Source organism: Ambystoma mexicanum, chromosome 7q (assembly GCF_040938575.1).
Source record: "Ambystoma mexicanum isolate Mex_15411 chromosome 7q, UKY_AmexF1_1, whole genome shotgun sequence".
Taxonomy (NCBI): Eukaryota; Metazoa; Chordata; class Amphibia; order Caudata; family Ambystomatidae; genus Ambystoma; species Ambystoma mexicanum.
Window position 1 is genome coordinate 418,466,064 of NC_090941.1, and position 144,179 is coordinate 418,610,242.

Here is a 144,179-nt window from a genome sequence, read left to right on the forward strand (position 1 = left end):
AAATTATATGCTCCTATAACCTAAAGCACCTGTGCACCAAACGGACAACTTATGCACCAGGCCCAAGTAGGCCTCAAACAAGAGCTCCCGTGGACATTAACAAAGCAAGAGTCAGTTGCTGATCCTGCAGAATGAGCTCGGCGAAGCAACCAGCCAAGGTCGCAATGTTGCAAACCCACATTCCAAGAGCAAATCATCAAAGGCACGATGTTGCAACCTCGTACTCCGCGCACCAACGTTAAAGTCACACCGACAAATTAAACCAGACGCGCAGTAGAAAAACAATATTAATTGTGCAGAATTCTGCCTCTTTCACGGTCCCTCCCCACGTGACCAAGCCGAACCTGACGAGATGCCAAACCCAGGAGAACAGAGGCGTCTGGATCCCTCGCTACGAGACACTGGCAGATACACTTGAAAGGCTCAATGGACATCTGCAACAGTGGGAGCGGTCCCCCGTCCAGCTATGAATAAGTCCTCACATTGTCTGCATGTACCCATAGTGAAACATTGTTGCAACTTACAGGTACACCGAGAGCTGGGAACAACGATGGTCCCAGGCTGGGAAGCTCACGGGCGCACCAATCAGAACATGGGGCTCTTATCACTGACGCCAGCAATATTAGCCAATCCTCAGGAGTCTTCATGTAACAATTCTCATGTATCTAATTGTAGGGACAACCCAGATATACCACCTGACTACACCTTGTCCACTAATATCATTCTCTATATGTGTGCTATACTAACCCTACCACTCGAACACCCAATTAAGAGTGGCGATAGGTTTTTGTTAACTTTCTGAAGTGACGTAAGTAGCGCGTCATAATACAGTAAAAAGGGCCTGCGAGCCCCACGATTGTGTGTGTGTCAGGACGAACGCGTACGCTCCTTGACCCATCCCTGCCGTTTTGTCTAATAAACAGCAGAGTCACCTTGCTCCTTGTGTGCGTCTCATACTCTATCTCATCTCATCTGGGATATACACGGGAGGAGTTGGGGCCTCCCTGCCTGGAGGTCCGCGGACGGCCCGGCCGACCCCGGCAGAATTTCCCCCCGACAAGTTGGAGGCACTGCTGAGATCTGTTTGATCGACTTTTTATTTTTACTTTTTCCAGGCACTCCCGTTGCGAGGAGGCCCGGCGGCGCGGCCCCCTCTGCCGTTGCCCCCTTCTGAGGACTACAGGACCATCGCGGAGCTGCGAGAAGACCGGACAGCGCAATCCGGATATTGGCCCTCGGGAGCCGGTTGAGAAGTATCCCGCCCGCGGTTGGCGAGTGTCCAGACGTGGTTCAGATGAGGGGAGGTGGCGAGCCGCTTGGAGGGGTGCACGCAGTCGAGCGGCCCTGCATCGAGAGAACTTGGTGAGCATGACACGCACAACGAGCAATGCGAAATTGTGAGGGAGGGGGAGGAAGTAAATAAGGGAGGAGGGAGGTATTGTACAGATGCGCGGCGAAGGTTTAACAACTGAGTGTTGCTAATGGAATGAATGGTGACGAGACGAGTGCGAGAGCAGTCGGCTACGTCACGCAAAAGAAGGGGGGCGGAGCACGAAAACATCACGTGTGGCCGCTCGTAGACACTGATTGGCCTAAATAGCGACTAACGTGTAGGGGTGGGTGTGTGTGGTTTCCTACGATTTGACATTTATTGATCAATGAGTAGATGAGGTTCCCTATTGTTCGAGCAAGAAACTCGATAGGTAGATGACGAGGTTCCCTATTGTTCGAGCAAGAAACTCGATAGGTAGATGACGTTTCCCTGTAGGCGGTAGCTAGTTGCATAGTTGCCCAATACGGAAGATAATTGGCTGGTTAAGCCCTCCTGTTGAGGGGCGTATCACACGCGAGGCGACGCAGCGTGCGCAGTCCGATTATATTATTGATGTGATTACCTTGTTCCAGGAGAGACAGGAAGACAGCTGTAGGGTTAGCGGGGGTAGATTGCAAGTGTATTTTGAAACTCATAATGAGAATGTACCAGTAGCGTGAAGACATCGGTGACGTCACCAGTAGGGATTTAATAGGATATCGCGAGCACAAGGAACTTTGGGTTTGAGAGTGGTGGGGAAGAGAAACATGATAAGGGAGCGGATATGGAGATAAACGATAAACGAGTGGATCGGAAGAGGAGAAGGGGAGAGGGGCGTGGCTGCGCACGGAGAACGCCGGCCACGGCAAGTGTAAAAGGGGGAGGAGAACGAGGAATCAGGACGACTGTATAAGATCGTCGTAAGGGGTACGCAGCCACAGGGGGCTGCGTGCGCCTCGGCCGCAGGGGGCCGTAGGGGAAGGAATACACAATATAAAATCATACATATATATATATATTTGTGTTTTATTATTATTATTTTTTTTTTTTATTATTATTGCATAATTTGTCAAAGGATTGTCGTAAGTCCCCACACTTACGGGGCCAGGTAAACAATATAAGGTTGTATATTGTAAACTGATAGTGAAGGGAAGAGTAACAAGTGGGGCACCACTATGTCATACGGGACAGGGTCGGGAGGGTGGTGGAACACCCTCACTACCCCACTACAACACATATGCACCACACTGCCACCCCATAGGGAGAAATTAATTAAGTACAGCATAGAGTGGACCCAGGGGACGGATAACAAAATGTTAACACCATGGCCGCCTAATGGTAGTTTCGATCCATATGCCCAACATTCACTGCTAAACCATCTGCACAATACATACAAGGGGAAGAAGTTGGCGAGCCATGTGGAGGTGTTTAACTTATGGAGGATGTTCCAGGGGTCCCGACCAGGACCAAATGGAATGTTCACTATGGGGGAAACACCGGAAGTAAAGGAGATTAAGAAAGAAGGAACGGATGGGGAAAAGGGGTGTGAAAGGACAAAGAATACGGGGAATGAAGGAGAGGGAGGAGAAAAGATTGATAAATTAGACAACATAAAAAAGGAACCGAGCAACGAGATACCCATAACACCGGGAGTGAAAACAGAGGGAGAAGGGTTGTACCCTTTAAGAGAATTAGGAGAAATAGAAGGACAGTTAAGGGCGGCTGAAGGATACTCGAACCCGGCATACAGCCCTCCACCATATGTGGCTCATAGGAAGATGCCAATGGGGGAGGGGAGGATTGGAGAAGAGCAGATTGTAGAGATAGGACATGATGAGTGGGTAGCTGCACAGATATTATTAAAATTACGGGGTTCACTAACGGGAGAAGAGAGGGAGGTAGTAAAGAGAACAGACGAGGATAGTACAAGGGAGAGTGAGATGAAGGGGGAGGAGCTATTACGACAAAGAGAAGAGATTTTTGAGGAAAAATTGGCAAAGCTAAGGGATGAGCAGAATGAATTAATAAAACAGCTTGAGAAGGAGGAAAAAGAGAGAGTGAGGAAAAGGAAAGAGGGTAAAGACGAATTGGACAAATTAAGGGAACGAAATGAGGAGCAAAGGATAGAAGCTGAAAGGGTAAAAGCAGCAGCAGACAGGGTGTCAAGAGTAGTGCTGAGAGAAAAAAAGAAGGAAGAAGAAGATAAAGAAAGGGAAATGGAAATATGGAGGAGGAGGGTACTATCAGAGGCAGCTAAGAAATATGAAGAGGGGAAAGCAATAGAAAGAGAAAGGGTGACATGGGAAAGGAAGAAAGAGGATGAAAGAATATTGGAACAGATGAGCAACGAAGTAATGGAGGAACTAAAAAGGAAAAGAGAGGAAAATAGTAGGGAGATGGAGGAGAGGAGTGAAGGGGAAAGAGAAGGGAGTAATAGGGAGAGTGAAAAATGGGGGGATGTATATAGAAGTAGAGAAGTAGCAACAACATCGACACCAGGGGGAGCAGTTGGTAACAAAGGAAGAGGAGAAATGGAGCTAATAGACTTAGAAACAGTAACAGTAAAAGGGAAAAAGGCAGAGTGGGGGATACCATTTATGACTGATTTTTGCAGTGAGGAGGAAGAAGGAGTAGAGAGGGGAGGAAGAAAGAGTGAAAGGGAAAGCTTAGATAAGCTGTACCTCACTAGAACAAACATAGACTCGCCATGGATCAGTAAGAGAAGGGAGGAGCTAGAACGAGGTGAGGAGAGGGTGCAACAACTAGTGGAAAAACAAACCCATGAAGCCACACCATCGCCATCTCCATCACGCCCTCCCCCATCGCACCCTACATGCTCAACCGCCACACGCTCGCTGCGCACAATAAAGCTTGCGCCCTTCATGGACGAATTGACTCCCTATGCATGTCGGCTTAGAGACCTCCCTAGCCGCAGGCAAGACAGACAAATAAACATACCCATATTAAACACAGGAAATTACGAAAAAAGGGGAAAGGACGGAGAGGGAGGTAGGAGCAGGGGTAGTAAGGACGAATTTGAAGTGGTAAAGGAAACGGGGGAAGAGGAGGGGTGTGAGGACTCAATATTACGGAACGTAAAGGGTGACACAAGACACAACTTAATGCCACTGTTGGAGAGAGGAGGGGTTAGACCGCAGTATGTACCTTGGAAACATACGGATAAAGAAAATATAAAATGTAGGCTCCCATGGAGGTGCGGGTAAGTGGATATATGAAATGGAAAAACACACCGCAGGACAGAAACTAGCAGTAGGAGATGTGAAGGGCCTGTTAATATCAATATTAGGGGATAGAGCGGACGACATTTGGAAGAGAGCGGGATTCCATGGGGTAACAATAACGAACACATCGCATGATGGGGCGCCATTTGCAAACTGCAGACATGCGCTATGGCAGGCACTGAGAGTACAGTACCCAGACACATCAGACATAGGAGCAATTACTTCCCGTAAGATGCGTGAGAATGAGGATCCTGTTGATTATATCCAGGATATTCAAGAGAAGTGGCGCATGGAAACTAGAGAACAATGGGATAAAACACCAGCCATATTTTATCATATACTAGTACAAGGGCTCCCAGAAGGAGTTCAGAAACAACTAAAGAAAGTAGTGGGAATGGAAGCAAAACCATGGCCAGAAATACAGCTGACTATAGTAGGATCACTGCAGGATATGGCAAGGAAAAATGAAACAAAAGGAAGAGGACAGGAAAATAGAAGAGGCCAAACTAGTACAGAAAAAACGTACTAAATACACGATGGAAGGGGCACTAATAACTACGCCCACACCAATGGCCCAAAGCCCCACACAAGTAGTGGCTGCACAAGATCCAGCTCAAATAGCACCTCCACAAAGTATAATACAGCAAGTGCCGCCACTGCAATTACACGCACCCAACATGGGAGGAGGGTACCCAATGCAAGGAGCTGGGTATTATAGTTATAACAGGGGGAGAGGAGGATTTATGAGAGGGAGAGGATACGGATATAATACCCAACAGCAGGTGGGGGGACTTGGAAATTCCTACCCCACAGGGCAACCGGTATACCAGGACAACACAGGGAGCTTCCCATGGCAGAGCAGGGAACCACCCGTGTGTTGGAGTTGTGGATTATTAGGACACATGTCACGTACGTGTAGGGTCAGGCCAGGAACACCAGCATGGAATGAACAGGCACAACCTAGGCCATCACAAGAACAGCAGGGCATACAACAACAACAAATAACGCAACAACAGCCACAAACATATTCACTGCCACAACAACAAATAACACAACAACAGCCACTGCCACAACAACAAGTAGCGCTAACACAACAACCCCAAACTGAACAAACGCAATTGGGTAGGGTGACGGTCTTGGGACACAACCCTTACACAGGGAATGGCCAATCATTGTACCCCCAATAGGACAGCCCACAGACGGCCTTGGTGTGTCCCATCCTGTCAGTAACACCTAATAGTGCGGAGGAGCCACGCATAGAGGTAACGATAGGTGACAAAAAGTTATCATTCCTTGTTGACACCGGGGCAACCCGGTCTTGCATAAGGGAAGGTAAATTTAAGATGTCAGGCGAAGCCATGAACACCCAAGGATTTTCTGGGGCTAAAGGGTTGGTTCCTTTTACTGATAACGTTCCCTTATCTATCGGAGATTATGATCTGTCAGTTCCACTTTTGTATTATAGTGCCTCACCAGTAAATATACTGGGGAGGGACATAATGAATAGGGTAAATATGACAATCTCCTTTACAGAGGATGGTATAATTTGCTCTACTCCAGGGATTAACATGCTAGCAGCACGACAGATTATGCAAGCATACTGCGGACAGACAGCGATTAGGGCGGAACCAGTAGATGGCGAGCTATTCCAGTATGGAACAGACATGGCATTTGCATGGATGCCAGGGATAGAAGGGAAAATATGGAGGAGGCCAGCAGCTTATCTGTTCCGACCAGAAACACCTGTTAATGAACAAGAAGGAAAGGTGTTTGTAATGGACATTGAGAGCATTATTGCAACAGCTGAGTATATTGCTGTGCACGCCCAAGACAAAGAAGGAAGAGCATGGAGGGCAGTGATAGCACTAGCAGAAGGATGTAGGTTGACCCAGGTGTCAGATGAGGAGCTGTTCTCAGAAGAAAAGGAGGAGGGGGAAATGGTGTTCATGATGAGTGTAGAAATATGGCTAAGAGTGGCTCACAAACAAATAGCACAGAAAATTGCGATGGCACTTGAGGCACCTGCATGCACCCCAGTCCCTTTCTTTAAGGAGGATATGTCAAAGGTGCCCAAATCATTATGGACCATTAGCCCTTATGACGTAGGATGCATAAAAAGCATAGGGGGTGTACGGATAAAATTGAAAAAAGGTGCCTTACTACCAAGAGTAAAGCAGTACCCACTGTCAAAAGAGGCAGATGAGGGCATATATGAAACTATAACGGCCCTTATAAACAATGGCATATTGGTCCCCTCAGAATCACCATGTAACACGGCTGTGTACCCAGTGCGCAAGGCTAAAGGGGGTTCTTGGCGCTTCATACAGGACCTCAGGCCCTTGAACAACATAGTAGAAGCAGAATATCCAGTAACAGCAAACCCGGCCACAATATTGTGTGGCATTCCAGCAGAAGCATCACGATTTACAGTAATAGACCTTAAAAATGCATTTTTCTCAATACCATTACACCCCGACTCACAAGATTTGACAAGTTTCACTTACCGAAATACAAAATGGAAACATACCAGGTTACCACAGGGGTATTGTGAATCACCCTCAATTTTCAATAGAGTAATACAGATGGATTTGGGTAACGTTGAGGTGGAAAGCACAGTGTTACAGTATGTGGATGACATAATAATTTGCAGTATAAACGAAAGTAAATGTAGAGAGGACTCCTTAAAAATGTTGACTATATTGGCTGAAAAGGGGTACAAGGTAGACATGGAAAAAATACAATACTGTCAGGAACAGGTACTTTACATTGGCCAACTGATATCCCAACATGGAAGAAAGATTGCACCACAAAGAGCACAGGCCATCTCAAGCACTCCCATGCCACAGACTGTGAGAGAACTGCAGCAATTTCTGGGGCTGTGCAACTACTGTAGAGCATGGGTATTTGATTACAGTTCATACATAGGACCCCTGCTTGAGGGTTTGAAGGAAGCAAATAAAGGGGAGAAAAAGTTGGGGTGGACTATGGAAATGAGGGAGGCATTTGACGAATTGAAGGACGCGATATCAACATCTCCAGTACTGGCATCCCCAGACTATGAGCGACGCTTTTTTATATTTTCACATTGCGACTCAGCAGTAATGAAAGCAGTATTGGCCCAAAAAACAAGCATGGGCTATAAACCAGTAGCATTTTAAAGCGGTCACTTAGACCCCGTGATGTTAGGCCACTTCCCTTGCGAACAAGGTCTTGCTGCAGCTGCTTTTGCAGTAGAAAAAGCATCAGCAATAACCATGGGGTGTCCAACTACACTGTTTGTGGAACATGCACTATTTGCAATATTGAATAAACCCAAGTCCACACTAACGACACAAAGGGCATCAGGTTATGAGATAATTTTGTCTAGGGCTGAACTAGCGATTGTTAGATGTAGCACTGTTAACCCTGCAAGGTTCCTAGCAGAAATAATTGAGGAGGGAGATTACGCCCACGACTGCACCAAACTAAATGAAATATATTCATGCACTAGAAAAGTTGAAGAAAATGCACTAGAGGGAGGTGAGCTTTTGTTTATTGATGGGTCATCAACTATTGATCAAGGAGATGGGATACGGAGGACTGGGGCAGCAGTGGTAAAAATGATGGAGGCGCCGGTGTGTGTGGCCATGAAGTGTGTACAGTTACCACAGCATTACTCTGCTCAAGCCGCAGAACTAGCTGCACTAATAGCATTAAAGGAAAGTTTTAACAAACGTGTAACAATATATTCCGACAGTGCATATGTTACATCCACTGTCCACTCAGGGCTATCAAAATGGAGAAGAAGAGGGTTTAGGAGAGCTGATGGCACTCCAGTGCAACATGCCCTCTTGTTGGCTGAATTAATTGAAGTAATAAACGACCCCCAAGAGCTAGCCCTAGTAAAATGCACCGCACACACCAATGGTGAAGACCACGTCTCAAAAGGGAATGCAGCAGCAGACGCACATGCGAAATATGCTGCATACTTTGGTGAGGTATGGAACCCCACAGACTCACAGAGAGGGAGAGGGAGGGGAATGGCTAGGGAGATGTTAATAAGAGAAGGGTACACCCATCTCCCAGCCACACAGATTATGGAATTACAAGCGGCTGCACCAATGGCCGAAAAGGAAATATGGGTAAAAAGAGGATGTACAATGTCACCAACCGACGCACTATGGCGCCAGGGTGGTACTGGGAAAGTTGTAATACCGTTGGCACTTTTAAATACCGCCCTGAGCCAATTACATCACCCAGCCCATACAGGCAAGGAAATAATTGCAGCACGAATTAGAGAAGATTGGTTCTGTCCCGAGTTAAATTCTCATGTGTCAAATTTTATCAGCAATTGTCTCACATGTCAACAGTTTACGGCCGGTCATACCCTAAAAGTGATAAGAGGTACCATACCCCGGCCAGAAGGACCTTTTCGGCACCTTCACATTGACTATGTTGATATGATCAACATATGTCAAGGTAATAGGTATATGATTGTAGTAGTATGCCCATTTTCTAGGTGGATTGAAGCAGGGCCCTGTTCACACCCAGATGCATTTAGAGCAGCCAAATTCCTAGTAAGGGAGGTCTTCCCCAGGTGGGGAGTGTGCGAGGTGTTAAGATCAGACAATGGCCCGCATTTCGCAAACGAAATGTTCCAACATATCACAGCCCTGCTGAGCACAAATTTGCATGTGCATATCACCCACAGGCTAACGGTGTATGTGAACGCCTGAATGGCTTATTGAAGGAGGCAGTTGCAAAGATACAACAAACAACAAAGAAAAGTTGGTTGTATTGCCTTCCGTTAGCCCTATTCGAATTAAGGAACAGGCCAGGGTCCGACCACCACCTCACCCCACACGAGGTGGTTACTGGACGTCAAATGCGCCTTCCCCTAACGCCAACGTCAAGGACATTCACTGACCACGAAAGTTCAGCGAGTGTACTAGGTGATGAAATGTATCAATATGTGTCGTCTTTGATTACTAGTGTTGTGTTTGTGTCTCAACAGCTCGAGCGCACGCGGGGCGGGTCCACCAGAAATAAAGAAGAAGGCGCCAGTACAGAATTAGAAAAAGAGAACTTGTGCAAACTTGCCAAAGGTGACCACGTGCTACTTCGCAATTTCAATAGGAAGTGGAACGACAAAAGGTTCACCGGCCCACATCTGGTAGAAGACGTATCACCAAGAGCAGTAAAACTAAAGGACAAGCGTGCCTGGAACCACCTACATGATGTAAAGATATATAAACTACAGACCCGCCCCAGCGCCAACGACAGGTCCATTGGAAGAACAGCAACAACATCCCCGACGGCGGAAGGAAGTTCTACCACAGACAACGACCCAATTGTTCCCTTACCGTGTCACTACCCAGCTACCCCAGAGACAACAACTGACGAAGAAAGGGGTGATCCCTACACTGCCCACCCCATGGTCACACGTTCAAAGAGTAAAAATACTTCCGCCATCTGAGCGCAAAAAACCCCCCCCCGCCCATTGACTCCCAAGGACAGTTGTAACTTAAACTGAAAGCCACTGGCCGCACAAATACACATGTAAACACGTGAATATTTTCTTTTTCTCTCGCACATACAGGAACTGCGTATTATTGTATAATTGCAATTTAAACTGAATATTCTCTCGCACAAATACACATGTAAACACGTGGATGTTCTCTTTTTTCTCTCGCACATACAGGAACTGCGTATTATTGTATTGTTAAGTAGAGAGGTAATTAACAAGTCCACTGTCCAGGCGTAGATGGTACTCCCAGACGATAATTACCCAGAAGAATTGTCACACCAATTTGTATACGAAATAAAAAGGCCAACATACCTAAAAAGAAGAAGGGTACGTGTCTACTACACAGCCTTCCTCCTGGCCATAGAATATTACATGCCCCACCTCCGCCCATACTTGCCGGTCCTAAGAGACCGATCACTTAGAGTAGCGTGGGAGCAGCTCTTCGTCTGGGCACTGAATGACTATTTGATAGGGAGAGCTTAAATAAAACAAAACTAACATCTAAAAACGAGCATTTCTGAGAATTTTTAGGCGGGCAACTTTAACGTCGCAAGAATACGCTGCCAGGACTGCAGCAAGGTAAGAGCAAAATGCCGGTGAGATTAGCAGTTGTAATAAAAATAATAGGGATTTTGATGATCACCGGATTTTTGGCTGCCTCTGTCTGGCAGTACAGCTGTGCTATCAATTTTATTGCTGCACCCAAACCTAATATACCCCCGTTCCTTGCTGCAACAGGTGTTACGTCAGGTGGTAGTAGTAACATTGCACCCAAGCAAAATAGAGTTAAACGCAGCACATACTCAGACAATAAAGGTATTGATAATTATGTACAAGATTCAGCACACGTCACAAACAACATATGGTACCAACACATGACCCGCATTGGTAAGCAGACAACTGAGGATAGCTGCTACGTCTGCTCATTAATACCATACGCCATGAGTGCTTCACGAACATTTGTTGCCACAGAAATAAATGAGAAGATAGCGCAGTGCATAATATACTTGGCACTGTTCCAGACGAAAGGAAGATTCCAAGGAACTGTAGTGCACATGACATGGAAAACACGAGACTCATACCCATATGAAAACAACTTCCTCAAGACCTACTTGATTTATCACAAGACCAGTTTACATGCTGAGGCATTCAAATATATAACAAGTGGCCCTGCAAAAGGAGAAACACAGAAAGTAACACTGCAGTATCTACCATGTGATTGGTACGCCACTGAAGTTCCGGGTAAACAAGGATGCTGGGAGAGGCCGCTACTGACGATAACAGGAAAGGTGTATCTGGACAACAGCTGGGAGATAGGAGTGATTGGCAGCAACATGGTAACAAAAGAAACTATCTCAACCATCGAGACACACAATCACCGATGTTGGACGACGTGGATCAAGTATGTACCAATGCTCACGTGGGTGGAAGAAGATGAAGACCCAATAACGATACTACCGTTGACTGCACCCAAGGTATGCTACCAGCATAAAGGAGAGGTGGACGTAGGATATAACACCAATTGTGCAAGTGTGACGGAGTTACCTGAGGGGGGAGCGGGAACAGCAGTAATAATGGACCATTATTGGGCCTGTGGAGAAAAGGCATACCATACACTGCCTCCCCTGTGGAATGGTGTGTGCACAATGGTACACGTCAATGTACCATCACTAGTGGTACCTAAGAAGCACGTCAATGTGGCGAAATTTCCTAGAATGGATGAAGGGGATAAGAGAAGAAAGAGATCTGCACCACTCCAGGAGGAGCAAGGGAACAGGACCAACAGCAATGACACTGTCCTAAATATCATAAATAGAAGAAAAAGACAAGGAGAGCCACTGACAGGAAATTACCTGTGGGGAAGGTCGGAAACGGCACTAACATCAATACCGCCAGAACACAGACTATTTAGAAGAGCAGCAATGTTCTTCTCCTCAATAATACACCCGGGACTACAGGCTTACGCAAACGCAAAATGGCTCCAAATAACTAGATGGGAACTAATGATGACCATCAATTCTACAGTAAATGGGTTCAACGCAATAAAAGAGGAGCTGCGAGCTGTAAGGATGGTAGCACTCCAGAACAGATATGTATTGGACCTTCTCACAGCAATGGAAGGAGGAGTTTGTGCAAAGATAGGACAATCATGCTGCACGTTCATACCTGCCAATGATGCTGACAATGGTACACTGACAGAAGCAGTTTCGCAATTGGCCCAGATGCACTCCAAAATGATGGATGAAAGCAACGGTGTGAACAAGGATAAGAGCTGGTTTTCACTATTATGGTCATGGATGCCATCCTGGCTGTCAGATGGACTGAAAATAATAGTGGGCTGTACTATATTGGCTGGAGCTACCCTGATCATAATTAGATTTTGGAAGGCACGGAAGGCACGCACTACTGACGAGTTGCTGGAAATGGTGGGAATGCACCCCTTGATGCCAGCAGATGACGGCCAGCATACAGGTGTAATAATACAGGAGAGGGAGAAGCTGCGCACCCAAATAATCACCAACCATCTAGACCCACCATCAGTGAAGATCGAGAACCCAAGAAACCCCAGGAGCTACATAGGAAGATGGGTATACTGTACTCCTGGAGGTACCTGTGAATATATGTATTGGTCCTTTGAAGATCATGTAAACCACTATGGACATCTCAGAGGAATAACTAAGATATGGCGAGTAAGAGGAGATAACGAGAAGGATATGTTTGTGGTCGACAAGTCGACCAGAGGGGGGACTGAAGTGGGAGAATGGAAGACCAGGCTCCCGTCCTTCGCCTCTCGCGCTTGGCCTAGTGGGTCACGACCCAGACACCCGCCACGAGAAGAGTTTGTCCATTTACCAGACGACCAGATACCCTGGTACAGGAACATACGGATGTGTCCATCTGCCTGCCCAGCAGCCCGCACTGGCCATGCCGACACCTGCGGCACGGATCAACTAGACTAAAATCTACACGTTGTTAGAGATGCCATGACGACCTAGACAACGGGAAGCACATCTGTACAAATGTACACACTGGACATTCCCACACCAACCTACACGAAGAATATACTCAGTGCTATGACGTAGGCGACAGGCATATTCACGGACGTGCATCTTTATTATTTTTACATAGGCTTTCAGAATGCAGAAACGCAAGACGCGTCATGAACTCTTCTACTAGCTTGCTCACGCTTCTCTTGAAACCAGTTACCGCCATGAGAAGTATAATGAAGACACAATACTGGTCATGAAATTATATGCTCCTATAACCTAAAGCACCTGTGCACCAAACGGACAACTTATGCACCAGGCCCAAGTAGGCCTCAAACAAGAGCTCCCGTGGACATTAACAAAGCAAGAGTCAGTTGCTGATCCTGCAGAATGAGCTCGGCGAAGCAACCAGCCAAGGTCGCAATGTTGCAAACCCACATTCCAAGAGCAAATCATCAAAGGCACGATGTTGCAACCTCGTACTCCGCGCACCAACGTTAAAGTCACACCGACAAATTAAACCAGACGCGCAGTAGAAAAACAATATTAATTGTGCAGAATTCTGCCTCTTTCACGGTCCCTCCCCACGTGACCAAGCCGAACCTGACGAGATGCCAAACCCAGGTGAACAGAGGCGTCTGGATCCCTCGCTACGAGACACTGGCAGATACACTTGAAAGGCTCAATGGACATCTGCAACAGTGGGAGCGGTCCCCCGTCCAGCTATGAATAAGTCCTCACATTGTCTGCATGTACCCATAGTGAAACATTGTTGCAACTTACAGGTACACCGAGAGCTGGGAACAACGATGGTCCCAGGCTGGGAAGCTCACGGGCGCACCAATCAGAACATGGGGCTCTTATCACTGACGCCAGCAATATTAGCCAATCCTCAGGAGTCTTCATGTAACAATTCTCATGTATCTAATTGTAGGGACAACCCAGATATACCACCTGACTACACCTTGTCCACTAATATCATTCTCTATATGTGTGCTATACTAACCCTACCACTCGAACACCCAATTAAGAGTGGCGATAGGTTTTTGTTAACTTTCTGAAGTGATGCAAGTAGCGCGTCATAATACAGTAAAAAGGGCCTGCGAGCCCCACGATTGTGTGTGTGTCAGGACGAACGCGTACGCTCCTTGACCCATCCCTGCCGTTTTGTCTAATAAACAGCAGAGTCACCTTGCTCCTTGTGTGCGTCTCATACTCTATCTCATCTCATCTGGGATATACACGGGAGGAGTTGGGGCCTCCCTGCCTGGAGGTCCGCGGACGGCCCGGCCGACCCCGGCAGAATTTCCCCCCGACACAGGTTACAAAGAAACATACAAGTGCTTTATTTCAAGCTACAACAGTTACCAAGTCAATTGACAAACGGATAGCTATTCGGCTCTCAGTATAACATAACAAACTTCAACGAGGGTTCGATGTGTTAGTGAGAGGCCGCATATTGGAATACCCGGGCCTTTTATACAATGTGTCCAGCCCTTGGCCAACCCTCTTGCGGGTTAACCATTCTGCGAAATATTTAATTCTGGTCTTAGGGTTCCTTGCCAGGTCAATCCTTTAATATATGCATTTCGATTAGTTTCGCTGATATAAGTAGTACATTTACATATAGGTCAACGGTAGGACAAGGTCTCTGTTCGGGACCCTGACAAGTGGCCTGCAGGCATATTAATTTATTCAGTTGTACGGAGGTCACAACGGCCAGAATCTTACTTAAAATGTCATTCGGCCTCCATTTTGATGTTCAGGGTGACTTCTACATAACAAGAGAACCTAAAATGGCGGCTCAATCCAAGATGGCGGCTTACATTGGTTTCTCTAAGGTCAAGACCTTGCCGCGGAGTTTGTTCGCACATGATGTTTAGACAACTTGGCGTAGGCCAATACACATACAATTGTTACAATAGGAGGCATAATATTGTTTCTATTCTGACAGCATGGTGTATTGATATGTGCCTCTGTATCCATTGCATCCTCCTAATTTGCAGGTCCATTTCTCATGTCTTCACAAGGCGATCTACTTTGGGACTGGAGTCCATGTTGTAAGCAGTGCACCTACACTCTTGCGTGGCGCTAACACTGTATACTTGGAAGTGTTCGAAGTGCTGCCATTATCAGGTAGTGAGGCTACCAATTTTTTAAGTCTGTACTGTCATGTTTATGGTAGGTTGGAGGTTGTGTAGGTGATTGGTATTCTTGGTAAGTATTTGGTAATGTGTGTTGTTGGTTCTGCATTACTGTGAGCATTTCATGTGTGGCCAGTTTCCATTAGGGACACTGTAGTTGGTGACACTTGGGGCATGTTGTGGAGATTAATTTGTTTGCTCTCACATTGCATGACATGCCATGGTGTGTTGTGTGGCCGTGCCGGGGAGGGGTTGGGTGACATGGCACTGTTCTCATGTTGTATTTTGCAAGTGGGTTTTCATTTTTGCTGCATGGAAGTGTGTCTTTTGATGACACTGCATTGGTGGTGTTTGTGTGGGTAGGGATGCACACATTGTGACACTTCCAGATGAACAATCTCAGGCTGCTATGGTTCTGACAGTTGACTGTCCCTTTGTTCATCATAATTGTCAGATTGAGTCATCATTGATTGTCAGATGGTATGTGCCAGGGCTGTGTGCACTCCACAGGGGTGTGATTTCTATGTGAAGTAATTAGCCACCGGCTGCATACGGGCTGCCTCACCCCGTGCCCTTTCCCCTCCCATGCGCAGCGGGCGTGCATGTGGTTGGGGATGTGGGGGCACCACCATGTCCACAGCCAGGCCCTGGCGTGTTGCAACATTGTGCAGGACACATGCTGCCACTATGATCCTGCACACTACTGGGGGAGCGTATAACAGCTGCCCGCAAGAATGGTCAAGGGAGTGAAACCGTGACTTGAGCACTCCGAATGTGCGCTCCACTATGCCCTGTGTTGCAATATGGGCTGTGTTGTATTTTACCTCGGGAGGCGTGATGGGGTTCCGAATTGGCGTCATCATGTGTGTGCTCAGAGGGTAGTCACTGTCCCCTGGGGAGGTGGTGATGGGGATCATTAGTGGGGTATTGGCATTACTCTGTATCTGTCATGCATGCGTGTGCTGTGGCATTTCTACTCACCAAGCAGGTTTAGGGTTGACATCCTGTAAATGAAGCTGTCGTGGGTGGACCCTGGATAGTTGGCATATAATGAGGTGATGATTCCCTTGGCATCACATACTACTGGACGTTGATGGAATGCCAGTGCTTGCGGTTTCTATAGATGTGCTCAGATGCCCTGGGGGGACGTAGAGCCACATGGGTGCAGTCAATGGCACCAAGCACTTTGGGGAATTGTGCCACCCTGTAGAAATCCTGGCTGACAGCCTGCCTTTCTGCAGGTGTTCTGGGCAGGTATATGTGCCTGTGGACTGATGGGCGTGCAGTGATGATGTCCAACACCTGGTGTAGGCACCGTGACTGCGTGGCCTGTGACACCCCCCCACTATGGCACTTGTCCGCTGTAATGATCCGGTAGCCAAGAAGTGCAGTACATTGAGGACCTTCTCCAGGGGGCTGAGTGCTTGGGAGCACAGGGTGGGTGATGTGAGGTCATCCTCCCACTCACTGACCATGTCGAGTATTATGTGTGGTGGAAACCTGTACCTCCCATACACCTGGTCATCTGGCATACCAAATAGGCTGGTTCTGGGTGTGAAGATTCTGGCCCTGACTATCCTTCATCTCCTGCTGCGGTATCCCACGGCCACTGCTGCTAGGAACGGTATATTCATCCTGGCGTCTGAGCTTGTTTGTTGTTTGCGCACTCTTTTATGCTGCACGGGACGTGCGCCTGCTTCATGCTGGCGTACGTGTTTCAGGATTGGTCCTTTTATTTTTTGGCACGTTGTAGGTGAGCGTGTAAATCTTCCCGCCCACCCCAGGAATACACGTAACACACTCTCCCAGGCCCAGTCGCGAGTAAATAATCCCGCCCACCCCTGGAATACACGTACCCCACTCTCACAGGCACAGTCGCGTGTGTAACTTCAAGCACACACACCAAAATACATGTACCCTGCTGAAATCGTGTGTGCAACTTCCCGCGAACCCCGTAATACACGTACCCTGCTGATATCGCGTGTGGAACTTCCCGCAAACCCCGTAATACACGTACCCTGCTGATAGCGCGTGTGGAACTTCCCGCGAACCCCGTAATACATGTACCCTGCTGATATCGCGTGTCAGACTACACACGCAACCCTGATATACACGTACACAGGCGAATCGCACTGCTGGGGGTTGGGGGGGTGGTAGGAAGGAGTGGGGGCCTGGTGGAGGGTGCCCTGACTGGTGGGGTGTGGGGGTGCTGGGAGACATGAGTGGGGGCCTGGTGGAGGGTGCCCCTGACTGGGGGGGGGTGGCGGTGCAGGGGGACATGAGTTGGACATGAGTGGGGGCCTGGTGGAGGGTGCCCCTGGATGCAGGGTGGTGGGGGTGCTGGGAGACATGAGTGGGGGCCTGATGGAGGGTGCCCCACAGTGCTGGGGGGTGGGGGTGCAGGGGGACATGAGTGGGGGCCTGGTGGAGGGTGCCCCTGGATGCAGGGGGGTGGGGGTGCTGGGAGACATGAGTGGGGGCCTGGTGGAGGGTGCACCACAGTGCTGGGGGATGGGAGTGCTGGGAGACATGAGTGGGGGCCTGGTGGAGGGTGCCCCTGACTGGGGGGGGTGGCGGTGCAGGGGGACATGAGTTGGACATGAGTGGGGGCCTGGTGGAGGGTGCCCCTGGATGCAGGGGGGTGGGGGTGCTGGGAGACATGAGTGGGGGCCTGATGGAGGGTGCCCCATAGTGCTGGGGGGTGGGGGTGCTGGGAGACATGAGTGGAGGCCTGGTGGAGGGTGCCCCTGGATGCAGGGGGGTGGGGGTGCTGGGAGACATGAGTGGGGGCCTGGTGGAGGGTGCCCCTGACTGGTGGGGGGTGGGGGTGCAGGGAGACATGAGTTGGCCATGAGTGGGGGCCTGGTGGAGGGTGCCCCTGACTGGTGGGGGGTGGGGGTGCAGGGAGACATGAGTGGGGCCTGGTGGAGGGTGCCCCACAGTGCTGGGGGGAGGGGGTGCAGGGGGACATGAGTGGGGGCCTGGTGGAGGGTGCCCCTGGATGCAGGGGGGTGGGGGTGCTGGGAGACATGAGTGGTGGCCTGGTGGAGGGTGCCCCTGACTGGTGGGGGGTGGGGGTGCAGGGAGACATGAGTGGGGGCTTGGTGGAGGGTGCCCCTGAATGCAGGGTGGTGGGGGTGCTGGGAGACATGAGTGGGGGCCTGGTGGAGGGTGCCCCTGACTGGTGGGGGGTGGGGGTGCAGGGAGACATGAGTGGGGCCTGGTGGAGGGTGCTCCTGGATGCTGGGGGGTGGGGGTGCAAGGAGACATGAGTTGGGCATGAGTGGGGGCCTGGTGGAGGGTGCCCCTGACTGGTGGGGGGTGGGGGTGCAGGGAGACATGGGTGGGGGCATGGTGGAGGGTGCCCCTGGATGCAGGGGGGTGGGGGTGCTGGGAGACATGAGTGGGGGCCTGATGGAGGGTGCCCCATAGTGCTGGGGGGTGGGGGTGCTGGGAGACATGAGTGGAGGCCTGGTGGAGGGTGCCCCTGGATGCAGGGGGGTGGGGGTGCTGGGAGACATGAGTGGGGGCCTGGTGGAGGGTGCCCCTGACTGGTGGGGGGTGGGGGTGCAGGGAGACATGAGTTGGCCATGAGTGGGGGCCTGGTGGAGGGTGCCCCTGACTGGTGGGGGGTGGGGGTGCAGGGAGACATGAGTGGGGCCTGGTGGAGGGTGCCCCACAGTGCTGGGGGGAGGGGGTGCAGGGGGACATGAGTGGGGGCCTGGTGGAGGGTGCCCCTGGATGCAGGGGGGTGGGGGTGCTGGGAGACATGAGTGGTGGCCTGGTGGAGGGTGCCCCTGACTGGTGGGGGGTGGGGGTGCAGGGAGACATGAGTGGGGGCTTGGTGGAGGGTGCCCCTGAATGCAGGGTGGTGGGGGTGCTGGGAGACATGAGTGGGGGCCTGGTGGAGGGTGCCCCTGACTGGTGGGGGGTGGGGGTGCAGGGAGACATGAGTGGGGCCTGGTGGAGGGTGCTCCTGGATGCTGGGGGGTGGGGGTGCAAGGAGACATGAGTTGGGCATGAGTGGGGGCCTGGTGGAGGGTGCCCCTGACTGGTGGGGGGTGGGGGTGCAGGGAGACATGAGTGGGGGCATGGTGGAGGGTGCCCCTGGATGCAGGGGGGTGGGGGTGCTGGGAGACATGAGTGGGGGCCTGGTGGAGGGTGCCCCACAGTGCTGGGGGGTGGGGGCGCAGGGGGACATGAGTGGGGGCCTGGTGGAGGGTGCCACTGGATGCAGGGGGTGGGGGTGCTGGGAGACATGAGTGGGGGCCTGGTGGAGGGTGCCCCTGATTGGTGGGGGGTGGGGGTGCAGGGAGACATGAGTGGGGGCCTGGTGGAGGGTGCCCCACAGTGCTGGGGGGTGGGGGTGCAGGGGGACATGAGTGGGGGCCTGGTGGAGGGTACCCCTGGATGCAGGGGCATGGGGGTGCTGAGAGACATGAGTGGGGGCCTGGTGGAGGGTGCCCCTGACTGGTGGGGGATGGGGGTGCTGGGAGACATGAGTGGGGGCCTGGTGGAGGGTGCTCCACAGTGCTGGGGGTGGGGGTGCAGGGGACATGAGTGGGGGCCTGGTGGAGGGTGCCCCTGGATGCAGGGGGGTGGGGGTGCTGGGAGACATGAATGGGGGCCTGGTGGAGGGTGTCCCTGACTGGTGGGGGGTGGGAGTGCAGGGGTACATGAGTGGGGGCCTGGTGGAGGGTGCCCCTGGATGCAGGGGGGTGGGGGTGCTGGGAGACATGAGTGGGGGCTTGGTGGAGGGTGCCCCACAGTGCTGGGGGGTGGGGGTGCAGGGAGACATGAGTGTGGGCCTGGTGGAGGGTGCCCCTGGATGCAGGGTGGTGGGGGTGCTGGGAGACATGAGTGGGGGCCTGGTGGAGGGTGCACCTGACTGGTGGGGGGTGGGGGTGCAGGGAGACATGAGTTGGACATGAGTGGGGGCCTGGTGGAGGGTGCCCCTGACTGGTGGGGGGTGGGGGTGCTGGGAGACATGAGTTGGGGCCTGGTGGAGGGTGCCCCACAGTGCTGGGGGGTGGGAGTACAGGGGGACATGAGTGGGGGCCTGGTGGAGTGTGCCCCTGGATGCAGGGGGGCGGGGGTGCTGGGAGACATGAGTGGGGGCCTGGTGGAGGGTGCCCCACAGTGCTGGGGGGTGGGGGTGCAGGGGGACATGAGTGGGGGCCTGGTGGAGGGTGCCCCTGGATGCAGGGGGGTGGGGGTGCTGGGAGACATGAGTGGGGGCCTGGTGGAGGGTGCCCCTGACTGGTGGGGGGTGGGGGTGCAGGGAGACATGAGTTTGACATGAGTGGGGGCCTGGTGGAGGGTGCCCCTGACTGGTGGGGGGTGGGGGAGCAGGGAGACATGAGTGGGGGCCTGGTGGAGGGTGCCCCTGGATGCAGGGGGGTGGGGGTGCAGGGAGACATGAGTGGGGGCCTGGTGGAGGGTGCCCCTGGATGCAGGGGGGTGGGGGTGCTGGGAGACAAGAGTGGGGGCCTGGTGGAGGGTGCCCCACAGTGCTGGGGGTTGGGGGTGCAGGGGGACATGAGTGGGGTGTTAGGCGGAAACCTGTGCAGTTCCCTCTGGGACCACTGCAAAAGATTTAGGACTACAGGTGTTTGGCAGTAAACCCACTTGGTAGCAGTCTGCACCACACAGATTCACTGTTGGTAGTTGTGGCTAAGCAGTCAGACTTCTCTCAAGAAGAGTTAAGCAGTTTGTGGAGTATACAGGATAGGGCAATTCTTCACAGTAAGACAAGCAGACACGCAACGAGACTCAGTGTAAAGATATTAAGGTATTTATTTATAATGAAACATCTATCAAAAACACTATGGCACTATCACGGCAAACAAATCAATCACAATTACTCTATGAAGAAGAAACGATCAATCCCCCTAGCAATATGTCGACAAGTCTAGGTTTTTCCGGCACCACTTATTTACAGACAGAGGTGTATGCCTCAACCTAGATGGCACTCTAATATTAGTTAGGACGGGAGAGAAAAATAGGCAGGTTACGAAATCAACACAGTTCAATACTTTGCGGGAAAAATGCAAGGCAAGAATGCAAGAACCACAATAGATCATAAAGTTCAGAGTCCAGGCCCACTCGGAGAGAGGCAAGGCGATATGTCCCAAAAGTCTCTTAGTGGAAATGTGTTCGAGTCTTTGTAGCAAATTGTTATCGGCAGATTGAACTAGTTCAGAAAAATACGTGAGAAAGCTTGGAGGCGACCCAACGGAAAGGAGAGGATTAAGATACCTCACTGGAACCGATCGAAAGGGAAGCCAGGCGGACACGGTACCTTGTTGTGGAGGGCAGCTCCGGTGGGGGCAGTTGCTCCTGGTGGTGGATGCACGTCGGGTCTTTGCCAAGAGTAGAGATGATCTCGTCGTCGAAGAAAAGTGAAGTCTGGTGCACCACCAGGGAAGAGACCAGCCGCGGAGTGCTCCGTCACAAGGCACCACCTTTTGGTCGCGGTACAGGGGTAGTGGCTATCCGGTTGCCGAGGTGCTCTGCACGGGCAATTCGACCACTGCGTCCTGAGGCGAATAAGAAGCAAAGGGGACTGGTTGTTCCCACCAACCAGGGGAAGAGACTCTCCGGCAGGGAGATCTCCTCTGTCGTCGGGAAGTGGTGAGTCGGTTCCGCAGGGCTCCACCGGAGGTGTCATCGCGCAGGTCGGCTCAGCGTTACCCTCGTCGGATTCTTAGGTCCTGTGGCGACTTCTGAAGATCCAGTCCCAAAAGCCCTGCTTTTATGCAGAAAACCCCCATTCATTCAGCCTAGCTGTCAATCAACACATGCTAAGTGGTGAGCGGGGAGGCTCACCACTTGGGCCAATCACTCCAGAGTGCGACCGGAGTTCGCAAGGCAACTCGGTCCAGGGTGCCTAAACCCCCTTCCACACCCCTGTGGTAACCCAGACAGAATGGCACCACTTTGGAGGGTCTCTGTACAGAGCCCGCCAAAAGTGGAACAAAGGGCTCGACCTTTGGTTTAGGAGTCACAGAGACGAACACAGACGCCATTTTACAAACCGAGTTCTGGCAGAAAATACCATCCGATGAACTTATTTAAGATAAGTAGATCGGTGGTACGTTAGAGATTAACGAGAAAAAGTATCAATCTCCAACAATGGGACGAATCCCATAGGGTTATGTTCGGGGTCGATAATAACAAGTAGTTTCCACTGCCACCAGCCAAAACTCGACGAGGGGGGACGGGACAGTGCCCCCTCGAATAACAGATCCAGGAGTAATCGAATTACCCCTACTAGTACGTCCACAATAAGATGGTTTGTACTAGTTCTGTTAGTAAATTTAGGTCTAGTAAAGCCAATGGTGACTTTACATGCCCGGGGAGACAGTAGTCAGTCCCCGGGTATGGAGTCTATGGTGGAGGCCCGCTAGGACGCCCCAGTGTTACGGCACGTAGGGTGCGGTGTAACACACATAGAAAAACATATGAGACCCTATGGAGTAAAAGACCCCATAGCCCATAGAACACATTGACATTCAAAGGAATTACCCACATACATGTCCAAGAGTGGGAGAAAAAGAGTCTCACTCTTGGCAGGATGGAAAAAAACAAACTCCAGAAATCCAGCAAAGCTGCTGGGGGACTCACTAGGTTAGGAAATTCCGCCTAAACAGAGAATTCTCCCTAACACTCGCCCCCCCCAGACTAAGGGACAGGAGGATTTAATCCACTCCTGGATGAATCTCATACCTCTAGTCGATGACATACATCCTAGAGAGACCATCAGCATTTTGGTGGTGACACCCTGACCTGTGCTCAATGGTGAAATCAAACCCTTGCAGGCAGATCGACCATCTCAATAGTTTTGGGTTTTCCCCTTTCATTTGCATTAACCATCTCAAGGGTTGGTGGTCAGTCTGAATGACAAAAGTAGAAACATACAAGTACGGCCTAAACTTCTTCAGAGCCCACACGATAGCAAAGCACTCTCTTTCGATTGTTGCCCACGTTGTTTCAGGATCCTTCAGCTTGCGGCTGATGAAGCAAACGGGGTGCTCCCTACCTTTCCCTTCCAGTTGACTGAGTACGGCACCTATTCCTACATTTGAAGCATCTGTCTGCACAATGAAGTGTTGGCGGTAATCAGGAGCTCTGAGTACTGGGGCTTGGCAAAGAGCCTTTTTCAGGTTTTCAAAAGCCTGATGGCACTCCTCGTTCCATCTAACCTTTTTAGGAAATTTGGGCGAGGCGATGACATTCAGTGGAGAAAGCTATGGTCCCATTATTCTCTATGAAATTCCTGTAATACCCAGTGAGGCCTAGGAAGGCTCTCACTTGGGTTTGAGTAGTCGGTGTTGTCCAATTTTGCACAGCTTCAATCTTACTGAGCAAAGGCCTTATTTCTCCACCTTCTACCTCATGTCCAAGATAGACTACCTTACTCTGTCCAATTGTAACGCTCACCTGATTCTCGCAGAGGCGCCGGTCTTGACTGGGCGACTACCGTATCTTCAAAGGTGATGTGTAGCACCCGGTTGGCTCTTTGGGCTGGACCTCTGTGCACTGTATGCCTGACGTGTAGAGTAAGATGTCTGCAGATAGAAAATATGGGGTTAATGAACTGGGGTTATTGGGGTGTCCCTATCTCTTTCCTCTTCTCCTCTCCTGTAGACCCCCAAAGGTTAACGCTCTCACCTTAGGTAAGTGAATGCCGAGCTCTCCATCTGCCTCGGGGCAGGGTGCTGTAACCAGTTTCTTCACTGGATAGGTAGCGCAGGCCTCTTGACTTCAGAGGACTGCTGTCCGTCGTTTACTGCACGAACGGTAAGTTTCGAGTCATTCAAATGTCTTTAAAGTCTTTAGTAATGATGTCTCTTGTTTTGCAGGGTTCCGGCGATGGCGGATGACGGGCTGAAGTGAGTTGAAGATGGAGCCCGTGTGATGAATAGAAGCGCCTGGAAGCACGTAAGTAAGCGCTTGTTGCCTGCTTCACTATGCGCTCTAACTGTCTTTTTATTTTGCAGGTACGAGTTCGGAGCGGCTGCAGGGTGCCGGAATACCCACTGGATTAGATGTGGAAAGGAGTAATGGCACGTGAGTATTAAAGTTCCCCAATGTCTTTAAACGCACCTTGTTTTGTCTTTCAGATGCGGGATGCAGCGCCGAAGGCCTCCGGAGCGTGCGAAGAGTTGGTAAACTTTTGTCTTTCAGATGCCGGAATGCAGTGTGAAGACCTCCGGAGTGCACGAAGAGTAGGTAAGCCTTTGCCTTTCAGATGCCGGAATGCTAACCTGTTCTTTCTTGTCTTTATAGGTGTTGCTGAAGACTGGATTCAGGATGGTAAGCCTTTGCCTTTCAGATGCCGGAATGCTAACCTGTTCTTTCTTGTCTTTATAGGTGTTGCTGAAGACTGGATTCAGGATGGTAAGCCTTTTTCCTTAGGCCCAGGACCGGATGCAGAAGACACGATGAGCGTTCTGCTGCAGAGGTTGCAGAATAACGCAAAGCAAGATTCATCCACCGGGTGTGGTTTAAATAGCCTCCTGTAGTGCTTAGGTGTCTCCTTCCACAGCCACGCCTAAGTAAGAAAAGAGTTCCTGGTAAGAAAAGAGTTCCTGCCTTCCAGAAGAGTTCCAGTGTTCTGAATCTAGGGAGTGGCTCCAGCCCCACCCAACAGGAAAAGTAGTTCCAAACAGAAGAGGATCAGAGGCTCAACTGGCAGGCAAGTAAGCAGCATGGTCTGCTGAAGGTAAGTCCACCCAAGCATTATGAGCCCGGCGCTTCCAGCGCTGGGACTGGGCATATTTATGAGCCTGGTGCCACTGGCGCCAGGACTGGGTCCAAAAGGTCCCAATTGGGACTGGTTGGCACTCGGAACCTGGGTTATGGATCTGCTTCCAAGGGAGTTGGGAAAACCCTGACCTTTTGGAAGCAGAGATCATGACAGTACGCCCCCTCAAGGCCCCTCCCAAACCGGGCTTCTCCGGGGGTTTTGGCTTGTCAGGAAATGTTCGGTGAAATCTTTTGATTAGGCGAGGAGCGTGGACATATTCAGCAGGTTCCCAGGATCTCTCTTGGGGGCCGTAGCCTTTCCAGTCAATTAGGTAGAATAGTTTAGATTTGGAGATCTTGGAGTCCAGAATGCTTTTGACTTCAAACTCGAGTTCTCCATCCACTAGGATAGGTTTTGGAGATTTGGTTAGTCGGGTTTGAGGTTGCATGGGTTTTAATAGAGAGACGTGGAAGACCGGATGTATCTTCATGTGCGGGGGCAAGTCCAACTTGACCGCTACTGGGTTTACTATGGTAGTGATGGAATAGGGACCAAGGTATCTTGGGTTGAATGTGCGTGGCCCTTTTAGAGATAGATATTTGGTGGATAACCAGACTTGATCCCCTACTTGATAGTGAGGGGCTTCCTTCCGATGTTGATCTGCTCCTTTCTTGTATTGTTCTTTAGCCCTTTGAAGGTGAGAAACAGCTTCCTTAAAGGCTTGGGTGATTGTAGAATGCAGGTAGTCTACTGCTGGTGTTTCAAGATCTTGGAGGGGATCCAACTCCGAGGTTCGAGGGTGACTGCCGTACAAAAGAAAAAACGGGGTTTTCCCAGTTCCCGAATGGACAGAGTTATTGTAGGCATACTCGGCTATCCAAAGGATATCTTTCCAAGTTTTTTCAGTTTGTTGCAGCATGCAGCGTAAATACTGTTCCAGAGTTTGATTGGTCCTCTCGGTTTGTCCGTCGGTCTGAGGGTGGTGACTGGTCGATAGTCTCACATCAATTTGAGCCGACCGACAGCAACTTCGCCAAAAATGAGAAATAAATTGACTACCTCGATCCGAAATTAGAACCGAAGGAAAACCGTGCAGTCGGACGATGTTTTCGAGAAATTCTCGGGCCAGAGTTGCTGCTGTTGGCAAGCCTTTGAGCGGAATGAAATGCGCCATCTTGGAGAATAAGTCCACGATTACTAGAATCGTATTGTATCCGGAGCATGGAGGTAGATCGGTGATGAAGTCCATAGAAAGCGTATGCCAAGGGCGAGGTGGGATGTCAATAGGGCGTAAGAGGCCTGCTGGTCTTTCCTTTTGACTCTTGTTTTGGGCGCATACTCCACAGGACATTATAAAGTCTCTGATATCTTTTTTCCAAGACGGCCACCAGAAGTAGCGCTTGATCTTTTCTGAGGTCTTGGCTATACCGGGATGACCTTCCATTAAAGAGTCGTGATAACAAGAGATTACTTTTTTCTGTAAATCTGTGCTGGGTAGGTATAATCGTTCTTGGAAATACAATAAGTTGTCCTTTACTGCAAAGTCCTTTCCCTGCAGATGCCAATTCTGTATGTCTGCTGGAGTTACAAGTTGCCTGGCTTTATCCTTAACTTCCTCTATGGATTCTGTGGCGATTACACCCAGAATTCTTTGTTCGGGAATGATTGGTACAGGTTTAGGGTTGACCAAGTGTTCTTCCACTCCCATCCGAGAAAGGGCATCGGCTTTACCGTTCTTTGTACCAGGTCGATAGGTAATTATGAAGTCAAACTCGGCAAAGAATAATGCCCAACGGAGTTGTCTAGAGGATTGGGTTTTTGCGGTCTTCAAATATTGCAGGTTTCGGTGATCCGTAATCACAGTAACGGTGTGTCGGGCCCCCAGCAGATAATGCCGCCAAGCCTTAAAGGCAGACTTGATAGCCAGAAGTTCCTTGTCAGTAATCGTGTAATTGATTTCAGGAGGCGAGAATTTGCGGGACCAAAATGCCACGGGATGCAACTGATTGGTTACCGGGTCCTTTTGTGATAGAACTGCCCCCATGGCAAGGCTTGAAGCATCAGTTTCCACGATGTAGGGGAGTTCGGGGCGAGGGTGTTTTAAGATTGGTGCAGAGATAAATTTAGTCTTCAAATCCTGGAAAGCTTGTTCCGCCTCGGTAGACCATTCAAAACGTTTGTTTTTCTTTAACAAGGCAGTGATGGGCTGGACTATTCGAGAGAATTCGGGGATAAACCTGCGGTAAAAGTTAGCGAAGCCTAACATGCTTTGCACACCTTTTACGGAGGATGGTGATGGCCATTTGAGAACTGCATCGACCTTCTTTGAATCCATACGCACTCCGCCAGGTGATAATATGAATCCCAAGAATTCAACTTCAGTCACGTTGAAAACACATTTTTCCAACTTAGCGAAAAGTTTGTGTTGACGCAATCTTTCGAGGACCATTTTCACGTGTTTCCGATGTTCAGATTCCGATGAAGAATAAACGAGGATGTCGTCAATGTAAACAACAACACATACATCTATGAGCTCTCTGAGGACATCGTTCATAAAATATTGAAAGGCGGCCGGGGCATTGCAAAGTCCGAAGGGCATGACCTGATATTCAAATAGCCCATACTTGGTGCGGAAGGCCGTCTTCCATTCATCGCCCTCTTTTACTCGTACCAAGTGGTAAGCTCCTCTAAGATCCAGCTTTGTATATATGCATGCTTTTCTGACTTGGTCCAGGAGTTCAGGGATCAAAGGTAACGGATATCTATTCTTAACGGTGATCTGGTTCAGGGAGCGATAATCGATACAAGTTCTAAGGTCTCCTTCCTTTTTTGGAACGAAGAACAAAGCTGAAGAAGCAGGGGACTTGGAAGGACGAATAAACCCATTTGCCAGGTATTGATCCAGGTATTGTCGAAGGTGAAGGTTCTCAGGCTCGGTGAGGGCATAAATTCTACTACAAGGAGGAGTAGATCCAGGTATCAGGTCTATCTGGCAGTCATAAGACCTATGAGGAGGTAGAGAGTTAGCCTGATCCTTCCGGAAAACATCTTGGTATTCTAGGTATTCGGGAGGTAACTGGGGAGTCTCTGAAGAAATTGCGGCCAGTGCAACACCAGGTGGAGGGTGACAAGTAGAGACACATTCTGGAAACTGGACCGTTCTTGCTCGCCAATCGATCAGAGGATTGTGTTTCTCTAACCAAGGTATTCCTAGAATAATCTGAAACTGAGGGGCCTTGATCACATCGAACACGATCTTCTCATGGTGTCCATCTTGACTTACTAGCGTCACCTCTTGAGTGGTATGCGTTACTGGCCCGGAGGCTATCTCCGTACCATCCACCGTAGTAATGACGTCCTTTACAGCCTTGGGACAAAGAGTTAGATTCATCCTCAAAACCATTTCATGATCCACATAATTGCCGATGGCACCGCTGTCGACGTAAGCTTCAATTGCATGTAATCGATCCGGATTATCAGGGCTAATGAGGACCATAGGTATCACAAAATGCGAGGTCACGGAACTGGTTTTCACGCTCGGCAAGAGGACCTTTATTCTTGTCAGGCGAGGTCGTTTCCCTGCTCAGAGTTTGTAACTTTGGTAACTGCAGCTCCTACTGCCTTCTTGGCAGGTTTCACCGGACAGTCTCGAAGAAAGTGCCCTGAGTTTCCGCAATATAGGCATAATTGCAACTGTTTCCTCCTTTCCCGCTCCCTTTGTGTTAGAGGACCTTTCAGACCCCCTATTTGCATGGGTTCCCCGGAGTCTACTCCTTTGGAAGGAGTTGGCGGTTTGGAAAATACTCGAGCATCAAACTTGGAACGATCGGCCTTCCTGTTCTGCAGCCTGTGATCTATTTGAACGACCAAGTCTATATAATCCGAACAGTCTTGTGGGGGATTCACTACTTGGGCTAAAACGTCTTTGAGCTCTCCACGTAGACCTCTATAAAACAGCGTAATCCTTTTGTCCTCAGGCCATTGAGTTTCCACTATTAGTCTATTGAAAGATGCAATATAAGCCAAAAGGTCTTGATTACCCTGTCGCAACGAAAGAAGCTCATTGTCCAAGGCCTGCCCCTGTGAATGTCTTGCGAACAGTTTTTCCATACTAAGCTGAAAGGCTTGAAAATCATGGAGAACCGGATCATCTTGATTAACTAGAGGGATCGACCAGTCTGCCGCATTGCCACTAAGGTACGAAAGTACAAAAGCTACTTTTGCTTGATCAGTTGGAAAGGCTGCTGGCCGGCATAAGAAGTGCAACCGGCACTGATTGATAAATACTGCAAACCTCTTTGGGTCACCAGAAAATCATTCGGGTGGAGCCAGAGGTACATTCCCAGGTAGGTTGATCTGCACTGGATTCATAGAGGTTGTTGAAGGAAGATTTGCCCCTGATGCGGGTAACGGGGTCTGTCCGGCTTGTGACTGTAGCACTTGTCTAGCAAGATTGTCTGTTCTCTCCTTGGAAATAATTAGTTCCCTTCTTAGAGCATTCGTTTCCTGACGAGCTGCATGCACTTCTGCCCTTAGTTCCCCAAGTAACCGGGCTAGGGGGTCAGTATCCGAGGTTTCCATAGCGCCTGGGCGAGAGTTTTGCGGTAGGCTTTGCGTTCTGTAACGCTCACCTGATTCTCGCAGAGGCGCCGGTCTTGACTGGGCGACTACCGTATCTTCAAAGGTGATGTGTAGCACCCGGTTGGCTCTTTGGGCTGGACCTCTGTGCACTGTATGCCTGACGTGTAGAGTAAGATGTCTGCAGATAGAAAATATGGGGTTAATGAACTGGGGTTATTGGGGTGTCCCTATCTCTTTCCTCTTCTCCTCTCCTGTAGACCCCCAAAGGTTAACGCTCTCACCTTAGGTAAGTGAATGCCGAGCTCTCCATCTGCCTCGGGGCAGGGTGCTGTAACCAGTTTCTTCACTGGATAGGTAGCGCAGGCCTCTTGACTTCAGAGGACTGCTGTCCGTCGTTTACTGCACGAACGGTAAGTTTCGAGTCATTCAAATGTCTTTAAAGTCTTTAGTAATGATGTCTCTTGTTTTGCAGGGTTCCGGCGATGGCGGATGACGGGCTGAAGTGAGTTGAAGATGGAGCCCGTGTGATGAATAGAAGCGCCTGGAAGCACGTAAGTAAGCGCTTGTTGCCTGCTTCACTATGTGCTCTAACTGTCTTTTTATTTTGCAGGTACGAGTTCGGAGCGGCTGCAGGGTGCCGGAATACCCACTGGATTAGATGTGGAAAGGAGTAATGGCACGTGAGTATTAAAGTTCCCCAATGTCTTTAAACGCACCTTGTTTTGTCTTTCAGATGCGGGATGCAGCGCCGAAGGCCTCCGGAGCGTGCGAAGAGTTGGTAAACTTTTGTCTTTCAGATGCCGGAATGCAGTGTGAAGACCTCCGGAGTGCACGAAGAGTAGGTAAGCCTTTGCCTTTCAGATGCCGGAATGCTAACCTGTTCTTTCTTGTCTTTATAGGTGTTGCTGAAGACTGGATTCAGGATGGTAAGCCTTTGCCTTTCAGATGCCGGAATGCTAACCTGTTCTTTCTTGTCTTTATAGGTGTTGCTGAAGACTGGATTCAGGATGGTAAGCCTTTTTCCTTAGGCCCAGGACCGGATGCAGAAGACACGATGAGCGTTCAGCTGCAGAGGTTGCAGAATAACGCAAAGCAAGATTCATCCACCGGGTGTGGTTTAAATAGCCTCCTGTAGTGCTTAGGTGTCTCCTTCCACAGCCACGCCTAAGTAAGAAAAGAGTTCCTGGTAAGAAAAGAGTTCCTGCCTTCCAGAAGAGTTCCAGTGTTCTGAATCTAGGGAGTGGCTCCAGCCCCACCCAACAGGAAAAGTAGTTCCAAACAGAAGAGGATCAGAGGCTCAACTGGCAGGCAAGTAAGCAGCATGGTCTGCTGAAGGTAAGTCCACCCAAGCATTATGAGCCCGGCGCTTCCAGCGCTGGGACTGGGCATATTTATGAGCCTGGTGCCACTGGCGCCAGGACTGGGTCCAAAAGGTCCCAATTGGGACTGGTTGGCACTCGGAACCTGGGTTATGGATCTGCTTCCAAGGGAGTTGGGAAAACCCTGACCTTTTGGAAGCAGAGATCATGACACCAATTTGGCATTTACTCGCCTTTATGGTCAGATTGGCTCGTCCAAGAGCCTGCAAAACATCTCTCAGCTGGGTTACATGTTCTTCCCAGGAATTGCTGAACACTGCGATGTCATCCAAGTATGCCATGCAGAAGTCCTCCATCCCATTCAGAACCTGGTTTACCATCCGTTGAAACGTAGCAGGTGCATTCTTCAATCCGAAAGGCATTACCTTAAACTGGTATAAGCCAACGGGGGTAGAAAATGCAGTTTTCTCCTTAGCATGGTCTGTCAGGGCTATTTGCCAATAGCCTGACGTTAAGTCAAATGTCCTGAGGAACTTGGCGGCGCCAAGTTTATCCACCAACTCATCTGTTCTTGGCAAAGGGTGGGCATCAGTCTTGGTGACTGCATTAAGAGCTCTATAATCCACGCAGAATCTAAGTTCTTTAGATCCGGCCTTTGGTACTAACACAACTGGGCTAGACCATGGACTAGTAGAGGGCTCTATTACCCCAAGATCAAGCATCTTGCTGACCTCACCTTTGATGTGGGTTTGTACGTTTTCTGACATGCGGTATCCTCTGCTTTTGACTGGCAGACAGTCACCAGTGAGTATGTCGTGCTGGCCCCAAGTGGTCAAGCCTGGTGAAAGCGAGAACAGAGAGGCAAACTGATTCCCCATAGATTTGCACTCTTCTTGTTGCTGGGGTGTCAGATTGGAGGAGAGATTTACTCCTTCAATTTTTTCATCTAAAGGTAAGCCTCTGAGGAGATCCGGAAGAGCTTCACTCTCTTCTTCTTCCTCGGATGATGCTAGAAGCAACGCTCCTACATCAGGTCGTGAGACATACGCTTTAAGTTGGTTGGTGTGGAAGACTGTCGGAGCCTCCTTGGGATTGCCCAAGTCCACCAGATAGTTGACCTCTCCGAGTTTACCCACAACTCTGAAGGGTCCCATCCACTTATCTTGCAAGGCCCTCTGCCTTGTTGGGATCATAACGAGAACGAGCTGGTCTTGAGCGAACTCAACCATGTTAGCCTTTTGATCGTGCCAGTGCTTGACCAATGCTTGTCCAGCTTTCAAGTTATCGCTTGCTTCCGTCATCATGTGCGACATTCTCCTCCGGAGACCTATCACGTAGTCAGTCACTCTGACTGGCTTGGGGGAAGGAGCACTCTCCAACCCCTCCTTAATCAGGGCCAATGGACCTCTGACGGGATGACCATAGAGAAGCTCGAAGGGAGAGTAACCTACTCCCTCCTGAGGGACTTCTCTATAAGCGAAGAGAAGGCATGGCAGTAGAAGGTCCCACTTACGCTTAAGGGGTTCTTCTAAAGCACCTATCATGCTCTTCATGGTTCGGTTGAACCGTTCTACCAACCCATTGGTTTGTGGGTGGTACGCTGTTGAGAACTTGTAAGTAACTCCGCAGGTTTTCCACATGGCTTTCATGTAGTGGGACATAAAGTTTGACCCCCTGTCAGAGATTACTTCCTTAGGAAACCCGACCGTAGTAAAAATACCAAGGAGGGCCTTAGCCGCAGCCGGAGCTGTAACAGTCCTCATAGGAATTGCCTCAGGATACCTAGTAGCATGGTCTACTACAACAAGTATAAACCTGTTGCCTGAGGAGGTTGGAGGATCAAGGGGACCAACAACGTCGATCCCTACACTCTCAAATGGGACTCCCACGACTGGGAGAGGCACTAAAGGTGCCACATTCTTGGAGCCAACCTTACCAGAGGTCTGGCAGGTGTGGCAGCTCCTGCAGTGTTTTTCCAGCTCGGCCCCCATCTTTGGCCAATAGAAGTAGAGAGAGAGCCTTTCCTTAGTCTTCTTGAAACTCAAGTGACCAGCCAAAGGAATCTCGTGGGCTAACTGCAAGAACTGTGGTCTGTTCTCTTGGGGTACTACAAGTCGCTTGTAGTCTCCAGGTGCAGACTTGGTCGGTTCACTGTAGAAGAGGCCATCTTCCCAGTGCAACCTGTATTTCCCAGGCTCTTGCCCTTCAGCCTGAGCCAGAATTGGACATTCCCTCTGTCCCTTACTGAAGTCTGCCCTGCTGGGTCCACCTTCTGCCAGTAATGGTCAGCTCAGGATGGTCAACAGGATCCAGGTCTCCAATGAGTTCCTGGTCTTCCCTTAGCTCTTCCTCAGAGTCTAATTCTACCACACAGGGTTGTACCTCCCTCTCAGCCTCGGCTGGAGGTGGAGTTACGGGTGTAACTTTGGACAACCGCGGGGAAGTCCGTGTTAGCTGCACTGGAATGCTGGCTGCTGGTTTCGGGATAGAGGTCTTAGGTTTCCCTTTTGCTTCTGATTTCTTGGAGACAGCGGCCGACAATTCCAGTGGAGCAGGAGTGATTTCCTTCTTCATCATCTCCTGGAGAGTACCGCGCATGGTCCTCTCTCTTGCGGGTCTAGTTAGCTCCTGTAACCGTTTACTAGGAGGTCTGGGAGTATGCGATACAACTCCGAGAGTTTTCAAATCGTTACCCAACAGTACGCGTCCTGGTACCTCACTCTGTATGCTGACAGGTATCTTCACAGTCATGTCGTTACACTGGATGAGAACTGGTAATTGGGGAAGCATCTGCACAGGCCCTCCAGCTAACTTGGTGAGGTGTTTGGGTGCATTAGCAACATCCTCAGCCTGAAAAAACGATTTATCCACCACAGTTATGCTGGCCCCAGTGTCCCTAATATCAGGAGTCTCCTGACCATTCACCTGGACACTGTCCTTATAATACTCTTTAGTATTATCGGGGATAGAATTATAGACATCTAAATTCTGTTGTTCCCACAACCCCAGAGATACTAAAGAAACGCTGGCTGAGACTCCAGTGGGTTCGTCAGCCAGCAGTAGAAAGTTTCCACTTGCCATTTGGACTTCCTCCTCTGGAGCGAAGGCTAAGGAGACAAGCTGGACCGCTGAAGGTTTACCCTTACATCTGGGATCTCCTTTCATGTGGTCAGTCGAGCCACAAACAAAGCATTTACCGAATGCTTTCTGGAATGGTGGCTTGTTCTGACCTCCTTCCGGTTTGGCACCAGAAGACACACTATTCTGCTGTGGTTTTCCTTGTGGCTTACCCTTCTGGTTTTGTTTGGGGCCCTCTTTGGAATTTGAGTTATTATAATTCTCTTTTGAGTCTTTTTTAGGCTGTTTTCCCTCATCCTTTTTCTGAGTTGCCCCAGAATCCTTATGAGTAGCCCTGTGGGCAACCCATAAGTCAGCAGCCTTAGCTAGCTTCCGGGAATCCAATTCCTTCGAATCAGCCAAGTGCTGTCTGAGCTCAGGAGAACAGGCATCATAAATAGACTCCAACATAAAAAGATTCCTCATACCCTCATAAGTGTTCACTTTGTAACCCTTAATCCATCCCTCTAAGTTTTTCAACCCTTCACTCACCCAGGTATCCCAAGGGGTACCATCATGCTTTTTGAGGGTTCTAAACCTCTTAAGATACTGGGAAGGGGTCTTCCCGAATCTAGCTATCAAAGCTTGCTTCACACTTTCGTAATCCGTCTTATCCGCCTCCCCCAATTCCATTACCACATCAGTCGCAACAGGAGGGAGCCTAGAGAACAACCAGGGAAGCAAAGCATTCCCGGTGATGTCCTGGAGCCCATGATTGTACTCAAACAGTTTCAACCAATCCAACACATCCAATCTCGGTTCATACATACCCACTAATTCCTTCGGCATCCGGGGTCTTTTGGGACTGGAGCTCCTAGAGGAACCAGAGGAGAGAGAAGCATTTTCCATAGACAACTTTTTCATCTCTAACTCGTGATTAAGTTCTATTTCCCTGAGTCTTAACTCAGCTTGCTTCTGCTCAGCCTGGGCATTCATCCCTCTGAACTCGAGCTCTTGGTTTCGTTCAGATTGAGCCAAGAACCGTTTGTATTCTAATTCGAGCTTCATTTTTTCAAGTTCAAAATAAGCAGGGTTACTTGTGGGACCTGGTATGGGCCCCGTAGGCACAGCTGGTAAGGCAGGTAGAGGAGCAGGGGAGACAGTTTTGTTAGCCTCTCCGTCCTCGTCAGCCTCTTCATCGCTATCATCAGAATTACGATTTAGATCAACACCATCACTGTTATCTACATTTGCTGGAGAGATTGGTTCCTCTGAACCAGTACCCAGACTTTGGTTCGCCAGCAATCTCTCTATTAGTTCTAACTTCTTGCCTCTTACAGGAAGATTCTCTTGCCTACAGAGAGCTCGCAAACTCTCAGTATTTTCACCTGACAAGGACTCTTGACTGTAAGTTCCCATCGTAGACATGTTTCTGAAAGTTGCTTTTAAGTGCTAAGTTTTGTGGTTAGTTATCCTAAAGTGTCGAAAAGCACTCTAAACTGTATACTCGATACAAATCCCACCGCTGTACACCAGTGTTAGGCGGAAACCTGTGCAGTTCCCTCTAGGACCACTGCAAAAGATTTAGGACTACAGGTGTTTGGCAGTAATCCCACTTGGTAGCAGTCTGCACCACACAGATTCACTGTTGGTAGCTGTGGCTGAGCAGTCAGACTTCTCTCAAGAAGAGTTAAGCAGTATGTGGAGTATACAGGATAGGGCAATTCTTCACAGTAAGACAAGCAAACACGCAACGAGACTCAGTGTAAAGATATTAAGGTATTTATTTATAACGAAACATTTATCAAAAACACTATGGCACTATCACGGCAAACAAATCAATCACAATTACTCTATGAAGAAGAAACGATCAATCCCTCTAGCAATATGTCGACAAGTCTAGGTTTTTCCAGCACCACTTATTTACAGACAGAGGTGTATGCCTCAACCTAGATGGCACTCTAATATTAGTTAGGACGGGAGAGAAAAATAGGCAGGTTACGAAATCAACACAGTTCAATACTTTGCGGGAAAAATGCAAGGCAAGAAGGCAAGAACCACAATAGATCATAAAGTTCAGAGGCCAGGCCGACTCGGAGAGAGGCAAGGCGACATGTCCCAAAAGTCTCTTAGTGGAAATGCGTTCGAGTCTTTGTAGCAAATTGTTATCGGCAGATTGAACTAGTTCAGAAAAATACGTGAGAAAGCTTGGAGGCGACCCAACGGAAAGGAGAGGATTAAGATACCTCACTCGAACCGATCGAAAGGGAAGCCAGGCGGACACGGTACCTTGTTGTGGAGGGCAGCTCCGGCGGGGGCAGTTGTTCCTGGTGGTGGATTCACGTCGGGTCTTTGCCAAGAGTAGAGATGATCTCGTCGTCGAAGAAAAGTGAAGTCCGGTGCACCACCAGGGAAGAGACCAGCCGCGGAGTGCTCCGTCACAAGGCACCACCTTTTGGTCGCGGTGAGTGTTAGTGGCTATCCGGTTGCCGAGGTGCTCTGCACGGGCATTTCGACCACTGCGTCCTGAGGCGAATAAAAAGCAAAGCGGACTGATTGTTCCCACCAGCCAGGGGAAGAGACTCTCCGGCAGGGAGATCTCCTCTGTCGTCGGGAAGTGGTGAGTCGGTTCCGCAAGGCTCCACCGGAGGTGTCATCGTGCAGGTCGGCTCAGCGTTACCCTCGTCGGATTCTTAGGTCCTGTGGCGACTTCTGAAGATCCAGTCCCAAAAGCCCTGCTTTTATGCAGAAAACCCCCATTCATTCAGCCTAGCTGTCAATCAACACATGCTAAGTGGTGAGCGGGGAGGCTCACCACTTGGGCCAATTACTCCAGAGTGCGACCGGAGTTGGCAAGGAAACTCGGTCCAGGGTGCCTAAACCCCCTCCCACACCCCTGTGGTAACCCAGACAGAATGGCACCACTTTGGAGGGTCTCTGTACAGAGCCCACCAAAAGTGGAACAAAGGGCTCGACCTTTGGTTTAGGAGTCACAGAGACGAACACAGACGCCATTTTACAAACCGAGTTCTGGCAGAAAATACCATCCGATAAACTTATTTAAGATAAGTAGATCGGTGGTATGTTAGAGATTAACGAGAAAAAGTATCAATCTCCAACAATGGGACGAATCCCATAGGGTTATGTTCAGGGTCGAACATAACAAGTAGTTTCCACTGCCACCAGCCATAACTCGACGAGGGGGGACGGGACAGTGCCCCCTCGAATAACAGATCCAGGAGTAATCGAATTACCCCTACTAGTACGTCCACAATAAGATGGTTTGTACTAGTTCTGTTAGTAAATTTAGGTCTAGTAAAGCCAATGGTGACTTTACATGCCTGGGGAGACAGTAGTCAGTCCCCGGGTATGGAGTCTATGGTGGAGGCCCGCTAGGACGCCCCAGTGTTACGGCACGTAGGGTGCGGTGTAACACACATAGAAAAACATATGAGACCCTATGGAGTAAAAGACCCCATAGCCCATAGAACACATTGACATTCAAAGGAATTACCCACATACATGTCCAAGAGTGGGAGAAAAAGAGTCTCACTCTTGGCAGGATGGAAAAAAACAAACTCCAGAAATCCAGCAAAGCTGCTGGGGGACTCACTAGGTTAGGAAATTCCGCCTAAACAGAGAATTCTCCCTAACATGGGGGCCTGGTGGAGGGTGCCCCTGACTGGTGGGGGGTGGGGGTGCAGGGAGGCATGAGTGGGGGCCTGGTGGAGGGTGCCCCTGGATGCTGGGGGGTGAGGGTGCAAGGAGACATGAGTTGGACATGAGTGGGGGCCTGGTTGAGGGTGCCCCTGACTGGTGTGGGGTGGGGGTGCAGGGAGGCATGAGTGGGGGCCTGGTGGAGGGTGCCCCTGGATGCTGGGGGTGAGGGTGCAAGGAGACATGAGTTGGACATGAGTGGGGGCCTGGTTGAGGGTGCCCCTGACTGGTGCGGGGTGGGGGTGCAGGGAGACATGAGTGGGGGCCTGGTGGAGGGTGCCCCACAGTGCTGGGGGGTGGGGGTGCTGGGGGACATGAGTGGGGGCCAGGTGGAGGGTGCCCCTGACTGGTAGGGGGTGGGGGTGCTGGGAGACATGAATGGGGGCCTGGTGGAGGGTGCCCCACAGTGCTGGGGGGTGGGGGTGCTGGGAGACATGAATGGGGACCTGGTGGAGGGTGCCCCTGGAAGCAGGGGGGTGGGGGTGCAGGGAGACATGAGTGGGGGCCTGGTGGAGGGTGCCCCTGGATGCAGGGGCGTGGGGGTGCTGGGAGACATGAGTGGGGGCCTGGTGGAGGGTGCCCCACAGTGCTGGGGGTGGGGGTGCAGGGGGACATGAGTGGGGGCCTGGTGGAGGGTGCCCCTGGAGGCAGGGGGGTGGGGTGCTGGGAGACATGAGTGGGGGCCTGGTGGAGGGTGCCCCTGACTGGTGGGGGGTGGGGGTGCAGGGAGACATGAGTGGGGGCCTGGTGGAGGGTGCCCCTGGATGCAGGGGGATGGGGGTGCAGGGAAGCATGAGTGGGGGCCTGGTGGAGGGTGCCCCTGACTGGTGGGGGGTGGGGGTGCAGGGAGACATGAGTGGGGGCCTGGTGGAGGGTGCCCCTGGATGCAGGGGGGTGGGGGTGCTGGGAGACATGAGTGGGGGCCTGGTGGAGGGTGCCCCTGACTGGTGGGGGGTGGGGGTGCAGGGAGACATGAGTGGGGGCCTGGTGGAGGGTGCCCCTGGATGCAGGGGGGTGGGGGTGCTGGGAGACATGAGTGGGGGCCTGGTGGAGGGTGCCCCTGACTGGTGGGGGGTGGGGGTGCAGGGAGACATGAGTGGGGGCCTGGTGGAGGGTGTCCCTGGATGCTGGGGGGTGGGGGTGCAAGGAGACATGAGTTGGACATGAGTGGGGGCCTGGTGGAGGGTGCCCCTGACTGGTGGGGGGTGGGGGTGCAGGGAGACATGAGTGGGGGCCTAGTGGAGGGTGCCCCACAGTGCTGGGGGGTGGGGGTGCAGGGGGACATGAGTGGGGGCCTGGTGGAGGGTGCCCCTGACTGGTGGGGGGTGGGGGTGCTGGGAGACATGAGTGAGGGCCTGGTGGAAGGTGCCCCTGACTGGTGGGGGGTGTGGGTGCAGGGGGACATGAGTTGGGCATGAGTGGGGGCCTGGTGGAGGGTGCCCCTGGATGCAGGGGGGTGGGGGTGCTGGGAGACATGAGTGGGGGCCTGGTGGAGGGTGCCCCTGACTGGTGGGGGGGTGGGGGTGCTGGGAGACATGAGTGGGGGCCTGGTGGAGAGTGCCCCTGACTGATGGGGGGTGGGGGTGCAGGGGGACATGAGTTGGACATGAGTGGGGGCCTGGCGGAGGGTGCCCCTGGATGCAGGGGGGTGGGGGTGCTGGGAGACATGAGTGGGGGCCTGGTGGAGGGTGCCCCACAGTGCTGGGGGGTGGGGGTGCAGGGGGACATGAGTGGGGGCCTCAGGGAGGGTGCCTCTGGATGCAGGGGGTGGGGGTGCTGGGAGACATGAGTGGGGGCCTGGTGGAGGGTGCCCCGGACTGGTGGGGGGTGGGGGTGCAGGGAGACATGAGTGGGGGCCTGGTGGAGGGTGCCCCTGGATGCAGGGGGGTGGGGGTGCTGGGAGACATGAGTGGGGGCCTGGTGGAGGGTGCCCCACAGTGCTGGGGGGTGGGGGTGCAGGGGGACATGAGTGGGGGCCTGGTGGAGGGTGCCCCTGACTGGTGGGGGTGTGGGGGTGCTGGGAGACATGAGTGAGGGCCTGGTGGAAGGTGCCCCTGACTGGTGGGGGGTGTGGGTGCAGGGGGACATGAGTTGGGCATGAGTGGGGGCCTGGTGGAGGGTGCCCCTGGATGCAGGGGGGTGGGGGTGCTGGGAGACATGAGTGGGGGCCTGGTGGAGGGTGCCCCTGACTGGTGGGGGGTGGGGGTGCTGGGAGACATGAGTGGGGGCCTGGTGGAGAGTGCCCCTGACTGATGGGGGGTGGGGGTGCAGGGGGACATGAGTTGGACATGAGTGGGGGCCTGGCGGAGGGTGCCCCTGGATGCAGGGGGGTGGGGGTGCTGGGAGACATGAGTGGGGGCCTGGTGGAGGGTGCCCCACAGTGCTGGGGGGTGGGGGTGCAGGGGGACATGAGTGGGGGCCTCAGGGAGGGTGCCTCTGGATGCAGGGGGTGGGGGTGCTGGGAGACATGAGTGGGGGCCTGGTGGAGGGTGCCCCGGACTGGTGGGGGGTGGGGGTGCAGGGAGACATGAGTGGGGGCCTGGTGGAGGGTGCCCCTGGATGCAGGGGGGTGGGGGTGCTGGGAGACATGAGTGGGGGCCTGGTGGAGGGTGCTCCTGACTGGTGGGGGGTGGGGGTGCAGGGAGACATGAGTTGGACATGAGTGGGGGCCTGGTGGAGGGTGCCCTGACTGGTGGGGGGTGGGGGTGCAGGGAGACATGAGTGGGGGCCTGGTGGAGGGTGCCCCACAGTGCTGGGGGGTAGGGGTGCAGGGGGACATGAGTGGGGGCCTGGTGGAGGGTGCCCCTGACTGGTGGGGGGTGGGGGTGCTGGGAGACATGAGTGGGGGCCTGGTGGAGGGTGCTCCTGACTGGTGGGGGGTGGGGGTGCAGGGGTACATGAGTTGGACATGAGTGGGGGCCTGGTGGAGGGTGCCCCGGATGCAGGGGGGTGGGGGTGCAGGGAGACATGAGTGGGGGCCTGGTGGAGGGTGCCCCACAGTGCTGGGGGGTGGGGTTGCAGGAGGACATGAGTGGGGGCCTGATGGAGGGTGCCCCTGGATGCAGGGGGGTGGGGGTGCTGGGAAACATGAGTGCGGGCCTGGTGGAGGGTGCCCCACAGTGCTGGGGGGTGGGGGTGCTGGGAGACATGAGTGGGGGCCTGGTGGAGGGTGCCCCTGACTGGTGGGGGGTGGGGGTGCAGGGAGGCATGAGTGGGGGCCTGGTGGAGGGTGCCCCTGACTGGTGGGGGGTGGGGGTGCAGCGGGACATGAGTTGGACATGAGTGGGGGCCTGGTGGAGGGTGCCCCTGGATGCAGGGGGGTGGGGGTGCTGGGAGACATGAGTGGGGGCCTAGTGGAGGGTGCCCCTGACTGGTGGGGGTGCAGGGAGACATGAGTGGGGGCCTGGTGGAGGGTGCCCCTGGATGCTGGGGTTTGGGGGTGCAAGGAGACATGAGTTGGACATGAGTGGGGGCCTGGTGGAGGGTGCCCCTGACTGGTGGGGGGTGGGGGTGCAGGGAGACATGAGTGGGGGCCTGGTGGAGGGTGCCCCACAGTGCTCTGGGGTAGGGGTGCAGGGGGACATGAGTGGGGGCCTAGTGGAGGGTGCCCCTGACTGGTGGGGTGTGGGGGTGCTGGGAGACATGAGTGGGGGCCTGGTGGAGGTTGCCCCTGACTGGTGGGGGGTGGGGGTGCAGGGGGACATGAGTTGGACATGAGTGGGGGCCTGGTGGAGGGTGCCCCTGGATGCAGGGGGTGGGGGTGCTGGTAGACATGAGTGGGGGCCTGGTGGAGGGTGCCCCTGACTGGTGGGGAGTGGGGGTGCTGGGAGACATGAGTGGGGGCCTGGTGGAGGGTGCCCCTGACTGGTGGGGGGTGGGGGTGCAGCGGGACATGAGTTGGACATGAGTGGGGGCCTGGTGGAGGGTGCCCCTGGATGCAGGGGGGTGGGGGTGCTGGGAGACATGAGTGGGGGCCTAGTGGAGGGTGCCCCTGACTGGTGGGGGTGCAGGGAGACATGAGTGGGGGCCTGGTGGAGGGTGCCCCTGGATGCTGGGGTTTGGGGGTGCAAGGAGACATGAGTTGGACATGAGTGGGGGCCTGGTGGAGGGTGCCCCTGACTGGTGGGGGGTGGGGGTGCAGGGAGACATGAGTGGGGGCCTGGTGGAGGGTGCCCCACAGTGCTCTGGGGTAGGGGTGCAGGGGGACATGAGTGGGGGCCTAGTGGAGGGTGCCCCTGACTGGTGGGGTGTGGGGGTGCTGGGAGACATGAGTGGGGGCCTGGTGGAGGTTGCCCCTGACTGGTGGGGGGTGGGGGTGCAGGGGGACATGAGTTGGACATGAGTGGGGGCCTGGTGGAGGGTGCCCCTGGATGCAGGGGGTGGGGGTGCTGGTAGACATGAGTGGGGGCCTGGTGGAGGGTGCCCCTGACTGGTGGGGAGTGGGGGTGCTGGGAGACATGAGTGGGGGCCTGGTGGAGGGTGCCCCTGACTGGTGGGGTGTGGGGGTGCAGGAGGACATGAGTTGGACATGAGTGCGGGCCTGGTGGAGGGTGCCCCTGGATGCAGGGGGGTGGGGTGCTGGGAGACATGAGTGGGGGACTGGTGGAGGGTGCCCCACAGTGCTGGGGGGTTGGGGTGCAGGGGGACATGAGTGGGGGCCTGGTGGAGGGTGCCCCTGGATGCAGGGAGGTGGGGGTGCTGGGAGACATGAGTGGGGGCCTGGTGGAGGGTGCCCCTGACTGGTGGGGGTGGGGGTGCAGGGAGACATGAGTGGGGGCCTGGTGGAGTGTGCCCCTGGATGCAGGGGGGTGGGGGTGCTGGGAGACATGAGTGGGGGCCTGGTGGAGGGTGCCCCTGACTGGTGGGGGTTGGGGGTGCAGGGAGACATGAGTGGGGGCCTGGTGGAGGGTGCCCCTGGATGCTGGGGGTGGGGGTGCTGGGAGACATGCGTTGGTGGGCAGTAGTGCAAGGTGACATATGGGTTGACTGGGGGGCATGGCCATGGTGGATGGGCTGCCTGCGGGACATGTGCAGGGGTGCAGGGTAGTCCCCTGTGGTGTGGGCCGCCTGCAGGGGCCGTGGAGGGTGTAGAGGGAACAGCTGGGAGGACCCACACGGCCAATTCACGTGTGGTACTCCCCGGCACCCCAGAAATACACGTAGGCTGCTGGATTTGCGTGTGAAATTTGCCGCGCACCCGGAGTACACGTACCCTGCTGAAATTGCGTGTGGAACTTCACACGCACACCGAAATACACGTACCCTGCTAATTCGCGTGTGTAACTTCCCCCGCACACCGAAATACACGTACCCTGCTAATTCGCGTGTGTAACTTCCCGCGCACCCCGAAATACACGGACCCAGGGCAATCGCATGTGGAACTTCCCGCGAACCCCGTAATACACGTACCCTGCAAATTTGCATTTGAAACTTCCCGCGCACCCCGGAATACATGTGCCCAGGCCAATCGCGTGTGGAACTTCCCGCGAACCCCGTAATACACGCACGCGCTAATTTTCACACAGCGGGTGTCTGTGTTTGTCGATACCCCTTTGCACCTCATTTGTCCTAGAGGGCCACTGTATGGACCATTCATCATGACTGTATATGGGTGCTTTTTGTTAGTGCACATTTTGGTGCACATTTATTTCAGGCGCAGGGATGCTACCGCCTGCTTTCTTGTGGCGTACTTGTTTGGCCCTGTGCGCGTCTTTCACCGTGCGCTGGTTTGCGCTATTCGATTCCATGAATTTGGGTTGTAGGCGAGCGTGTGGGCGTTCGGCGCACTTGCCTCCTGTACTTCCCCCGTGATGCCCATATTTTTATGCGTTGTTCCCCATTCCGAGTGTTACGCCCTGTGTTCCGCCTACTTTTGTGATGTGCGCCGCGCTATGTGCGATTTCGCAGTGGCCGTGGCGCACGCTGTTGGATGACCTGTGCGCCGGCATGCGCCGCGCACTTTTTCAGCGCACATCCAATGTTTTTCTCGTGCACGGACTTCCATGAATCAATGTGCGCTGGTTTCCCTGCGATTTTCGCAGTTGCACTGCGAATTTCGCACTTTTACTGCGAATCGCACGTTTTGGCACCTCTGCGTGGGAATTTTCGGCGCACATTAATTCCATTAATCAACCAGTTAATTCTGCAGTTAAGTTGTTCCTCTCATCGGTTCAGATATGTATATGCAGATATCTGAAATTATCTGTGCAACCTGCATCCATATGTTAGACTGCTTGTAGGGTCTTCTCTGCCTCTCATCTTGGTGTCGGGGGTGTGTGTGGAAGGGGTGCAGTGGGTGGAAGTGAGTTAGTGTGTGTGTGGGGGGGTTGGAATGCATTTTTTCTGGGGGTTACAGGGAGTGTGGGTGGAGTGAGTGAGTGTGGGTGGAGTGAGTGTGTATGTGTGTGGGTGAAGTGAGCATGTGTGGGGGATGGAGTGAGTGTGTGTGGGGGTGGGGTGAGTATGTGTGGCTGATGGAGTGTTTGAGGGGGTTGGGGGAGTGTGGGGGTTGGAGTGTGTGTGGGGGGTTGAGTGAGTGTGCAGGGGTAGAGTGGGTATGCAGGGAGTGGAGTGAGTGAGTGGGGTAGAGTGAGTGTTTGGGTGGAGTGAGTGTTGTTAAGGATTTCAATCAGACGTCAAACACCTTGGTCTCGACCTAGTATGCAGGACACGACTGAAATGCTTATCTCTTTATATTAGATTCAATATTGAAATTCAATATTGAGATGATAGACTAATCATATCACACCCCCTTTTCAAATACCCCGGGTGACAATGGACCATGAACCAGGCTGGTTGGTAAAATACAATATTTATTTATTTAATTACAATGAGAATGTTATCAATGCACTGGGTTTAATCTTCTAGTGGAACATAGACACAGCACAGCGGAATAGGAGCACTTGTTGATTTAGGAAAGATAATACCCAAGTTAGAATTTCCCTCTGCAATGTTTCCTGAACCCCCAAATACTTGAATTCTGAAGGAATAGAAAGACACAGCAGGTAATCAGGAATAATAGGCAAGAATCGGAATTCAAACCTGACCTTACCTCCCCAAATAAGAGAGAAAAACGGATTTCAAACCCCTAGCAATGTGATGACACTCGGAAATGGACATGTAAATAATGAATGTGTGTTAACCTTCAAGCAAATATAATTCCTCACTAAAGCAACAATGCAAAGATGCTGACAAGCACAAAGAATGCATTACCAAATACAGTTTGAAAATGAGCGGAAAGTTTAAGTCAGATTGCAGAAAAATGACACGTTGGAAACTTTGCAATTTTGCAATTCCCGTCTGAAATTACCCAAACGGTTTTTAATAAAAATGGGTGAAATACACTGATTTGGAGTTTTTTGGTTGTGGGATAGCTATATATCACAGGTACAATATAGAAGTGAAAGTAAGTCTCTAGCTGGTAAATTGAGAGAGATATGGAAGGTAGAGTGAGGTTCATTTTTAGGAAAATAGAGCAGTGAAAAAGGAAAGGAAATCAGTTGTGACAAGAACAGTTTTAATTTCCACTAGAGTATTCAGGCTAGGCCAACAAAGAGGGACACAGTAAGTTTGAGGGTTAATTTGCAAGTTCAACCCTCTCACCCCTGCACCCAACCCTGGTGGAACCAGTCTGATCACTCGAAACAGGACTAATGTTTTAGGATTACTCAAGACAAAATTGAAAAGAGAGATGGCGCTAGCACTAGAAATCAAGGGCAGGGTTGCAAGAATGATTCTGACAAATTGAACAAGTTATCAGGATTAGGATAGGATGACTTAGAGAATGGAATAAGGACAAAGACAAGATATGCTATGAGTTTCTATGGGTTGTCGAAATACTCACAGTCCACTTTTAGTTTGGGATTTTGGACAGTCTAACGGTTCTGGTCACTACACAGCAGCATGTTTGGCAAACAGCTGGGCAGTTCTGGTCACTGGATGGCACTTCTGGAATGGCAATTCTGGTCACTGGATACTAAAGGTCAATTGGATGGCAGGATGCAGCGGGCATGCAGTTAAGGAGCAGCAAGCCATACTGGTTCAGGATGCTTCCCAAAAACACCACAACTTTCCCCTTTGGTTATTTGGGAATTTTAGAGGGATTTCAGAATTGAGGCCTTGCTGGAGCAGGATCAGCAATGCTTGGGTTTTGCAGTGGGCCCTGGAGTAGAGTCAGCAATGTTCTGGGCTTGTAGTTGGGATCTGGAATCTGGATGGATGGAACAGGAATAAGACCCCGGCGCGGGAAAATCAGTGAGAGTGTGTGTCTAGAGTCTTGTCAGGGACTCTTATTTATAATGCTTAGTGACATCATCAAAGTATATGACTGGGGCAGGCTTAACTAAACATGCCTCTAACAATGGGATTGGACCAGGGTGATAGTCTCTGCCTCGCTCTCAGCAGGTTGGATTTCAGGAAAATTATGTCAGATTTATGAGGTGAGTTTTACAATGTCCAAAAACCTCCGTCAGTTACTTTAACTAAAATCCGATTTTGCCATAAGCATATATTTATACAATTGCAAGCTCTTAGCAAATTATATACACAGGTTCCATATTTTGTGCAGCACATTGCAGTCCAATCCTTTAGTCAGTGAGACCTTGTTTCGCACTTCTACCAGTTTTTCACACTATTCAATGGGATTTATATTACTCCAAATTCTATAACTTTGTACATGGGTGTGGATTATCATAAGGGATGTATGTACGAAAATGTGCATTTGCAACACGGATGCTTTCCTTGTAATCCGCCTTACTTTGCCATTTCTGTCGCCAATGTGTCAGTGAATTCTACCATGTCTTAAAAGAAAGCCCAAAAATTCACTTTTACACTGCGAAAATTCTACATTTTTACAAAGTCTTGCTGCAGAGATAAAAGTCTTTAAAGTTTATTTATGAAATAGTCTTTGGAAAGAAATGGATGTCCTTTGTCACTGAATCATTGTTTTTTCTTCCTTCAACTGCAACCAATTGTCATTTCCTTCAAAGCAAGTTGGGGGTTTCTCAGCTTAATTGAAGGTGTTATTGCCCCTTCACACTTCAAACTTCCTTGCCCTGGGAGTCCATTGTCAGTCAGTTAGTCTAGCCTATATTCTTTCCAACCTAGCAATTATCATTTAGGTGTTAGTACCTACTGCAAGTTTATGGTGTGGCTCCCTTCCTTAGAGGGAAGTTTCAGGCTCTGCCATCTGGAATAACTTGTTTTTGAGAGCTTGCAAATTCAGCCCATGTTTTTTTTAAATCTTTTTTTTTCTTAATTTGGGTCCTGAATTAAAACAAACCTGTGGAATAAAATAGCCTCTGTGTGTATTATCACCAACAATACAACCCCTTCACATTGCTAGGTAATGCAAGCATTCATTCAACAATTTACTTTTTAAAAAGGCATTTTTTTCCCTTCAATTTGCAAAGTGCCATTTTTACAGGTGTGGTGAAAAGCTAGCATTTCTTTCTTTAAATTCAGTTTGGCAGCTCCATCAGATTCCCTCTCCGTCTTTGCAGCCAAAGTCATTTTCTTGAAAGCAGGTGTTTTGTCTGAAGCACAGATATATTGAAACTGAGTTGGCTCCGAGAGTTAGGCTCTCTTTGAACTGCTGAGGTCTGGATACTTTTGTAAAGAAATAAACATGTGTTCCTGTGCAAGTAAAAGTGAAGTTGCTTGTTGATTTCTCTCACAGTTGGTTTGACAGGGCCTGTCATTCAGGAATTATGCCTGTTTTTTCTGAGGCACAATGAAATATATTGGGCATGGCAGGGCCTTATTAATCACAGTAGTTTCAGAATGAATTACTTCACAGCAGCATTTTTAAAGGGTGAAAAAGTTTCATTTTGAAGGGGTTTTCAGAAAAGCAGTGTTGCCTTTTCACTTTATTCCATGTATACGTTTCAGAACACACTGGCACGCTCCTTCAGTGTGTCCCCTTGTTCCATCCTGCCTGAAGTGTTCTTGCCAGCGCAGCCATTTGCTGTTTTCTGCAGATAGGCAGCTTTGTGATGTGGGCAAATGCTGTTGAGTGGGTCAATATATCCCACAGTGTGTATGGGTGGAGTGAGTGTGTGTGAGGGGTGGAGTGAGTGTGGAGAGTGTGTATGGGGCTCCGGTGTGTATGTAGGGGTTGACGTGAGTGTACAGTGCATGGGGTGAGTATGTGGGGGGTGGATTGAGTGTGTGGGGGTGTAATAAGTGTCTGTGGGTGGAGTGAGTGTTTGGGGTGGAGTGAGTGTGTGGAGATGGAGTGAGTGTTTGTGTGCAGAGAGTGGAGTAAGTATGTGGGGGGTGGAGAGAGTAAGGGGAAGGGTGGAGTGGGTGTGTGGGGTGGTGTGAGTGTATAGGGGTGGAGAAAGATGTGGTGGGTGGAGAGAATGTGTGTGTGAGGGGGTGGAGTGAGTGTGTGTTGGAGGGTAGAGTGAGTGTGTGTGGGGGTCATGGATTGAGTGGGGGAGTGGGTAATGTAAAGCGTGGTTTTGTGGGGGTAGAGTGAGTGTAGCTGGGGGTATAGTGAGTGTGTGTCAGGGTTGAATGAGTGTGTGGGGGTAAAGTGAGTGTGTGGGAGTGAAGTGAGTGAGTATTTGAGGGGTTCAAGTGAGTGTGTGTATCGATGGAGTGAGTGTTTGTGTGGGGGTGGAGTGAGTGTGTGGGGTGGAGTGAGTGTGTGTTAGGGGGATGGAGGGAGTATGTGTGGGGTTGGAGTGTGTGTGTTTGGGGGTAAAGTGAGTGTGGGGGTTGGAGTGTGTGTATGTGGGGAAGTAGAGTGAGTGTTTATGGGGTAGTAGAGTGAATATGTGTGGGAGTGAGTATGTGTGTTGGGGTGCAGTGGATGTGTGTCCGGTGTGGAGTGACTGTGTGTGTCAGGGGTGGAGTGAGTGTGTGTGTCAGGGGTGGAGTGAGTGTGTGTGTCGGGTGTGGAGTGAGTGTGTGTGTGTGTTTGGGTGACGTGAGTATGTTTGCAGGAGTTGAATGGGTGTTTATCTGGGATGTGTGGGGGTTGAGTGTGTGTGGGGGGCTGGAGTGTATGTGGAGAGTGGAGAGTGTGTATGGGGTGGAGTGTGTGTGGAGTGTGTACGTAGGGGTTAGAGTGTATTTGCAGGGGGTGGAATGAGTATGTGGTGGTGGAATAAGTATGTGGGGTGGAGAAAGTGTGTAGGAAGGTGGAATAAGTGTGTGTGGATAGAGTGAGTAGAGTCAGCTGGAGTGAGTATGTGAGGGTGGAGTGAGTACATGGGCAGTGGAGTGATATTTTGGAGTGGATTGAGTGTGTGGGGTTGGAGTGAGTGTGTGCGAGTGGAGTGAATGTCTGTGGGGGTGGAATGAGTGTGTGTGGGGGTAGAGTGAGTGTGTGTGGGGGTGGAGTGAGTGGGGCAGTGGGGAGTGGAGTGAGTTTTTGTGTGTGTGGGTGGATTGAGTGTGTGTGGGAGGTGGCATGTGTGTGTGGGGGGTGGAATGAGTGTTTGGTGGGTGGAGTGAGTGTGTGGGAGTGGAGTGAGTGTGTGTAAGTGAAGTGAATGTATGCGTTGGGGTGAAGTGAGTATGTGTACAGGGGAAGAATGAGTGTTTATCTGAGATGTGGGGCGGTGGAGTGTGTGTGTGGGGCTGGAGTGTATGTGGAGAGTGGAGAGTGGGTATGGGGGTGGAGTGTGTGTGGAGTGTGTATGTAGGGGTTGGAGTGTATTTGCAGGGAGTGAAGTGAGTATGTGGGGGTGGAGTGAGTATTTGGGGTGGAGCAAGTTTGTAGTGTAGAAAGGTGGAGTAAGTGTGAGTGAGTATTTGGCAGCTGGAGTGAGTATGTGGGGGTGGAGTCAGTACATGGGTGGTGGAGTGAGTGTTTTGGGGTGGATTGAGTGTGTGGGGGTGGAGTGATTATGTGTGTGGGGGTGGAGTGAGTGGGGGAGTGGGGAGTGGAGTGAGTGCTTGTGTGCAAGGTGGTGTGTGTGTGGGGATGGAATGAGTTTGTGGGGGGTGGAGTGAGTGTGTGGGAGTGGAGTGAGTGTTTGGGGGTGGAGTGAGTGTTTGGGCGTTATGTGAGTGTGTGTGGGGGTGGAGTGAGTGTGTGTGGGGGTGGAGTGAGTGGGGGAGTAGGGAGTGGAGTTAGTGTGTGGAAGGTGGTGTGTGTGTGGGGGGGTGGAATTAGTTTGTGAGGGGTGGAGTGAGTGTGTGGGAGTGGAGTGAGTGTTTGGGGTGGAGTGAGTGTGTGTTTGGGCGTTAAGTGAGTGTGTGTGGGGGTGGAGTGAGTGTGTGTGAGGGGGAGGTGGAGTGAGTGTGTGTGGGGGTGGAGTGAGTGTTAGAGTGAGTGCATGTGAGGGGAGTAGAGTGTTTGTGGTTGGAGTAGAGTGAATGTGTGGGGGGAAATTGAGCGAGTGTGTTTGTCAGGGGTGCAGTGAGTGTGTGTCAGGGGATCAGTGAGTATGTTTGTCAGGGGTGCAGTAAATGTCAGTTTGGGAGGAGTGAGTGTGTGTGTTGGGGTGGAGTGAGTGTGTGTGTCAGGGGTGATGTGAATGTATGTGTGAGTGCATGCAGTGAGTGTGTGTGTCTAGGGTGGAGTGACTGTGTATGTCAGAGGGTGTAGTGTGTGTGTGTGTGTGTGTGTGTGTGTCAGGAGTGGAGTGAGTGCATGTGTCGGGGTGGAGTGAGTGTGTGTGTTGGGGGATGGAGTGAGTGTGTGGGGGTGGGGTGAGTGTGTGGGGGGTGGGGTGAGTGTATGCAGAGGGGTGGAGTGTGGGTGTGTATGGAGGGGGTGGAGTCTGTGTGTGGAAGGGTGGAGTGTGTGTGCATGGATGGGGTTGAGTGTGTGGGGGTGGAGTGTGTGGGAGATGGAATTATTGTGTGTGCAAGGGTGCTGTTTGTGGGGGTGGAGTGAGTGTGTGGAGTGAGTGTGTGGGATGGAGTGAGTGTGTGTGTGGGTGTACTGTTTGTGTGAAGGGGCTGGAACAAGTGCTGTTAGGGGTGCAGGGAGTGTGTATTGGGAGTGGACTGAGTGTGTGTTTGTGGTTGAGTGAGAGTGTGTGTGGGGGCGTAGTGAGTGTCATGTGTGGGGGTAGATGAAGCGAATATGTGTGTGGGGGGTGGAGCGAGTTTGTGTGTGGGGGTGGAGTGAGTGTGTGTGTGGGGGTGGAGTGCATGCATGTGGGGTGTGGAGTGAGTGTGGGCAAAGGGGGTGGAGTGAGTGTGTGTGGGGGGTGGAATGAGTGTGTCTGGGTTACATGCATGTGTGTCAGGGGTGGAGTCTGTGTGTGTCGCGGGTGGAGTGAGTGTGTGCAGGGGGTTGGAGTGAGTGTGTGCAGGGGATAGAGTGTGTGTGGGGGTTACAGTTTGTGTGTGGGGTGGAATATTGTGTGTGACAGAGGGTGCAAGAGAGGAGGAAAGGAATGAGTAGAAGAAGGGTGAGAAGATGGAGTATGAGTTGGTATGATAGTATGAGTGGATGCACAGATTTCCAATATGGTTATACTGTGTTTGAAATCCTATCATGTTTTGGAAAGTAAACAATGTTGCAGTAGGCATGAAATAAAACCATTTTTTTTAAATAAATGTATTTGTTGGTCTTTCAGTGTCAGTGAGTTACAAAAAACAGTGTTCAATGTTGCTGCTTGTTGTAGATGAGTATTGATAGGAGTTTGCGCACCCTGGGAAGTTGTACTATTTGTATCTTTAGCCTGTTGGTTAAACATACTGATTTCTGCAATGAAAATCGCCTCACAATCCTGCAGTATTTACCATATATGTTATTCTTGGAGTACTGTGTGATGTTAATTAATTCATTTACTTTTATTTGGATGGATAACATGTAAGTATTTGTCAGTCGTCTTGGGAGGATAGCTCAGGTGCAAAGTGCTTGCCTTGAAAGCAAGATGACACGGAGCAACACAGGTTCGATCCCCAGGTCCACGCTTAGAAACCTCTGGGTATTAGTGCGTTATAAATAACATATCATATCAATCTCTTTCCTGTTTACAGTTCTAGCCTGAGTCAAGCCCCAGTGGTCTATCAGAGAATGGATTTTGTCTTACAGGTCATATGCAGGAACCTCAAATCCATCAATATTAGACTTGCACCCAACCTAAGGCTCCAAGCAACTGCTCTAGGAAACACCTTCTTCATGCATTTTAGACACCGCAATCCCTCCCACCCACCGATTCCCTCACCCCCTGATTGCTACTCCTGTTGCTTAGTTGCAATGTAGTATTGCTCAGCCTACATGGATGTCTCCTTACCTTTTAAGCCTGCTTATCAATTTCTGTAACGCGATCTGATGCTTCTCATTGCTAGTTCCGTGTTCAATACATGCTCAAAATAAATCTCACTAAATATAAAGCAAAAAATCTGTTAGTTTGTTGCTTATACAATTCCACAACGTTCTACCAATCTGCACCAAATGTTGCATAGTTGCCTGTTAGGACTCGCAGGACATTACTGGTTACATGACATTTGGACATCCCATCCCTTTCCCCGGATTCCAGCCCCTTCACACATGAGACGGTTGCCTGTATTCGGCAAAACATCAATGTGTTCGTAGAAGGACTGGAGAGAGCTCCTTATAAGCTTCTCGATGCGGGAAACAAAATGCAAAGGTCCCTAGTGTACATGGAAGCCATGTTTCAAGGCCCTAGGATGCACACTTTCAGAGATATTTACATAGCAGCGCACTGCACCATGCCACAGTGAGGTGACAGGTAGGGAGGCCGTACAGAAGGCCCAGTATACTACAGCACACCAACTTTCACCTCCCCTCCACATCTGCTCTGGGGTATGTCAGCCAGCCACACACACCCATTCTCTGTGCAGTTCACTTCAGAGTGCAAAGCACATCAATCAATAAGCAACTCGGACAGCAACCTACAGGATCATTGATTTTCAACAATTGATGAGTGTGTTATCATGTCTGTCTACAGATCCCGTGCAGAGTATGTGTTGGGTACTTTCTGCTAGTAGTAAATAAAAGGTGCTGATGCTGCGTGAGTGCATCGACTGTTTCAACAACCATGAAAGTTAGGTTTGCATGCGTCATTTTTAGCCCAGTTTCTTTCAGACCAGCAAGTATGAACCTGTAAATATATATTTGTCAAATCAGTAATTTAAAAGGATGCCTGTCATAAAATATTGTTCTTTCTACCCGCCCATCAAACATGGCCTGTATTCAATTTTAGCAGGGACTGAAATTAAGTATTGATAACCAGGAGCTAAAAGCACTTTTTGGCGTTGGGCATCAAGCAGTATGCAGGTGCTATGTATGGGACACAAAGAGCTAGTACATAGTGTGACTAAAATCCAACTTCGACATGAGACGTAAACAATAACATTTTCTCCATTACATATGACCCGTTATGCTTACATGTCTTTGAGAGGTTTCCAAAAGTACTTTTAGACACATTCCCAAACATACCAAGTTAATGCAACATAACTGTTTTTATGCCACTTGGGGATTCAAAAGTAGCTGTTGGTGTCAACGAAACTAGAGTCTTCTAGTCTAGAGGAAGGTACGAAATAACTCCCAGCATGTTTCTGCATTCAGTCATCTGTGGCCGAGTCTTCTGAAACTTGGGCTGCTCATGCTTTCAAGAGGTCGGCTTGGCAACAGATCTGAAAGTTTTCTGGGATAGCCTCTGGACCTCGGGACAGCAACGCCCGGGCAAGACAAACTTTACTGGAGCACCACTCCTTTTGTTTCTCCCTATGGTATTGTGAGGTACCAGTAGTAAGGGTAAGATACAAGGGTGGCATATTTTTTGGTATAAACTTTTATTGATGAAGAAAGGTTGGGAAACATGGCTCTTTAACCTTATATCTAAGAGTGGTTTCCCTACGACAAAAGAACTAGTGAAAAATGTCAATCTCTGTCCCTCACACTATAAACTAACAAAACGGTGCAACAATGATCTTACTCTAAAGAAAATAGTTGTCATCAAGGCAACATAAATGTTCTCAGCCAGGTAGACTTCCAAGCGATTCAAGAAAATAATGTTCCAATAATAGGGTGTTGCTCTTTTCTCCTAGACCTCAAAAGGATATGTTACTTTCCAGTTACTTTTACAAAACCCTAAGGATTCTCCAAAAGTACAATATGTTCCTAAGTCCCAGGGTTCTAAACCCCTTTAGTTCCAACCTTTTATTTAGGTGCAAATCCCGTACTCGCAATACTTGAGGGGTCTTGGTATATTCTCCTGCCAAGACCTAGATATCTCATATATTGTCCTTGTTTGGTGTATAGGGCTCCAGCTCTTGTTATTTCGGATTAGGGACCCAGGCCCTTTTATCATTGGTCCCTCCATTAGGTGCGGGTCCCAGACACGCAATGGAACCTTTGGCTCATTTGGTTTACTCTCCTGCCAAACGTAGTGTTCCTTGTTTTCAATCATGCTTTGACGCGGATATTGATTTCTTTATACGTGTTGCTTTACATGGGTGCAGGTCCCAGACTTTCAATTGTTGTTTGTAATAGCCTGGTTCACTTGTCATGCACCTATTAATGGCTGGTGTATCTACCCTCTTGCTTCTTTGTATTTCTTTGAGTGTATTAGTCCATAATACTTTCTGTCCCTCATTTGGTCCTTTCTGTGCGTCACCCGGCTTCCCCGGACCTCCTGCTAATCCCAACCATCCCGCATACCTCTGTTTTCGGTTTGCATCTTCTGGGTGGTGGGATTCCATCTTGAGGCTCCGGTAGCCCTTGGACTTGCTCTCAGTTTGGTTGTTTGTCTGTGCGCCCCACGCCCTTCTCCCAGTCAGCTCTAGCTTTGATGTTGCAGTGTACATTGTAAGACACTCCAGCGTCTATTCGCTAAGTGAGCTTCAGAGTAACTGGCTCTCTGGCTACATTCGTTCTCCCTCCTGCTCTGGCAAATGGCGTCTTGTCTGCGTGTCAGTCTCGCATCTCTGTGCACTGCTTTCCAGCTAACAGAGTTGCTTCCCCAGTCACCGGTACCTGAAGGAAATCCCTTCTTTCTCTTAGCTGTGCCACATTTAAACTCCCATGTTGAGAAAGGGAGTTGATCTAATCCAATTTGATTTGTTAAAGAATTAGACTGCTCACTTTGGTTTACCCAAGTGATCTTCATCCACGCAGACCTATTCCTCATTTCAGTACCTGCTTTCAGATGTAATCATTCAATGTAAATATTGATTAGCTGTTTACTCTGCATGAATGAACTAGTTAGACTGGTTTCACAATAAATCATATCAGTGCTATCAGGGCAGATGGGAGGGGAATTAAATTCCAGAAAAGGAGTTAAAAGACTTTCATTGGGCTTACACCATGTCTCCTGAAGATGATTGCCCCTAGTCCCTTAAGGGTCTTCCCGTCCCAGGTGATCCTCCTACTATGCAACAACCACAGGGGGATTATTGTAATTTGAATGCACCCCCCTATCCCCTTGGGAAAAGTCTCCCCTAGAGGAGGAGGGATGACACCCTCTGATTTGTCACAGTAAACACATATAGAAAATGGATCAACATGGCATTCTTATGGTATTTCAAGATATGTAAGCTTCTGGATTTATTATAAATTAGTACCCAGTGAGGAGTGTGTGGCGGCCTCCCAGCCAATGAGGAGGCTCAGAACGGGAGCTTTGGCAAATGGTAAAGCCCCCACTCTGAGCCTCCTCAGAGCTGTGGTTGCCATCTTCCCCACTGGGTCCAATGTAAGTGGCTCCTGTGATCCCCATGTCCCCTTCCCCTACCCCCATTCCACATATTTAGATTTCCCCCTCGCCATTTACCTGGCACTCTCGACTCCTTTGCTGGCACCGGGGACACTAGTTTTCCCGGTGCATTTCTAGACTCGGCAATGGCCGCCATGGAATGGGAGAAGGGACTACGTTTAGTTCCCTTCTCCCGATCCATGGTGGCCATATTATTTTCTTTCTCAACTTGAGAAAAAAACACTATCAGTACCGAGGTACAATGTGCCAGGGTGCTAGGGTACTAATAGCAATATAACCCTTATATATAAATCTTTGCTCTGGCTTCTAGCTCATGCCCTAGGGCATTGCCTAACTGGTAATGCCCCCCTGCTCATATTATATTGCTTAATTGATGTTTCAGCTATAGGTTTGATGAATGGTAGTGTTTGTAGGTCAAATGGATTGTAGGGTGACCCAGTCTTGGTGGAAGAGGCTGCTAAATTGGGTGTTGTGTATGGTAGGAGTGAATGTGTGCTGTTTCACACAGTACTTGCTGGCAGTCAATGTATGTTGCATATGGTTTTGTGGTTGGGTGTGCCTCCTTATTAGAATGTGTTGGGTATGTGTGTGGTGGGATTGATTCAGTGCTGTCCATTGTGGTGTTGATTGTAACTTAGCAGCTTTAAGTGTGGATGTGGATGGGATAAGTGACACATAAATGGTCTTCAAACTTTATCAGGCCAAGTCCCCCTTGACTTGAGAAAAATGCTTTGAAGTTGCTCCTCCGCGCCCAGGGTCGTTGGGTTCGCTGGATGAGAGGTGGACAACGCTTTCTGGATATCATCTACCCATGATCACAGGCATAGCATTGAGCAGGGAGTATGCTCACACTCACCTACAAACTCTTGAGTTTCCAAAAGAGAGAGTTGAGAAGTTTGTTTATGTGGTGGGAGGGTTGAGGCAGATGCTTCTCCTTTAATCCCCTTTGTATTGCACTTTTTCCTTACACAGTCTCTCCTAATTTTAACTCTCTGCTGTTGTCTTCCTTCTCTGTTGAACCTGTTCTGTCTCCCATCTTCCTCTCTAGACTGCAGTGCCATTCTCTTGTTTGCACACCTTACCACTAGCAATATATTTTTCCTTTGCATCTCCTTCAATTCAGTCTCTTACGCTCCTTTGCACACACTTCCCATTCTCCATTTTCCCTTACGTTCATCCCTCTCATTCAGTTTCTCCTCTTCTTCCATTACTGTCTTATTTGGACTGTTGGCTCTCTGAACGTCTTATTCTGTCTATTAGCTCTTTATAATTCTTGATTTGTGTCTTCTCCTATTCTTTCACCTTTTCTTTCTGCTCTCTCTCTCTCACTCTCTGCTCCTGAATCAATCCGTTTTCCCCTTACATTCTAACCTTGAGGTCTTCTCCCATTGAGTCTGTCTCTTCCCTTACTGAGTCAATTGTTCTGTCTTGTTTTCTCATTCTCATATTTTCATCTGCCATTCTTCTGTCATCTTATCACCTCTGTAAGTTCTCTCCCCAATGCCTCACTCTCTTTTTCACTCTGTTCTCCACACACACTGTTTTCCCTCTCAATCGGTGTTCTTTCTGTTACCATTCATAGACTGTCTCACTCACTCCTTCCTATTCTCTCACTCACTCCTTCCTATTCTGTCCCACTCACTCCTTCCTATTCTGTCTTACTTCATATCCCCCCTCTCTGTCTCACTTTCTGCCTCCTCTTCTGTCTTTTATTCTGTCCCTCGCATCCTCTTCATCCTTTCCTAGTTCACCTCCACCTCTCTAAAACCATCCCCTCCCCTGTCCCTCCCCTGTCCTGTCCCATTCTGCGGGTGTCTCTCTGTTCCTGGACGCCCTTTTAATCTCCCCCTGCTCTCTCTTTTCTGCTGTCTGACATTGCCTTTTCTCTTCATGGGCCTATTTTCTCTCTAGCATTATTGTTTTCCTTCTCATTCCCACCTCAGCCTTATTGTGGGATTCTTTCCACTTACCTCATCTCATCGTGGCACTGCTATCTTCCTATTCTGCCTTATGCCTTTTTGTGTCAGTCATGTTCTTTTTCAAATGTAGACCGGGCTTTAGCCCCCTGCCTGCACGCCCCACTCTGAAATTGTGGGTTATGTTGAGTTTACCTAGCTGAACTACAGAGCCTAGCAGGACAGGACCAGACACACTAAATAAATAGGGCTTGGGGCAGCACTGTTAGCAAAGGCCCAGCAGTTACTAATGTAAAGCATGTCATTGGTATCAACTGCATTTGTATACATACATTTTTAGGCAATTGAAATCATGGTGGGATGTTAGTATTTTCATGTCGGGGATTAGCATGGTATGGGGACAGGAGACAGCTCATGCTTACAGAAGTTCTTCAGTGTCTGTTTCAGGCACGTTAATAGCTTGTAACATTTAAGCTGCACTAAAAGAGTCTCCTCAGAATATGCAAAGAAATTAGCTGCACCTACACAAGTACATTTGCCCCTCGTACCACAGGCTCTAAAGTTAATCCATCTCACTATTTTAATCGTTATTCCACCCTGCCTCCCTGAAATGTTTGCCTTGTTGCGCACCTGCTCACAAGCACTGCAAGCAGTTCTCTCGCCCCGCAACATGTTTAAGATGGACTGCTGCTGGTTAAGGAAGATGAACCTCCCTAACCCCTAACCCTCAGCAGTCCTTCTTAAACATTTTGTGGGGAGAGGGGACATGTTACAGTGCCTGCCTCCCATTCAGAAGTGTGCTGCAGGTTAAAAAAGCAAACAGAACATTCTTCTGAGCTGTGTTTACTTTTGTTATCTGAAGAACACTTCTGAAAGGGAAGCAGGCACCCAACTGAAAAGCAAAATGCAAAGGCAGTGATTGCTGTAGAAGAGCTGATTAACAGCTGATAAGTGGCTCTGTTACAGCAAACCCTGCCTTTGCATTTTGCCTTTCAGTTGGGGTGCTCCTTTCAAGAAGTAAACACAGCACCACACAGTATTTATTTCTTGAAAAGTGCGCCCGACTGAAAGGCAGACAATGCCGTTGATAAATGTCTGTCAATTGTTCTTCAAGCTGAAGGATTCGCACCACCCCTGGCAGAGTGCCACACCCCACTGTGTGATGAACACTGCTCTAGAGTAATCTAATTTAAATAATTTCACCATATACACATACTACAGGATGGCTTTGGATGCTCTCCCGGAAACAGCTGTGAATGACTACAGGATGTAGTCATCAGATGACTTCAGAATGATTCCAGGAAGATCTTCCATTTTAACAAGGGAAGTCTCAGAAATTTTAGTTTTCTTAATTGACTTCTGTGCAATACACAAAAAACTAAAAACCTAAATAATTTGTAATTCTGGTATGGCGTTAAAATCTGCTTTTTTAATTTTTATTAATGACTCCGTTTATTACAAACCTTTCATTATATCACATCAGTCTTGCAATGTTGCATCTTTCCATTTCTGAGGCTTAAACATTTTTTGAAGTGGACATTTTCATCCAAAATTGTAGTACTCTAAAAATCAGAGACTTTTGTTCCTCAGTTATCAAAGAGGTCCAACTTTCATCCGCATTGAGAGGCAACACGTCTGTTGGCAACATGTCCCGATATGTGGTTCTTATGGGGGACAGAGCTGCACAGTCGATTAAAAGATGGTGTAAGGATTCTTGACAAGTGCAGTCATCACAGAAGAAGCAGGTCTTTGGAAGCCCAATCATGTTTTTCCGCTGTGCTAACACCTCCCTGGTGGGTAGCAAATTAAATCTCAATCGCAGAAAAAGGTCTCAAAACTTTGAGCATGGAAATTGCTAGCGGTAGATATCTGCCTTTGTTATTCAGTAGAAACACAACTAGAATTTTGTAAAGAAACAAGCAATACTTTTGTAGAGAATACTATTAATTCCAGAGAGATGTCTCATGTCTGTGTTCGATCCTGTAAAATATCTTCTTCTGCTGCAGAAATCTGAAACTTGCAGCTCCTGTAGCTGACCACAGCGTGGTATTACTGGTACTGCTTATACTCAAATCCCAACTGAAGATGCCCATGCCTGTATGTGTCTAGTGTGTGTGTGTGGATAGAACTATCTTTCTTTTATCCAGGGTGTGTGCACTGCAGAGTAAAGCCTACTGGAATATGTACCGAATTGCCCTTTCCAGGACCATCACCATTTTGAGACCGAGAACAAAAGCACTGCAGTTCTGCTAACTCGTCTGTCTTGCTTATGCACCTCTTTCCTAGAGGAAACACCATCTACCGTCCCAGCCTTGCACCTCAATCGTTTCTACTGTGATTCCAGTAGATGTTCATATGGACCGCTCTTGTGAACCTCAGTGCTGACTGGCTGCTCCCCTGATATTTCCATACTGTCCTTTCTGGGCAATGCCAATGGATCTCCGTCCTACCTGTGGGATATATTTACCCACTCAGTAGTACTTCCCCACATCATCAAGCAGTATTTCAGCAGAAACATGAAAATGGATGTGCTGGCTCCTGTGAGCACCATTGCACCCAAACAGCATTTTGCAGTGACAAAAGGGTGACTGCACTGTTTTGCCAAGCACCATTGGGCAAGATGGAACAGGGAGCACCCAGAGAAAGGCTACTAGCGTGTGTTCTTGTTTGTCTTAAATAAATGGAGTGAAAAAGCAGAGCCCAAAATTCCCATTGAAAAAGGGAATATTTCACCTTTAAAATGATGCTGCTCTAATGCTATTTGTCCCTGTTCCTCATCACAGTACCTTTATCAAAAAAGACCCTGTCATGCCTCAGCAACATTCACATTGTGCTCCATCAGAAAAGAGCCTTATTCCTGAAGGACAGGCTGTACCAGCCAAACCTGAGAAAATCAACAAAAGTTTTCCTTCAGCTACACGGGAAATGCCTAAATTTTGATACCAAATGTCATAAATCACTGCTTGAAAAGAAAAATTTCATGAAGACTTTTGCCTTGTACAGACTGTTGTGTAAAACAAGCTGACTACAACTACGGAACAATATTGGGAAGTAGATGGATGATAAATCCAGCGGCATTGGCCACGTGTCAAAATGGGCTTTTACAAACCAGAGAACAAAAATGCCTGTTTTAAAAAGTACAATGTTGAATGAAAGCTTGTCCGTGCCTAGCAATGTAAAGGAGTTTGTTGCTGGGGAAGCATATATGGTCTGTTTATTCAACACGCTTGTTTTGATTCAGAAAAAAAAAAAGAAAAAGAAAATCGTTAAACTGCGTGGGCTGGATTTTGCAAGCTCCCAAAACAGGTTATTCATGTTGGCAGAGCTAAGGCTTCACCCAAAAGGAAACCACCATAAACTTCCAGAACACGAAAGTGATAATTGCTAGGTTGGAAAACTTTGACTGACCAAGAAAAAGAAACTTCACATACTAATCAGAATTGGGTCTGGACTGAGCTATCTTACAATGGAACTTCCAGGACACATATATGCAAATTGAAAAATCACACCATCTTGTGACTTCTACAGAAATCTTCAACGGAAATCTTTGTGACAACTCTGGATTGAGGGGGTAGCTTGGAAGCTATGCCCGTATATGGGAAACAATACTGAACATTTGTTTCCAATGACTATTTTATAAATAAAACTTGTAAGACTTTTATCTTTGCTACAGGACTTTGCAAAATGTGAAAAGTTAACAGTGTAAATGTGATTTTATGGGCTTTCCTTTAAGATGTCATAGACTTCACTGACACATGGGGAAGAGAAATGGCAGAGAATTGGGTATTATAAGGAACATATCCATGATGCCATTGCAAATTTTAATACTCACATGCCTAATAATAATCCACACCTATGTATAAAGTTATAGAATTTGAAGTGATATAATTCTCACTGAAAAGCACAAAAAACTGGTAGAAGGGCGAAACAAGGTCCCACAACGGTGAGGAGTTGACTGCTATGCTCTACCTACAATATGTAATCTGCCCATGTGATTGGTTAAAGTGCCACTAATGTTTAAATGTGTGAATTAGATTATGACTGATTTTTGGCAAAAAGGACTGTGGGATGGCTTTTGACGTCATAAAATCCAACCTCATAAACTCGGACTCCTCCTCGAGGAGGCAACCAACATTGATTGTTCTATCCACTTCTTGGAGGTAGTCCTAGCTCAGTTCTGCCCACAAATAATTCTGTGATGTCACCATGCTCTATAAATAAGAGTGGTTGACAGAGCTCCAGACACACTCTCTCCTGAATTTCCAGCACCTGCGTTCCTGATCTTGCACATTCATCCTGCCAGACTCCAGATTCCACTACAAGTCCAAAGCTGTTACGCTCACCTGGTCTCTGCGGAGGCGTTGGGGTACGGTTGCAGCACTCCAGGGGGTGTGGTCGCTCGGGTCCGACTTTGCCATCTGCACTTATGTGGTGACTGGTGGTAATAGGTGATGCAGCTCAGAACTGCTCCTGCATGGAGAATAGGGGGCGTGAGTATGCCAGCTTGTGCTACCCGTGGGATTGGCTCTCCCTGGAAAGCTCACCTGTTCATTCATTTTGGCGAGCACTCTGTCCTGCTGCTTCTGGCAGGGGCGCGTGTCTGATCTGGACCGAGTTCCTTCACTGGTCCCTTGCACGTGGTAGTCCAGTCCTCCTGCGACTAAGCCACTATACTTCAGGTAAGTGTTCCTATTTGCCTTTGTCTTTCCTTGTCTGTTTTTATTGTATTGTAAAGTTTGTTGTTTTATATTGCTGTCCGTTCCGCTTTTGATGTTTGCTCTTTTGCTTTCTTCCCTTGCAGGTGATGTTGCTGGCCCTGCAGATGCTGCGGAGTTCAAGGCGGCAGCCAGCGAGAATGAGGAACGAAGCTGCAGTGGTACAGTAGCTGGTTGTTAACTAGGGGGTGCGTGGAGTTCAAATGCAGTGCGGCCCTAGGACGGATGTTCTAACCTTGTCTTTCTTCTTCTTCACAGTGTCTGAGTTTATGGATGCAGAGCGTGGTTCTGTGGCGTCGGGATCAAGATCACTGGATGTCAGGAGATGAGTCAGGAGATGTGTCTGCAGATGAAGCGATGAAACACCGGTTTCCTGGAGATGAGTATGCAGGAGGCCTGGTTTGAAAGGTAACTAAACTGGTCCAAGTGGCGGTGAGTGTCACGTTGCACGTGAGTGCACAGTAACACGAAGCACCGCCCTTAAGGATGGAGCAGCTTATATAGCTGAGCTTTTAAAGCCACGCCCACCATGTTCAGCCTGCCTGCCACACCCTGCCACACCCGATGAGTCAGCACATGAGGATGTTCTCTGGAATAAAGGCTTTTAGCTCCTGGAAAGTTCTTGTAAAATAAAAGCACTCCTGCACTGAAATAAAGTAAAAGCACTCCTGCACTGAAATAAAGTGTTCCTCCTCACATCTCTATGAGTCCAGCCAGGGCCCCTGTGTTTGTGGGTCCCAAAGGGACATAAGTGAGTCAAGTGACCCATTGCCCCCATCACTAGATGGTGTGGTGTTTGTGTTCTGGGGCCTGTGCCCATGACAGCACTCCCCCTCAAGGCCCCTCTCATGGGTGGTTTCCCCCTGGTCGTGGTTTAGTGGGGTTATTGTGGTAGTACTGGCTGATTAATGGTGGAGCGTGGACAGGCTCACTGGGTTCCCAGGTCCGATTTGGGGTCCATAACCTTTCCAGTCTATAAGGTAGTATAACTTGGACCAGACCATTTTAGAGTCCATGATCCTTTTAACTTTGTATTCTGGTTCTCCTTCAACTATTTCGGGATCCGGTGGAGTATCAATCTGCATACCTGGTCTCAATGGTTTTAGGAGGGAGACATGAAACCACGGGTGGATCCGCATGTGGGCCAATAATTCTAATTTCATGGCTGCAAGGTTGATCGCAGCCTTGATAGTGTAGGGTCTCAGATATCTGGGACGGAACGCCTGTGGTCCTTTCAGGGGGATGTTTTTTGATGCTAACCAAACCTTGTCTCCGACTTGGTAGTTGGGAACATCCCTTCGTTGTCGATCCGCAAACTGCTTCTGTTTCTCTTTGGCTTTGGCAAGATGCTCTGCTGCTTCCTCAAAATCCTGGGTGATGGTTTTGTGTAAGGTCGCTACAGCAGGCATTTCTAATGATTCGAGTGGGTCGAAAATGGATGTCCGTGGATGTTGAGCGTACACTATGTAGAATGGGCTTTGTCCCGTACTGGTGTGAATGGAGTTGTTATATGCATATTCTGATAACCAAAGTATGTCATTCCAGGTATCCTCGGTTTGTTGCAGCATACACCTTATGTATTGCTTGAGTGTCTGGTTAGTCTGTTCGGTCTGGCCGTCGGTTTGGGGGTGATGGCTTGTAGATAACCGGAGGTTGATTTTGGCAATTTTACAACACCTTTTCCAGAATGCAGAGACAAACTGAGTTCCTCGGTCTGATATCAATATTGATGGGAACCTGTGTAGCCGGACAATCTGTTCCAAAAACACGGTAGCCAGAGTAGAAGCAGTTGGGAGACCTTTCAGGGGAATAAAGTGGACCATTTTGGAAAACAGATCTACGACTACTAAGATGGTATTGTATCCGTTACAGGAGGGAAGGTCTGTTATAAAATCCATTGATAGCATATGCCAAGGTGCTGGGGGTACTTCTAAAGGACATAGCAGACCTGCAGGACTTTCTTTCTGGGACTTGTGTTGTGCACAGGTGCCACAGGTTGCGATGAACAGGACAATGTCCTTTCGCCAAGTTGGCTCCCAGTAAGTTTTCTTTATTTTAGCTAGGGTTTTGGCTATTCCCGGATGCCTTTCTACTAATGAACCATATTAGTTTGCGATGATTTGATTCTGTAATTTCTTATCCGGGATGTACAATCGTTATTGGTAGCATGGTAGGTTGTCCACGATCGTATACCGGTCTCCCTTCCCTAGCCATTCCTGTTGCGCTGGTGGACTCATCAAGTGTTGCAGATCAGATTTTAAGTTGTCTAGAGTGGTGGTTATGGCAATCATGAATTGGATCTGGTGTAGTGAATGCCTCTTCTCCCTCACTCATGTGAGACAGAGCGTCCACTTTTCCATTGCCTATACTAGGTCTATAGGTGATGACGAAGTCATATTCTGCAAAGAAGAGAGCCCAGCGGAGTTGGCATAATGATTGCGCTTTAGCTGTCTTCAGATATTGTAGATTGCGATGATCGATGACGACGGTGACTGTATGTCTAGCTCCAAGAACATAATGTCTCCAGGCTTTGAACGCTGCCTTAATTGCTCGCAGTTCTTTGTCAGAGATTGCATTATTCAATTCAGGGGCTGAAAACTTGCGAGACCAGAATGCCACGGGATGCAACTGACCTGTTTTGGGGTCTCGTTGTGACAGGACTGCTCCCATTGCTATGTTGGAAGCATCAGTTTCGACCACGTATGGTAGTTCTGGTCGAGAATGCCGTAGCATTGGTGCTGTGGTAAATGCTTGTTTTAGCTCCTGGAAGGCTTTTTCTGCCTCTGCGGACCAATTAAATTGTTTATTTTTCCATAGTAAAGAGGTGATTGGGTGGACGATCTGGGAGAACCCAGGAATAAAAGTTGCTGAACCCGAGTACACTCTGTACACCCTTTATGGATGTCGGTGAGGGCCAGTTAAGAATAGCGTCTACCTTGCGCGTGTCCATGCATACGCCCTGTGGTGTGAGAATAAAGCAGAGGAATTCTACCTCTGTCACATGAAAGAAGCATTTCTCCAATTTGGCATATAGCCGGTGTTGCCGCAGTTTCTCCAAATCTGCCCAGACATGGTTGACGTGGTCCTCCTTGGTGGTCGAACAGATAAGAATGTCATCAATATAGACAAGAGCGCAGACGTCCAACAGTTTGCGGAGCACGTAATTCATGAACAATTGGAACGCCACCAGGGCATTACATAGTCCAAAGGGCATAACCTGATATTCATGAAGGCCATATTTCATGCAAAAGGCTGTCTTCCACTCGTCTCCTTTTTTGACTCTTACTAGATGGTAGGCCCCTCGTAAGTCTAGTTTTGTATGTATCCGAGAGTTTTTGACTTGATCCAAGAGCTCAGGGATAAGCGGTAACGGGTACTGTTTTGTTACCGTGATCTGGTTAAGTGCTCTGTAGTCAATGCAAGCTCTCAGGTCTCCTTCCTTTTTAGGCACAAAGAGAGGGGCGAGGATGCAGGGGACATGGATGGATGAATTAAGCCATTTGCCAGATATTGATCGAGGTAGGTTTTTAGATGCTGGTTTTCCTGTTCTGTTAGGGTGTAAATCCACCTGCAAGGAACTTGAGCTTCAGGTACCAGATCAATTTGGCAGTCATACGGTCTGTGCGGAGGTATGGTGTTTGCTTGCTCTTTTTGAAAAACATCTTGGTAACCCAGGTATTCAGGTGGTAGTCAACTGGTGAGGCCCAGTATGATTTCTTTCTTCGATGAACCTGGGTTGGTAAGACATTTTAATGAGATCCCTTGCTATAACAGGTGTCGGCACAGTCTTGGGGAAAGGTTAGAACTTGTTTACGCCAGTCAATCCTGGGATTGTGGGTCTCCAACCAGGGCATTCCCAATTTCATCTCGAACTGAGGAGCGCCGATGAAATCGAAGGTGATGTCCTCTTAGTGACCGTCCTAACACAGAAGCGTGACCTTCTTGGTATAATGCGTCACTGGGCCGGATGATAGCTGAGATCCATCAACTGCTGTGACGTTTTCTGAAACCTGCTTCTGTCGGAGAGGAAGGCCTATCCGGGTAGCCAGATCTTGGTCCATGTAATTTCCCACAGCCCCACTGTCAATGTATGCCTCCAAGGCATATATTTTTGATGGTTGCTTGTGGTTTACCAGGAGCACAGGGATGTCTAGATGTGAGGTCTGTATAGGTTCCTTTTCACTGCTCGAAAAGTGGACCCCTACGCTTGCCAGGCATTGGAGTTTCCCCAAGTCCTGTTCTAATTCTTCACCCCTGTCAGTTGCTCCAACTGATTTCCTGGTTGGTTTCACCAGGCATTTTCGGAGATAGTGACCTGCCTTATCACAGTACGTACAAAGTTGCTGCTGTCTCCACTTCTCCCTTTCTGCCTTGGTGAGTGGGCTCCGCAAGCCACCGATTTGCATTGGCTCGGACTGATCATGGGATTTGGTTTGATTCTCACGGGGTCACACATAGACCGACCACCACTCGGCCTTGGCCCAATCCATCTTCCGATCCTGCAATCTGTGATCGAGCTGCACTGTCAGGTCGATGTATTCAGCACATCTTTCCGGGGGATTTACTACTTGGGCTAATACGTCCTTAAGTTCCCCTCGCAAACCTCAGTAAAAGAACGTAGTTCTTTTCCCCTCTGGCCAGTTAGTTTGTGCTATCAGATGATTGAAGGAAGCAATATATGTTAGTAGGTCTTGATTACCCTGCATAGTGATAACAGTTCATTGTCCAGAGCCTGTCCTTTTGTATGACATGCAAATAGTTTCTCCATTTCACACTGGAAACCGCTGAAGTCTCGAAGCAAAGGATCATCCTAGTTTACCAAGGGTACTGCCCAGTCTGCTGCACTACCTCCCAAATATGAGAGTACAAATGCCACTTTCCGTTGATTGTTGGGGAATGCCCCAGGTCTGCAGAAGAAATGTAGGCGACATTGATTCATAAAATGGTGTACTTATTCGGATCGCCTGTGAAGCGTTCTGGCAGGGCCAGGGGAACCCCTCTGGAAGAACCACCTGTACTGGCGTGGGCTGTGGAAGTGCTGCAGGAGGGGCATACCCCAGCAGTGGGACCTGGCCTGCCTGTGTCTTGAGCATTTGCCTTACTAGTTCATCTGTCCGCTCCCGGTTCACAATTAGATCCCTCCTTAGGGCATTGGTTTCCTGTCTTGAGGCATGAACTTCAGCCCGTAACTCTCCCAGTAATTGGGCCAACTGGTCTGTTTCAGAAGTTTCCATAACGCCCAGGCAGAGATTCGAAGAGGCTTTGCGTTCTGTTATGCTCACCTGGTCTCTGCGGAGGCATTGGGGCACGGTTGCAGCCCTACCGGGGGTGAGGTTGCTGAGGTCTGACTTCACCCTCTGCGCTTATGTGGTGACTGGTGGTAATAGGTGATGCTACTCAGAACTGCCCCTGCATGGAGAATAGGGGGCGTGAGTATGCCAGCTTGTGTGCCTGACCCCCTTCCAGACCCCTTCTCCCAAACCATGATACCCGTGGGATTCGCTGTTCCTGGAAAGCTCACCTGTCGATTAGTTTTGGCAAGCACTCCGTCCTGCTGCTTCTGGCAGGGGCGCTTGTATGATCTGGACCAAGTTCCTTCACTCGTCCCTTGCACATCGTAGTCCAGTCCTGCTGCGACTAAGCCACTATACCTCAGATACGTGTTCCTGTTTGCCTTTGTCTTTCCTCGTCTGTTATTGTTGTATTATAAAGCTTGTTGTCTTGTAATACTGTCCGTTCCGCTTTTGATGTTTGCTCTTTTGCTTTCTTCCCTTGCAGGTGATGTTGCCGGCCCAGCAGAAGCTGCGGAGCTCGAGGCGGCAGCCAGAGGGAACGAGGAACAAAGCTTCAGTGGTACAGTAGCTGGTAAATTGTTAACTAGGGGGCGTGCAGGGTTCAAATGCGGCATAGCCCTAGGACGGATGTTCTAACCTTGCCTTTCTTCTTCTTCACAGGGTCTGAGTTCATGGATGCTGAAAGCGGTGCTACAGCGTCAGGATCAAGATCACTGGATGTCAGGAGATGAGTCTGCAGATGAAGTGATGAAGCACCAGTTTCCTGGAGGTGAGTATGCAGGAGAACGCCTGGTTTCAAAAGTAAGTAAACTGGTCCAAGCGGCGGTGAGTGTCATGTTACAATAACGGGAAGCACCGGCCTTAAGGATGGAGCAGCTTATTTAGCTGAGCTTCTGAAACCATGCCCACCAGGTTCAGCCTGCCTGCCACACCCTGCCACACCCGATGAGTCAGCACATGAAGACCAGGCCTGGGGAGCCACACCCAATGACTCAGCACATGAGGATGTTCTCTGGAATAAAGGCTTTCAGCTCCTGCAATGAAATAAAGTGTTCTTGCTCACATCTCTATATGAGCCTGGTGCCAAAGGCACCAGGACTGAGTCCAGCCAGGGCCCCTGTGTGTATGGGTCCCAAAGGGACATAAGTGAGTCAAGTGACTCATTGCCCCCTTCACTAGATGGTGTGGTTTTTGTGTTCTGGGGCATGTGGCCATGACAAAAGCAAAGCAGACCAGATTTCACTGCCAGGCCAAAGTATAGCTTACTCTACTCTAGCAAAGGCCTAGATTACCCCACTAAAATTCCATTAAAAAGGGGAAAGGCTGTGGTACCTTAGCATCCTGAGACCACACTGGCTTGTCCACTATCTCTGCCATCCAGTGACCCAAATTGCCCAGCTGCACTTGCCATCCGTTGACCAGTCCTTTGCACAGCTGTCTTTTGCCAGCAGAGTCTGCTAACTGGTGACCCGAGCGGTGCAGTGACCGGAACCCTGTTGACTGTTTCAAAATTCCCAAACCCAAGCATGGACTGTGAGTATCCCACATCCCATAACACATAGTCTACCCCATCTTGACCCGTTTGTCTTTGTTCCACTCTCTACGCAATCCTATCCCTACCCTGTTAACTTGTTAAAACTGTTAGAATTTTCTGTGCACCCTGTCATTGAATTTCCGTTAGCGCCACTTTCCTATTTTCCTTTTTTTCTGCATAGATCATAAGTCATTAGCGATATTTGATTAAATTAATACATTTTCCCTAAAGAAAAGGGGAACACTGTGTGAAGGGTTACAACTGCAGCGTAACTGATATTCACGGGTAGCGTTCCTCTTTTCTTAGCCATTAAATTTAGTTTACCCGTGAGGATAGCGCAGCGGCAACGTGCGCACCTTGGAAGCAAGACGACACTAAGCAACACAGGTTCAATCCCCGGGTCCACGCTTAGACCTTTGGGTGTTTAAGCGTGTTATAAATACGCAAATAAGACAAACAAAAACAATTACGCAACTAAAAAAAACAAAACATTCCTATAACAGTGCCTCGATGCCCGCGGGCTGTGTGAGCGCTTTAAAAATGCAAAATAAAAATAAAAAATAAAAAAAGTTTAAGTAAAATTTGCCTTTCGCTTTTAAAAAACGATTTTCTCTTTTTCAATGCTCCATTTTCATATAGACAAACCTCACTCTACCTTCCAAATCTCTCTCAATTCACCAGCTAGAGACCTATTTTCACCTCTATTTCAAAAAAGGTAGCAGGTGCTCCTCTCCAGAAAGAACATGGCATGATAACTTGTTGTGAGACGAGAGTTTGCTGCACATGCTTTTTGCTCACTGTACCTTTCACAGATGGGAACACTTTTTTTTCACCTCTATATTGTCCCTGTGATATATATCCATCCCCCAGCCCAAAAAACGCATTGAGAATTCAAGTATTTCACCCGTTTTTCCTGAAATTCGTTTCTGTCATTTTAAACAGGAATTGAGAAAATTGCAACTTTCCAACGTGTCATTCAGCTGCAGCATGTTCAAATTTTCCACTTGTTTTTGAATTGTATGCTTCTTGTTGATCCCTTGCCTTGTGATTGCTGGGGTTTATGCATTACTGTTGTCATGAGAAGTCATATTTTTCTCAAAGATTTAACCGCACATTAATTAATTATTTGTCAATTTCCGAGTGTCATTTCATGCTATTTCAAAGGGTTTAAAATCCGTTTGTCCCTATTATTTTGTGAGGGAAGTTCGGATTTTGATTTGGCTGCCTCTTATCCCTGACTACCTGCTGCTTCTTTCTATCCACTCAGAATTTGATTATTTGTGGGTTGAGGGAACATTCCAGGGGAAACCTTAACTTGGGTGCTATCTATCCAAATTCAAAAAGTGTTCCTATTAAATTGTGCTTTGGATATGTTCTACTAGAAGGTTAACCAAGTGCATTGCTTCCATTTCCATTGTCATTATCACCCCATTGGCAATTGCTGCCCAACATTAAAATTGGTGTGATTTTGGTGAACTCAAAATAAATAAATATTGTATTTTCACCAACTGGCCTGGTTCATAGTCCATTGAGACCCGGGGTATTTGTAAAAGTGGGTGTGAGACGGGTCGTGTATCAGCTCAATTTGAATTCATTGAAATGAAAGAAAAAGCATTCCTACTGAGTGCCACATCCCAGGAGAAGACCCAGTGTCTGGTCGGTATGTGACACCCGATTGGTATCCTTAACATACCGTACTGCTATTGTGGTGTTAAGCGGGCTCTTTCCTTTTAATGGCAGCCGCAGAAGCACCGAAGCAGCTGCGGCCTGCGCCGCCACAACAAACAGGAGAGTGGGGGCTGGAAAAGGGGAAAAAACAAAATATAACGGAACAGAAGGTGGGGAAAGATGGCAGCGGGGGAAGTTGGCCTTCAGGTGATATGGAACGCAGGCTTGCACCAGTGGTTCAAGCCCACATTCCTGGCCAGCTGATTGACTGGCACCACCCGCCAGGGTGCTTAAGCAGTTTAGATGCTCATTACAGCTCTGACAGTCATGAACTATTTAGACATGGAACATGAATATCAAAACAGAGAAAAAAATGAAAAAAAAAAATATTTCTAATAAAGTGGAAAACAATAAGAGGACATAGCAATTGTGTTATTTACTGAATTGTTAATTTCAAATGGGAAAAACCACTACAACTCCGAGAATGCAAATTTAGGAAAAAGAGTACTGGACGCCCTTCTCACACATGACCACGCGAAACTTGAGACCTCTGGCTTCTTTGAGCATCATTCTGACAAGATCTTCCTAAACTGCCACATTCTTACCCACAGGAACAGCCCATCATATCATAATTAAAGGGACGTGACAACCATGTACTACCCAGACAGTAATATTGGGATGTTCATGCATGCCGTACAGCAGTTTGTTTTCCTTGTCAGGAAAGTGGAATTTTGACAATGTTTTAAAGTCTAGACATTCTGACTGAAGATGATATACATTGTTGTTGAATTTGACTGCAGACATGCAATCCCTACATTTTGTTAGTTTGGTAGGGGTCCAAATATGTCTGTTTCCTGGTTGTCTTAACGTTTACTTATTTTAATTAATTATATACTATTTACCTGTTAATCTCGCCATTCTTTTTCACCACTGTAAAGACCTCAGAATGTGTCGAATAATTCAAGTTATTTACTTTATCCAACAATGGGCAGAGCTGATTGACATATATAGAACCGTGGGGAGTACAGGTGGGCGAAATGACTGCCTTTCAAGTGATATTGGTGAAATTCACCTATAGTTTCAATTCACCGCAGAGAGATTGTAGTCCTTATTTTAACACTTTTGTCGAAATTTTGTTTTTTGAGCGGTTTTGCTTGAGGCAAGTGAAAATTTCGGGCCATTAGGATGCGAAAACATTTTGTGTCGATCCCTAAGTGGCTGAAATATTTGTGTGCACAAAGCAAACCCGCCCAAAAAAACGAAATTTGTGAGTGAAAACAGCTACAATAATTAATTTTATCCATGGGCAAAATTGCAATGTAGGTTGATTTTGTCCAGAATTTGACATTTTTACTGCAGATAGAAATTCACCAATGGTGCCCACCTCTCGGTTCCCATGTAACTCTGAACGACGTGGTGTTATAGATCCACCTTAAGAACTTTCGGCAGCCATCTAAACAGAGCATATTCATGGTAGGTTTACAAAAGTGGATTCCGATAAATTAAGGGATGAAAACATCCTTCTGGCAAGCAGATATGCCTTTATCATCTCTAACACGCTTTGTAAGTGGCACTCACAGGTACTGAACATCCCAGGTGTGTGCCCCTGCGCTCTTCTGCGCTTACAACCATTGCCTCGCCTCATTCCAGAAACCGAAAGGTGGTGACGTGGGAATAAGGTGATTTCATCAGGCGCGGCAAATGTGAACTTCTTTTGATTATTGCTCCGTGGCGCCGTGTACGTGGGGCAGCATGTGTGCTCTGGCAGCCGAGCAAAAGTATGACATCAATGCAGAGACAAAACTGTGAGCGTTTTCACCACCATGTAAATGAGGTGCCAACAGCACAGACTGTGCACTTGATGCGTCAAATCATGTATGCATTCACGCTCTGCTAACACTCACTGTGCGATGGGAATGAATAATCGTGTGCGCATGAAAGGTTGACACTTATTTTTCAAACTAAAATTACACCATTAACATGGTTCTAAATATGCTGTTTTAAATTAGAAACTGAATCAGTGAAAGTAGTGTAACCGATATTCTTTCTCATCGAACAAATGTGTAGTTCGCTTCATCGGTAGAAGTGATCCGTTATAGCATTCAGCAATGTCCCCATTTAACCTTCATGGTTTATTCATCTAGAATATTGCCTTTTGTTCCCAATTCATAGGTGATGTAAACAAGCAGCTTTTTCGGTTAAACATCCCTAGTGCTGTCTTGAAAGGTTGTCAAACCAAATGGCAAAAACTCAGGATAACATCCAGACACAGAAGACATACTACAGCAAAACTACTTTGGAATCCCATTATAAAACAAGCATTTAGAAAGCCAATAGTTTTGACTTCTGTTTCGGCATTCACCTTTTGCCAGCTGTTGCTGAGCAATGCCACTGCAACACCATCATTTGCTCAACTACTCACATCATCTTGTAGCACTACATCAAACCCATAAAAGCCTGTAAACTCACACTTCTGCCAGGTTTTCCCATCGAAAGCCCAAGTACTGGCACCATTGTCGGGTGTTTCCAACAAATGTAAAGATACGTTATTGGGCAAGAATTATGAAGCTCGGGAGCAAAGTGTGGGGAAGGCCCTTCACACCTCCACCCGTGACATTGTGGGCCAGATTTACAAACAATTTTTTCAATGGGATTTTCCCATGTTAAAACATTTTGTAAGTCAAGGCCCTGTATGTGCACACTCTGCTTTCTCTCCGTCTTTGGAGCACATAGTGCACAACATTATGAAACGCCCGTAGAAAAAGTGTTTCTTCATCGTAATTGCACCCAAATCATGCCAGTGTTTTAATGTATTTGCTTGCAATTGCTTTAAATCATTTAATGCAGTCATTTCCGATGTTGTTGTACTAGTCATGAGTGTTCATATCTGATTTTATGTAATCAGTGTTATTCATAACTACTAAATTGCCTCCCTTATCTACATTTTTTATTACAATGGTATTGTCTCATTTCGAAGCCTTAAATTCTTTAGATTGTCTAAAAAATCCCGTATTTCCCTAAATTGTCTTAATACGCTCTCTGCTCCAACTTTCAGTGCTATGCGGATGACACTCAGCGGGTTTTCAGGCTCCCCTCTGCCACCTCTTCTCCTCTTATCTCTGACTGCCTGCTATCCAGGAGTGGTGTGCCGCCAACGATCTCTGCCTTAATGCCAGTAAGACAGAGATTCTCCTCATCGGCACACTTGCACCCTCCTTTCCTATCACTCTCTGGCCGGCCTCCCTTGGCCCTCTTCCTGCTCCCACGTGTGAGGCTAAGAACCTCAGGGTCATCTTCAACTCCACACCCTCCTTTCCCCTCACATATCTGACGTCTCTAAGAAGTCAAACTACCAACTGCACCTCCTCAAAGGTATTCTTCCTTTCCTCTCCATCCCCCAGAAGCTCACTGTCTCTAGAGCTCTGGTTCTCTCTAGGCTGGACTATGACAATGGCATCTTTCTAAATCTGCCTGCTTCTACTCTCGGTCCTCTGCAACTCATCAGAACAGGACTGCAAAACTTGTCCTTATCTTCCAAGCTGTAAGAGGATTCAATTCAACACTACAGCTAAGTCAACGCCTAGTCTAGAATACTGAATGAAAGCCCTTATTGATCTATCTTTATGTCCAGTTCATGCGTTCTGGATGACTACCCCTATATAACACCCCTCTCTTGGAATCCCCCTGACCCCACTGAGCCACGAAGTAGTTCTGTTTTGCAAGTTAAAAGGTTTATTTGATAATTTAAACAATAGATATATATCACACTTTATAATAATTACTAATTAAATATCACACTTAATCTGAGCAGTAATCAATAATGGATAGTCAGGCACTAGCACACTTGTGAATAGGAACAGAAGAATAAGGTGGTAGAGAATACTTTATATAAGTTCAGATGGATGTAATGTTGAATGAAAATGCAATACAGAAATACTCAATATGATTTCAACAAAACAATGTAATCACTTTTCTCTGGCTATCCCCTCCCCCCTTTTATGCAATGCAAGGAAAGGGAAGGAAAGCACACAGTTCTCAGAAATGCAATCAAATGTAATTCAGTTCACCCCAGCAAGCTTAGACTACAGAAGTTTGAAACACAGGCCCAAAATGCTTTTACATGTGCTGGCAATGAAGTGAAAAATATGCTAAAATGCTTTTAATTCCCTCTAAAGGTTCGGGGTGAGTATTATCTAGTTAATATTAGTCCAGGCTCACTCTAGCAATGATTCAGGGATGGTTCTTAAGAGGCAAACGAATTTTAGCAGTTCAGACAAAACAGCTATCTTTTTACAAGTAAAGAAATCAGGCCAAATCGCAAATCGCGGCAAAATTCGCGAGTGCATTTTTCACGATTGCGGCAAAAGTATCTGGGGTAGCGGTTCTAGGTTCGTTGAAAAGCCAAGATTCCCAGCTTTCAGAGGAAAGTTACTGCAAGTCTCTAAGACAAACGGTCACGGAGATATGAGCGATATGGTAAAAGTCGTTTTCCAGCTTTGAAATTTTAAAGTTCAAAAAGACAAGTGACAGCTAGCAACTAGAAAATGACAGGTGACAGCTTTGCAAATGACAGGTGACAGTTAGGAGGCAGTTCTACTTAGATTAAAATAGCTTGGATTAGATTATTTTAACTAAGAGATTGGTTCTGCACAGTTCTGCTAGGTACTCACAATATATTTAAAAATAGAATGGGCCTCGCCATGGATCTGGTCAGGTTTTCTTCACTCGCCACGGACGGTTTCTGCGCACAGCGTCTGGGTCAGCTCTACTCTGCTGGTCTGGTCTGGGTCTCTGGTTCTGCGAACAGCGGTCTGGGTCAGCTCTACTCTGCTTTCTCTGGGTACAGCACTGCTTCTGGATCTTTCTGCACAGCTTTCTCTGGACCCAGCGCTGATCTGCCCGGCTCCTGGAAGCTGCTATCGCTGTTAGGTTTGCTGGATGCTGAGGCCCACTGAGAAGAGTTCTCAGTTTGTGGGTTTTAGGCCCTTGCTTTGAGTTCTGAATCAAGTTCTTTGGAGTTTTAAAGTCTAAGTGTGAAATCTAGTATCTTCTGGATGTTGTGTGGTCCGGCAGAGCGCGTTGCAGCAAATGGAATTGAATGTCCCTATCTGTCCTGACTGTCTGCTTTTATGTGTTTTGAAAGTGGGTGGAAAGGCTAGCTTCCTAGGCCCTACCCCTCTCCACTTGTCATTGGCCACTTCATCCTCTTCCCCTTGATTGGGGGAATGAAATGAAGTGTCATCATGATGAGGTCTGTTTATGATACAGAGAACCCACCCCTGCCAACTTTACACACAATCTATATTTGCTCAAAAAGACATATTTGCACAGGTACACATTTGTTTAAAATTACATGCACCCATCACATATCACAGGAGGTATACCCTGTCCAAATCTGCTCTTCCTGGGAGCTTGCATTCAGAAATGGCAACATTTGCACTTTTTAACTGGTTTCGTAATATCGGACATTACCCCAAATGTATACACATGTGCGCAAGGAGTATGGACATTACTTGATGAAGTGTCAGATTTTTAACATGCATACATTTTAAGTAATACCCTCTTAACTGCTAGCTTGCCCCCAGATCATACCACCGGTTCTTAAAACCTCTTAAAATGTGGGCAGAAAAATCACAAGAATTATGGTATCATTTAAATAATTTTCACAAGTCCACTCTATGAATGATCCATCTTTTTAGAGTTATGTTCTGGCCCCAAAGGGGTGTGGTTTCCCCCCAGCACAAGGTTGAATTTCTGGTTTTTCCAGTTCTGCCAAGCCAGCTTGCTCTCACAGGCAGTGCTGCTCCCCTTTCCCTCCAGGAGGAAGCCACTTTTACGGCCCCCATAATAAAACATTTGCCTGAGTCAGGACAGGGCTTTGTTCAATTTCCTGCAGAGCCCAGGTAATTAAATCAGAGAAGTGTCATATCCCTTTTGGTGGGAGTAGCAAAAGGCAGCTAGGCCTGGGAACACAGCTGTTGTGCAAGTCTCATCTCCTGTCGGGGGTAGCTGGTGGGCAGAATTCAGTTCCTTAAGCCAGGCCCCAGCTAATGTCACTTTTAGTTACCCAGTTTTCTGCATTCAAATAAACTAACCATTTTTTACATATGCAGCTAAAATGCTGATTCTAAGTTTAAAACTATGATATTTAAACAATTGCAACCTATGTGACACTCAAAAGTATGTCACTCATTTCTTTTAAACATTTAGATTTTTTAGTGTCTTTCAGTCCAAATTTACTTAAACTGCTGAAATCCACAACTCAGCCAGTCTTGTTATAAACCTTCAAGTCACTTTAGAATATAACTTTACATTGTATCCACCTCTCAGTAAGTCTTTCTTTGGCCTGCTTTGGGTTCATTTATTCAGTTTTACACAAATGTCTGGTGTTGTTTTAAAACGCCGGCTTTCTGATAGTGGTGAGTACTGGTAATGCACCCATTTTTGGGATTTAAGAAAATGAATTCCCCACAATTCTAGGTTGCTTTTGGCAATCAGCATTGCCATTCCCAATGGTTTCAGACTACGGTGTGGGTAGTCCAATGGTGGTTTTAGGCAGTGTCCGTCTGTGCCCATAACATCGGCAAAAATGAGCGGCAGCCTATTCTTCATGCATTTCCCTGTGCATTTTCTGGGAAGCTCTGGCCATCATGCTGTTTTCCATGTCAGTACTGCACAGTTTTGAGGTAGGGCTCGGATGCATGGATAAAAACATCCCACAAAGCCCAGGGATCGTATCTCTCCAGCACTGAAATCTCTGCATTGGCTCCCACTGGCTGCAAGGATTAAGTTCAAGACAATCTGCATTGTCCACAAGGCCTTCTGGGGCCTGGGTCCTCAATTCCTCCATATGTCTCTTTGTAAATACCTTCCTACTCGAGCTTTTCACTCCACCACCTCCAACTCCCTCAGGGTCAGTTGCTTCTCTAAGCAATGTGTTGGTGGTAGATCTCTTTCTTCGGCTGGGGACTCCCTCTGGAACAGCCTCCCTACATCTCTGAAACTTGAGGAGAACCATTGCTGGTTCCGGAAGCACATCAAGACCTTCCTCTTTGTTTCTGCCTTCTCTCTTGCTCTCCCCTGCTGATTTCCTGCCTGATACTGCACTGGTCACCTGGCTATCCTCTGATTACGGGCCCAGGTCCCTGCCCGGCCAGTTGCACACCTGTACCGCCTCCCAGCAACCCTTGCACATGGGGCTGTATCTGTAACCCTACAGTCCCCCTACCTGCACTTTTGGACACCTGTTGTCTGCACTTACCCTTGCACCTGCTAACTGCTGGCCACACCTCTTGTTATTGTTTTGGTCCCATGTACAGCACTACCCCCTTCCCTTTCCCCTGGCACTTTTCCTCTCCCACTTCCCCTGCACTTGTGTGATCTCAATGTCACTTGACCTAGTAAGATCGTTGTCTCTGTCCTCCCTCTGTTCCCCCTTCCTTGCCGCGTCGCGTCTTGAAACACTTGTGTATAGGCACGTTACAAATGCCATATCATATCATATCATGCATTCTTATGAATCTCTTCACTCACCAAATCAAAGAAAGTACCTATTATGTTCCCCCTTCGGAGTAATGATGTAAGAGTATATTTCATTTTTGTAATTCTGTCTGTAGTGACATAATTTTCTCAATATTCAGTTCTTCAAGCATTTTGGTATAACTGGATTCTGGTTCTTCTTCTAATGACAGAACAGATGGTTCTAATATTTGTGTTTTTTTCTTTACATGCTGGAATGTATTCTCCACATTTTGTTTAATTTAATTTAATTTTCCTGTAAAATTTAAACAGATCCACATATTGTTTCATGTGGTTAATTGGCACCTGGTGCAAAATTTAAACAGTACTTGGATCTCATCCCTCGATAGTTGTGTTGAGCTAGGGGAACTCCCAGGACAGGTCCAAAAAGAAGAAAAAGCAATCCACAGAAAGCAAAAAAGAAGTCCACCACTGGCATTAAAAAACACAAATGTATTCACACATTACGGCCGGGAAGATGAACTGGACATAGCCAACTTAAACACACCCCCTGCAGCCTGGACATTTTATAGCCAGAACCAAAACATTAGCATATGCAAAAAGAAATGTAACACATATATCATCCTAACATTATTATTGGCGGGTTATCACCAGTTCCCTAAACAACCCTATACATTGCTTAAAAAACGACTGTTGACTTTTCATCATAGAAAAGAGCCCCACCACCCAAAATTATCTCAACTACTTTGGTCAGCAGAAATGCACCAATTCCATCTCAGGGAATAGTTTGATGAATAGCTTTGTTATAATTGGACCATGCCACCTCAGACAACTGGGGCCGCAGCGTCCCACTGAGATGGAACAATGAGCAATAAACCAAAACAGCACACACCTCCTCTATTCATTTCCCATTCCCAATGTCTGCACCTGCTCATGATGTAGCTCTCTATCTCGTTACATGCTGCCACTCCTGGAACACCATCTTCTACTAACCTCCCTACAATGAAAAGCCCTGTAGAAAAAACGTGACAGGTCCACTGCTGAAGACCACTCCTTGACCATCATTTTTGCTAATTTCTCCATATTATTCAGCCGATTTCACAATGTGGCTGCCTGAGAACCAATCCCACCCCTCACTGTGGCCTTCGTATTCTTCCCCTATCTGATGAGGCCGCATTTGCTGCCTGGGACTGAGCACTTGTCCCTTGAGAAATGCTTCCCTTGCAATAATAAGCTGACAACTACCTCATACCCCTCCACACCTGTCCTTAAGTGCTCAGCCTGTTTGTAGGACAGGACAAAATGTAATCAAGTGTTCCCAACAAACTACTATGGCCTGTTAAAGACTCCAATCAAGCAGTCCCACTAAGTCAGTGGCTTGTCTGGGATTGCTCAAGGGAAGCCCTTATTTATATATTTTTATGTCCAGTTCGTGTACTCTGGATGACCAGCCTTATATAACACCCCTCTCTTAGAATCCCCCTGACCCCACTGAGCCAAGAAGTAAGTTTGTTTTGCAAATTTAAAAGGTTTATTTGAGAATTAAACAATATATATATATATTGCACTTTTATAATACATTAATACTTGATATCACGCTTAGACATATGACAGTGAGTGATCAACAATGGATGATGTGATACTAGCACACTAGTTTAATTACTTAGGAGTAGTATATAGGATAAGGTAGCTGAGAATGCTTTATATGGTACAAGGAAATGCAAGGTGGAAAAGAAGCAACACAGGAATAAACTTGATATAATTTCAGTAAACATAATATAATCATTCTTCCCCTTTTGGCAATTCACCCCCCCTCTATGCAATGTAAGGAGGTGGAAGTGACACACACAGTCTTCAGGAATACAATCACAGTACAATCCCAATTCAGTTCCCCCCTAGCAAGCTTAGATCAACAGGGATGATTTTAAACACAGGCAAAGTACTTTAAAGGTGGTATGCAAAGAAGTGAAAAATATGCTAAAATGATTTTAATTCCCTCTAGAGGTTCAGGGTGGGTGACAGCTACTTTGTATTAGTTCAGGATCACTTTAGCAATGCTCTATGAATGATTGTCAGGTGGCAAACGAATTTCAGCAAAGGAAAGCAAGGAGCTGCTATTTTGCCAAGTGAAGAAATTGAGCCAAATCGCAATTCGCAGCAATTTTTCCGAGTGCGTCGAGCGCGATTACGGAAAAAGTATAATGAATAGAAAGTCGTTCCTAGGACAAACGGTTCCGGAGATACGGACAATTTCGTGAAGGTAGATTCTCAAAAGAAAAGTCAAGCTCAGAATGACAGATGACAGTTTTCAGGTTTGAGATCACAGAAGGAACACAAGATTTCTAGGATGCAGTTCTCAATAGGTTAAAATAGTTTGAATAAGATTATTTTAAACTAAGAGATTGGGTTTTGCACAGTTCTGGCGGTACTCACACTATATTTTGGACAGGAATGCGACTTTGCCACGGATCAGGTCAGGATTGGGCTGCGGTTCCCTCACCACGGACGGTCTCTGCCTGGTTCTGCTCACACCGATCTGGGTCAGCTCTGCTAGCGGCACTACACAGCGGTCTGGATCTCTGGTTCTGGCAAAAGTTCTTGGCACTGCACGGCAGTCTGGTCTCTGGTTCCGGGTACAGCTCTGCTTTCTGGGTGTTTCTGGCACAGGGTTTTAGGCCAGAATCAAACAGCTCAGCCCAGCTGTTTTACTCTGATGTGCCCCTTGGGGTGAATCAGTTTGCAAAAGATTTTGAGGCCTGCTGACAAATTCTGAAGTCTGAATTCAAAGTTCTGGTCTCTGTCTGGATTTTAAGTCTAAGTCTCTGGATGTGAGGTCTGAAGTCTGGATATGAAGTTGTCTGTCAAAATGAAAAAGTGAAAAAGAAAGTCCTATCTGGCTTGCAGTGGCTCTTTTTATGTGTTTAGAAAGTGGGTGGGTCGGCTAATTCTGCATGCCCAACCCTCTCAAGATTTGATAGGCCAAAGGATTCTTTGGTCCCTGATTTGAGAAAGGATGGTGTGTCAGAGTGATGTTGGCCATTTATGATCTATTGAAGAAACGCCCCTTTGCGTTTTACCTTAGAAATCATTTTTCATAACTACACATATTTCCCAGATACACAGTTGTTTGACATTACATGTACATATTACAGATTACTTAAGGTACATTCTGGTCCAACTCTGATCTTCCTGGGGGCTTGCATTAAAAAATGACAACTTATTTTCGTTTTTAGTTGGTTTACCAATATCGGATCTTTACCCACATTTACACAAATGTGCGCAAGGTGTATGGGCATTAGATGATGAAGTGTCAGATTTTTAACATACAGACGTTTGGAGTAATACCCTTATTTTCCGCCACTACTCCCCAGAACATACCACAGGGTCCTAACACCCCTTAAAATGTGCACAGAAAAATCACAAGAATAATGATATTATTATATCATTTTCACAATTCCGCACTATGAAATATCCATCTTTTTAAAATTATGCCCTGGCCCAAAGGGGTGTGGTTTCCCCAAAGCACATGGTGGAGTTTCTGGTTTGTTCACTTCCCCCAAGCTCAGCTTGCTTACAGAGGCACTGCCCCTCCCATTTCCTTCCAAGAGGAAGCCATTTACTACGACCCCCCTAATTTAACAATTGCCTGGGCCAAGGAAGGCTCATTGTTCAGTTCCCTGCAGTCCACAGGTGCCCCTCCCCTGATTCAATCAACAGGGCCATGTGATATCCTGGGCTGGTGTGGGTCTCTGGGGTGTTAAGAGTTCTCAGGCCAGTCAACCCCTTTGAACTTTTAATTTAATAAGACTCTTTCTGATCAATGCACATTTCTGCAAGACAGCTCTCCTGACCGAGTTTAGAACGCTAGCGCTGGTTTGTGGACAAAGCTGGTACTGCACCCATTTTTGGGATCTGTCTTGAATTAATGCATTTCAAAAAGGGGATTTTACTTGATAGTATATAATCCTTGCTTAACATTATTTTAATGGGAGTCCTTACAGTAGAGTGGTGATGTGGAACCCCCCACAGGAAGGTTAAATCTTTAGAGTGGTCTTGTGCCCATGATTTTAGCAACTTTTTGACATCAAGAACATGAATTCCCAACAGCTCTGGGTTGTTTTTGGCAATCAGCCTTGCCATTCCCAATGATTTCAGGCTACTGTGTGTGTAGCCCAATGGTGGTTTCAGGCAGTGCCCTTCTGTGCTCACAACATAGGCAAAAATGGGTGGCAGCCTATTCCTCATGTTTTCCCTGTGCATTTTCTGGGAAGTTCTGGCCATTATGATGTTTTCAATGCCAGCAATGCACAGTTTTTGTGGTAGGGCTCGGTTGCATGGGTAAAACATCCCACAGGCCTAACACCCTATAATGGAAGCTCTGCCCCTCTGTCCGAGTATAACTGAAAAAATGGCAAAGCTCTTGTTCATTATAACTCATATCCCTACAGGTACAAAGCACAGTTATGCAGTGCTATGTGTTCCACACTCTGTACTCTATACTGCTGAGTGCAAAACTCTATACATTGGTGAGCTGTATGTGTATTTGTATCAGATGGTCAGTGTGTAACTGTGCTTGCTATGCTACTTCTATCCAGCTATCATGTAACCCGAAAATGTAGTGCATTGAGCTTGGTTGTGGACAGGTGTGCTATGCAATGTTCTGTGTGTTTTCTGTGAAGTGTGATGCATGTGGGAATGTGGTGCCATGCACCATGCATTTACTCCTGAAATCATGTTGTGCATTCAAAGTGTAGTAATAATGGTGCCATGCAGTGTGCTGCGTGCCATTCACAGACGTGAGGAATTGTCTACATGAACAAATAATATACTGCGTCCTCTCTGTGAGGTGTAGTGCATGCAAGAAATACAATCTTATGGGCTGCAATGCTGGAAAAAAGCTGGAAAAAAGCAACACAAAACTACAATGCAACAATTGCCTGTGTTATGTAAATGTTCTACTATGTGCTATTTTGTGCCTCATTTAAGCTACTAACCAAAAGTCATCAGCACTGCCACTGTCCCCATGGCACAGGGCCATAAGGTCACTGCCAGGGTTCTAATGCCCTGTTGGAAGACCTGCCTCAGATTATACCTGCGCTCACGTTGTGGGTGGTGTGACTGTATCTGAACAGTTGCCTTTTGGAAATATTTACTATAGTATTTGTGTTTCTTGTAAGTTTGCACTTGTGATCTGGTTCTTGACCTATTGCTTCTTTTTCTCTTTATGGACTTCTGTGGTTTTCCTCTTTTTCCTCATGTTCTACTATTTTGGTATCTGTTCTTGTGGTGCACATTTTGGGCTCCTTCTCGAAAGAAACCCTTTTCGCTTGTTGTAGGTTTCTACGGGCTTCCTTGTAACCTTTTAATTCTGCTGATAACTATTTTTGTCTAACTTCTTGTATTTACAGATACCACTACTTGACCCTTCTGTTTCTTCACTACATTCTGTATTATCCATGTTCGAACGTACAGCTGAACCGTAAACAATGTTCAACATCCAAATACTTCATTTGATTTCTCAAAATCGAAAGAAATACATTTATAGTTGTATCAGTCATCTCACCTTGTGCGTTTTCTTTTTGTGTATGTTTTCTCATTGGATATGTTCAATTATAGATTTTGCTGTGGTGAAGCTACGGTAGTGACGCATCATTGTAGCCTGTCAAATGATATGCACATATATATGTTTTCCATGTCATGGCATGAATTATATATTTTAGTTTGTTTCTGAAATTCATTGATTACACATGATAGTGAATGAAACCTGCTGTAATTAATGCTTACCTTCAGCATTTATGAAAGACTGCAGTTCAGTGGCCATGTGTTCCTGACATTAAGGATTCCCAAAGTGCCATCCTGGATTAATGTTAAATCCTTTCCAAATCATCACTATCAAAGAGGGAGAACACTCCTCTCACGGACGTGGCCATGTTTGAAAGATATGTTTTAAACAAAAATAGAATGCCAACCTTGCCGATTCACGTACATTTATTTATTTTTATTTTTCATTAAACACTCTTTTCTTATTGCATCGATTTAGAGATACTCGACAATATTTCTTCACATTATTTAGATGTTGATTTATTTTTTACCATTCATTTTTTATACTAACTAATACACATTTGAATCAAGTAACCTTGTAACATTACATTTTGCATGATTTCCTATATTTGTATGGATTTATTGCTATTCAAAATATACTCATATTTTCTTAATTAAATACATTTCAATCAATTATTACAATCACAAGTGGTATTTTGTTTTTCAGGCTCCAAATTGACACAACAAAAAAGCTTATCCTTAAAAGAAATAACTAGTATCAATGAATTGAAAGACATATTTATTCAAAGTAAGGCTCATAGAACAATTATGATTAATAGGCAACTGTAATTCCAAGAAATATTAATTTGGACAATACACTCAATTTATTTTATAGCCTGTGAAGCAGCAAGTGTTGCAGGAGAACAGGATTTTGTGAAGTGTGAAACACGTGATAGGTACTGAATGTTAAAATACCACTACGAGATGAAAATTGATTAGGGGCATTGAACAATACTCCTTTCTCTCCTGAAGTCATCCAGCAAGCATGGAATTGCTCTCTCCTTACCACAAGGATTTGAGGAGTCCCCTGACCACCCAGCTGAAAGTTAAGCCCTGTTGGGCATTTGTGGAGCCCTAACCACCGGCGCTCTGTGTGCACATGCATTTTTCCCTACGTATTAGAAAAACAAAATAATTATTTGTTGCAAGACTTTAATTTTTTTTTAAATGGTTACCGCGTTGCACTGCTGCTGTGTGCCTGTGTGCATTCTGCCATCCATTGGCTTCAGTTGAGGGCCATCCTCTCTATCAAGGCTACTGCTGGATTTGTAAGCACTGGAGTGCCTGCCTTGAGGTGGAAAGCCCTGCTGTGATTGGGCCCCTCTTCCATCAAAGGCCCAATCAGGCAACTCAGTGGGTGAAGCTAGCGCGCATCCAAAGGCCCAATTATCAGACCCCTGTTTGTGCCTGTCTGGGCTGAGGAGGGCCTGGAGGGCCTCCATACCACTCCTCAAATAACACTCGGCCTCCAGACTAAGTACTGCCTCCCCATCTTATTGCATGCTTGGACATCTATGCTCCCTGTAGATCTGCAAGTTAGTTATGGCTGAACTCATCCACTCTCTCTTCTGAACCTTTTACTGTGCCTTGGCACTCTGCCTTCCTTGCCACAACTAACCTACACCTTCTCTCACTGCATTTTTGCCTCCTTTTAAAAAAAACGATTTTATATGCGTTTACCTCTTTCATCTGTGAACCTCCTGCATTGCATTTGTGCCTCCTTTTTAAAAAACAATTTTAGTTGCGTTTACTTTTTTTCATCTGTGAAGTGCCTGCATTGCGTATATGCCTCCTTTTGAAAAAAAATGATTTTAGGTGTGTTTACTTTTATCATCTGGGATCCTCTTGTCTGCTGAAATTCTATTCCTTTCTGGTTTGTATGTATGCCTTTGTGAATATTCCTACTAGGCCACTTGGTGAGTTTAGCTAGAACTGTGCTGTGCAGCCACTCTTCTTTCATTCCTCAACTAACCTCTGCCACCCCTATGGCTCTCTCCATATCTCATATTTTCTCTAACTGGTACACTATCACCTATCCCCCCTTCTCACAAAGTCTGGTAGGAAAAAGCACAAAAAATACATCTTGAGTGCAAACCCTGGACTTACCATCGCAGACACCTATATCAGTACTTCCTCAAGAGAGGTTTTCACTGATATCCTCTTCTCTGTCCCATTTCCAGATCTATGGACTCCCCATCTCATCTCCACTCCCTCTCCATCCACATCCTCTACAATTAATGGTGGCACCAAGTGGGAAGTCCTCTTGGCCGGCTTCTCATCCTCACATTGCTTCATTAATGTCTATCACACAGGCACTATCCTGGTTGTGGGTCCGTAACCCAACCTCCTTCTCTTTGACTGGACCCTGACTTTTCTCATTAACTTCCTTCCTTCTCCTTCATCTCCCCCTTCTACTCTCTCCCGCCCTCCTCTGACTGGTGTACCACGCCCCTGTACACCACCTAAGAAAACCTTCAAAGGCACAGACCTCCTCCACCTGGTGACTATTAACGCCCGCTCAGCCAACAAACACTCCACTGACATCTGCCTCCTTCTTGGAGACATTGACCTCGACATTCTCGATCTTACTGAGACATGGTTCAATGCCCGCTCAATCACTGATTTTGACTCCCTATTCCCTGACGGCTTCAAGATCATCTCCAAGCCTCACACTCACTGCACTGGCAGGGAGGAGGTTGCCTTAATCTTCCCTGAGTGGGTTCCTGCTTCATCTTACCCACCAAGCTCTACGCTTCCTTTGAAAACTTGTTTTGCAAGTTGGCCATCTCTCCCATCTCCACTCTGACCATTGCCACAATTTACCAGCATCCAGGCACTACAACCCTGTTCCTCTCTAAATGGGCTGATTTCTGCTCTTCCTTACTTTCATCCACCTCCAAACTCCTCCTCCTCCTTGGTGATTTCAACATCCAATTGGACTCCCCTGGCTCTGCTTCCATTCTCTTCACTGATCTCTTTCCCTCTCCATTCTCCCTTCTGGACCAACCCACTCAGCTGGACACACTCTGGACGTCCTCATACACGCTGACCTCTCTCTCCCCCCCACTAGTCACCCCCTCTACTGGTCAGACCATTCTCTCCTCTCCTCCAACCTGGGTCTCTTTTGCCCTCTGACCGTCCCCCCAAAAGCCCCACCACCCTTGTTCGCTAACATCCACTCGATCAAACAAGTGTCAGCTGCTGCCTTTGCTTCCATCTTCATCCTACCTCTGATTCTACCTCTAACACTGCCCTCACCAACCTCCACCTTTCCATCACCAATACTCTTGACATTCCTGCCCCAGTCATGAGGATCTGCCTGAAACCTAAGCGTAACACCTGGTACAACTCCAAAATGGTGGGCCTGAAACGATAATGCAGGCGGGCATTATGGAAGTGGCAAACCTCAGACTCATCCTTTGACAAACTGGCCTGCTGCCTTCTTCAAAGGCAATACAGACTCACTATCTGTGCCAGGAAAAGAGCCCACACACAGGCACAGGATTCCGGTGCATCCAACAACATGGTTGAACTTTTCAAGATCTTCCCAGGCCCTCTGCAATGCAGTGGCCACATACTTCACCACCAAAACTCAGGACATCCTGATCACCCTTGCTACACACCCTCACAGCCCATCCCACACCCCCTTACCTCCCTTGGCCCCCCACCTTCCTCCTTCCTCCTTCTCCCCTGTCACACCTGAAAACGTTACCAGAGTTGTCTGCTCCATGAAGGTCTCTTCTAAACAAGTTTCCCCTTGCTCATCCAGGACCATCAAGGATAACATTGGCTCTCTTGCACCTGCACTCTCTGAATTCTTCAATCACTCTTTTGATACTGGATATTTCCCCTCCTCCCTTAAGCATTCCCTTGTGCGATCACTCATGATTCCAGGCATCCAGGGGCACAGAAACTGCTCTTCTGAATACCTGTTAAGAACTGCTTGCATCTCTGGACTCCAATTCCGTAGCAGTCCTCATCCTTCTAGATCTCTCCTCTTCCTTTGACACAGTCAACCATTCCATCCACATACAAAGTCTCCATGATACCCTTGGTATCGCGGAAACGGGCACTGGACTAGCTGACATCCTTCCTGACCACTTTTCCCAAGTCATACTAGGCACCTTCTCCTGTCCTACTTCCTTCTCCACCTGTTGTGTCCCTCAGGGTTCTATCCTCTCCCCTTATCTCTTTAAAATCTACCTTGCTCTGCTTGCATGCCTCATCTTCTCATTCTTCTCCAACTTTCAATGTTATACAGTTGCCACACAGCTCTTTTTCAAACTTCCTGCTGACCCTTGTGCACCCTCAATCATCCCTGACTGCCTATCCGCCGCCCAGTCCTGGTGCACCACCAACAATCTCTGCCTCAACGCCTGTAAAACTGAGATCCTTCCCATTGGGACCCCTGCTCATCCTTTTTCCCTTCACTCTGGCCTTCCTCCTTGGGTTCTCCCCCTGCTCCTTTTTTCTGAAGCCACAAACCTATCTCCTTCCTCCCTCATACTTAGGACATTGCCAAGAAGTCACACTTACAGCTCTTCCCAAAGGAATTCTCCTTTTTCTCCCTTTCCCATATAGGCTCAATGTTACCAGAGCCCTGGTTCTCTCTAGGCTTGACTATTGCAATAGTCATCTACCATCTTCACTCGGCGACCCCTCCAGCGAATCCAGAATAGGGCAGCAAGACTTATCCTTGGCCTTAAGCCCAGGGACTGCATCTCTCCTGCCCTATAAAGTCTTCAATGGCTCCCGGTTGCTGCACGGATTGAAGTCAAATCCCTCTGCATCAACCACAAAGCTGTCTGGTCCCGGGGACCACACTATCTTCAACTTTATCCTACTAAATACTCTCCATCTAGACCACTACTTTCCTCTGGCACCAACTCTTTGTGTAAAGCGCTTTGCTAAACAGAGGGTAGGTGGTCATTCACCTTCCTCAGCTGGCTCCCTCCAATGGAACAGCCTCCCCCTCGCTCTGCACCTTGAGCAGGACTTTCTTAAATTCTGGATGCTCCTTAAGACTTTCCTCTTTACATCTTTACCTCCTCCTTCCCTTCCTCTTTCCTCTGGTAATCCCACAGTTGCTGTGATTGGTGTCCAGGGCCCTTATACATTCCTCAGGGCCCCCGACCTCCCACACCCAATTGGCCCAGTTCCTGTCTACCCTCAGCACTTGCATTGGCACACCCTCCGCCCTGGAGGTTCGCACTTACACTTAACGTGGATCCAGGCCGTGTAGCATTCAACAGTCCTAGCACTTCATCTGTGTCTCACCCATGAGCTTGGAATCCTCAGCAAGTACCCCCTCTGCCCTCTTCCTTGATGCACTTACACGTTCTGGATACTCACACGGCAAATTAGGTTTGTCCTTTTTCCTTTTGTCCTCCCACTAATCTTAAATATTCTCTCTTGTTTCCTCCCTTTGCCCTGTGGGTGCTTTGAAACAATATTTTACTTGCTGAATAAATGCCTAACAAGCAAACAATAAATACATATAAAAAAGGTTAAAGTAGTATCATAAGATAAAAAATGTAATAAGTGAATTCAGGTACAATTCACGATGGAACCATGGATATATGGATAACTGTATAGGATTCATAGACATATGGACAATTGTAATAGCTTTCAAAGGGCACATTTACATGAAATGTAATTCTGTTCTGCATTATTTGACTTTGATTGTAACAATACGGTTCTCATGTTAAATTAAAATTTATTGTAATTTCCTCTAATTATAATTGTCATTTACTAAAATTGGTAAAATAGTGTTTTTCATGTAATGCACATTTATATTCAACATTTGTTTATCAGATTGATTTGGCATTGTTTATAGGTGTAGTGAAGTTAGCATCTCAATAGCAGCTAAGAAAAAACAAACATTTACTTATTAAGGGCCAGCTAGCTAGCTTAGGATTCACCTATTGTTCTAATTGGATAAATGGAAAACAATATGTTTTAATGAACAATTACTTTGCAGATTTAGAATTTTTGTTATTCAGACTTCCTGGAAGATGAGGAGGATGTCCATCCTTCGAAGTGATAATGCCATGCAAGTGCACTTGGAATGTGTGAACGTTTTAATTAATGCATTCCTTTTTTTATTATAAACCATTGTGTAACTCCTTTAAACATATTCAGATTTATTTAATTTTAGTCACATTCTAACTGTTTTTACAATATGCTTCAATTTGTGTACATTGTGTCAAAAATGTTATAATTTTGTGCGCCCTGATCCAGGTTTGGTACTTGATACATCCTTCCAGGTATGTACCCAAACTCTTGAAAAGTTGGACCATGCCCTGGTTGGGCACACCTATATTCCATATGGCACTGTTGCTGTGTCACTCTTTGTTTTCCAGACCTTCTCCTAGGCAGCCTGTTCCTGCATTCAGTTGTTCTCTTAGATAGGTCTTGCCCTGAGGACGTGTTGCTGGTGTTTTTCCCTCATGCCTGTTCTATCCTCTACAGAACTTAATTGCTGTTCTGGAGTCTCAGCTGCTGAAGCTATACCAAGTGCTGAGCAGCAGCCCATGGCGGACCCTGCAACAGTTGCTCCAACTCCAAAGTTGCTCCAGCTCGAAATCCTGAGAACCAGAGAGGAGCAATCGAGAATATCCCCAGCAGTGCTGCTATCTACTGCCTGTGCTGTGAATGAGAGCCTTCCAGTCCAGGTATTATTAAGGAGAAGGAAGTAGTAGGAAGATTGATGTGTCTTCCTGTTGCCACACCTTGCCAGCTGCAGTGTCCAAAGACTTTTGGAGAATTAAAAGATCTCCTGATAACTGGGGCGGAATAACTTTCTTGCATGTTCTGCAGAAAGGACCTATTGTAGAGCTTTGCTCCTGCCTGAGTTAACCCCTGGCCAAACGTGCCCTATGTACCTTAGCCCTTTATCCCGAAGTATTTTCCTTTAAGTACTGTTCAGATAACCCCCCAAATGTCCATAGAACACTGAATATATATGAGATGTTATATCGAACAAGCCCCGGGGACTGAGAATTAATATTCAAATTGTAGATTAATAAAAAGAGGTTAGTTGGGGTGGGCGGACTTGCTCCTTGTTATTTTGGTTTCTGAGTTCGAATCATGTAGCTACTGGGCACACCTTGACAATGGTAATGCCTATAGGAGAGGAAGAGTAAGCATGGGGAGTGGAGATCTTGTTGCAAGTTGTGCTTTTCTTGTGGGAAATATATATAAAAAAAGTTTATAGTTAACAATGACACAGAGTTTCCAATTTGATAAAAGATGTGCTTTTTTAAGAGTTATCCTTTGTGTGAATTTAAAGTGAGCAGTTTTTCATGTGAATAGTTTCAGTTATTTCTTTATGCGAAACATCCCCAGTTTATTTCAACCTGTCTGCATTTACTCCGCCTGAGCAATATTCAACCTGATTTAAAAGTTTTCCCCGTTGAACTGTGTGACTGCTACTTTCATATCATCTATTCCATGTCAGAACAAGGTGCTATTATTCAGCCATGCTTTTTATTATTTGCATGTACCATACATTCTATTCTGCCAATTCATTTTTGATAAACCTAAGCTCTCACTGACATTCCTGGTGGCAGTAAACATTGACTTGCGGCTGTAGACATTAATGTGTGGGCATTAACTCTCCATTTTCCTCACATTATTGTAAATGTGTGCCATGTGATAGTTATTTTACATTGAGTCTTGATTGTCCATTGTGTTACCAGTTGCAACAAGATCTCCACTCCCCTAGTCCACTTCTTTCCACGCTCTAGACATTACCATTGGCAAGGTTTGCACAGTAGTTACATTGATTTGAACTCAGGAACATTTATCAGGTTACCCCTTTTTCATTAAGTACTAATTTCGTGGAGGCACTGCATAGTGAGCACCCTGGTTGGTCCAGGCCATCTACCAGTGAGCACACTTCAAGTAATCTGCATCCTTTACTTAAACCTCTGTTACAAGGAGTTCCCGAAAACCCACATTATGTGTAGCAATGAACACATAGGACAATATACATTAAATAGAAAAACTGCAATTTGCATTCAAACTGTAAAGACCAAATGCATGCACTGCCATTTAACATTCAGAACAGGTGAGAAACTTAATGTGTTACTGTTGGCAGTATGAGAACTGTAAACCATGCATGAAGTACCACATGCATTATTTTGAGTTTTCAACATCCATTGTTCATTGCAATGGGCATGTGACAGTTATAGTATGCATTACAGACAGCCCTCAACAGCTTTCAAAGCCTCAGTCTCTTGATTGTGCTCGTAGAAGCACACCTAACGAGCCGACCCAGTATGCTCACTCAATTAAAATAGAGGTGGCAAAAGGTCATCGCTCATCCCACTGCAAGGCACTTAGAACTCTTTGTCTGGTAAGCACCATATCTCTTTCAAAATTCAGCAAACAAAATCCCCAGTCAGAGTTTGTTGAAGCCCTGCCCAGTTTTAAAGTTTCAAAAATCCAAAGACAAGCCACAAACCCAGACAAAACCGAGCAGTCATGTAAGTCAGCTAACCCTTGAGCAATTGGGCTCTTTTTATTTTGTCCATATCTCACTTCTACAGGAAAACCTTGTAATGCCAGCGTCCATGAAGTGATTCTGGACTGCGCTAGATTACCTGACCTAATTATTTTACTCTCTAAAAACTGCAAAGGTTGATGATTTGTTTCAATAATCACCTTTTCTCCCTGAACCATAGGGTGGAAATGTTGTAGCGCCCACACAGTGGTTAATAGGTCCTTTTCACATTCATTGAATTTAATTTCAACTTGGGAAAATGCTTTACTTGCATATGCAATAGTTTTGTGATTCACATCATGTTTTTGTGATAACACTGCTGACAAACAAAGTTCAGAGAACCCTATTTCTACAAAGAAATCCCTACCCTTTATGGGATATGCTAAACATGGTGCCTTTACAAGGCATTCCTTCAATTTAGCTACTGCCTCAGACTGCTATTTTTCCCATATCCAGGGTGTATTCAGTTTAAGCAGTTTAGTCAATGGTTGAGTAATTTCAGCATAATTTTCAATGAACCTTCTGTTATAGCCTGTCATCCCTAATAAACTTTTTACCTCTTTTACATTTTTAGGGTCCTTTAGTTTTTGTATGGTCTCTATATTCTTCTTTTGTGGATTTAGCTCATGTTCAGTCACTTCATGGCCTAGAAAGTTCACTTTTTACTTGCACCATTGTGCTTTTTGCAAAGATACTTTGGCGCCTGCTTTCTGCAATTGGCCAAGCACATGTCTTATTTCATCAAAATGGCTTTTCAGGCTTTCATTTTTTATCAGGACATCATCCACATAAACTATGGTTCCTCTTTCCGCTGCATCTGGCATGGCCTTACTCAAAAATATGCCAAATTCACTCCCACTATTGATGTACCCGAACGGAGCTCTAAGCCAGGCGTATTGATTCCTGTCAAATGTAAAGGAAAATAAATTCTGTATCTCCTCTGCCAATGGCACGCACCAATATCCAGAGGTGAGATCTAATGTAGTAAACACTTTTGAGCCATGTACCTGAGCTAGGCCCTGATCAATGAATGGCAGTGGCCTTCTGGATACTGGCACTCTTTTATTTAACTCCCTCAAGTCTGCACATAGCCGCCATTGACCATTTGGCTTTAACACACCTAAAATATGTGTATTGGATGTGCTATGAATGGGCCTGATGATTCCCCGAGCGTCCACATTCTTTATAATCTCTGCTAATGATTCTAAACATGCCAGCAGTAGTCTATACTGGCGTACAAATACTGGACTTCTGCTACACCCTTCTGGTAGTGTGGCCACATGTAAATCAGCTAAACCGCAATCATAAGCATCTTTTGCAAATACATCCTTAAACTCCATAAATATCTCCCTCAGATTGTTTCTATCCTCATCACTGTCACATGCATCCGCTAAGGAGATCTGCTCTTCTACCATTTTGGAAAATTCAGGAAAATCTTCTGGTAAGGGAATCTCACTATCCACACATTATGGTGAATTGTTTTTTGTCCAATGTTATTTTTCAGCATGCATCTGCCTGCAATTCGGTTTTCAAAGTCTGGACTGTCCAACCCAGAAACATATTGGTTTTTAATCCTAAATTTCGGGATTTCCTGCCTCTCCATTATTTTTTGCAACAATTTCTCATTAATGAAGCTCCTCTCCTGTTCAAGCACTACAGTGGCTTTTATTGTTTTAAAACAGTCATTTATACCAACATGAACCCATGGTTGCTCATCTTCCATGTGTATTTCAGCAAGAGTGGTAATGTGTTTTTCTGAATCTGTTTTAGGAGCAATATTCTGTTTGATTGTTTTCTCTTTTAAATAAAAACGTAATGTGTGCTCATCTATGGCAGTCTGCCAATTTTTCCTTGGGTCCAAGTATATTTGTACAGGTAGTCTTTCATTGTCGCTCTGCATTTTGTCTTGACACATTAATATAACAGTGACACTAGGTATGCAACTATTCTGGAGATATATCTCCACAGCATCATTTGTTTTGGCAACGGTGTGACATTCATTTATGTTGCTGTTTTGTGATTTTAGTTTCTTAGGTCTCAATGGTTTCTTGGTTAAGGACCACAGCACTCCATTCACCCCATCTATGAGAGGAGACAATCTTTTCAGGCAATCTGTCCCCATCAGAAATGGAATTTCACAAATAGATGTGATCAATACCTCTTGTTTCATTCTGTGCTTTCCTATTTTTATGTCAACCTCAGTTACACCTATGATGGGCACCTCCTCCCCATTAAAGTTATGCACTGGACCTATATTTTCCTTCACTGTGATCAGATTCTGTGGGGGTCTCCCTTCATTGATACACTTTACCAGCTCCTTGGACATAATTGTGGCCTGTGCGCCAGTGTCAATCATAGCAAATGTTTGGCATTTTTCTTCTACAGTGATGGGTGCATAATATCTGTCCTCAACTTCCTCTAATACACATAAGAAGTGTGAATTCTTACTGATTTCAGGGCTCACCTTTCTCAGGCCTTCTTCACGTTTGGCTAAGCACATTGGTAAATGGAAAGAAATGTTTCCCTCCTTTTTACCCATTTCTGTGCGAGAGACTTTATTCATTTCTACATGTTCAGAGGTTTTTTGGAGTGTGGCCACTGTTCGCCCATCCATCTGGGTATCATCAGGGACCACATTACAACCTTCCAACTGAACATGTGTAACAACATCATTTAGTAATTTGCCATTATTTAATTCTGTGCATTTGTGATCATTTAGTGTGGTACCAGCCCTTTCAGCCTCTTCAAAAATACTTGGCTCAAAGAATTCTTCAGGTGATTGATTTGTACCCTCCTTTTGAGTATTCCCTTTTTCTGTCTGTATTTGTTCACCATTTTGACCATCCAGGGAAGGAGCTATAGCATCCCCACTTACTCCCTGTTCACTGGTATTCCCCATGCATGAGTTATTTTTCTTAAATCTGTCCCTTTGTTCTTTTGGAATTTCAGGTGTTTCTTTTTCATTTGCACAAACCTTCAATGTTTGATTTAGCTCTAGGTTAAACCGTACCTCTTTTTTAGAAATGTTTGCACTTTCTGTTACATGCTCATTTACTGGCGTTTCCACTTTTAAATCATTAGACATCTCAGAGTCATTATGCGAAATTACATCAGGGCAATCTGTCTTTTTGGCACCGCAGGTATCATGAGTACTTAGTCACTTTTCAGACGCCCCCCGGTCATTGCTATGGCCATAAGCCCCCTCCTTGGATGGCTGTTTTTGCACTGTACAGAGCTTTCCTTTTTGCTCAGCTAACATTTTCACTTGGGCCTCAAGGCACTGGAATCTTTCCATCTCTCTAGAATCCTCTCTGTGTGGCCTAGATCGATATTGATTGCTTTCCCCCTGATTGGACCTATTCTGATACCTCTCAGGTGAGTGATTTCTATTGGGATGGTTCCTGAACTCTTGATTCATTTGTGGAGGAGAGCGGGGTGCGCCCATCCTTTGATTATAGTCCCCTGGTGGGGAATCAGTGTACTGACGTGGAGTGTAGTTCATATTCTGCCTCATGTCCTGTCTCTCAGGTTGTGGGTACTGGCCCCTATGTTGATTCCCATTATCAGCAAATCGATCCACATATCGGGACCTATCCTGATTACCATATATCATGGTATTGTGGTCAAATCTGCTCTGTGTCCCCAATGTCTGGTAGGGACCATCATTTCTTTGATCCTGGATTTGTCTCTGATTATTATTCATACCTGACATATCAGGCCGATATCCTGCCCGGGGTCTGTCTCCATAGTACCTAGGGCTAATGTAACTCTCCCTATTACTAGGATCATGTGATTGAAACATTGGTGCAGGGTGTGGTGACCTTTGTTGATTCACCCTTTGTTCAGGTGCCGAATTATTTTTACCTGGACTTTGGGCAGACTCAAGGGACATCTTGGCTGACCTGATTTCCATCACTGTTGCTGAGGGTTCTTTAGATTTAGGTCTAGTATCTTTCATTTGATCACTTTCTCTACCCTGACAATAGAGTACCTCATATAGTTTTGTGCTTTGATGTACAATCCATTCAAGGGACTTGTCACAGTCAAATTCACGGACCAATTGGGATATGATGTCTTTCTGTAGCCCATAGAAGTATGCAGTTTTAAACTCATTGGAATTTGGGTCAAAAGATACATCAAAGCGAGAAAATGCTCTTTTTAAGTCTTGTAAAAATTGGTGAGGGGATGTATTAGGCCCAGCAGTGATTGAGTAAGCGACTTTCTTTGCCTCCTGCAATGACTGAAAAGGAGAAAAATGACACCTAATTTCTTTTTCAAACTCCACCCATGTCATATTCTGCTGTTCATTTAATCCCCTTATGATGCTGGCTGTCGGGGCATCTAAAGTTAAATGAAAATATCGTCTGTACTGTTCCTTCGGTATCTGGAGTGCTTTATAAATGTCATGAACCGCTTCTAAGTGATCCTCAATGCAGCATTCACCTCCCTTTTTAAATGGTTTGATCAGGGCTTTAATGGTTTTCATTATCTTTATGGGGCTACTTGTTGCAATGCATGGAATTGCACTACTTTGTGAGTCAATCCTGGTTTCAGGTGTATGGGATTGGTGGCTGCCCCCAATGGGAGTATCAAATCCCCCAAGGGCGCTGCAACCAAGTTCATTAACCGGCCCAGTCACTGGAGAACTAGCTCTTTGGGCAGAACTAGAATTCACCTCCACTCCATTGAATGTAGTACCCTGGCGCCTCTCCTTGGACCTGGGAATGCACATTTGTTGTTCTAAGTCTTTGCACTTTTTAAGGAGCCTGCATGCTTCATTTTGCAAATAGTTGTTTTCATCACTCATTTTATTGATTACCTCCTGCATGTCACACATCTGCATTTGGCATTCATTGAATTCTTTGTTTCTCTTATCTCTTTCTTGAATCATTTTGACTATTTCTTGCTCTGCACCTTGGAGATAACTTTCTTTTTCAAAATATTCTTTTTGTAAAATCTGCATTTCTGAAACAATCTCATCTTTATCCTGTCTAATGTGGTCAACTAAGGCTTTTAAGTGTACCAATTCTTGCTCACTATCCTCAAATTGTTTCTTGCTTTTGGACAACTGAGCATCAAAATCTCTGCATTTTAATTGCATATCTTTTTGGCATACATCCAATTCTGCTCTTAACATTTCCTGATTTTTACTTGCCCCATCTAATTCAGTCTTTAACCTGTTAATTAGCTGGGTATCATTTTCCTGCATTCGCAGGGACCTATTCAAAATAAACCATATTTTGGTGCATAGCCGTATTAAACAGTCTTTCTCTGCACTTTTATCGGCTGCATTCAATAATCTTGTAAGGCAGACCTGAATTATGCTGCCTTCTGCAAAAATATTGTCTAGTTTTTCTTTCTGCACCTCACCCTGAATGTGGTCATGCCATTCTAAGGTACTGTTCGACGACCACGTCCCATGTGCAAACAACTTTGCCTCTAAATATTGCACTAGGTCTGAGAAGGTGGTTTCCCTTTGTGACATTCTGAAATTCGTTTTTAGTAACACACTGCTATTATGAAATGGGTTCCCTTTAATGTACAGATGGCAGTGTGAGACACACTTGCCACGCCCAGTAGGTGCTCTGTGATCACTTTCCCGGCCTGCAATGCACCATAAATATGTTGGGTTTTTTGTGTAGATTTGGGGCCTGGCGGTATTTTCTTACCGCCGAAAAATAATTTAGCAACAATCACTCCTTGTATTCAGATTGAGTTATGTATAATAATAACACAGTGGATATGCATTATTTCAGTACACAGACATGCGTGGTTGGTATGCGTGGTTGGTGGTATTTTTGGTGAGCATAATTCCTTTGTTTTATATATGCCCCCAATATCCAGAACCCCTTTTTTTTGTTTAGATTTTTCGTGTGATCACTAGAGAGACCTCAGGCTTGCATTTCAGGAACACCACATTTTCATTTTTAGTGTGCCACCATGGGCAATTTCTCGCTGTCTTATCTACTTCAGCGAGCTATCATGCGGTATCTATCACCAACTTATTTACATTTGGTGAGCTATATACAGGGCCTCTCTTTCTGCCAACTCATAGACCTCCGGCAGACTATAACACACACAGTTAGTTATAATTGCTCATACTGAATGACATTGTACACACAGCTGCAGCCATGTCTTATTTTTAGCTACCTTAAAAATGACAATTGCACTGTCTAAACATCTCCCCACATCATCAGCACTGTATTGGTAAATGCACAAAGGAAAGAGAAAATAAAACACACCACCCCGTCTGCTTTCAGATATTTTTGTGTATTATAAAAGTTGCATTTAAACACGATCTCACTCTTTTTACAGAAATAAATGAAATAGCACAGTAACAGCATTATTTGTGATACACTGAGAAGAGAGTGCGAGGAACAAGAATTCAATTTGCAACATTAAACACGTGTGTAAAGCACAGGAATCTCCTTTCCTACACTGACTGAATATTTTCGCACACGCACTCAGCCCCCACACTTCAGCGAGATAATTACCAGGCTTGTTCAGCATGTAACTTCTTTGGCTGGTCGCCTTCAGGAGGGGTTCACCCAGCAAGGACAAGCATTTGCTGTCACTCAAACTGGGACTTGTTGACTGTAAATCCCAGTCTCTACAACCAAGTTGAATCTGTTTTAGGAATCAGGCATCCCCAGCTATCAACCCAGTCCTTCTCCGAGCTGTGTCAAGATGTCTCCCTCCAGCTTCTTCCTCGAGATTATACAAGAAAACTCTGGTTACCTCCTACCAAAGGATCCTAACCAATAAAATTCTATCATGCCCTATCCACCCTCTGCACACAATGGCTTGGCTTATACAGTTGCAACTGTAACCAAACTGGTTTCCTGCTTATTCAAGTCTTTGCTTCCTGCAAATACTGTGGACAGAGCACAGATAGAAGCAAAGAAAAAAAAATCTGAATGTAGTCTGAAATGAGTTTCAGCCTGCCTCATTTTGCAGTGTAGAACACATTATATTATTAATGAGTTAGCGTGTTAGTTTTTTGTTAATGAGGTTAGTTCATTAATCCTCAAATGTGTCTCCTGCAACAGAGGAATTTTAGGTAAAAAGAAAAAAAATTGTGTGCATTTTGAATATGAAAAATAAAATGCGCTTTTAAATGAGAAAATGGTTTGTTTTTAACCTGTGTAGCCTGTCTTCATTTACATCTCCATATGTTGCACTGGCAACACATAGCTTGAAGCAATTGCATTAAACCCATGCAGTGGCGCTGCATAAACAAAATGCTCAATAACACATGTCTTGCTGTACCACATTATATCAATGCATCAAACCCATGCAGTGGTGCTGCACTTGAAAAAACATGCTATACATTGATCCTGTGCAGTGGTGCTGCGCTCTGTGCTCCCAAAACACGCTAAACAATCCTACAGGCCATATCACCAATGAGCTGTGTTCAGGTTGGGAATATACTTGTTCGTAATTGCAATCATTATGATGAAGACCAGTTAGGGTTGTTACAGAATAAAATGAAAACAGGTAGTGTGGAATTGTGTGTTTTGTTCTTCCTTTTCTCCAACACCATGCACTGATAAACATTAAATTTTGTGTGTTCTTATACATCACCAATGCAAAAATCTGAAATGTATGTCTTTTCTTGGTAAAGTTTAACCCTGTTCATCTAAAGAGTAAAATGTTGATCATGTGTGGTGGTTTTATTGCGCTGCCTGTCCAATTTCTAAGTAATAATTTGCAGTGTTACAAAAACATGGTGTGTGCTGGTACAATATGAAGTCTGCTGTTGTTTAGTCAAAGAGCTGTTAATGTAACAAAATCGTGGTGAAAAAAGAAAGTGGCACAAAATACCCAACATAACCAATCAAAAAAGCAATAACGGAGATAATACACCATTTTTTGTTACTTCTCAGGTGCTATCTTGCCACTTTTCACTTGTTTGAGGCCGTTATAACATATCTATGGACTGAACCCATTGGGTGTGTGGAAGACAAAACAATGTGTAGCTTATTGCTGCTCTTTCTTTGTGGTAGCGATTATTTCTTTTCTTGCCTCATCTGTTTTCTTATCAGGAGAGTGGTCCAGGCAGACAGTTACCTGTTCCTTCTCTTAGCTTCAGGTAGTTCCTTTTTCTAAAAACAAAGGGTTTGGAATGGGATAAAGGTAAAGTTGCAGCGGGCCATATGGTTCTGTGGCAGAGCGCACCTAATGGCAGGCCGCTGTGGTTAGGACTGCAAATAAGGACTTGGTCACGGAAGGTGGAGAGCTGGATGGTAAGTGGAGACTGGGAGGAGCTGATTAGTCAGGCACAACAATGGCAGCAGTAGCACCCCTGTCTCTGGTGTCTCTGAAATGGACTGTGTTGTGGTCTGGTCCAGCAAGACTGAAGACAGCATCAAGCGCTCCAGAGAAATAGCGGGAGCAGCTAGATTGAAGGGAGATAAAGGTCTGAACAGCCAGGAGTAGTGGGGGAAATACGAGTGGCAGCAGTTTTCTGTTATTCTGCCTACAATATTCTTTTGTTCTGGGAGCTTTGGAGCATAGCAAACACATATCGGATTTTGGCAATAGGAAGATTTAGCATTTACCCATAGAAGCAGGTTCTCTGATACTCATTCTGCTAATATTCCTCCATGGGGGAGGGGGTTGGAATGGGAGGACTCTGCATTCCTCATTAATAAGGCAGCCCAAATAGTGTAACACTAAGAGACTGGGAGGAAGGATCAAGTCAGGCTCTACTATCATGGCCAGGTGTTTGTTGGGAGGTTGCCTATTAAAGAATATGAGGGGGGTTGCATTAATCTTACATTTTGAAATACAAAATGGGTTTGCCATATTCTAAAAGTACAATAAGCCTAATTGTGAAGGCCAAGTATAATGCTAAGCACATTGCTCAATGTGTATAGCTTCCTCAATCTAAGAAAAAACAACTATTCCCCAATGAGTGACAAGGTTAGCAGAGCAGGTGGGTTCTGCCATATGCTGTGAAAGCTTTCCTTAAGGTTTGCTGGTGGGTTACGTAGGTAGCACCCTCCCTGCCTTCCTAAGACTATGTAAATATATTCCCAGAGAATCCACTAACTGTGACTTGATTCTGTAATGCGCTTGACTGCTGGGGGTTATCCTCTTGCTTTTTCCTTCTTTCTGGTCATGCGAAAAGTCATGATGTTATGTTATACTGTTAGATTGCATGCCATGTATGTTTCTTTTGTAATTAATGTGAAGCCTTTTTGTCTCTTAAGCTTCTACTTGTTTTATGTTGTTGGTTCTGTATGCGCTGTCACACCCATGGGTCTATGATGAGCGTTATAAATGAAATAAAGTAAAGTAAAGGGAAGGACAGAGATATTCTTTTACAACTGTACAAAGTCTTTCAAAGACAGCCTGTCAAATATGAAAGTTCTTAAACTTAAGTCCCTGAACAAAAGCCTGTCTAGTTAGTTCAGGATCTAATTTTCCACTTTGGATGAGTATTGCTTTAGGATTGAATGGCTTGCTTCCAAATAATGCACTACTTATTACACACACCACCTACCATTAATCATTTAATCTCATCCCTCATAAAAATGGCCAAGGACGTTAACAGACAGTGATCACTATTCTTTCCTTTTATCACAGTTTTAGGGTCCATTATGAAAGATCAAACAAATAAGGATCACATCTTCTGGAATGCCCCTCTTGCATAGAGCAGAAGCCCAACGAGGATCTTAGAAATTCAATTACTGTTCCAAGGACAGGAAGACTATGGAAAGCCCTAATCACTACAAAGAAATATCTTCCCCCTCCTGCCTGCAAATACCTGCCCCTGCTTGATGAATGGGGATTTGCGGGCAGAATGGCAAGCAAATCCCTGTTTTACATGGAAATATTTCCATGAATCAGGGCCACATTGTATACAACCTTTTTGGTACTGTTGAAAACTGCCCAAATGATTGAACAGAATGAGGACCACCTCCCCTAGACAGTGTTTGGTTTGGCTAACAAGGACGTAATTTTCCGCTGCAGTATAATGTCTCTTAATGACTAATTGGGCAATATGGCAGCTGTTCTCTTCTTATTGAAACCATGAGGAGGGATGTGTGATACCATGGGCCGCAGCTGGGGCACGGGGAATCAGGTTTACTGGATTGCCCAGAGAAATGCCAGAAGTTAAGATTAATTCTAAACATTCCAGCCATCCCTTCCTTTATTTGGCTGGTTTCAATCTAATTATCAAATAAACAAACAAATAAACATTAGCATGCATGCACAATTTCCCCTTCTGCTCTGGAAGAAGTCATCCCTCATTGTATGCACCCTCTTGCACCTGCTGCAATGCTACATCATCATCAATATCATGGGCAGGTTTGTGTGCACACATCTATTTCTCCCAGTCAATATTGTTGTGCAGTGCCTTGGTGTAAAATGCCCCCTCCAAGATGTTTTTAGGTCTGTGGTCCAACTCTGGGTCGCAGAGTTGAGATGTTAAACCTGAAGAAATCAAATGTCAAACTGTGCATGTTGATATCATGGACATGTTATTAACTTTGACACTGTTTACGGAGTAACGGAAGAGGCTTAGGGCATGGTTCATGGCGATCAGAGTTTTGTCAATGGACATTAATATTTCTTTTCAGGTGGTGAACTGAAGTGTTGAGATTGTCTGTAGAGTGGAAATGTGACCAAACCAGATCATTCTCTCGAACATGACTTGCAAAGTATGTTCCTTGATGAATAGGCAGAACATGTTTCCTTTTAAAGGTAGACACTGTCCTTAACCACACTGGTCTAAAAGTGAACTTTAGCTGTTAGCTGAGCATCTTCAACCTAGTGTCTAACTTCTTGGCCTCCATGCAGTGCTCTTTGTAGTCATCAGATTGAGGAGATTTGAGCATATAGTAAGGGTGGCACTTGGAATCTCTCTCTCATTTTAAGTGCTGTAAGGACCATTCAATAGTCAGCAGACATGTGTTCATGCACATGTATTCCATTTTCGAGCCTTGACATGTCATTGGGTGTTCACCTATGAGGAGAGGATTAATACTCACCAGAAAATACATTGCTGTCTATTTCAGATGCAAAGCAGTTGAACATTAATCTTGATGGCCCTAATAAAGTTAAAGTGTGTAAAACTGGATGGTGCTTCTAGTCTGATGGAGCGGGTGAAGGGCTGTGTTCTGAAGTGAGCCTTGGCTTTCGCTGAAGTTGTTATTATGGAAATCACCTATTGCCTTTGATGGCTTCTGGGAAATGTACACCTCAGCAGATATATTTCTGAAGTTGGAACTACAGTGCTCACGACCCAAAGGTTGACATTTACAAAATGATCAATACAAATAGAAAGAGGTGATAGCAGATCATTTAGAAACATATAGTGATATGTGTTTTTCAAGACAAACAGGCTCATTATGAGTTCGCCGGTAAAATGGAGTAAATACCGGTTCACCAGTGTTATCGTTACTGGCGGGGTGACCGGCTGAATTAACATTGTTTTGTGAGTCATTGGGTGCGAGCACACCCCCGCTTGAAACGGTAATACCTGTTGGTGGTATTAGCGGCATCAATGGCCACTGACCAGTAATGCCAGAAAACATTTGCTGGAAATACCATTTCCGAAACCATACTGGTCGGTATTACCGCCATCGGAAATAGTGTCATCGCTAGAAAAGGAAGCGCTACAGGGACCATCTTTAAAAACTGTAATCATTCCAAATCACTGATTTCCTGCTTGCATCCAATCCCCAAAGATGTGATAACATATCGGCATAGGAAAAAAAGGCCCACCTGCCAGATCTCCGGTTCCAGAAGCCAAACTGTACACAGGCAGAGCTAACTGCATTGGCAGATGCAGTAGTGGAGCATGCTGATGCCCTATTCAGCAGCAGGAATAGAAATCCCTCTGCCCAGAGAGTATTACAGCCAAGTGAGCAAACATACAGGCCAGGGTGGCGGCAGTTGGAACTGTACCCCATAGCATCAGGACTGTCGAAGGCGATGCGATGACCTTAAGGCGAGAGTCTGTAGCCTCATAGCCAGATACATAAGGGAGAGTGCTGGCACAGGAGAAGGCATGGTGGAATCCCTCAACCTCACACACTGGGAGGAGACAGCCAGCTCTAATCCTCCACAAGATGAGCATCGAGGGGATAGGGAGCATGTAGCCCAGAGCAGGGTTCCACAGCGATGGCGGTAAGTACATCTGCTACCATGTACATGTGAATGCAGTGTTCAAAAGTATGTGTCCCCCAGCAGAGATGCACGAAATGGGAACGGGAATGATTCAACTCATAGCAGTCACTGCAAATGATCAGTGAGCACACACACATTCCAACGTAGGTGAGAAAACATAGCAATGAACATGCACTGTAGTAGTTGAAACATGCATGTAAAAAAATGCACACATGAGAAGAACCCAAGTGTGGCAAGATAGTCCATGTCAATAAGTGAAGCCCCAGCCGCAACCCACAACAATAAGCCCCCTTGGCAGGCTAACGGCAATGTGTACATGCATGCACCGTGTACACCATCAGCAGGCACTACCACCACCGGGTAGTAGCAGCACTCATTGCAGTCAACTTCAGGAAATATGCATCTCTGGAAACACACAATGTTGCATCAGTGTAAAGCAAATGCAGAGACAGATCAGCTAGATAACTAAAAGCATTCCATTCTATTCCCAAAGGAACAGAGTCCATGGACAGTTACGAGCCTGGACCATCCACTGCAGGCACAACATCTACCCTCACCCTGCACATGCCAACCACCTTGCCAGCAGGAGCAAATAGGAGGGCCAGACTGTCAGGCCAACACCAACTCCACCACCTCCACCACCCCCATCTACCACGACGTGGACAGACTGACAGGTCCTGGGGATGACACAAACCCCATGGCAGCACTCAGTCACCTCTCCACTGGCCAAGCAGGTGACACAGCAGTTGCTAATGCTGCCACCACTATGCTACTAGCCAGCACATGTAATTCTTTCAAAAGGTGCAAGGGGAGTGCAATGTAATGGCTTTTTCAAAAATGATTTTAATCTGTTGCTGGTGAGCCAGGCACCCGTCCTTGGCATCCACCCGCTCAGTGCATGCATGCATGACACCTGCAGGCACTGTGTCATCCTCCTCAGGTGGTGGTGTGTCCAAATCTGGGGGCAGGGGAATGTTCCACTAAATGCAGATGTTGTGCAACATTTCACATGCAAGCACAATCTGTACCACCTTGTCGCGCCTATACATGAGCGCGCCCCCAGTCTAGTGTAAACTTTGGAAACAAGCCTTCCACAGGCCAAAGGTGTGCTGAACACACACCCTAGTCCGGGCATGTGCCCAGTTGACTGCCACCTCCTGTGGTGTCTGGGTATTCCTCAGAGGAGTGATTCACCATGGAAGCTGCGGGTATCCAGAGTTAACTGCTGAGGGAAAGAGACATAGGTGTAAATCATGATGATCTGTGGATGCATTGCTTGTAACATCAGCATCTTGAGAGACAATCTGTGTACGTATGTCCCATGTGTCGTCGCATAACACTATTTCACATTCCAGTCCTTGCATGTGGAGTCAACTACTCGGGGGGGGGTGTTCAGTCTGTCATGATATCTCATGCACACAGCCAATATTCCTTGCTTTCATGCTCAAGGATTGACAGGGCAGCATGCCTTGGTGGGTGGTTTGGGCCTGTGCATTGCTCCCAATCATGGTTCATGATGAGATTCTGGGCTACATGTGCAGGACATCTGTGTGGATTCCATGAAGGATTCATATGCATGGTGACCTGAGTACATGCTAAGTGAAATGCCAGTGTCATGTCTCTCAGTTGCAGTTTAGCAAAATGTCCTTACATGTATGGCAGTGTTCTTCAGACCTTTACATATTGGACACCCCAGGGGCTCCATTGGTGTCTGTGGGCCCTTCACCTAGTTGTTACCCAAACCCCTCAGCTCACTCCCAGGGTGGCTGGGGGCGGGTAGGCTATTCAGTATTTCAGAGTGCCGTTGGAGCAACTGATCACCTTGTGTATTGTTGTACTGTGTGGTTTTGCTTTATGTTTCTGACTGCCATTTATGCCTTTTTTCCCTGGCTCTTGGGATGCCGCTGGACATACTTTGGACACCCCTATGAAGTTAAGGCACATTTCGGGTAGCGTGTCATGCAGTGGATGGGAAGCAAAATAACTCTTACACCAAATAATCAAACCAACTCAGGAAGGTGGCACAAATTTCAGTTTTAATATCATGCGTCTACAACAGACATCAACAGACGTGGTACAAGCTCTTGGTGCATCATACAGAAAATTACATTTATATAGCAAAATGTCATCATATGTGACATCATACTACGTGGCAAATAAGAGAAACCTATGAGAGGTTGTGATAGGATCAAGGGGTACATCTAAATATACAAGGGGTTGGGTTGTGATAGGATTTTTACTGTCAGGTGTACAACTCATGCCCACCCCTAGTGCAAGTCATCTTCAACATTTATTAAGTATCCAATATATCAATGGCTTTCAAACTTTAAGGCCCTTTGTTATATGACCCTCTACAATTGGTTGGCATGCTTGAGCCCTTCTGGAACATTCAATGCACTAGCAGCACCTCAACCGCAGGTGCTGGTAGGTGGACATGACATTACCTCCCCTACCAATTAGCCCATCATCTCCATTCACCTGTGCACTCTGCCATGAAGATTGTCTTTGAACTTGGCCTTGCAAAGTATCCTTGTCTCTGGGAATATAAGGGAGTGTGATGCTTGCACTATCATTATTCTGGGACTCCTTGCCCACCTTTATTTCCATCCTTGGCTCACCTGACAGGAGACCATGATTTGGTCTTTTTTACAGCATTAAATTGTCTTAAATGAATAAAACGTGGCATGCATGGTGTTCTTTCTTTGCACCTTAACACGGGATGATTCAGCATCTTATGGCCACTGCCTTCAAAATAGATATCCAGTTTTGGCTGCTTCAGCCTTGACACAAGCTCAGACAGCCCTTCCAGACTCATCGACGGTCTCGGCTAATTCTTTGCTGTGACAAAGCTCTTGGCTCTTATCCATGGGTTTGAGTTTACTAAATACGTGACACTAATATCCTATTTCTATATAATGGCGGCTCTTCCTGCAGTCTATTCACTACTATAGCCAGCTTCTAAGTTTACTTGATCTACTTGCATTGCAACATCTGTACATTTATTGAACGGCTTCAATTTTCTGCAGTTCTCTCACACGTGCAATCTTCTTTTCCGCATTTGAAAGTTTACTTGATTCTCAACTTCGTCACCGGTTTCTATAAGGTCCATACATTCTCTTCTTCAGCCAGTCTTCTCTGTTTATCACGCTCGTCTTTCATGACGTCACCAGCTCCTCTTTCTCTCATTTTCATATTCGTTTGGGGAGCTCCTCCATCATATTACCATCTGTTTAAGGATACATTTGATAGAATTTTCTCAGTGGATACCTTTTCTCGAATATTCGCTGTTGTATAGTTACAACTGTTGGCATTAAGCATGGCACAATCTCAGGCTTCCAACATATGGCTGGATGGGGAGTGGGACTTCCTGTAGAGGCAATTAGCAGCTCGTCTACACTTGGTGGGCCACTCCCCCTCCCGTTTGCAACCCATTCATGATGTGGGATGTTGCATTCTGGTACCTGTAGTCCAATGTGTGTGGCTGGCCTGTAGGGAAAGCATGGCTTGGACATTTACAGCTGCATCTTGAGTCGTGTCCTAATCCTGTGGGTTGCAACCTGTCATGTGTGGGGTGTGCGGTTGAGTCCTTGTTGGAGGTTTTGTCTTATTCCGGTGAATTCAGGATTTGGCGGTATTTTCTTACAGTGATATTGTTGTGGTAAACTGGTGGTAAACTGGCCTTACCATTAGAGATAGATCAGTATTACCCTATGTTGGTGATAATATAGTGTTAGCTTATGTTGGTGGTTATTTTAGTGGTATGTTACCTTGTGGTATTTTCAGAATTACCTTATTTTTGTGATATAGTGGTGAGCATTTCTTTTTATTCTACAGCCCCATCATAAAACACACCTTTCCTCTCTATTAGAATGTCTCTTGGTTGCCTGTAGAGAACCCCCCAGACCTATCACACTTTTAAAGAACCCAGTGAGTTTATTCAGAATTCCATCTATCGTATGTGGCTTGTATTACTGGCTTATTTACTTCAAGTAATCTATGTGCCCTGATGACACCTCTCTCTCTAATGCATGCAGAGACAAGTGCATTCAAAACACATACACACTTTCCTACCTTGCATGCATTTATTCACTCTTCGTTGCTTGCTACTTTAGCTACAGTGGTAAAATAGCAAATACTTTACCGCTCTAGCATAAACATCAAACCCTCGTGATTTCCTTTGGTACAAATGATTCACAGATGCATGAAATGACATGAAAATCCCAGCCTTTGTTTTTTTGTACACTATGTATTACACAACCATTATAAACATAGTTACAATTTACCACATGATATCACAGCATCGAGCCTACAAAATATAAAAGAGAACAGAAAACAACAGGCACATTGCAAAACAAAAACGAATTTGGTGTTCAGCACCTTTAAATGTGGAGAGAGACATGAACAAGCAGTATTATTTTTTTTTCTAACTCCCTGCACTGCCAACAAATTATGTCATCTCCCATTAATTCTCATTGCTCACTTGGCACCTAACTCACCCTGGACAAGCAAAGTTTGAAACTCTCGTTGTCAGGACCTTATCTGCACAACCTCACTGCTTTGCAGACCCAGTGCTAAGGGCTCCTTCACATCAAAGACAGAAATTCATCCTCCTTGTGTAGGGTGCTCCCAGCTGTATAAGTTTGTAGCCAGCGCTCACACCCACATGGAGTCAGGCGGCATTTCCTTGGAAGCACCATCTGTACGTCCATTCCAGATCGAACTAAACTCTTCCCACCACCTTATTCATCAAGAAAACTCCTCCTGTCTATCACCCCAAAGTCAGCCCTCTATTGACGTGGCCCATCCACCTCCAATCCCTACCAATCAGAATACAGGAATGCTCCCTGTACCAGCCCTTGCATTTCAAGACAATGAAGATTTCAGCCCTGCAAAGCAACTGTTTCCATTTGCCTTCCTGCCAGTGGCATATTTCTGCTTTCCACGGAAAACACTAACATGGTATGAATTTCAGAGCGTGCATCTCTTCATGGAAATAAAAAGCAGATTTTAAACTCTGCGTGTCAAATTGCATTAACATGTTAGAGGGGCAGTTAATATATTAGTAGGACATTTAGTATAAGGTTAATTAATTATGTATTTCTAATGCAGTTCGCACACGTGAAAACATCCTATTTGTAAAAAATGTGCACCTTTGCATTTTTAAACTGACAGCACACTGTGCTAAAATGTTTTACTAAATGCTCGGAAAAAAATCCTGCTCGCTGTTACTGAAAACTGCTTTGCACCTATTGTGCACCTATTTTGCACCTATTTTGAAATGGCTGCATTCAGATATTGCATACTGCATACTTCCAACAAACAAAAAATAATGCCTGCAGTTTGAAAACGGTGCCTGGCTGCATTTCCATACTGCATACTGCATACTATCAATAAAATCCCCAAATATATCCTTACAGCCCTGCATGTACAAGGTCTTGTCAGGGCATGCAATCCCTATGTGTGGGGTCCCCCATTGCATGTCAAGTGTACAGCAAGGTTTCTGTGATGAAACATGTACTCACCCAATATTCAGGACCTTTGGTCTCTGTGCACCCCCATGTATGCCGGTAGAGTGCTGTTCCGCAGGACCATGACATCATGGGGTAATTTGTTCTTTTATAACGCACTTAATACCGGAGTCCTGGGAAGCAGCCACACAGTGGGTGATGGTGAGTTCTGTATCACAGATCACCTGGACATTGAGCATATGGTACTACTTCCGGTTAATGTAGACCTCCTCCGATACCTGGGGAACCAACAACTCTATATGGGTACAGTCAGGGGATGCTACGACATTGGCATGTGTGCCATGGTGTAAAATCTTGCCTTTGTGGCATTCACCTGTGCCAGGGTGGTGGGAAGTGAAATGTGCAATCCCACATGGTGCAGGAGTGTGTCCAGCACCTGACACATCACGTTACTGATTGCAGGCTGAGAGATGCCATGCAGTTGGCTCACAGTGTGCTGGAACAGACCTGTGACAAATAAGTGCAGGAACAACACCCCCTTTACCAGCTGTGATATGGCTGTCCTGATGGTGATCCTGTGCTCCCTATGTCATCCTGTAACTGGTTCAGTAGATCTGCAATAGTCTCCCTGTTGAGGCAGTACAGGGTGAGGATCTGGCTGTCAGTGAGGGTCCATGGTGAAGCCCTAACCCGGGGTGTGGGAGCACCCATTTGCCTGGCATCTCCTTCTCGTCATCATCCTCCTACTCTCCTCTGCCTCATGTTCCCTTTGGTGGTCATCCAGCCCCTGCGGCTCTATGTTGGCCTGGTGCACCTACATGTGAATCCTACTGAGACCGGTTGTAGCATGGTAGTGTAGGGAAGGGTATTTGTTCAATTCCTGATTGCATTGGGTGCACTTGTGGCCTAATTTCCAATCACGTGTATGCATTTACTTCCTGCTTTCAGGTGTTATGAATAACACAAAATATAGATCTTATCATAGCTCGCGCTGACACAAACTTTCAATCAGGGAAATAAAGTTCTCTTTGAAAAAATGTTGTCAATCATCTTAGCCAGTTTTTATTTCAATTGTTAAGATGGTTTCTTCAATGAATTATTGTCATTCAATTATTACATCTGTAGTTCACAACTGGTACATCTCAGTTTTGCTTTATGATGATGGTGTAGCTGATATATTTAAATCTGCAAAACAATGCGGCTACGTTCATTCGTACTATTGCTGCCTAACCTTCTCCCGACACGTTTCCCCGTCTTGTGTCTGACGGTTCCTCAGGGGTTTGCTTGCTTAATTTTTGTTCATGAAATACATCAAAGTTCTAGTGTTGCGGAATGCGAATAGAGAAATAAGTAAAAAAACACATGCATTAGGGTCTCAAATAGCAAGCGGCTCAGTCAATTTGATTAGATAAAACAAGTTAAGATAACTTGCATTCCTATGGCATTCGGGGTATGATAACTTGTATTGTGTTTATTCTGTCAGAGCAGAGTGTGTTGTAGATCTGGTACGTTTCCAAATTTCGTTGTGTCTATAATAGATGAAAATATGGGCGTGTGAGTAGTCTTTTTTATTTTTTAAAGTGAGATTTAAAAGTGAATCACTTCTGATTCTGTCCTCTGATAGTCCAACTCCCTATTTTTTTAATCGCAAATCGCTTACCTTGTTTAAATTTCGATCTGGCAATGTGTCCTGTTTATCGGTGTGGTACGATTGCCAGCGATGTTGGGTACAAAATTGTTTATGTGCGTGTATCTTTTCAATAAGCAATAAGGTTAACTCAAACGCACGTGGCGTGATGGCATCAAACGTGTCATCACACGGTCGCCACCTTGAGTTGGGATAACCCGGTATTTGAAGTATTGCGTCTGTCGCTGTACAATGGTGTTTTATATCAAATATAACAAACTTGTCAAGTAGACATGCGATCGAGCCCGTTCTTAAATTGGGGTCTGGAATTGTTTCATGTGTACCAAAAATAAAGGAAACTATTTGTACGCGAGATGAGAAGAAATCAGATTGTGCAAATCGGCAGATCTAATTGCTCTTAAAGTTCACAATCTACATGAAGCCCTTTAAGTGAAAAAAGGGTGAAAAAGAAAGAAGTTCTTGTCTTTCCCTTATGTTATCTGAAGAGGTACATGCTGCATGGCTTCCTCATACTTCTAGGCTAAGATGTAAGCCGAAATGAAGTATACGTATTAAATCAATAAAGGAGGCTTATCTTAGAGATCTCATGATTCACCCAAAACAGTAGCTCATTGTCAGTTATGTGTTCAAATGAAGAGTACATTTACATACCAAAACCCAATAGGTATTTTCTGTGTGCCAATTGTACATCTTTTGTCAATTATACAGATAAAATATAGAACGATTAGACAATATACAATCAAAAAATGATCCAGCACACATTTAGAAATGATCATCAAATGAAATGGTTCAACTCCTGATCCACGTTTAGAACAGCAAATGTGAGGTCCATAGTGCAAATCCAAAAAGATTCTCTTTTTCACAATATTGTTTCCAGGTTGCCCCCTCTTGCTGGGAGGGAAAGTTTTGCTATTCCAAAACACTTGATCTTTGGCATGTATGAGTCAAGGTGTTGATCATAAAAGTGGGTGGCTATTGGGGATTTCATGTCTTTGTTTTTGATTGCTCTCAAATGTTCCCCTATCCTGGTTTTTAATTTTCTTATTGTGCTGCCAATGTATATCTTGTTGCATACACATATTATAGCATATATGACATATTTACTTTTGCAATTGATGTATTGTTTAATCTTAGTACGTGTTCCATTAGGTTTGAGAAACTCCTTTTTAGCGTTGCACATGTGTGGACATATCTGGCAGTTGGAGCATTTAAAATTGCCTTGCGTAGGTGATTTAAGCCATAATTCTGTGTTTCTAGATTGCATTTGTTTGAATTTTTCATATTTTAAGTTGTCAAAGTATGATGGACTTATAATTTCTTTAGACTCCTACAGGTTCGAAATCCCATATTTGGCTCGTTATCCAAAATAACATTCATATCTGGATCTGTTGTTAAGATGTTCTAATTCCTCGGTAGAATATTTTTGTCATGATGCCTACCTCCAAGGAGCCAGACAGGGCCCGGCACCCTCAGAGGCAGGCAACATGTATACTAGGGAAGGCCCAGCCACCCCAGATAGGGGCTCTTTGGACTCAGTCCTGGCGCCATTGGCGTCAGGCTCATGAGGGATAACAGTCCTGGCACCATCGGCGCCAGGCTCATACAAGATATGGAAGGAAATGTGTTTTGTGCAAACGTACCTGGCAGACCATGCTGCAATTTCCTTACCTGGCAGATCATTCTACAACTTCCAGATGAAAAAGGAACTACTTAACCACACGGGTGTGGCTGGTGGCAGGATACATACCTTCAGTGGAAGGATACATACCTGGGACTACTTGAAAGGCTATTTAAACCATGCCCAGACAGCAAACCACGCTTCGAGTTGTTCTGCTCATAGCAGCTGGACGCTCACCGTGCCTGCTCCTGCTTCAGCCCTCGACCACTCCTGCCAGCATCCTGGAAACACCTAAGGATAGAAAAGGGAAGAAGAAACAGATGAAAACAAACCTTACCTGTTAAAGCTGCATTCCGAATTCAGCGTGCCAACGTTCCTGCAAAAAGACATCATTTTAAATACTCACCGCGTCGCATACATCTCGGCGCACTTCTCTTACCTGCACGTGGCGCCTTCGGCTCTGCGACGCCCATCCGGATCTCCTGCAGCATTCCAGCACCTACGGGGAGACGAAGAGAAGAAAGCAAGGTGAGAAGGGGAAAATAACCAAGAAGCACTTACCCGCCAAGCTAATTCTTCTTACCTTTGGGTCGATGCCATTCCTTGGGCATTTCAGCACCCCGGCCCCTATGGGGAAAAAGCAAACATCACATTAGTGAATGCAAGAACCGTAGCAAACAAACTATTTTAAACTTACCTGCTTCCAGGTCGGACTCAGCTTCTGCTTCGTACCAGCTCCATTTCTTCGGCATTCTCGAACTCCGGCCCTTAAGGAAAAAGAGAGAGGAAAAGACAGTAGTGGGCCTACACCAAAACTCACCTGAAATCAGGTTTTCGACGGAAACCGCCCTCAGCCCGGGGTCTTCCATTACCTGCAAAAGAGAAGAGGAACAGTTTAGACTCAAGCTTGCCATAAACATTTACGGTACTTACCGGAACAGACAAGCGAACTCGAACTTACTATCCAGTGACGTAACTGGATCCCAACGCGCCCCTGCATCAGAAGCAGGATGGAGAGCTCGCCTTTTCAATCCCTAAGGTGAGTCTCCACAGGGAATTACAGAAGGGTTGCAAGGAGGGTGAGAAGGGGAACGGGAGATCAACGCAAAACCCGCAGAGTATTAACCCTTCCTTTTCGCTCACGGAAGGGTATTCATCCGAGCCAGACAAGCCAGATTTGGGAACCCAGCCCACTCCATCTTCAGGGTGCTGAACATCTCCTTCGAAGAGGCCACTGCCATCCAGACCACCCCCGCGCCTCCGTGGGAACCAGGTGAGCGTTACAGAACGCAAAGCCTATCGACAATTACCCACCCAGGCGCCATGGAGACTTCCGAAACAGACCAACTGGCCCAACTATTGGGGGAATTACGGGCGGAAGTTCACGCCACCCGCCAAGAAACCAACGTTCTTCGAAGAGAACTGATCTTGTCCAAAGAACAAACGGATGACCTGGCTAAACATCTTTTGCAGAATCAGGCTGGACAAACGCCATCACCTGCTTCCGGGAGAGAGTCCACTCCTATGGCTTCCACTAACCCGGTGCAAATTAACCTGCCGGGAAACATACCTTTGGCCCCACCTGAACGTTTTGCGGGGGACCCCAAGAAATACGCTGTTTTCATGAACCAATGTCGTTTACACTTTTTATGTAGTCCTGGGGCCTTCCCTAATGACCAAACTAGGGTGGCTTTTGTTTTATCGTATCTCAGTGGCTGTGCAGCCAATTGGTCTATTCCGTTGGTAAATCAAGACAATCCTATCCTTCGTGACTATCAACGCTTCCAGGCTAGTATGGAGAGATTATTTGCCCGGCACGCCCAGGGTGAGGCCTTTGATAACAAACTTCTGTCTTTGCGTCAAGGGAACCTAGAACTCCTATCTTATATCGCCACATTTAACAGACTGATCGTGGAAACTGGGTGGCCTGAGAATAAAAGAATCACCTTGTTTCATCGAGGACTTTGTGGAGAGCTAAAAGACGTTCTGGCTCAAATTGTGAATCCACCCCAACTCTGTGAGGAATACATTGATTTAGTGATCCGACTTGATCATAGACTCCAGAATAGAAAGACTGATCGGACTAGAATTGAAACTCGGGCTTTGGTAAAAACCCACGCAAACCCCAAGAGTACCGACACTTCAGAGCCAATGCAAATTGGGGGAGTAAAAGGACCCCTAACGTAGAAAGAATGAGAAAGAAGACGGCAAAACCAGTTATGTCTCTATTGCGGAGAGTCTGGACACTTTCTACGAAATTGCCCGGTAAAACCACCCAAGAAGGTGGTTGGAGCCACAGACCAAAACCTTCCAAAATCTGATTCGGGAAACGATCAAGCCAGACAAGCGTAGAGGTCCGCTTGCCGAGCGCGAAGACAAACTCTTTGACCTCGCATTTCATCATGCCAATGACCCTCGTGGATCCAAAGCAGCCTCAACGATTACATGGCGTAAAGGCCTATCTCGACAGTGGGGCTATTGGGAACTATGTTGATCTTGAATTGGCTTCCAGGATTGGTCTCCCTCTCCGACCAAAAATCACCAAAGATGTCATTACCACGGTTGATAGGACCGAAATTGCCTCTGGGCCGGTAACACATTCTACCACAGAAATGACACTGGTTGGCCAAGATGGTCATACGGAAACCATAGTGTTCGACGTAATCAAGGCTCCACAATTTCAGGTAACCTTGGGGATCCCTTGGTTAGAAGCACATAATCCTCGAATTGACTGGCGAGCAAAGAGTATCACCTTTCCTAACTGCAGACAAACTTGTTATTCCGGAAATCCACAAGTGGGTCTAGCCTCAGTAACCTCTGTGTCAGCACAACTACCACTTGAGTATCAGGACTTTCAGGACGTTTTTCAAAAAGAACAGGCCAACACCTTACCACCTCACCGGCCATACGATTGTCAAATTGATCTGGTACTCAATGCTCAACCGCCTTGTAGTAGGATTTATGCCCTTACCAAACCAGAGAATCTTCATTTACGCCAGTATTTAGATCAGTATCTTGCCAATGGGTTTATTCGCCCGTCAAAGTCACCGGCTTCTTCAGCTTTGTTCTTCGTGCCGAAAAAGGAAGGCAACCTTAGAACATGTATTCACTATCGCGCCTTAAATCAGATAACGGTTAAGAACCGTTACCCCCTGCCTCTGATCCCTGAACTCCTCGACCAGGTGAAAGATGCCTGCATCTTTACCAAGCTGGATTTAAGAGGGGCTTACCATCTGGTGCGCGTCAGAGAAGGCGATGAATGGAAAATGGCCTTCCGCACCAAATACGGACTCTTTGAATACCAAGTGATGCCCTTCGGGTTGTGCAATGCACCTGCTGCCTTCCAGTGTTTTATGAATGACATCTTTCGAGAACTCATAGATGTTTGTGTCATCATATATATTGACGACATTCCTCGGAATCTGATCACCGAAAACATGTTAAGGCCGTCCTGGAGAAACTACGCCAGCACAAACTATTTGCAAAGCTCGAAAAGTGCATTTTTCACGTCACGGAGGGTGAGTTTCTTGGTTTCGTCCTAACGCCAAACGGAGTTCGAATGGACTCACGGAAAGTGGACGCGATCCTCAAATGGCCATCCCCTAGTTCTGTGAAAGGGGTTCAGAGCATGCTTGGTATTGCCAATTTCTATCGAAGGTTTATCCCGGAGTTTTCTCGAGTGGTTCAACCCATCACAGCCCTCTTACTGAAAAACAAACGCTTTGAATGGACTACGGAAGCAGAACAAGCATTTGAGGAACTAAAAACTAAATTCATCTCCGCACCTGTGTTAAAAAAATCCCCGTCCAGATCTCCCTTACGTTGTGGAAACTGACGCATCTAGTTTAGCCATGGGAGCGGTTCTATCACAGAGGGACCCAGCCTCGAACCAACTGCATCCTGTGGCCTTTTGGTCCAGAAAATTCTCAGCTCCAGAAGTTAACTACACAATCACAGATAAAGAACTATTAGCTATCAAGTCAGCTTTCAAGGCTTGGCGTCATTACCTTCTCGGCGCAAGACATACTGTTACCGTAATTACAGACCACAGGAATTTGCAATACTTAAAAACGGCCAAAGCTCAATCCTCACGCCAACTCCGTTGGGCCCTGTTCTTTGCAGAATTTGACTTTGTGATCACCTATCGCCCCGGCTGCAAGAATGGCAAGGCGGACACACTATCTCGAATAGGAATGGGCGATTTTACCCCAACTCTAGATCCAGTTCCGATTATTCCCGAACAGAGAATTTTGGGGGTGATCTCCTCACAAACTCTAGAGGATATTCAAACTAGAGTTAAATTGCTTTTCGACGCTGCAGCCTTGCAAGAATGGAGCCTGAAAGATCGCAGATTTTCAATTAATAAAGATTTACCTTATTTCCAGGGGCGACTGTTCTTGCCTCAAAAGGATTTGCAAGATCTCGTTATTGCCCATCATCATGAGACACTAATGGAAGGACACCCGGGCATCGCTAAGACTGAAGAAAAAATTAAAAGGCATTTCTGGTGGCCCTCCTGGCGAAAGGATATAAAATCTTTCGTGATGACATGCGCAGTGTGCGCCCAAAATAAAAATCAAAAGTAAAAACCAGCCGGTCTGTTACGACCTCTGGACATCCCACCGTCTCCTTGGCACACTTTATCGCTGGATTTTATAACTGACCTACCTCCTTGTCATGGATTTAATACTATACTGGTAATTGTAGACCTCTTCTCCAAGATGGCCCATTTTATTCCCTTGAAAGGGCTGCCTTCAGCCTCCACCCTAGCTAAGGAATTTCTTGAGAACGTTGTTCGTCTACATGGTTTTCCATCCATATTAATCTCCGATCGGGGAAGCCAGTTTATTTCTCGGTTCTGGAAGAGATGTTGCAAAATGGCACAAGTTGATGTGCGTTTATCTACCAGCCACCATCCTCAGACCGACGGCCAAACCGAGAGAACAAACCAGACATTGGAACAGTACTTACGGTGCATGTTGCATCAATCAGAATATAATTGGAAAGACATTTTATTGATTGCTGAATACGCGTACAACAATTCTGTGCATTTAGGAATTGGCCAGACTCCTTTTTATACTTTATTTGGCCACCATCCCAGAACTTCGGATCTTGAACCACCTCAAGGCCTTGAAATGCCCGCCGTGGATAACTTACATGCCACCATAACCCGAGCCTTCAAAGAAGCCAAGACTCATTTACAGCAGGCCAAGGACAAATATAAGGAAAATGCTGACTTACATCGGAGCGAAGTACCTCCTTACCAAGTTGGAGATCAAGTGTGGCTGGCGACTAGACATCTTCCACTTAAAGGCCCGCAAACTTTTAACCCAAGATATATAGGGCCTTATCCAATCAAGGCTGTAATCAACCCGGTAGCCTTCAAACTCAATCTGCCCCCCAACATGCGAATCCATCCGGTTTTCCACGTATCACTGTTGAAACCTGTACAACCCGGAACCAGGCTACTCAAGCCACCAGAACCAATCCCAGTAGATGGGGAAATGGAATTCGAAGTTAAAGACATATTAGATTCTAAGATGTCCAAGTCAAAGGTTTTTTACCTAATTGATTGGAAAGGCTATGGACCTCAGGAGAGATCTTGGGAACCAAGCGATCATATACATGCACCTCGTCTAATACAAAAATGTCATCGTAAGTTTCCACACAAACCAAAGCCTCCGGACAGTACGTCCTTGGGAGGGGCCTTGTGGGAGGTACTGTCATGATGCGTACCTCCAAGGAGCCAGACAGGGCCCGGCACCCTGAGAGGCAGGCAACATGTATACTAGGGAAGTCCCAGCCACCCCAGATAGGGGCTCTTTGGTCTCATTCCTTGCACCGTTGGCGTCAGGCTCATAAGGGACAACAGTCCTGGCACCATCGGCGCCAGGCTCATACAAGATATGGAAGGAAATGCGTTTGGTGCAAACTTACCTGGCAGACCATGCTGCAATTTCCTTACCTGGCAGATCATTCTACAACTTCCAGATGAAAAAGGAACTATTTAACCACACGGGTGTGGCTGGTGGCAGGATACATACCTTCAGTGGAAGGATACATACCTGGGACTACTTGAAAGGCTATTTAAACCACGCCCAGACAGCAAACCACGCTTCGCGTTGTTCTGCTCATAGCAGCTGGACGCTCACCGTGCCTGCTCCTGCTCCAGTCCTCGACCACGCGTGCCAGCATCCTGGAAACACCTAAGGATAGAAAAGGGAAGAACAAACAGGTGAAAACAAACCTTAGCTGTTAAAGCTGCATTCCGGATTCAGCGCGCCAACGTTCCTGCAAAAAGACATCATTTTAAATACTCACCGCGTCGCATAGATCTCGGCGCACTTCTCTTACCTGCACGTGGCGCCTTCGGCTCTGCGACGCCCATCCGGATCTCCTGCAGCATTCCAGCACCTACGGGGAGACGAAGAGAAGAAAGCAAGGTGAGAAGGGGAAAATAACCAAGAAGCACTTACCTGCCAAGCTAATTCTTCCTACCTTCGGGTCGATGCCATTCCTTGGGCATTTCAGCACCCCGGCCCCTATGGGGAAAAAGCAAACATCACATTAGTGAATGCAAGAACCGTAGCAAACAAACTATTTTAAACTTACCTGCTTCCAGGTCGGACTCAGCTTCTGCTTCGTACCGGCTCCATTTGTTCGGCATTCTCGAACTCCGGCCCCTAAGGAAAAAGAGACAGGAAAAGACAGTAGTGGGCCTACGCCAAAAGTCACCTGAAATCAGGTTTTCGACGGAAACCGCCCTCAGCCCGGAGTCTTCCATTACCTGCAAAAGAGAAGAGGAACAGTTTAGACTCAAGCTTGCCATAAACATTTACGGTACTTACCGGAACAGACAAGCAAACTCGAACTTACTATCCAGTGACGTAACTGGATCCCAACGCGCCCCTGCATAGGAAGCAGGATGGAGAGCTCGCCTTTTCAATCCCTAAGGTGAGTCTCCACAGGGAATTACAGAAGGGTTGCAAGGAGGGTGAGAAGGGGAACGGGAGATCAACACAAAACCCGCAGAGTATTAACCCTTCCTTTTCGCTCACGGAAGGGTATTCATCCGAGCCAGACAAGCCGGATTTGGGAACCCAGCCCACTCCATCTTCAGGGTGCTGAACATCTCCTTCGAAGAGGCCACTGCCGTCCAGACCATGCCCGCGCCTCTGTGGGAACCAGGTGAGCGTTACAATTTTTGATGACTTTACTGTTCGTACTATATGTTGTGATAAACCTCAATTTGTCCAATTCGGACGGTTTCTTGGGCTTATCTTATAATAGTTCCAATCTCGATCTTTCTTCCGTTTTCTGTACCATTTTCTTAAGATGTTTTCGCAATATTGTTTCCAGGTTGCCCCGCCCCCTCTTGCTGGGAGGCAGAATCGCTATTTTCAAACTCTAAAGAACTGCCCACTGAAGAATTAAGATCCAATTTAAAATCTCTAAAAAGAACTTTTTGAGCAACAAGAGAAACTATTGAAATCTGAATTATCATGTTGGTGGCAGATAAGAACGTTGGAACAATACCTAAAAGTGCTACGTATACCAAGACTCAGAATCTGTATATTTCCACCTTTTGATGAGGATGATGCTGAGAGCTTACAAGATTGGGAGTAACTTCTCACAAACACTTCGAGACAGATGATACAGAAACTTATAGACAATGCTAAAAAACAACATGACCAAATCATTAAGGATATCGCTACAATTAAACAAAACATCGAAATTCTAAACATTCCAGAACATTTTTTTAAAAATTGTGAAATGCTTGATGATATTTTAGATAAATTCTCTCAGGAAATCAAACTCAAAAAACAAAGACATCTTTTAAGAGACAAATTGTATTACAAATTTAAGAGGGTGTACACTTTCAACAAACCACCAGGCAGACAAAAATACACAAACTTCTTAGAAGTTCAAATCTAAAGAACCACAAACTACCACTCCATCATCTTCAGAATCAGAATCTTTAAGTGAATTAGATCAAGCGTCATCAGAATCCAATATAGAAGAATGTCAAGATCAAGCCATCCCACAAAACTTAATTCCATCCTCTTCTTTTTTAGAAGAATACAGACATTTCAAAAGAACTCACTCCAATTTAAGACAAAATCAAAAATGGTGCTCTACTATGATACACACATGAGGACAAAGAGGGGCCATAGGGGCAAAGGACACCAACAAAGACAATGGCACGGACAAAAACAATGGCATACAAACAAGATCCATGAACTAACAGTCGAAGAGGAAAACCTAGTAATTAATTTTAATAATCAAGAGATACCCATGGAACTAATTGCAGCCCACAATAAAGGCCTCACTTTCTGTCTGACAAACAGCTATGACTACTTTGAGACAATTATGGATCTTTTCCGCTTCTGTAGAAATTTGAAATTAAAAAAAATCTTTCCCCACACAACGAAACAAAAGAAAAAAACAACCATAGATATTTGCTCAGACCTATCTTTGACTCATGTGGAAAACACTATCAGTCTTCTAAATCTAGCAGTAGAAGAGGATACCCACACCGTGACATCCTTTGCACAAGAACAATATATCACTTTGGGATTAGCAAAGCACACTAAACTTAAACCACAATCTCACTTCACCCCACTATTACCAGCAGACAATGCAAAAGATCTTTTTCAGAAAGCAGTACAAGGTGAACTCAGACAACTGTATCTCAAAGGGCTGAAACCAAAAATAAACCACAAATTTAGTCATCAGCAATCATTATCTATAGAGAGGCTTAAAGAAAATGAAGACATCCCAGTGAAAACAGCGGACAAACGTCGGAATATTGTTCTTCTTAAAACTGAGGATTACATAAAAATAGCAATGGACCATTTGAACAACATGGAATGCTATCATCCGCTAAAGAACAACCCTATCAAAATCCTACAACTAGATTGGAATCTCATGAGTTCCCATTGGAAAGAACAGTGTTTGATTACAGAAGAAGAATATCTATATATGAATATTCCATACCCAATACTTCCAACAATATATTTCATGCCCAGAATACATAAGCTTTTCACAGAACTACCTCAATGTAGACCCATCACCAATAGTATTGGCTCATTCACCAAAATAATTACAGAACATATAGATCATTACGTACAACCCCTTGCTTCAGGTTTAAGCTCTTTCATCAAGGATATGACTCACACCATCAAACAACTAGAAAACATCTATTGGGAAGAGAATTTCTGGTTTGTAACTTTAGACGTCACAGCATTGTATACCAGCATCATACATGAGAGAGGAATATCCACGGCCAGTCATTTTCTGAAAACCTGGTCAATTTCACTTCAAGATCAAAATCCTATGATTTTGGAAATGATTCACTTTACCCTAACAAATAATATTTTTTGCTTCGGAGATAAACTATTCAGGCAAATTCAAGGAACAGCAATGGGAACAAAATGTGCCCCATATGCCAATCTTTATATTGGTCATTTTGAAACACAATACTCATGGCAGCATCCAGACTTCACAACCAACAACAGAATAGCTTTCTGAGGAAGATATATTGACGATATCATTATGAAATGGAATGGCTCAGAACAACAATTGCAGGACTACTATTCATTTTTTAGCAATAATGATTACAATTTGAAGTTTACTATCACATACAGTCAACAAGCCATAGGGCCTCATTACGGGTAGGGCGGTCTGGAAATAACAGTGGCAGTAAACCCGCTGCCACTGTTAATTCCGGACCACCCGATCTCGAGTCCTGCAGGCGGGAGGTGACGTTCCCGCCAGGTCTGACCTGGTGGGTTTAACACCGCCCGCCTGTAGGCGTACGTGGAAACACCAGCACCATCACGAGATGGTGCCGTTGTTTCCACTTCCCCATTCCCATTGAGTCCTATGGGACCTATGGGACTCAATGGGAATGGGGATTTACCAAATTCCGCCTCCGGAATTCCCGGGACACTACGGTTGTAATGCCCTGGTATTTCCGGGAGTCACGGAGGCAGAATGGTAATACAAGTCTGGCGGTAACCGAGCCGGAAAAACCGGCTGGTTGCCGCCGGACTCGTAATGAGGCCCATAGACTTTCTGGATCTCCATCTCTATATACAAGATCACACAATACATACTACTTTGCACAGCAGTTAACAGCGTGTTACACGCTACAAGCAATCATCCTCGCCATATCATTCAAAATATACCATATGGGGAATTACTTTGAATAAAAAGAAATTGTACTACAGAAATTGAATTTAGTAAACACAGAGATATTACAATCAAGAAATTCACAAATCGAGGCTACAGTCAAAAACATGTTAAGAAAATAGTACAGAAAACGGAAGAAAGATGGAGATTGGAACTATTACAAGATAAGCCCAAGAAACCATCCCAATCAGACAAATTGAGGTTCATCACAACATATAGAACGAACAGCAAAGTCATTAAAAAAATTGTACAGAGGAATTGGAACATCTTAACAACAGATCCAGATATGAATGTTATTTTGGATAACATGCTACATATGGGTTTTCAAAACTGTAGGAGTCTAAAGGAAATGATAAGTCCATCATACTTTGACAACTTAAAATATGAAAAATTCAAACAAATGCAATCTAGAAACACAGAATCATGGATTAAATCACCTGCGCAAGGCAATTTTAAATGCTCCAACTGCCAGATATATCCCCACATGTGCAAAGCTAACAAAGGAGTTTCTCAAACGTAATGGAACAAGTACTAAGATTAAACAATACATCAAGTGCAACAGTAAATATGTCATATACGCTATACTATGCATATGCAACAAGATATACATTGGCAGCACAATAAGAAAACTAAAAACCAGGATAGGGGAACATTTGAGAGCAATCAAAACAAAGACATGCAATCCCCAATAGCCACCTACTTTTAGGATCAACACCTTGATTCAGACATGCCAAAGATCAAGTGTTTTGGAATAGGAAAACTTTCCCTCCCAGCAAGAGGGGGGAATCCGGAAACAGTATTGTTAAAAAGAGAAACTTTTTGGTTTTGCATTATGGAAGCCAAATATACTGGTCTAAACGTGGATCAGGAGTTGCACCATTTCCTTTGATGATCATTTCTAAACGTGTGCTGGATTATTGTTTGATTGTATATGTCTAATCACTCTATATTGTATCTGTATAATTGACAAAAGATGTACAAGTGGCACACAGAAAATAGCTATTGGGTTTTGATATGTAAATGTACTCTTCATTCGAAGCCACAACTGACAATGAGCTACTGTTTTGGGTGAATCATGAGATCTCTAAGATGAACCTCCGTTATTGATTTAAAACGTATACTTCATTTTGGCTTACATCTTAGCCTAAGAGTATGAGGAAACCATGCAGCATGGATCTCTCTGGATAACATAAGGTAAAGACAAGAACTTCTTTCTTTTTCACCCTTTTTTCACTTAAAGGGCTTCATGTAGATTGTGAACTTTAAGAGCAATTAGATCTGCCGATTTGCACAATCTGATTTCTTCTCATCTCGCGTACAAATAGTATCCTTTATTTTTGGTACACATGAAACAATTCCAGACCCCAATTTAAGAAGGGGCTGGATCGCATGTCTACTTGACAAGTTCGAATTATATTTTATATAAAACACCATTATACAACGACAGCAGACGCAATACTTCAAATACCGGGTTATCCCAAGTCAAGATGGTTGACTGCGTGATGACACGTTTGATGCCATCACGCCACGTACATTTGAATTAACTGTATTGAAAATATACATGCGCATAAGCAATTTTGTACACAACATCGCTGGCAATCGTACCATGCTGATAAACTGGACAGGTTGGCAGATAAAGGAGGTAAGCGATTTGCGATTCAACAAATAGGAAGTTATGACTAGCAGAGGACAGAATCAGAAGTGATTCACTTTTAAATCTCACTTTTTTTAAAAACTGAGTACTCACACGCCCGTACGCCCTGGCGGTACGGGGTAAACGGCGCTGTAAAAGGTGCCAGTGCCGTTTACCACGTACCGCCTCATTACGAGATCTCTTTGCGGGAACCAGGAAGGAACGCCTGGTCAAACCAGGTGTGCTTACCCGGCCCCGCGAGGGGAAGAGGGAGCAAACAACTGGCCAACTCGTAATGGCCCATTGTTTACTCCCTCTCCCATTCCCATTCAGCCCTATGGGGGCTGAAATGGGAATGGGGAAGGACCGGGTCCGGGTCCTTGGAGGGAGGAATTACCGGGCCTTCCGAACTCGGAATGGCCTGGGTATTCCTCATTCTGAGGACCCGGACCCGGACGCGATTTCGGCGGCAGCCATGCCGCCAATAGTGGCATGGCTACCGCCGAGGTCGTGATGAGGCCCAATGAAATTTGGAAACGTACCGAGATCTACAACACACTCTGCTCTGACAGAATAAACACAATGGCCCTCATTACGACCCTGGCGGAAATCGAAAAACGATGGCGGAAATGCAATACCGCCATCGAATAGCGCTCGGTGCGACTATGACCCGTCACCGCAAAGTACGAAGCCATTAGCGACACCGTAGTGAACGCCAACGCTAACTGCACCAAGCACGCGCGCGCGCGCCATGCCAAACCACAAACACCACCATGGTGCAACGGTACGCCAATTCCGACCCTAGCGGACATGCACCTAACGCCATCAGGCATGGCGTAATGTACCATTCCGCCATGGCGAGAAGTACGGCATCGCGAATCAACCGTAAACGGCCCCACTGAGTGCCTGTACACCGCTCCCTGCCCACAAAGTACAACTCCCCGTAGGTGCAATGAAGCCACAATGCAACCATTGAAATGTACAAGTCACCCATGCATGCCAGCGAACAAAAGAAACACAACAGGGGCCAATGGGAGCTGCAGGGCACAGATGGCACGAATACAGAAGCCATCCCAATGGACATGACCACAGTCCCCCACCAAGAAACGCACGCAAACACAGGCACCTGTGACCAGCAATATTCCGAAAATCACATCATTCCACCAGTCCACCTGGCTGACCGGCATCTGTTACACAAAACCCAATCCCCCGCCCCTGAGCATGACAACATTCAAACTGTCATATTGGCAGCCCCCATCCCTGACCTCACTGGGCTTCGTAGGCAAACGCGGCCAGTACAGTACCACGCAACTAAACCCCGAAGCCGGAACCCGATGCAGATCTCCTCACAATACATCGCCCCCCAAATTGGCATATGCCACATCACTTGCAAAGAAAAACGCTACACGGGCCAAATCCGAATAGAAATTTAATGCACATCAAAATCACCAAGCCCATACAGCCATCAGGCCATGAACTCCAAAACACCAATCACCATTGTGGGCTGCTTCCGCAAGAAATGACCAGCCACTACCTGTGTGTCGCCCTGTTCCCCCATGGTACACAGAGCCACAATCACGTACGAAAAGGCAACATGGAAGCGCACAGAACCGCAGGCCCGTCCCAATGGGGAGGCACTAGTCCAGCTGAAAGGCCGAAATGTTGCTCCGAGCCACCAGTACTGCGTAAGGGCATGTGGCCCATTGGCGATCGTCCCATAAGATCATAATGCTGCTCCACTGATTAACACGAAGCAGCAGGTGTCGGGAGTAAAATCCATCTGCAGGAGTGGCATACAGATGGCAGTGGCAAAAGGGGAGGAGATACCTGTCAACCAAAAGAAAAGAAAAAGAACAGAATGGCCATCAGAACTACATTCCAACTACTCACTTCAATGATCACACGAAATCCACAGCCATATGCATGCTAGCCCAACCAAAAGGATCATCACCACCCCAAAACCACTTGCGACTCATAACCATCTATATCGAGGTGCAAACACCATCACAAACGAGTGTACCTGTGCATGCGTCTGTCAAAACAGATTCCATCAGATGGGAATGTTAACGTGCATGGACACAAGTGTCTGAGGGCGCCTCGAGACAGGGAGGGCTCAACAAGGCCAGATGGACGATGGTCCCACAATGGCAGCCCTGCATCACATAGCGTAGGGGAGGCGGATAGATCCCAAGAAGCCCTGTACATGGCAAACTCTGTATCAAATCACCTGCCCATGCATCCATCCATCATTCCCTCATCCCGGGATCAAAATGCCTGAATAATTACTCACATAACATTAGAAACATCCATTGAGTCCGTGCGTTATGCAGCCTGCTAAATCCACAGTGCCCCAGCCCGTAATTCCAGTGTTGTGAAGTAACATGTTTTTGGGAACGGACGGCCTCATCGCCCACGTAGCTATTGCGCATCCCAAACTATTCATATCAATCATTGCTCCCTCGCCATGGGCCCTGTCTCAAGGACATAGAACAATAGAACGTTACATTTGCAGTCAGACCTGTGGGCATCTCCTCGCCGCTAGCTGGAAACCGAAAGCGCCGCCCCTCGAATTCCTCATTTGCAACATCACGTCGAAAAGGCATCTGTGGCCGTTTGAAATCACTAATTATTCCATCGAGTGCGGCTGTGTGTGAAAATGGCAACTGCCTTCACCCACGAATGGGACGCCCCGCCCGTCGTTGAACCTCGGTGCAGTGATGCATGAGGGTCCACCGTTACTCGAGTACTACGTTCCACTGACCCCTCACAAGTCAGTTCGCGACTGCACAGATAGTATGTGAAACAATGGGACCACAGCAGAATGAACATATCAACCAATCTTACACGGCCATCGGGTACAAATACATGATTGCAATAGCAAGATACAATTCCCCGAATTGCAGCGTTGTGCGCGGGACGTGCTCGGCCAAAGGGGAGAGCAGTTTGCACAGGTGGAATCAATCACCACAGGTGGAGGCCATACAGCCTGAAAACACATAAATTGCACAGCCAGTCTCCTCCCACAACCACACCGAAATGCTACCGGCAGGACTCGCGATGTTGGCCCTGGGGGACCTGATAGCACTGCAAGCGCTCCGACTCCAAGAAGAAGACGAACACCAACTACAACCAGCCGCACGGAGGAGACGCAGGAGGAGGAGGAGGCCAAGGCAGGGCCAGCAAGGGCTGCCAGCACAGCCACTACCACCACGCAGGCAGCCCGCAATCCCACGCCTCCGAGCACATCCGTTCAACCTCACTGATGAGCAGATCCACACCCTCTACCGTCTGGACCGGGTCACCATAACCGCCATTGTGGACATGACACAGGCTGACCTTGTCAGCATGATAGATAGCCCAACCGCCATCCCACCCCTACTGAAGGTGGTGTCTGTACTCCACTTCCTGGCCACAGGCACCTACCAGCACACAGTCGGACAGTTGCATGGCATTTCTCAGCCACTGTTCTCACGGACACTATTTCAAGTGCTCGATGCCCTCCTGAAGCACGCAGACGACTACATCTCTCTACCACGCTCGGAGCAGGAAATAACCAACACAAAAGTGGGATTCCATGCACTTGCCGGCATACCGGGTTGCATTGGTGCCATCGACTGCACCCATGTTGAATTGGTCGTCCCACATGCCATGGAGGCCCAGTACCGCAACCGAAAACAATTTCATTCCCTGAATGTACAGATGGTGTGTGACTCCAACAGGATCATTACACATTGTTGTGCCCGATTCCCTGGATCAACCCATGATTCGATGGTCTTGAGGAACTCTACAATACCACGCTACATGGAGCGACACGCAGGGAACAGATCCTGGCTACTCGGTGAGTCTCATTACATGCATGATGATGTGGGGTATGTGAATTGGCATTGACCTGCCAGGAAGGGGGGGGGGGTGTGCGTACGTATCAATGGCATTCCACATCATACGTTTCTCGTCCACATACAGGTGATGCTGGATATCCACTGAAGAGATGGCTCCTCACACCAGTCCGGAACCCACGGGACCAGCATGAGGAGGACTACAACCATGCCCACTCACGTACCCGTGTAGTCATTGAACAGGCATTCGGCCTACTGAAGACCCGTTTCCGCTGCCTCAGCAGGTCTGGCGGGGCACTCCTGTACCGCCATGAGAAGGTTGCAAAGATGGTGATGGCATGTGTCATGCTCCACAACATGTGCGTACGTAGAAATGTGCCCATGCCCCCTGACGCAGAACTGCAAGCACCTGATGATGGTCATGATGAGGGTGGGGATGTGGCAGCACCTCATGGAGTCTGCGAGGCACCGGAGGCCCGTGACATTCGTCAGCATCTCATTGATGTATGCTTCTAGCACTCACGCCTGGTGGCTGATACATGGACACGGGACTCGTGGCACTGCGTGTGTCTGGGACATGCACAATATGGACTGTACGCCTATGATGGCCTAGTACACAAAGATCAATGTCCACACTTCTCATTGGTTGATCGTGCACTTTTTATGGCATATGTGATATCATGTTGAACACCCTATCGACCCGCCACCCAAGTGAGCCCAACACACCCCCTCCACCCTCCTACCTCCCCCCCGAACACCAGTGTCCAAAGATGCTCATTGTAAGTGGGCTGTCGCTATTGCATGCCCCCTCTGCGGGTATCAGGGGCACCCCTGCCTGTGGAGCGCAGGTTCCTCCCAGATCTACGTTGGGGGCTGCCCTGGACGGAACTTGCAACGGATGATGTGTCTGCCTGCTCACGTCCATGCATGTCCCTAAGGGTTTGCGAGAGCTCAGTGAGCACACGGCGCACTGCGGCAAGTTCGGCACATACGTCTTTGGACGTCGCATGCAGTTCCCCCCTCAGGCTCTCGGTGCTTCTCTCAATTTGTGCCCTTAGCGTCTCTGTACCTCTCTCCATTTCTGCCCTAAGTGTCTCAGTTGATGTTTCTATGTCTGCCTTAGTGCCCCCACATTCATCGGCATGGTCCTTGAGGAGTGTGGCCAGTTGCTGCTGTTGTTCGATCAACTGGTCGAGGGACTGTTGCCTCTGCTGGGCCATGGCCATTTGCGGGGGTGTCACAGAGGGGCTGTTGTCCTCATGTTGCCTTGCCACAGGGCTTGTGGGGGATGGCCAGTCGTCGTCTGGTGGGTGCCCCTGCGTGGTATCCTCATGTTGTACGGGATGGAACAGACAGGGGGATTGGGACAGGTCATGGATGGATCTGACTTCGGCATCCCCGTTTTCTGTGTCCGAGCATGCTGCCATCAATGGGGTGTCACCTATGGTGCTGCTGCCACCAGAGGCAGTGCCTTCTGTGGCATCCATTGGGGGGACCTGTGGTGGTGGTGTTGTGGGCATGCTGGCTGCTGGGGTGCCTGTTGATGTTCCCTCCTCTGTGCTGCCACCTGATTTGTGCTGCTGCCGTGTCTTGATGCGTGCAGCTGAGGTGGAGGGTCTCTGGCCGTTGGTCTTGGCCCTCTTTGCAGGTGTGCTGGTAGGGGTGTCCTGTAGCTCGTCGTTTGGATCGGACCCTGTGGTGGAGTAAAGGAGGGCGAGGGTTATTGATGGGTCTGTGGGAATTGGAATGGCATTGTATCACATGCATTGTGGTGGTACCTGAGGGTGATTTGGGTCGGGGCCTTGGAGGTGCTTTGATTTGTGTGTGGAGTGAGGGTGCAGTTGTCTGGCAGCCTGCAGTTAGGGTGTGCCTGCTGCACGTGTAGTGCGTGTATTAGGGGTTTTTAATTATTTATGTATTTATTGTGGGTTTTAACGTGCGCTTGCAGGCCGATGTGTGTGGACGTTCTCCTGGACATGTGTTTCTGTTGCACTATGTGGACGCATGGTACTTCACATGGATGGACTGTGTGGATTTGGCATTGTTTTATCTGGCCCACCTACCTGAATCTTCGGATGTCTGCACTCCTTTCTCCATCCCTCCGACTCCCTCTATGCTCTCCATTCCGATGGTGGAGGCACAGATTTCTTCCCAGGGGGTCAACTTGATGGGTGATTCAGGACCTCCCCCGGTGGCTGTGGCAATGTTGCGGTTGGCAGAGAGTATGCTGCGGACGCGTATCCGCAGGTCGTCCCATCGCTTGCGGCATTGCTGTGGGGTGCGGGGTGCGGTCCCCACCGCACTTACCCGCTGTGCCACCAGAGCCCATATGGCCTTCTTGTTTGCAAGTGCCGTTCTGGTCATTTGCGTGGAGAAGACGACGGCAGCATTCTCCTGGAGGGTCTCTGTTAGCACGGTGAGTTCCTCACGGGAGAAGTGGACCTGCCGCTTGCGGTCGCACGCTTTCTTCGCTACTTTTCCCATTTTTCTTGGTTTCGCTAGGGTGGTTGACGGGTTGGGGTGTGTTTCAGGGTAGTGATTTTAGTGGTTGTGTGGTTTTAGTGTATTTATAGGTGTACGCCGGGATGTTTCCCGTTCCGGGCCCATGTTTTAACTTCCGTTTCCGTATATTTCCGGCCACCGTACTTTCCGGTAGGCGCACACTGCGGTGACCGCTAAGAGGGGTGGCGGTATTGCACCTAGGGCGCCGTACGGCGGCGGTGTGGGCCGTTTTGGGGTCATTTCCGCCATCGCGGACTTTGCACTTCCGCCATGCCGTGGTGCTCGTGCCCGATGGGTCGGAATGGGCCGCACTTTGCTCCTTCGTGCAATGGCGGAAACGCTATTTACGCTGTGGCGCTCCGGTCAGTCGCTTTCCGCCAGGGTCGTAATGAGGGCCAATGCAAGTTCTCATACCCCGAATGCCATAGGAATGCCAGTTATCTTAACTTGTTTTATCTAATCAAATTGACTGAGCCGCGAGCAATTTGAGACCCTAACGCATGTGTTTTTTACTTATTTCTCTCTTTGCATTGCGCAACACTAGAACTGTGATGAATTTCATAAACAAAAATTAAGCCACCAAACCCCAGAGAAACTGTCAGACACAAGACGGGGAAACACATGTCGGGAAAAGGTTAGGCAGCAATAGTACTAAGGAATGTAGCCACATTGTTTGGCAGATTTAAATACATCAGCTACACCATCATCATAAAGCAAAACTGAGATGTACCAATTGTGAACTACAGATGTAATAATTGAATGACCATGATTCAATAAAGAAACCATCTTAACAATTGAAATAAAAACTGGCTAAGATGAATCACAACATTTTTTCAAAGTGAACTTTATTTCCCTGATTGCAAGTGTGTGTCATTGCGAGCTATGATAAGATTTATATGTTTTTGTTATTCATAGGCGCTTTCCCTGTACAGTCTCAGGGTAATAGATCTTCACCTTGCTGCTTCCACCTCTCAAGTAATACATTCATCAGGAGAAGCACCTGCACCTGTTAAAGACTATTCATATGATTTTTTGCTTTCAGGTGTAGCTGTGTCCACCTTGATTTTGCTGGTATTACCGGCAAAAAACAGAAGTGTTACCACCATTTCCGAACCTGTAATCGGCCGTTAATACCGGCGCTGGCTGTCCCACTCTCGGATATTCCATTGCCAGTATTACCGGCACCAGTAAAAATACTGGTGCCGGAAATACCGGCAACGCTATTACCGTCAACTCGTACTTCGCCAGAATGATAAAGCTTACACTAAATTCTTGACGTCTGCGGTCAGTGAACTATAAAAAAAAATATAAACGATCATTGATGGTCTGCGGGGGGGGGTATAAAGGAGGGGCAATTTTTACTAGTTTCACCAGTGGATCGTTTACCTACAAGCACATTCACAAGTTCCACTATCAGCAACTGGGTAAAAACATACGTTTAGGCTGATTACATTATTTGGCCAAAGCCACCCATACTAATGATGCCCTGCCTGGATCTGCATGCCAGATTTCAAGCACCTAATTTCGAAGTGTAACGTGTTTATGCCGGTAAAAAGAGCATTTATTGTTTAGTGCTTCACTGTTATCGGGCACTGATAATGGCTGAACTACTTTAGAACCGGATGTTCTATCATGAAAGCCATTTTCTTTTTGCAGTGACGGCATCTGATTGGGATTCACCTTGAAGTGATGAGTAGGACTTTTCTATGATTTATCAGCATGTCATTCTTGAGAGCAGCCTGCTTACTCTGTTGGGCTAAGACTTGTAATAGGATCAGATCATGACGGTAACAAGCCTCAAGTAGAGATTTTACCTACATCTCTTGTCTGCAGTATTTCCTGCATAATTGAGTGCATTCTATCGCTCATGATCTCCAACGACCTCTCTGTCACCTCTACATTTGCAAGGCATGTAGGGGGCGGGGCCTCTAAACTGCATTGGAGCACACGCACTGTTTAATAATAAAGCATCTCCAGTTATTTTCAATTAATCAATTGTTCCAAAATGGGAGGAGACATTCATAAGAATGCTACAACTCCATACAGAAGACATACTGAGCTCCTTTGAACAGTTTAAAGACCAGCTTAATCCTCCTAGTAGGGAATGTTATCACTGCTGATAAATTAGGAGCTAATTGCTGCCCTAATTACCGTCACGTATTTCGTCTTCGGAACCAGTACATTCGTTCTTCGTGAAATCTTTCATTGTGCAGTTTTCTGTATCCTGGCCTTATTAATGCATATGTTCCTACGCTTCCTATGCATTTTACAGAATGTGGCTGAGAGCTAGAGAATCAGAAATAGCGAAATACATTTGAGTAAACGTGCATATTTTACTGCCATGCAGGAAATAGAATCTATCGTTTGCATAATAGCCCTACCGGAATGGGCAGCTAGTACTGCTTAGCATGAATTGGATACCAGTGTAGAAAGGATTATGTAAAAATTGAACTTATTTGTTTAGATCTTTCAAAATCAAGGAATATTGGACCTTTGTGGCTGATCAAATATATTGATGCAGGACCGAGACTTTACATTTACTGTGCCATTCATTATATTTAGCAGTAACTTAAAACATAAAACTTAAATGTTCAGGTGGAAATATGGCAGTTTGTATTTGTTCCAATGCTAATAGTGTGAGTAGACATTTCATGCAATTTGAAACCTGCAGAGCCTTCACACAAATCATTCACGGTATTGATTACTGATTGGTACTTTCACTTGAAATTAGTGTTTCCATTGCGCAAAGTCACACGTGTGTTCTACTTCGGCAGATTTAAAGATGTGTTTTTGTAAAAGTAGAAAGCAAAACCTCCGATGTCTATGATGGATTTTACATAATTTGTGTGTCTGGAGGCGCAATGATTTCGTTTTCGTGTAATGTGCTATGTGACGCCAGCAAATTAAAAAAAAAAAAAACACCTGATTAGATGATATGCCACAATATGCAATCGAATTCTGCCTCACTCCAGTGCTGTAAGGCCTTTTAATTTGTGTCATAGGTATGTCCACATAATTGCGGCACATGGTAGACAGTGGCTGAACCTGAGTTAACAGCAGACGAAGGCCTCTTCATAAGGCCTTCAGCAACATCAAATCATTGCTCTTGACTCCAGGGCTGTCTCTCGCCCAGATGACTCTTTATTATCACCCTGGGGACAAAGGACGCGTGTAGACAAGTATTAGCAAGCTCTAAAACATGTATATCTCTGCCAAACCTATGGTTATGTTCTAAATAAGTAAGTTGTCTGGCTGGTCTTAAACATACATAATGTATGAACACCGCTTTCCGGGACACGGTTATGGCACAACATTACATGCTGTACTTCTTCTAGCATGTCTTGCAATAACACCCGTACTGTTGTACTGCTTCACGCATCATGCAAGCACTAGAATGTGGATACTATATCGACTACATTTCCTTCTGGCTATGTTGTTAAGGACTTGTGTGAGCACTAACAGGGTTCTGTTGGACTACGATGAGAAGGCAGTGCCACAGATGCGACCTCTGCTCTTCATGAGGCTGCGCATAAGTTCAACAAGCCAGCAAGCACTCAAGATGTCGGTGCTCTGCCCTGGAAATGGTAGGCAGCAGGAACAGAAACGTGCAGCCATTAACTACTGGTGTGGTGCTATAACCAATGATCACCATGAGAAGCCGTGGCATTGGAAGCTGTGTGTGTCAGGCTGCATCTCTTTTTGGGCATTGGGCCGCCTGGTGTTACAGCCTCTTGGCATTAGGTAATTCTGATGAATCAGGAGGAAGGCGCGTAACAACCCTTCTTTTCCTCTTATAGGCCCCTTGCTTCCATGAGAGCCTCTGCACTCCTCTAGCACCTAGTCCAACCTGATTCACCCTTTGAAGTGTGATCCTGACATCAATATGAATTTGTGGGGTTGTGTTCCTGGAACCTTTTCCCTAGAAGGAGGAGAAAGAGGCATTGCTTGTGGGTCACTCTGCTTACCTCAGGTTCTAAAGGAGAGGTGCTGGTTGATCTCTGGAAAATGTTGCACATGTCTTTATGCAGAAAGGTCTGAGTAATGTTGTTTGGTGCAAACCTGACACGTGTGGAGAGGTAGTGTCCTTAGATGGCTAACAATGGAGGCCCTTTCAGAGAATTACAGACATACCACACACACACAGGAACACCCAGACATAGAAACAAAAATTAGAGTCAGAGAGAACATCGGCAAGAAGAAAGACACAGAGAAAGAGACAATGTGAGAGAGTATGAGATATAGAGGGAGATACAGGGACAGAAAGCAACAGACAAACAATAGAAGAGAGACAAAAGGTGACACACAGGCAAAAGCACAGAAAGTTAGGCATAAGACAAAGAGACAAAATGTTGCCTCTTATTACCAACGGTTTGCAAGACTGACAAGTTAAATATGTAACCTGTTGACATCTTTAGATAGGCATAAGTGCACATTTCTAGTGCACTGAAATGTTGTCTAGATGAAGGACCCATATGTAAAGAATCATAGACAAAACATGCAATCAAGTAAGGATGGGGTTTTCCATTTCAGGCAGGCTGACGTATTATCACAAAATACACATTCAGGCCTAGCAATGATTTATAATGACCCAAAGCAATCATTGAGAATAGCATCCACAAAGAACCAAGGAGTCAACTGGACATTCCGCCCACCTTAGTCACCTCACATAAACCCCATTCACACACTTTGGCAACCGCTAGAGGATTATCTAAAACACACCTACAACCCAATGAATACATTACGTTTCATCCCATGATACAATCCACTGTGGTGTGCACTTCTGTTCCTGCAACACACTGGAATCCATTTAAAAAAAGAAACATGTTCATTGATAGGCACATGCATTTCGAGCCCTCAGACCCAACAGTGACATGTCACTCTGCTTTAGTTTCAAAGGAAACATAGTTAACATTCTCAATTGAAGTGTTGGTGCATTTGTCTGTAATCTGTTCGTCAAAAGCAACACGTTCCCCAAATTGAATTAGAAGTATCTATTTTACAATGATATAATTTTCAGTAAAAATATACAGCTCTTGCTGGGTTACATTTCTCATGGCAGCACTATTCATCAGCTCACACAGACTCATGACACAGAGCTGATCGCTTAGCAGAAATGTCCTTCAGTTGACTCCCCCATAAATCCTCAGACAGCAGAGCAACCACTCATGCGACTCCCCCAAACATCTTCAGACAGCAGAGCAACCACCCATGGACTCCCCCATACATCCTCAGACAGCAAAGTAACCACTCATGGACTCCCCATACATCATCAGACAGCAGAACAACCACTCATGCGACTCCCCCATAATTCTTCAGACAGCATAGCAACCACTCATGTGACTCCCCCATACATTCCCAGACAGTAGAGCAACCACTCATGCGACTCCCCCATACATCCCTAGACAGCAGATCAACGACTCATGCGACTCCCCCATAATTCCTCAGACAACATAGCAACCACTCATGCGACTCCCCCATACATTCCCAGACAGCATAGCAACCACTCATGCAACTCCCCCATACATCCCCAGACAGCAGAGCAACCACTCATGCGACTCCCCCATACATATCCTCAGACAGGAGAGCAAACACTCATGCGACAGAAGAGTCTCAGGCCCATGCTGCAGGTATTACGGTGATCATGATATATCCTGCAAAATCCAGGCTCAGACAGCAGGGCCATCCCTCCAGTTGCAAGTTTGTCTATCAGTCTAAAGGATTTTGAAATATTAATTGAAAGCTTTGATCACTTTATAAAGGTACAGGTGGATTTCAGAGTCAGTTGCACTTGATAATATTTCTTATTAGGTCACTCAATTCGAGGCTATCCTTACTGTTACAATTTACACAAAAAGCTGCAGAGTTTGACAGAGCGCCTAGACATTTCACCAGTTTATGTATCCTTCAGATTAGATCTCATCATACAAAATTAGTTCACTAGAACACTAACGCAATTTAGGTTATAATGTTGCACCGGTCCAGCAAAATAGAAAAAGGAAAGCAAAACACAAATGGATAAAGTCATATAAAATAAGATTGGCATTTATAACATAAAGTCAACTCAAACAAGGAAATATTTATTGGAACAATTTGTACAATGGAAATATGATTTCAAAGAGAAAACAGACAATGATAACAAGAGACAAGCATTGCCAATTCCAACAGTTTCGGCTTTTGTGTAGGGATGGCAAAGGCACTTCCCCGGCAGAGCCTTAGTGGTATGCACTGCCCAGTGGTGGTAGCAGGAGCAAAATGGTGTGAGTACCTGGGCATCTAATAGCGGTGTCTGGCAAATGCCCAATACTTGTACAAAAGCCAAACCTGTTGGCTTTGTCACAGCTTGTTTTTACCAGGACTTCAGTGAAGGACATGCAGAGTGCTTATAAAATGAGTAGCTGAAGGCAGACATTGTTGGCATTTTTATTACAACATTAGTGGGTTTACAACCCAAATGAAGTCATTGGGCCTTATTCCGAGTCGGGCGGTAAGGGTTAACGGCCACCGGTAACGAGACCGGTGCCGTTAAACCCTTACCGCCCCATTCCGAGTTCCCTTTGCGGGTTGGAACTTAACACCTGCTTTTTGCAGGCGTTCAAAAACCAACCCGCAAAGGGACCTTGGAGCACCTTCCCCATTCCCATTGAGCCCTATGGGGCAAAAATGGGAATGGGGAAGGGCCCATGGTGAATGGGGAATTACCGACCCCGCCAACCTTGGAATGGGGCGGTAATTCCGCCATTCACCATGGCGGAGTCGGAATGATAACGGCGTCAACCAAGGCGCTAATAGCGCCTTGGTTAACGCCAGGGTCGGAATGAGGCCCATTAACTCTCAGAAGACAGCTTTGAATGAACACTGATAGGCTCTACGAGTGCCAAGTTTGATGGTAAGGCTTAAATAAAGTGAGCTCAAAGAGTTCGCATGAGGAGGTGTTTTGAGCAGTAAGGGGCAGGAATTGGGTGAGAAGTGCCATAGGGATTAGCATGGCCATGGGCAGTCAATGGGTGGGCAAATAACCAAACACCACCTATAAGCTGTGTGTCCCTCCCCATATACCGTTTCTCCCTTTCTGTACTCTAATGCAAAAGTTTTGGCTGATAGGTGTCGCAGGCGACACCTAATAGCCAAACTAAAACAATAATTTAGGGATTTAAAAAAAAAAAAACCTCAGTAAGAACTATCCGGAAATCATGAAAAAATACAGGAAGCTTCATGTGGCTTTGAGGAAGCTCATAAACGTGCAATAAAACATTCTAACCCCATTTTTGTGAAACACGTGCTGGCTGTAGTTGCAAAAGTGGCAATAGCACTTTACGCAGTTTTCAAAAGTCTGAATTTTGTCGCTGTTGCAAAAGTGATAATGATACTTTACACAGTATTTAAACATTTGAATGTGTATGTTTAGAACTGTAACTAAGGAATTATACATATTTACCTCGGCCAGGGAGAACCATTGAAATTAACACATGCAGAACAATTAACAGAGCAGACAATTGACAGAGCGAGGGGATGTACATTTAAAGCTTTTATGTCATTGAAAATTGATTGCATCACAAACATATATGTCATCTACTGTTATCATTACCGATAGTGATGCGATGGCTCACTTTTCTGAAACCTTTAGAGACATTAAGGGGCCGATTCATGGAACAAACGTGCGCCGAAAATCTACGCGCAAGCAGGCGCAAGCAGGCGCAAGCGGAAAAAAAGTCCCTGCGCGTGTCTTCCTCGGGATGTGCGCCAAACCCGTGCATGGCGCACACGTCACTGCAACATCCCGAAAGACGTGCGCGACGCGCACAGTGAAAGCGCACAACCTCTGCGCATACACTAGAAAGTGGGCTGAACACGGGGCGTAACGAGCGGAATGGGGAACAACTTGCGAAAACAAGGGCGTAACTGGGGATGTACTGCAGGGAAGCAGAGGGAACGCCCACACGCACCCGAACCACACGTATTCATGGAACCGAATAGGGCAAAGCCACGCACAGCGAAAGACACGCACAAGCCGATACACGTCCGCCACACGAAGGCAGGCGGTAGCGTCCCTGCGCATTACAAAAGTGGCAACATACAGCAATTGTGCGAGCGGGGCACGTGTATTTCGGGGGTTCGCGTGAACTTTTTCACGCGATCGGGCCTGGGTGAGCGGGCTACGTGTATTACAGGGGTCCGCGTGAAGTTCTTCACGCGATCGGGCCTGGGGGAGCGGGCTACGTGTATTTCAGGGGTTCGCGTGAAGTTCTTCACGCGATCGGGCCTGTGGGAGCGGGCTACGTGTATTGCAGGGGTTCGCGTGAACTTTCTCACGCGATCGGGCCTGGGGGAGCGGGCTACGTGTATTTCAGGGGTTCGCGTGAACTTTCTCACGCGATCGGGCCTGGGGGAGCGGGCTACATGTATTTCAGGGGTTCGCGTGAACTTTTTACCGCGATCGGGCCTGGGGGAGCGGGCTACGTGTATTTCAGGGGTCCGCGTGAACTTTCTCACGCGATCGGGCCTGGGGGAGCGGGCTACGTGTATTTCAGGGGTTCGCGTGAAGTTTCTCACGCGATCGGGCCTGGGGGAGCGGGCTACGTGTATTACAGGGGTTCGCGTGAAGTTCTTCACGCGATCGGGCCTGGGGGAGCGTGCTACGTGTATAACAGGGGTTCGCGTGAACTTTCTCACGCGATCGGGCCTTGGGGAGCGGGCTACGTGTATTTCAGGGGTTCGCGTGAACTTTCTCACGCGATCGGGCCTGGGGGAGCGGGCTACGTGTATTTCAGGGGTTCGCGTGAACTTTCTCACGCGATCGGGCCTGGGGGAGCGGGCTACGTGTATTTCAGGGGTTCGCGTGAAGTTTCTCATGCGATCGGGCCTGGGGGAGCTGGCTACGTGTATTTCAGGGGTTCGCGTGAAGTTTCTCACACGATCGGGCCTGGGGGAGCGGGCTACGTGTATTTCAGGGGTTCGCGTGAAGTTTCTCACGCGATCGGGCCTGGGGGAGCTGGCTACGTGTATTTCAGGGGTTCGCGTGAACTTTCTCACGCGATCGGGCCTGGGGGAGCAGGCTACGCTTATTTCGGGGGCGCGCGGGAAGTGACACACGCGATTGACCGGGGTACGTGTATTTCGGGGGTGCCCGGGAAGTTACACACGCAATTCCATCAGGGTACGTGTATTACAGGTGTGCGCGATCTCAACAGGGTACGTGTATTACAGGGGTGCGCGGGGAGCAGCACACTTGAATTGCACGTGTGGGTCCTCCCAGGTGTTCCCACTACACCCTCCACGGCCCCTGCAGGTGGCTCACACCACAGGGGCCTACCCAGCACATGTCATGAAGGCACCCCACCCACCATGCCCATGCCCACCAGCCAACCCACATGTCAACTTGCACTACTCCCCCCCAACGCATGTCCCCCTGCACCCCCAGCCACCAGGGGCAGCCTCCACCAGGCCCCCACTCATGTCCCCTATCACCCCCACCCCCCAGCCACCATGGGCAGCCTCCACCAGGTCCTCACAATCCCCAACACACATGCACGTCAGCGTGTAATACGAGGAAAGGGCCATGCGCGTAAGCGCGCGTGGAAACTGCACGTTCGCGTGTAATACGAGGAAAGGGCCTTTGCGCGTAAGTGACGTGACGCGCGCGTGCGTTTCCCTCAGCACGGGTTAAAGGTGAGCGGGCCCAGCAGTTCGCTGTACGTGCCTTTCGTGGAGACCGACGTGTGTTGCTGCTTCCTGTTGTTTCGCGCGCCATCACAACTTCACAGCTCTCAAGGACGTATCTCTTCTTTTGGCAGGGGGTATTGGCTACGCGTGTTTTTCTGCATCGCGCTAGTCAGACGGTGAGTCACACACGCTCTTTTTCCCACTGCGGGTGCCCCTGTGTATCGCACCCATTTTTGATGTCATAGTAGCCTGCGTGTCCCACGCGTACGCGTTATTCGTGTTACTGGGTGCCACCGCGTACTGCGGGAGGTTCAATCCACGCACGTAGGCTGCAGGGTTGCGTGCACGGTTTTACTGCAGTTTTGGGGTGCCTGAGCGTTGCGTGACCCGTCACCACATCACCGGGGTCACATACAGCCTTGCAGGTGCAGGGGGGCTGTTAACATCTTGCTTCCCACCCCCTTCACCCCAATTGCCCAGGTCAATTGTGGTGTACACCTCCCATTGGCACCACTCCATCTGTGCCAGCACTACTACATCTGTGCCATGGTTGGGAGGCCACCAAAGGTGAGGGGCGCCACAGCTGGGCGTACTCCTCGTGGCGGGCGTGGTCGGGGACGTGGCCGTGGTGACCAGGGAGTAGGGGGACTCCAGGGTGTCCAGGGCAGCCACAGAGGGTGAAGAGGCAGGGGTGGGCCACTTGAGCACAATGTTGTGCCATGTGTCGGTGCAGCCATGCCACCACCCCCTGTGGTTCCGGGGGATGCAGCTCCTGCATCTGGCACTGGCACCCATATGACCCGGCAGTCCGTTCCATCGACTGCCACGGGCCCAAGGGTGGTGGTAGCTGCAGGTGCAGCTGTGGACACCGCCACCCAGGCTCAGGGTCTGCCAGCGCAGGCTGCGTTGGCACTTGAAGAGCCCTTGGTAGATCTCCAACAGGCCAGGGGGGAAACCATAGGGGCACGCTGGGCTGCTCAGACCAAGACACGTGTCCCTGGGGCAGTCATGTCATCTGCTGCCCCGAACAGCCGGGTGTTGGCAAGTGCAGGGGCAGATGCACCCAACAGCACCCCGGTTGTGAGTCTGCCAACCAGGACCGTTGCGGCCAACCACCCTGCCACAGCTGATGTTGCTGCGCAGGGTCCATTAGTGGGCACCCAGCTGCCACTGACACAAGTCAGACCTCTGGTCATCCCTCCACCTGCCACTCCCTTGGCTCAATCCACCGAACCCACTGGCCATGCTGGTCAGGGCGGCATTAGCCAGCCAGGGTCTGCGCCACAGTCCAAGAGGAGGAAGGTTGCACCTGCAGCACAGGCTGGGACCCCACACACAGCCACGACCTCCTGCACGTCGAGGAAGAAGCCTTTCTGTAAGCAGGAACTGGACTTCCTCGTGGACTACGTGCGGGGCCACAGCCGTGACATGCTAGTGGGTGCCAATAGTCAGACCACGGCTGCCCAACGTGACACCCACTGGAAGCATGTTGCAGAACATGTCAGTTCATTCGGCCATGAGGTGCGCACGGCGCAGGAGTGCAAAAAGCGTTGGAATGACATCAAGCGCAGCACTAAGGCCAAGCGTGCCTCAAATTACAACTTGACTCTGGTGACTGGCGGTGGGCCTGCACCAGAGGAGGAAGAACTCACTCCGCATGAGGCTCTCGTTGCGGAGTTCATACCACCTGAATTGGTCGAAGGAGTGGGAGAGAAGCTGGACTTTGATGCCCAGTCCAGTGAGTGTTGATGCGTGTTTGTTGAGGACGTGTGTGGTTCACTTGTGGGATGTGTTGTGCATGATTGCTGCTACATGTGACGTGTACATGGTTCTGATGTGTAAGTAATGCAATGCTACCGTCATGCATGTCTCCTCTGCCTGCATGCGGGACTCCATGTAGGCATGCTCCCTTGCCCCTCCTCCGCCACTCTGCACCCCAGTTCCACCTTTGCACTGGTCTGCTCCAATCTTGCCAATGTGTAGTTTCTTGTCCATGTGTCCTGTGTAGATGCTAACTTCCAGCGTTGAATCTGCCAGACATATGCCATGTCGTACAGCCTTAGTACTCGATGCAGGGTATCTCACTTGTACTGTGCATGGGTCAGATGTCCCGCAGGGACATGAGTGCCCATTCATGCTCCATGTGCATTCCACGCATGCCCCTTTGTGTCCTTGACTGGATGATCACTGTAATATCAGTCCTTGGTTACATACATTGCCTGCCATCTCATCAGCCTTCCCATGTCAACTGTGCCTCAGTCCTGCGTTGCACACATGTTTAGGCTCTGACAATCTGTGTGGCTCACAGGCCTCAGCCTGTTCAATGGCCAATGACTCTGTCCAACTCTTGTTGTGTCTTCTTCACACGTGGGCGGCCTCCGGAGTTTCCATCATGTGTCCTGCCCACTGTCCCAGCATCATTTGCAGTGTTGTCATTTGAATCACATGAAGCTGTTGATGCCAGTCAACACTGCCTGTCAATACACAGGTGTATGGTCAGCCTTTTGATACCATGATAGGCATCCCTGCTTTGGTACTCGGGTGGAGGGGTGCTTGGCTTCTGGACATGGTACACATTGAATGCACAATGCACGTGATGTCTGATTTTGACATTGCACTGCCTTCACATTTCCTGGCACACACCATGTAGTGCTTGTACATGTAGGTAGTGAGTGGCGTACACATTTTCTGCACTGCATAGACCCACTTCCATGGAAACTGCCACCTTTCAACAGGTCTGATCACAGAAGCTATTCAAAGTAGACCCAGCATGCATGCCAGGTCATATGTTGTGTGTCACATGTCTGCCTGATGCCTTTGCTGTCGGTGTGTGTGTGTGTCGTGTGCTTCTGACATGTGTATTGACCTTTTCCCCTCTATTTTTCAGGTGATGACGCAATGGAGGCAGAGGATGGTGTTGTCATGCCAGACACAGGGTTGGTAACGCCACATCAACCCGGCACTAGTGGGGGTTGTGGGGTGGTAGGCCACGAAAACCCCCAAGTGCTGCAGTCCATCTTGTCTCTGGCTGCCTATGAGTCCAGCCTTGATGACGACTCTGACGTCCATGTTGAGTTGGATGACCATCAAGTCCATGTGTCAGGGGTGAGTGATTCTGATGTGGACACTCCTCTGTCTGCGACACCTGCACTGAGGGATCAGACAGTCTTGGTTCCTCTGCCCGTGGTGGATCGGGACGCAGGGTCACCCTCCACACCAGTCACTGATGTGCCTGGGACATCACGTCGACGGAGGCATGTAGTCTTGCAGCCGCAGGCGGTGCCAACACAGCGAGGACCCCCGGTCCTTGGGTCCCGCAGGGGTCAAGCCCGGCAACGCGGTCGCCGCGCGCAACCGCTGTATACTGAGTGGGAGCAAGACGTGACTGCTAATTCCGAACGGCAGGGGGCAGCAATGGAGAACATCGCTGAGAGCATGGAGCGTGTGGCCCGATCTGTGCTCCCCCCTGCTAGGCAGGTGCTTCTCCAGCAGCAGGCAG